This window comes from Manacus candei, unplaced genomic scaffold (genome assembly GCF_025592945.1).
Source record: "Manacus candei isolate 608988 ecotype Guabito, Panama unplaced genomic scaffold, ASM2559294v1 h1tg000062l, whole genome shotgun sequence".
Taxonomy (NCBI): Eukaryota; Metazoa; Chordata; class Aves; order Passeriformes; family Pipridae; genus Manacus; species Manacus candei.
The window spans coordinates 1,312,358-1,456,536 of record NW_026138110.1 but is presented as its reverse complement, the minus strand read 5'-3'; the positions used below and the strand labels follow the sequence as shown (position 1 = coordinate 1,456,536).

The following is a 144,179-nucleotide window of genomic DNA, read 5'->3' as shown; positions in this document are numbered from 1 at the left end:
GAGAACAAACAGAGAAAGATATTTTTTCCCCTGGACATTTCTATATTCTTATAAACTAGCCAGAAGCTTCAACTAGTTTCCCCGCTTTTCCTTAACTTAAGCAACTATAAGCATTCATAATCATACAGTTAACCACACATTTTAATTACTCAGCCATAGTGGTGTGCAGCAACAAACCCCTCAGTAAAATGTCTATCACTAACCTTCACAGTTTTCCACAGGAGAGTGCTCAGGATCAGCCAACTGCACTGCTGCCTTCACCAGCTCCTCCTGCTCTGCTCTGCTCTGGTCTCTCCCGTCTTTCCACAGCTCAGAAAATGAAAGCAGCAGCTCCATCTTCTCCTAAAAAGCAACACTAACAAGGCCAGGGTGTGTTTTATTGCCTTCCCTTGATCATGTAATCCCCAACACCTGCTTCTCCCTCTGAGGTCCCCATGGCCTTCATGCCCCTTTCCCGATCGATTGTCCCTCAGGAGCATTACTTATTATATAAATTATACACATAATTATTATATATTTATTATATAAAATCTTGTCTCCGCCACCTCCCAACATTTGCAGCACGTATTTTTAGGAAAAGCAGTCACCAGCTGTGCCTTTTCAAAGTGGCAATGGCCCAAAGGTACCCTGTTGCTCCACACCTTCATCATAGGTCAGGTGTGGGAGTTTAAGACTCATCATCTCTCTCGGCCCACCCTTCGCCAACCACGACCCAGCTGCCAGCTATTTCTGCCCCCTTTGTAAAGTCAGGATAATATTTTAATCATCCCCACAGCTAAAGCGTCCATGTAATCCCCTCCCTCGGGGCAGGAAGGGCCCCGCTCGCCCCACACTCCCTTCACGGGACCGATCCGCCATCGCGCCGCCTCATGAGGGTGCCGCCACAAGATGGCGCCGGTGGGGCGGCTACAAGATGGCGCCAGCTGGACCACCCCAAAATGGCGCCGGTGGGGTAGCCACAAGATGGCGCCAGCGGGGCCACCCCAAAATTGTGGCAGCAGGGGAGGGGTGAGGGGACAGGGAGCAGCGGTCTAGGCCTGGTGCCACTCTCGGCCTATCCAGAAATTTAGGAAAATCACCTTCCATAAAACATTCCCCAACACCATGCCTGAGAGATTGAGGTTTGTGGGTTTTTTCCCCCCGGTCTCCCAACTCTGAGAGCCGAGCAGTTCACTCTGGGAAGCCCAGGACTGCTCTCCATTTCCATCTGAATAAATGATAACTGTGCCTCTGAAAATAAATATCCCTCAACAAAGCTTCTATATAACCAGGTAAAAAAATGTTATAGTAAACAGTGATGAAAAGTCATAAGATCAGTCTTCTCCCATGAAGTCAATGCAAAGAGAAGTTAGGAAAAATGTAGACTACTGTTAAACGAAGACCACAAGTTAATCTAAGCATCAGGGATGCTGATGCTTTACTTCCTTGGGAGTCTGCTATGTAACAAAGAGGGAGAAAAGAACAGGCATTTGGGTTTTTTAAACAGCATTTTGGCTACAAGATAAACTCTTTTAGTGGGAAGAGACCACTCTATCTGTGAACCGCAGGGGAATTGTAACCATGGCAGTAACACAGTTCTGTTCTCCTGTACCAGAGCACATCAATCGCCTTTTGAAAGCACTAAAAAAACCCTCAAGGCAAGTCTTACTTGCTGAAATGGCTGGACCAGCCTGGGGGGGTAGACAACATGTTGACAGTACAGTATTAATCTTAACATCGAGGGAAAAGGACAGATGGACTTGCTTTTCCCCTGAAAAATAAGTGTGAGGTTGCCCTGGGCAGCTTAAGAGAAAGGTAAAGGCAACAGAGATGAGAGAAGGAAAGGAAGTAAGATTGACAAGGTAATTTACTATCTATTCTTTGTGTTTCACAAAACACACGTCATCACACTCTAATAAAGCTTTCAACGTTTCCCAGATGCTCTCAGATAGAATCCTGGCACAAAGTGATTTTTATGCACGGATGCATTATTTTCTCTTTATCTGCTGTATATTAAGGACAAACTGGAACGTGCTCTAACAAAGTTCCAACCTACTCTACTAGGCACAGATGAAACAAAGCAAAGTAACACTTTGAAACGTCAATAGCCCTGAAGAGAAAAAAAAAGTAACAGAGCAATACTGAAAACATTCAGTTCGTTTCTCCCCAGATTCACCAGATTTTTCTGCAGGCTGAGCTACCATTTCCTGTAGCACACCACGTTCTGGTTTGACCTTTCCATTTTCAGTCCTACCAGGACCATTAGTTTTGCTCAGCATGTGGATGGGAGATGAAAAAGGAGGAAAACTGGACTGTGTACTTTGACAGATGGCATCTTCCCTCCAGAGCCAGGGCCCGAACTAGGGCTCCCATGCTGCGGTTTGGGGCATTTGGGTGGCAGGACTTGCCAGCTCTCAGACAGCCTGAACAAGGACAAACTGTTTCAACCACTTGTGTCCTTGAAAATGCCCATGTTTTGTTTGTTACAGGCAACCAAGAAAAAGATTGCCTCGGCTTGGGAGTCACCCAAATCGGGCAGATGGAATCATGTCACTTTGCTTACAGAGTTATTCGCATCCTCTCTCAGATTCAGCTCCTCTTTCTTTCAGCCACAGACTCCAAAGTTGTGTTTTTCAACAGATTTGTCTCACAGGGTTAGACCCATTCAGTGAGCTTTTTGTTAACACTTTGTCCAGCTCTTCTGGGACATATTTCTCTCATAAGTCAATATTTCTTTAGTAAAAATACTGGTTTCTAACCATAAATCTAAAAGCTATATCAAAGGAATATAACAATGTCATTTTGTTTTGGTAAGATCACATTACTCCAGGGAGATTTGTCTGCAGAAGAGGTAGGACGTGTAATGTGTGCAAATTCAACAGTTCTGCATGCAATTTCATTTTCCAAAAGACAGCAAAAATTGGTATCCCAAACAGTTTCTAATTTGAAAGCATATTTGCTGAGTTGAAAACTGTGTTTACGCTGCAGAACAAAAGATGCAACATATTTCATGTGTCTGATTCATTTCAGGAAAAGATCACAAATATAAGAAGACTGAATGCAACATGCAGAGGGCAAACCCCCAAAGCCTGCACTGTTCACTAAAGGATGCTGTAAGATTCCCCCAAAGGCACAGGAAATTTGTAGCACAGTGACCTGGCTTTTTGCAGGTGCTGTCACTGAGCCAATGGACACTCAGGTTTTTGTGTGCAAATTTTTCTATGAGTATTTCAGCTGCAGGAATATTTGAGCACCTCAATAAACAGAGGGACACTAGACAAGCACCTCCTGATACCAGTGAAGCAAGTGAAATGGAAAAGAAACAGCAAGGTGATGCCTTTAACACCTTAGATCATTCTACAGGCATGAGTCTCAGATTCTGCTATCCCTATAACCTGTTAAAGGGCACATTTAAGAAACTAAAACCTATGGCAGATTTTATTAGGAGCCTTCCAGCATGTCCTGGGCAGAAGATATCACTTGGAATTGATGCAAGTCTCAGAGAAGACAGCCCCTTAAAAAAAAAATTCAAACCACAAGTGTAATACTTTAAAGGGGGAAAAAAATACTCTGAGTAGAGCCAAGTTTTAAAATTTTCAGTGTTCATCCCTGATCAGAGAGAAAGAGGCTCTCATTGAAAGTGGCAGTATTTCTGCAAAGATCAGAACTAGAAGCTGCAGTGACTTCAAATACTCTGCCTGCAAAGAACCTTTTCATTTTTTGCTTTATTGTTTGCAATTATGAAATTACTTGAAAAAAATTATTAAGCATTCAGTTTGAAGTTCTGTTTGGAAATAATCATGCATTATAGCCCTTCTGATGGAATAACTATTGACTAAATATTAATGTATTTAGTTAGGAATGTCAACAAAAGTTCAACACAAAATTGTTGAGAATATAAGGCTTTCCATACCCTATTGATTGTCACCAAATACATACAGAGCTGTAACTTTGCTACAACTTAAGCTTTTATGTTTGTTACAGCAAGTTTAACTTCTTGTTTAAATTTCAGACGGGCGCATTGCAATTTCTCTCTCCCAGCTTTTTCACTGATAGATCTTGGAATCTTTGTGGAGATAAAACCTTGTTTTTAAAACCAAACCACCTACTGGGATTTGTTCTTAAGTACCTGCCTTCTGCCAGCCAACAGGTCACACTTCAGAAGTGGCTGTGATCTCATTAAACACCACTGCACTGCCTCACTTCATGCAGGAGAGCACTGAAGAGATAAACAGGACAGAAATCTGTTTTAAAAATCATGGTTTCTTTTAACTGTTGATGGATATTTCAGGAAGTATCCATCAATAGTTAATATTAATTGCAAGTCCCTGCTGTACGTGCTACAACTGTCGATAAATTGTTACCTTAATCTAACTAATGAGTAAAGTGTCCATACAGGTTTTCCTCACTGCAGTTACTTTGCTTTCACCTCATGCCATGACTTGCACATAATACTTTAAAGGCAGAGTCTGGCTGTACTATCTGTTGGGAGTCACTGCAGAGCTGCAGTAATGAAGACCAGCATTGCTGCCGTGTCTGAAAACATCAATGCAGTTGAGACAGGCCCAAAATAAAACCCTCAGCTGAGTAATTTTGAACTGGAGAAATGGCCTAAATACATATTAGTGGTTGGGAAGGCAGAAGCAGCAAGGGATTTGGCTGGGGAGAAAGTAGATAAACCTGGAAATAAGCTCCAAGACAAAAGGGATGATGATCTATTTCAATCATGGAATGAAGAAACTGGAAATACCTCAAACACAGAGCAGAGCGGGGTGTTATGAAGCTCTGGTGCTGAAATTTGTGGCTCAGTACATGTCTGTCACTTGAGTTTAATACAGGTGACAAACACATAATCAGCAGTTAGTCTGTTCTCCTCCCTCAGCATAAGGGAACCTCAGCATGGGAACCTTCAGTTAGGGAAAGGTCACTAAAAATTTCCTGCAGAAAGCACTTTTAGCTCCCTTGGAGCCTAATAATACATTTTATTTTGCATTTGGAGAACCTGACAAGCTCCAGTGACATTTAGCATCTTCTTTCACAGGCAAGTGATTGCCCTGTGCAATTAAGCACCTGCAATACAGAGCCTGGTGAGAGTCCCTTCCTTGCCAAATGTGTCTTTCACTGAGAAAACAACATGGTGAAAGGTGAAAACCAGAAGACTTTCTTTGCCCAGAAGTGACCTCCAATTCTTTCTTTTCTCTTTTTGTTGTTAGTGGCCTTTACTTTCACAGCTTGTTACTTGAACTAGACAAATGTCTCAATAAAAATACTACTTTCCTAATCAGTGATACAAATTATTTAACATTGTAATCTGCAACATAGTTGCTCTAAATTCTATTGGAAACCTTCAGAGAGGAGAGAAATTCTGCTGGAAAGTTTCATAGGGGAGGGAACTAGGATCCAATTCAGACACAGACAGAAAGAGCTACAAGCCATAAATTTCTATGTATACCTGAAACTCTCCCTCAAAATTCATCAGTAAAAAGACATGTTATTTCTGCAAAAATTGGTGGTAAAATCTTGTCTTTTGTCCCAAATCAAAAACTGAGTTTCCATGACTTTTCTTAAGCTTGCAATTTTAATGAGATAGTTTGAAAAAGATGATTAACATGGAGGACTACTTCTCTCATTACAATAACCTTTCCGATTCTTTCAGAATAAATTTTGTTGAACACCTTTCCTGTGATTTGCTTCATTATCTTTTCATTTAAATCATCTTTGATGACACACCATTTAATTAGGTTTATTGTGCAGGTACTGATGGTTAAACTTGTGCATTCAGCACATGCACTTCCATTTGACTAACGTAATAAATCTTATTCATGCCAATGTCACCATCCATTACAAAAATTAACAAGGCATCATCCAGTTAAACTAAGTTTGCAAAATGTTGTTTATGAAGAATTTTTCTTTCACACCATTACAGGATCCCTTATTGACGACTTTCTTGGTGCTCTGTGATCCAAGTCATAAATTAAGATTTACTTGTCAACATAAACTGTAAAATGTTACCTTCCAGGGAGTTAGCCAGTGTTCTCCCCCAGTCATAAATACGATTCCCTTTGTTGTAGTATTATTAATGTTGCATTTTTTCCTGTTATGAGATTTTACAGCCAAGAAAAGAAGGAAAATTGCCTAGTAGTTAATACCAAACATTTTACACACACACAAAGAAAATCTCATGTAATAACTTACAAATTTACTTTGGCCTGCAGCAAGAGGCATATATTCACATCCTGTTAAATTTGCAGATAAATATGTATTCCTGTGCACAAAATTTTTATTGTCAAAATATATCGTTCAGCAGCTGAAAAAAAAAAATCAGCAGGATATCTCAGAAAAAATTCTGGCTGCAATGATTAAAGGTCCTACAAAATCCCCTCTGTGCTTCTATTACTGTTTTTTAACAGGGTTTTTTTCAAATAAAACAAGATTTGTAGGAAAAAGTAATACACTTTCCTAGATCAGCTGATGTAATTGGGAAAAAGGACAAGCTTTTAGCCGGTGAGCCCCTCTCTCAGTCTGATCCTGATGGGGCTGTCTTTACTGCAAACCAACAAAGCTATGAATGCCAGCAGCAGGAAGCATCAGTCACTGAAAGCCTGTGGTCAATTTAGCTAAGACTAAACTAATTAGAGCTGAAGCAACACTTTCCTCACCAGTCACTGACTGAGTGGAGATCTGCTCTGTTACCTGGCATTGAAAATCCTTGACGAGTTTTCTCAGCCCATGGAATACCGTGGTAGTGAACGATTTGTGCACCATTACATTAACACAAAGCTTGCTGATGGACCCTGTTCTCTCATTTGAGAGATGGCACAAGTCAGGTAACAGTGAAGAGCATGACAGCACAAACCCCCAGCTTGGTTGACATCCAAACTTAAGAGCAGTGATGGTTACACTGGAAGCATCCTTGCTGGATTGCCTAAAGTTTTCCCCAGGAAAAGGAGTTGCTGTGCCACTCTCACAGCAGAGTGAAGTCGAGATTTATGAGATGGCTCAGATGATTTCCCAGAAATAATGAATCACTAGTCATTAGTTTAAATCATTTTAGCCATAGTACCTCTGTTCCAGAAAAGTGCTTCCACTACTGCTCTATGCTTCTATAAAATAACTTTGCTTTCAGCCTTTTTTTCCTTTTAATATAAGCTGCTTCACATGACAATAAAAAATTAAATTGCCAGGACCACAGCAAAAAAGAACAGCCCTGTTCATGGCGAATCTCTTCTCTGTGAATTCAGGACTGTTTTATGAAGGACTGTCAGGCAAATGCTCTTAGGCTCCGAAACATATGGCTCACATAAGAACAAAATCAGATACAGAATAAGATCTTTTAAACTCCTGCAGAACATCTGAGGAAAAACAAGTGAGAACAGCTATGGGCTCAATGCTCCTTCAGAATAACAAAGCTACTTCATAGGCCAAGCTCACTGCAATGCTGCAAAAATGCTGAGGGGATCAGATGTTTGAAACCAAAGCCCACAGTGAACAGCCATGACTGGTTATGCACCCACCCTTCCTGCTTGATAAAGGCCAAAAAAATACTTTTATTCCAGCTAGAAACCTCAAGAAAACTTTGAGAGCTGTTCTTCCCTGGTTTTCAGGCTTTGTGACAGTAGCCAGCGTTGGGGCATCAGCAAATGAGAAGGTCCAGGTGGTTTGAAGGCAGGTTTGAAAGAGGATGTCAGTCACAGACAGTGACAATAAATCTGGAGCAGCTCCAAATGGAGACAAAACCAGCCACCACTACATCCAAAAGTCATAGGGAGACTTCAGAAAAGAAGCAATGATGGTAAGAGCAGAATGAATACATGAGCAGGGCATTAAATACATAAAATTGTCAATGGTACTCCTTCAAAAGTGCTCTGTTTTATACATTCCGTTACCCGAATAAATCTGTCGTTAAAGTATTTAAATATGTATTTAAAATAAAGAGAAAAGGTGCTTTGTAATCACACCCTATTTTTCTCTTTTGCTTTCCTGTTTTGTAGTTTGATCTACAAAATCCACACATGTACATGCAGCAAAAATTCTCATTAAAACTCTTGCATTTGTAACATGTAATGAAAAACTTAACAGGAACAGATACATGAAAAAAGAATAAGAATTGTCTGAGATATTGAATTTCATAGTTCATGACTTTTCAGCACTTCATTATGCAAATCATGTCGTCTTAACACAGCTTTCTCAATGGAATATGTCTTTCTGCTATTAAATTAATTTTCTATGTCTGCTTCTTTTACGTTCTTTTTGTACTCCCTCTTCTCAGTATAAAACATTAAAATGTAGGGTCAAAACCAGATTTCAGTGTATATAGACTTAAAAAGTCCAGTGCCCAGAGAAAGAAGCAAAAGTAACATGCAATGTAAAGTTTATGTCCCATGTAAACCAGCAACTATTATCTGTGCTCAGGAAAGTTCTCAAGGACAAAAACACAACTTGTATTTCTTTTTTTTAACCTCTGCATTTTACTGCAGGTTGAGGAAAGATAAAAATCTGTTGTGCTGTGGTAAAAATAAACATTTTGGGTCTATATTTTATAGATGGAAATAAAATGGCTAACCTTAAGGTTTTTAGTTTTTTTCCCTTTCATCTAGATTTTAACCCAGTGCTATTCTCCTTCAGGGTAATTCTCTTTTTTTCTTGGCTAGTCTCTCTCACTCCAATATACTTGGTTACATCATGGAAATTGTACCTAACCCAGCTCTTTTTATTCTGTCAGCAGCAATAGCAAAGGACCACTGGCTTACTTCTTTTTTCTTTTGAAACTGAAAATGATAATCAATATCTACAATAATTGTTTTATTTGCAGGAGAATCTGGGCTGTACAAAGAAGGTGATAATTTCATTTACCCTCACATTTTATGAAACACAGTTTTAATAAAGAAAACTATGTTTGTATATGGTTAGATCAAAAGAGAGAAATTCAACACTTTACAGGGCAGGGATCCGAAATAAAATTAAAGTTTTGGCCAGCCAGGCAGCTGACCAACAATAGCTACAATTCTTAATGTCATCTTTATTTTAACAAATATGAGAAAAGGTAGCAGTCTGTAGTGAAAATAAGAAATAACTGAAATGCAGAAAAAAAATTATATTCCATATTTATTGATACAGTGAAAGGTTAGATGCTATCAGTATCCAAAATTCACTCACAGTTGGATTTAAGTTCCTTCCATGTGTTTTCTCCAAATGTCACCTCTATGCCTTTTATAATACCTACTTGAAAATATCTTCCAAGGGTTTTTTGGTGTATTCAAAATATAGGCTTTTATATTGGAACTGTATTAATATTCTTATGGTTCTTTCCAGAAAGGTTTTTCCCCCATTCACTTGTTAAAAATAATAGGTTTGGGGAAAAAAAAGGAGCACAACAAAACACACAATATCCAGATGAACCAAATGCCCCATATCCTTAACCTGGTGTGACCTAACATAATGAACACTGACTTCCAGAAGAATAACAGGATGATGATTATGATAATCTTTATTCTTCTTCAGAAAGAAGAAAATAGATACGCACTCAAATGAACAACTTCCTCTTAGGTACACATTAAAAAGGGATTTTTTTTTTGTTACTTCTAATTGGGAGCAGGAACTGAAATAGCACCCAAAGAATACAAACCTCAATCAGCAGCATGTGCAGAGTTAATCTGTGTGCTTTGCTAGAACACAGCAGTACAGTTTTGTTAAAAATGGTATGTAAGCAGTGTTCATGCATAAGGAGAGAGCTGAAGTACAAGGCCAACCCCAATTTAAGACTTGGACTAGACTGGTGAAAAGATTTAAATGAATGCTTTGAAAAATTAGGTAAATCAAGTCAATTATGACTTTTTTTGTGCTCTCCTAAAGCTCCATTGAGTAGCAATGAATAGTAATTAAGAAAACCTACAGACAAGAGTCCCCTGTAACACTAACTGTGCCTCAATTCCTTTCAGTCACTGTTAAAAGAATCCCAGGTGGCCCTTCTGTCCTACTGTAATTTCTATTGCTTTTCACTCTTCATCTGGAGCACTTCCTTAATACTTAGTTATTCACGAGGAAATCTCACCGGATTTCAGCCACTTGCCTTCTCACTACCAATAATATATAAATTTCTAACCTCTCTTTTTCCACAGTACATTCCTCCCACTCCATCCACTGATTGTTTCATCTGGAATGGATACACTGCTTTGTTACACACTTAAGTTTACAGAGGTATCAACAATCTCACTCAATATCTTTGTCTTTCTTTACCTAGGAGGACACACAAGTCCTTAAGCAGGAAATGGCACATCAGACTTTCAATCCATTGCTCTAGTGGGTGTTTGGAGTGGAGATGCATGAGGAGAAAAAAAATGAAAACGTTATAATTCATTTCTCAGCACTCCAGACTAAGAGTACCTTTTAGGCTGGTGATGATAAAAGGTGAAAAAAAAAGTAGGATTACCTTTTTTCAGGCACAGGAGAGCGCTGAAGTAAGGCTTGTGTATGTCCCCAAAACCAAGCCATTTAATACATGGGCATTTTCAGCACTTCCTCCTGTGGAAAAACTCCCAAGAGTCTAGACTTTTATCCCGATAAAACATTGTGCATTACTACACTAATATTTGGCTGTGTTTTCTATATTCTTCCCCCTGGAAAAGTTAAGAATAAGTGAGAGCTGTCCCTGTGCTGCTTTAATGGAGTGCATGGGGGTTTCCAGGGCTTTTCCACTCTGTGATGGAACTGCACTGCAGGATCTATCCTCAGGCATTTCAAATAATGCTCCAGCCTTCAGTGCCGCTGCGGGGGACACACTGCTTGCTAGTGCTGCCTTCAAACAGCCCCCAAAATACAAAATCACCTTTGCAGTAAGGCTCAGCCATTTAAGCATAAAGTCTATAATCAAGCAGGCTACTCAACTGAGAATGCACATGGAGCCAGCTGGGAATAGAGGAGGAAAACAACCTAAGCCTTGCTCAAGACTGTAAAGACACACACAGTGCAACCTTCAGTTCCATCAGCCCTCCCAGAACCTGCCTCTTAACGTTAACCTGCAGTTGAAATGACTTCAGAAAATAGTCTCAAATCTCACAGAAACATTGTGAAAACACATGACTTTCCCCAGGATGCTACACAGACATTTCAGAATGCCTCTTGTGCTGTCTTTCACTCCTCTTCTTCTAAACCAAATTCTGACAAGCTGCAGGGGAGGCAATGGCATTCAGGTGATTTATAACAGTTGAGGCTATTTCCCTTTTCACCTCAGCTATCCCTTCTCCTTTCTCATCTCCCTCTTGAAACACTTGTTTAAATGTAATTAAGTAGAATTTAGTGGGTGTCCCTCATAATCTACAGCTGCAGATTTCAAAGGGCATCTCACTGGATTTTTCCAGAGGTTGCAGCAATGGATGGACACCTGTCTGCCTCATCTTTCAGAAATTATAATCCTGAGCAGGGATTTCGCTGCTCAAGAGGGTCTTTGTTCCAACCTATCCTTCCAACTTTTAAAGCACAGAATGAGCAGCTGAAAATAGCTCACCAACTTCTTGGTAAATACTGTCGAGGATATCATCAATAAAGAAAATGCACTGTGATATTTGAATCACATAGAAGATGATCCTGGGCTCAATAAATCTCATTCTAAGGAAAGATGAGCACTGATGCATCCTTTCTTTAAGTGTCCAAAATATTTAGAGGACAAGAAAGGACTACATGGACTGCAAAAATCTCACATGCAACATGAATTTCTTTGAACAAATATGAGCCAGTTTACTTCTTTCACTGCCATGATTTAAGGGTCAGATTTGCCCATCACGACATTTTTCATGAGGTCAGTTGCTAGTTAAGTTTTCTTTTGAGATTTTACAGAAGTCATTGTGATTTTTTTTTGTGTTCTTATTTGTGGGCCAAGTGCTATTATCTTCCCTCATCTTTCAGCCTGGGAGACAATGCTTTCTTGGTAAGCAATTAAAAAAAATCTTCACGAGTATCAGCCTGTAAAATCAATTTTACTATGATGCTGATGAAGTTTGCACTTTTCAACAGCTGTGAGGGTGATTTCAAGGGTGAGTGGTAATTTCATGTTTAAAAACCAAACCAAGACAGATAAATAGCAAAAATACTGAATTTAAAAAAAAAAAAGGATCTCAAAATCCCAAGCAAATTACTGTTTAGAGACAATCCACACACCACCATTTCAGGGGATGATACGTTTATGTACTTACCTTGGGGCCATGTGTGATTCAAATTCACTTGCATACAAGTCCAATGAAGCGACTTGAAAAGCAAAAATAAAGCAGACAAGGCAATCCAAGTCATTATGGGAATGATGTGCACTGCACACAGAGAGTGGAATATCACAAACATATTGATCTAAAAATGTCTGTGTTGGTAGAGGTGACCAGAATATGCAGAAATCTAAATTGCAGACATATCAATATAAATGAGTGAAACAGTGGCATTTGGTACTCTGGGCAGGTAATGCCCATGGAGACTCTCATGGAATTAGAAGGGTTACATTGTAACTTGGTTGTAGTACAAGATGGAAAGTTTAGACTGAAATTTTTAATCTATTTTGCTTGTAGAAGTGGGTTGAATCATCCCACATTTCAATGAACACAGAGTAAGATGTATTAGACAGCACTTACAGAGCTAGGCTAACTCACTGGTAAGAGAAAAACTGAGAACTTGATTTCAATCTTCTAACAAACATTACAGCATTTTTAGTTTTGGCCAGTATTTTAGAAGTGAAATGGAAAATTAATACCTAAATACTGTAAAAAAAAAAAAAAAATCTTTCACAGAATGGCAACGTAAACAAGGTCCAGATTTTTGTTTGGCACCATCTCTACATAATCACATACTTGTAAAATATTTCGGGTAATATAATTCAGGTAAATTTCAATTCTCAGGGGAAAAATTATAACAAAAAAATATCAATACTAATTTAACTGAAGGCATCTGTAATTTAAAACATCTCTTTGTAGATAATGTTTTTCATATAAGTAGATCAATATATCCTGCATTATTGGGGGAGGATACCAGCTGACATGACCTGAGCTTACTTTCTGTGTCACTAAAAGCAGCCAGACAAAGAAAGCTCTATTACCCACTAAAGGAACAAATCTTGTTCAATTTGTTCTAAGTGCAGTCTATTATATAAACCACATAAAAGGTCAATATGACTTTCTCACAAAACAAGGAGTACATCACTTTATGTTTGGAATGATCAGTACAGCACTTTTTGAAGCACAAATATGGGCAGGGATGCTTAATATGAAGATATTTTATGTATTTTCTTGTACATCACTTAGGCTGATGGCAGGATGGTGAGTGTTAACTAGGACAATTAAAATTAGTTGTGTGGATGTTTCTCTTATAAATTAGATATAGTCTGGAACATGATACCTCCACTATTAGAGTGATTTTTGAAGGGAACAGTGATTCAGGTTTGTAAACCTAAGTTCACTGAAGGCAGAAAAAAGGGAAGGATATGAGTGACAACTCCATATTGCCTGCAGCCATCCAGTGGCAGGAATGTACTGAAGGGAAGGAAGGGGGAAGCAGCAAAGTGAATTATAACACACAGACATCTGGAGAAAATGCCAGCGGTGCTGACTGGGACAGCGACGGCCTGGGAAAGCTGCTGTGGTGGCTCAGGTCAGAAAGGAGCAGGGAAAAATAAGAAAGGTGAGGATTACTGGAAATAAAGGGTTTACTCTAAAGCTAAGGGAGTTTGGTGATACCACCCCCGTCCCTTGAATGACCACACTGTGTTTCAGGACAGGATTTCAAGCCACCACTGAAAGTAAGGTACAGACTTTTCTTCCAAACTAACTCTGCTTGCAGTCGGTCGTATTTGAATTCCGCCCATGGAATTCATTAGGCTGTATTGATTTATTGATACAAGAGCCTGATCTCATTTGCATGTGTAAATTAGCAGGAAGAACATTTTCCATTACTTTGCTGTATGGCTGGAATGACTGTTTACTTAATTTCCTCCAGCACAACACTCTGATTTTGCAAGATGCATTTGTAACCAAGGGTGTCATCTTGGATTTAGTTACATGTTGCATATGCTTTATAAAAAAAGGAAAGCAGTGCAAACTTTAAAGTCTGGGAATTATAATTTGTTACCAGTCACAAGGCTTTCTGAATAGAATGCATCAATCCTTTGGAACACTTGAGTTTTTCCTCCATAGAAGTACTAGAAAAAAGCTTATTGGAATCTATAATTTCTCTTAAGAAGGAAGTGTTTTCTATCATTTTTGATACAATTTGCTTTAAATTGTCCTATGCACATCTTGGTTTCAGTAGTTTGTTTGCCTCTCTGGGGGAGTTGGGAGACAAAACTTGCTTGAATAGGAAATAATACATCTATTTTACTAGCCTTTTTTTTGGTAAAGAAATAGAAATTTATTTCTTGATTCATTCCATTCAGTTTGAATTGAGTCCAAATGAAAAGTTATAATTTCATACAGAGAATTCACACAGGGAATGTCAGAGGACCTGCATCAAATCAACATGTCAGATCTAAAGTTTATGGCAGCATGAACAACAATCAAGACACCAAATTCAGGTGGTCTGCACTTAAGGATTAAAAATGAAATAAGGGAGTTATTGATGCATGGTATCACGTCATGCAAAGCCACCTTGTTAGCAGAGGGCTGGAAGGTGACTAGAAAGACTTTTAAAAATAAGTTTATGCAAAATTTCTCCTAAATTACTAACAACTTATTCTGAAATCTGCTCCAGGGAAATTATTGGAAACTATAAAAAAAACGCCACCCAGAATTATCAAAGCCACAATAAGTAGGATCTATTACAGAGGAATCAACACAGCTCATAAAAAGGCAAGGCGTGTGTCAAAAATCCATGGACATTTGCAGTCAATAATAAGAGATAATAACCTGTGTGAGAGGTGAGGTTAATACAACATACATGGATTTCCAAAAAGCCTTCTGCAAGAATGTTTTTCAAGTGTTTTCATAGAGGCTGAGCAGTTGTGAGAAGGAAGGACCTCCCACGAATAAAATAGCTGATTAAAAAGGAAGATACTGAAGGTTAGTCTAAAAGCCATTTCTCTCCCAGAAGAGAGATACTCAGCAGAGTCTTAGAGGATTTATGAGAGACCCTGGTGCTCAGCATGTTTTCAAGTTATCTGGGAAAAGGAGCAGAGAGTGTGATGACAAACTTTCAGGATGCTACTGTTATTCGTGGTGGTAAAGATAGGAACTGACTGTGAAGAAGTGCAGCAAAACCTTTCAGCCAAGGAAGAGAGTGAGATAATGGCAGATGAAATTCAGGAAGGATAGTTGTAAAATGATGCACAGGGGAAAAAATAATTTTAGCTACACAGTGATAAAGCTAACCACTAATATGTAGGAGCAGGATGTTAAGGTCAGGGTAGATAGCGCTGTGAAAACGTAAATCCAACCCCCAGGAGTGCAAAAACAGAGATGGGGACATTAGCAATTACTAAGAAAGGAACAGAAAAGCAAACAAAAATATCATTACCTCAGCCTGCAAATCCACCACACTGCTGCATCCTTAAACCTGGCTGCAGTTCTGGTTCTTCCCTGGCAGAGAGAGTGATTCAGGGTAGAGAATGGCTCCCGTGAAAGGACCCACTGGCCACACCAGCTCTTCCTGAACCTCAAGCAAATTGGTTATTAACAGCTGTCCTTTCACTGCTGCTGTCAACTAGGGGAAATTAGGGAAACGTGACAACAGTTTGGATGGTTCTTTGCTGCAGTGAGGAGTCTTCTGATTTTGATAAAGAAAAAAAGCAGCGGCTTTTAAACCCGTAATGATTTAATATGTAAAACTTATATGTGGATTCCATTAGTGGTAGCAAACAAGAGAGAATGACTGAGTAAATTACTGTAGTTCACTAAAGAGATACTGGAAGAAAAAAAAAAAGTCAAACCAACCACACTTTATAATCTTTTTCACCTAGTTAAAAGGATATTGATTTATGGGAAATCACATTTAGAAATTACTAGTAATCTAACATTTTAGTTCCCTTAGCTTATATTGGTTAACCTTTGAAGTGGAAGGAGAAATTATTCTTTTGACCTGCAGGGAATAACTATAAAGAATTTCAGCAGGAAATCAGAAGACCAGAAATCAGGAACTAGTTGGATTTAGTACTGCTGGGAATGAATCAATACAGTACAGCAGCACAAAGATATTCAGTCTCAAGAAAATAAATGTTAGGGAATTAAAGTTAACCATCAGCTTGGAACAGGAATTTCTTTTAGTCATAAGAAGTGGTAAAGTGGAACAGAACAATGCAGATGACAATGTAATCCCATTTAGAGTGGTGTCACTCAAAAGCACAACTAACTTGTGCTGAAAAAGACATTAGGGAAGAAGAAATAATGCGAAGAATAAGCAAATTAGACAGGCAAGTCAGACCTAAAGGCTTTAAGCTCACAGCAGGAAAGGTACAATAATATCTAGTGCTTTAGAGAAAAGAAGGCTGCTTTTGTTTTGGTTTGTTTGTTTTGATCTGTGAGATGGGGCACTAATACATTGAGCTTTTCTCCCATGCTCTTGTGATATACTGCCATCGTGCCTTCTGGGGGTTTTCTCCTAAGTTTTCTATCTTGCATGTTTTTGAAGGCTGTGCTGTGATCAGGGCTGGGGAAAAGAAATGAGATGTTCTGGGGCTCTCACAGACCAGCAATTTTTTGCATGGACTAGCAAATTCAGGTCCCTCAATTATATTCTTCTCTCATTTTCTTTGAAATGTTAGGTATTGCTATGTTAGTTTGTTACAACAGTATCCAGTTTACAGCTGGGTAGATAGCATATAACATGAATAATGAAGCAGCAGGAGAAGACAAAACAACACAAACACACAAGAAAAGAGTGTTAAGGACAGTTTAAATTGATTTCCTGGGTTCAGTGGAGTACTTTCTCCTGAGAAGATTGTTCATTCCCAGAGTAACAACAGCCTAACTTTTTGTTAAATCTATTACCTCTTCTTCCTGTTGTCATTCCATTGCTTTTCCCCACATGCATCTTAAGAGCAGCAAGTTGTGTCATGGGAAAAAAAACACTATCAAGGATTCTCAAGAAAATGAGAATTCTTTTCCCTTTTAACATAAACAGCTACTTCTTGATGAAAGAAAAGTATAAATGCATATTATAGAGATACCCCATAGTTTAAAACCCCCCAAATTAAAGTGCTAATATAAATCAACTATTTTAATAGAAGCAAATAGCTGCAGTGGAAATTTATTATAGAAAACCCCAATAAATTGAAATCCATGTGCAATAGTGTTTTTTTTTAATAAGACAGTAGAGTAACAAAAGTAATAACTAAGCTGAGGAAAGCTAAAGATTCAAATCAGCGTGAGAAGAGAGAATAGGTACACCATGAAAAAGTGTGAGAAGGAAATGAAGCATCACTCAGATAACTGAAGTTTGATGTTCTAAGCTTCAACAATCAATGTCACCTTTAGTCCACTGATCAACCACACATATTCACACACATAGAAGCACTCTAGTAAATTATACATATATTTTTCATTAACCTACTTCTCTTCCATCTCATTAAAGTGACTACTTTCCCCTCTGGTCCCCCCTGGCTGGGTGTAATAGTGTCTCTGCCTTCTGTCGAGGTGATAATTAAATCCACTAAATAAGTGGCAAGTAGGTGAGAAAGCAACTATTTAAGCTTATTCAAAAGGGAGTGGCTCAATTAACACTTAGTTTAGGAGCTTTTAAAATTTTATCATAACTTGAACCCAACTCCAAGCTCTCAGATCCCTCCATCCAGACCGGTTGGTTTGGTTCTTCCTTTCAGATCTCAAACAGGAACCTCTACTTAGAAACAGGGAGGTCAAACAAAGAAGCTCAAAATCTGAGTAAAGGTCTGTTGGCATCAAAAGAAGAGAACTGATTTAACGGCTAAAAGAAAAGAAAAAAAAAGAAAAAGTGATGGCAGGTGAGTTCTGAGCTTGCATCTGGCTGAGTAAGATAGATCTTGAACTAATCAAAGCATATCTCTCTGTTTTCCCAGGCCTGAAATAAGAGCAATTGTCTTATCCTTGGATAAAAATGATTGACCTGGTTTGATTCAGACCTTAAAAGTAGCCGTGACACTCAAATACCTCGGATGAAAGAGTTACAAATACCTTCACAGTGCCTGTGTTCAGGTACCTGGGATTATTAACAGGGGTGGAAATACAAATTTTATTGATACAACTCAGCCTACTAGGAAGCCCTGAGAGCATTTAAGAGCATAGTCTGGTGCAAAGTAACATTGATTTACCCCCCCCCCCCCCCCCCAAAATAAACTGATGGAACAGGATTTGTAATTAAAATTGACCTTACTACTCTTTCTTACCCTTGGAATAATTCCAGAAAAATCCACTTTTGTGAAGGAGATAAGAGCACATTTCACTTTATAGTGCATAAGCAACACCAGTGAACTGAATATTCTGTATACAGGAGGAGGGAAAAAACCAGGTTTCAGTACAAAAGATAAAGTAATTAAATTTAAAAAAAAACCCAGCTATTTTCCAGGGCCATCATCAGGGATTTGCATGCATTACCACTGAACAAGTGTGGAGACACACACAGGCAGAAACTGAGGTTTATTGGTCTAGTCTGCTCTGGTCTCATCCCAGCTACAATAAATTACTCTGCTACTGATAAGAAGCAGGTATTAACCAAACAGCAACACAGTTCTCTAAACCCTTCAATTATTCTGACTTGGCAACTTCAAAAAAGATCACAAACAGCAAAGAATTATTATTCAAATCTTAATCATTAGAATTTACAGGGAACAGCCCAATATTGCTATCAAAATATTGAAAATATGGATAGTGTGCAGTTTTTAATCTCCTTAGGTTCACTTCTGCTTAAATTGTTGGATGACACACATAAAAAGGGTGACTAAAATCTTTTCAGGAATATATCTCCTCTAAGCTGGAATGGTTGTAGCTAATCCTCCCATGAGTAAGACTAAAGATCCAGGACTGTTAACACAAACCTGAAATTCCAGAGGTTCTAATCATGTTTTTTATAAAGGAGCATTTCTAGACAGGGGGAAAAAAAAAAAAAAAGAAGAGAGGGAGAGATGGAGAGAGAAAAAGCAAGGGATATTTTTCTGCTCTGTGCTTGCCATTTGGAAAGCAAGGTCTCTAGCTAAATTCCAGTAGTTTGGAAAGCTGAATGTAGCTAATTGAACTTCAGTATGAATTCCTGAGACTTTATTTACAGCTGTGATGCAGCTGAATGACCTGGACACAACTTTTGCCGTTGCTTTTCCCAAACAATTAAGGGTCACATTTCTAACAGGGTGGGCACAGATTGTTGTTTGCCATCACAAAATTGAAAGGGCAGCCAGTATGAAGAGCACTAATTCTTTCACAGATGTGGCAGTGATATTTCATCCAATATTAGAGCACCATTTTCAGAGCAGTTAATAGGGCTGGAAGCAATCCCTGCCCCAACAGAGCTTATCTGCATTAACAGAGACCAACATGCCAGTGGAATATTGCATTCCCTTAACTAGGAGTTCCTGCAGTTCTTCAGATATTACCTGGAAATTAAAAAGCAATTTTTCAGATATTGGTACACCTAAGTATAGCAAAGTAGGCTAATATATACTACAGATCTTCTGATAATGCTTCTCAGTATCACATTCACTTAAAAATAGTTATAAAAATGTTCTAAAAAAAACCCAAAACTGCTTGTAGTGATTAATACTTCCCTTCTGGTTCATTTTAATCAAAGGGTCATTAATTATAACTGAGTTAGTTTTATCACCTGAAGCCTGACACTCCATCTTTGACCTGATGTGCAGCATATTAAAAGTTGGTACAGCTATCTTAAATACTGTTCAAATTATGAATACTGGGCAGATAAATTTTATTCCATTATATAATGGATTATGTTACCTTATCCATTTTACTATTCAAGAATTTCACTGCCTTGCTCCATTTATTTGTCTTATATTCTTCTCAGTATGTTCTCTCAGGAAAGGTGGTTAAATAGAGAAAACAAATTACATTGGTTCCTTCAAAGCTGTAAATTCTTGAATTCATTTAGTTATCCATGATCTTTATATGTAGAAATTATTATAATCTACTGCCATGAGATACAATTTTCAGATCAAAGACTAATCACAGTTTTCGACATCCTGTTGTTAAAGAACTTACACAGTTTTATGATGCATGTTGTCAATCTGGCATTTTATCTGTAAGAGCCAAGTTTCTAATAAAACTAAAAAAGACACAAAAGTTCCTGTTTAAATCAATGCCATTGGGAAAAGTGAAAACAGTGTGGAATCCCTGCAGTTTTTTTTCAGTGTGTTAAAAACATGTTAGCCTTATCTGAATTGGGAAATTCAGATTCAAATTCAAATAAGAAATTCAGGAGTCCTAGAATTACAAAGACTTGGAATGAATAGATAGTGGTGATTAAACCAGAAAATGCTTCTAGTGCTTCTGTCTATGGTTTTGTATATATTTCAAGAGTGAATAAAAAAAAAATCAGAAAGAAATAATACAAAATGGATAAAGAGTGACCTATTCTTTGGTTAGTAAGGCATGGAAAGAACAGAATTGTAAGAGTAGAATCTTGGCTTCCCTTACAAAGGAGAGTTTATATAAATTTTACTGGAGACAGTTGTACAAAAACGTGCAGGGGGAAAACTAGACAGTGGCTAAATTGTGTAAAGTGCTGGAAGAGGACTTCCAAACACCAATAAATACTGAAAGCAAAGATCTGCAAGCATTTTTACTGATCAGCAAATCAGTTAAAAGCACTCCTTTCCCCCCCCTGTTTTAATGAAGCAACATTGAGTGAATTCACACTTACATAGTGGTTCCTAAAACTGTTGGTTTATTCCATGTTTAGAAAATGCAACAGTATTCAGCCAGGCTACAGAGAGTATGATGGAGCAGGTTCTGAAGTGAGTAGTTCTGTCTCTAACCCCTCTCCACCCTCCACATAAAGACAGTCATCATCAATTCCAACAAATTAGAAAACACTTTCCTAAAACTCCTAGTCCAGAAACTAATTTTTTTCTTTCACACTCTGCTAAACTCATCCAATAACAAATGGAAACAACTCATCCCACAATACTCTCACCCAACAGAAGGCTTTAAAAACAGCAAATACAATATAAAAAAATTGAAGTGAGGAAGTTGACAAGAGCTAAACAAACAATTCCAGCATTGGACCACCTCTGTATTATGCAGAGGATATAATTGAGTCTGGCTCTTCAGATAAGCTCTTTTTCAAAGCTCATTCTGATTATCCAATTGGACCTTTTTCCATTGTGGCAGAGTTGCCTACCAATTTCCAGAATGAATGGTTGAGTTGCATTTCTTTTGTTAACCACACAGAGATCCTCCTTTGCTTACTACATTGGATAAGGGGAGAAACACTTTGTCTGGAGGATAAGGAGAACAAGAGAATGAAGGGGAAGTTTTGTGGCAGGAGTGAAAGGCAAAGATGGAAGGAGGAAGCGACAGTTTGAAAATTGCCTTCTCCTTGAGGAAACTCTGCAGTTACACTCAGGTAACAACACCTCTGCCACAGACATAAATATACTTTCCCAGAGTAGAAAAAGATGAACACACACTCAAAAAAAAAAAAAAAAATCTGCTTGAAAGCAGCCAGAGATTTTCCTGATTATTCATGTGCCACAAAGGGTATTCTAATGATAGTTGACTCCTGCAGAAGAACCCACTCGTTCATCAATTTAGAGTTTCAGGAGGAAATACTCTTGATAGACACAGTGTACTAATTACCATATAATTTTATACCTGTCATTGACTTTAAATGACACATACATTTATTTAATTTACTTTTAATCAGAATTTCCCTAGGAGATGTGTTTGCATACTCAGGGGGTAATTCTCAAGTACGAGGCCTGAAATCTTGTGTGTCACTGAGCTGGGTCCCAATTCCTTGTTAACTAGAGTTCACCTCTCTCTAGAAGGTTATGATAAGACTTAAAAGCACATCAAATACATTGGCAGAGAACAGTTTATAATGCAAATAACTTTTAAAATGCTTGAAAAAGTAATTTCTCACCATCAGTTCTTCTAGTTTATAAAATTTAAGAGATTACACTGCTTAGAACTTGTTTCAGAGTTGATGCAAGTCACTGCTGAATCTCGGGTTGAAAATATGCAACCAAGTTTTTTTTTTCTGCTGAATTCCAGTTCTCTAACAGCAAATACCACTGCAGGAATCTAAAGCTGCTTCATCTTCATATTTGGATATGCTCTACTGCAATAAAAAAAGCTTCTGGCAATGTTAAACATCCCATTGCTGAAGTACTGTGTAATTCAGATGAAGGTTCTGCCATGGTACTCAGAATATACCATTCCACATCATATAACACTGGATTGGCTTAAACAGTGCTTAAACATATTTTAAAAAATTCAGATGACCATTTTTCTTGTGAAAAAGGTTTGATACTGATATTCACAGACTTTGTCATTTCATTTTTATGTCATCTTACCATTTTCCAAAGTGAACTTCTCAGCATCATTAGGTCATACCCAAGACAAGGAACTTCTATTTTAGCAAAAAAGAAAAAAGTATAATAATTTTAGAATAACTGCAACTATTACACTTTGCTAGAATTTCCTTGTGAGGAAGTTCATTGCACATTCAAATGCAATATTTTAATATGGAATTATACATTAATATTTCATTGCATATATATGCATTTTGTGATTAACTAATAAATAATATTTAATTTCTGCTGCAAGCCATTCTGAGCACTGTAGTGAATATGGATTGCAGAAAGGGCTCTCTACAAGAAAAATAATGCCATAGAAGCTGTTAAACAGCATCTCTTTCAAGGTTCCCATATCGAAAGCAGTGCCAGGTAATTAAAGTCTGTTAGTTTTTGTCTTCACTCACAAGTAACAGCACCACAAACTGGGTTCTTAGTAAATGACACCAAGAGCTGACAGATTGCTGTAGAACTCACACCATTAATGTGCAGTGAAATGGGCATTTAGGCTGAGCTTCACATGGCAATAAGAGCAGTTGCAGTTCAATTTGCCTTCAGAGGCTTAACTCAAAGCTCAGCTTAGACCTAAGGCAGGATTTTGCATCAAAGATCTGGGGTTTGGGGCTTTTTCCCCCCCCTTTTTTTTTTTTCTCCCCTCACTGCCAAATTAGTCTAATTTGAGATGACCAAGTGCCTGTGGTATGGAGCTCCCCTTGCCAGGACAAACAGAGGAGGTGGCTGTCAGGGGCTGTTTCTCCATCTCCTTTGTCACTCTCTGTGGAGCTGCAAAAATATCTCGAGGACATTTTTTTTTTTTTAATTCACTGTCTGACAGATTTGAAAGAAACGTAGAATGAGATGCCCAGTAATTTTAAGGCAGTGTTTTTATAGGTTGTAAATAGGTTTTGTCTTGGTTTACTCCAAATGCTGTCTGCCTGCCCAGGTCAGGAATGTCTGTGGCAGCTGCAGGCTCAGAGCTCTCCTGGAGACCTCACTTCAGCCTCCCAAACAGGAATTCTGCCAGCTTATTTCCAGACACACTGTCTGAACTGCTGCTCCCCAACAGTCACTTCTCATGCCCATAACAAAACTCAGGGTGTAAAAAGAAGATGGTAATGTATTTTCCTTTTAATTACACGTCAGAAAAATCTCTATTCTACAGGCTTGTAGCAATGTGACTCAACCTTCTCCTTTCTAAGAGGATCACTAACATAGGAATATTACTTTCACAAACAAGTAGTAGTAGAGTATTTTATTTTGGACAGTTCTCACTGTTATAAGTTCATTCTTTTTTCCTCTCCATTCTTCTCGTTCTTTAGTAATATACTTCATAATTTTGACAGCACCATAAAGCCGGGTAATAGTCACAAGGATAACACTCTCAAAATGTGACATTAAAAAAAAAAAAAAGAAAACACAACAAAAAACCCCACAAAACCCAAAGAGGACAACAACTACACCAGCAGGAAAAACCTTCCTTCCAGAGCCAGAGATGTAACTTTGATGGAAAGTGGAAGAAAAATGTTTTCATGAGAGAACCAATCTTACAAAAACAGCAATATCCAAGAAAACTGTGACATAGTTCATAAATCCTTGCAACTCACTTTCTTCTTATATCTCTAAGAAGGAAAATCCCATTACAATCAAAACACTTGTCTGATGTGCCCAGAGTAATAACTGGAGTTATTACTGGAGTTACCATAGTGGTTCTTGTAGCAGACACTTCAAAGTTTTAATCTAAATTCTACTTTGGAATTGCATAAATTACAGTCATAGAAATGTATCTTGCAATCGGGTCTGAAAATACACAAAGATTTTTGGAGAAGGATTTAACCCTTGTTGTTTTTAGCTCAATGTCATATCCACCTCTGTTGTGTGAAGTTTGAAGATTACCTGTGTAGTTTCTAATTTCAAAATGACAACTTTCTAATTTACAGCCTGTTGAAAACATTTTTCTATCAAGAAAGAAGAAGAGTGTTTTTAATAGAAGGTCATACATATATATATTTATATATATATGTATGGTTGAGTATCTGGACACGTGACAAAATTGAGCTGCCTGGTTTCCTTCACAGTTTTTAACATGCTCTCACTATCCCACAATATGCAGGTCTGTTGAATCAGCATATTCATTCCAACAAAAAAAGGCTACTCCAATGCCAGCCTTCCAGGCATTGAGTGATTTGGGGCTGGTTTTTGACACTTGGGAGTTTTCAGCTCCTTTGGAAGCTGGGAGAGCTCTCACCCAAAGCTTGTTGCCAAAGGGGAGACTTACCAAGTACTTGGAAAAAAATATGAGTTACTAAGTAGAAAGAAACCACATCTAGCTCAGGAAATCTAATTTGAAAATAGATGGAAAGGCAAGGATATGAGAGGAAGTGTCACACATACCTGCCCTTCACTGTGCTGTGCATCTGCCTGGGGACAACATGCACCTTTTTTTCTAACTCCCTGTGATCACATTCAGGCTCTACTTGATAATCAGTTGGTTGGAAGGAACTTCAGAGGAGGGAAAAAAAAAAAAAAAAAAAATCAGTCAAATGTTTTACCTACCTCATCCAATTTTATTTTCTAGTGAATTCATTATTTTTAGAAAATACTAAGTATGGTAACAAAGCAGATAGGGCAAAGAAACCAAATTACTCCTTTGGATAGTTGAAAGCTACTTTCTGAATAAAAACACTGGTTATGCTTTTTAAATTACCCTTGGATTATGTCAGAGATGAAGGAAGACAAAAATAGGTGTAATAGTTACAAAAAAAGAACTATACTGTCACTACTGACATCTGTAACTTTCTGGTTTAAGTAACTGGAAAAATTTGCTTGGTTTAATATGACATCCCAAACTTAATGAGAGTTTTACAAAGAATAAGTAAGATCCCAACACTCCTCAAATCTAACTCTTCTTGGAAATCTCCAGTCGAGGTCAAAGCAGGAGAAAAATGCTGTTGTGTATTAAGATAAACTCTCTCCCTGTGCTCAGTTGCACACTTACAGCTCACACCTTGCTGTCCCTTTGATTTTTCTTTCAGCATTGCCACTGACAGAAGAGGTACATCTGAATTCCTAACCTTTATCACTGTTGTAGGAATACAGTGTCTGATTAGCAGCCTGAAGTAAAAGCAAACCCAAATATTCCAGGAGGAATGGTTTTTCCTCTCAGTGCTGCTACAGCTGCTAGGCCTGGGGTCTGTTCCAGAGGGGAAAAATTCTGAGAGCCTTCTCCTGCACGGCAAGCTCAGGAGCAAAGCTGCTGGAGAGCAGCACTTGTCCTCAATTTGCCTTTCAGAAGAGGAAGGAGTGGAAGGAGATAAACTGATTTCTTACTTGTTTGCAAGTCATGTGGAAGGTCCCCAAATCTTTGGGATTAGAAGGCACCTCTGAGGATCATACAGTGCAAAACCCTACTCAGAGCCACCTAGAGCTGGTGGCTCAGGGCCATGTCCAGTTTGAATGACAGATAATGACTCCAAAGTCTCTCTGAGCAACCTGATCCACTGTTTGACCACACACACAAGAAAGCCTCCACTTCTCACTTATGTTTAAATGCCATTTTCTGTATCACACTTTGTGCCCACTGCCTCTTGTCCTGTCACTGGGCACCACTGAGAAGCCAGGCTCCATCTTTCTATGAACACAGGTATTGATATTTTGGTAATGCAAGCACTTTCTGTTACACCAGGTATCTTCTAGGGTGGGCCATATGGAATGTTCTGGCAATAAGGTCTGCCCCCAGCATTCTCTTCACAAAGCTGAATAATCCCAGCATGCCAGCTTTCCTCATTTCCCATCTGCTTCACCCCCCTCATGATTTTTAGTGGTCCCCCCACTGCTAATTGGAGAGAAACAGTAGAGCAAATTTCCAGTAAGTTAATTCTCTGTGAAAGGCTAAAGGGAAAGAGCTCTCCAGTCACAGAAAGAGCACCATGCAGACTTAATACAAGTGTCCAAGGAGGCAATGAAGGAAAAATCTAGGACACTTCCTTTCATGTACAGCAGAGGGGCATTTTAAGAATTTGGAATATGAATGAGAACAACATGGCAGAGGTCCCCACTGCACTGAAATCCAGAGACACAGAGAAAGAGCCTTTATGAATGGTTGAGTAACAGTGTGCAGAGAAAGGATGATCTTTCTTGGAGACCAGGGAATATTTTGGCATACAAACGAGCCCACTGAGCAGTGGGCTCCACTTAAAACAGTAGAGAATGTGCCTGACTGGCACTTAGAAACTACAGGGGATGGAGGAACAAGCTCTGTGGGATTAAACAGCTATTAAAGGTGAAATACATCTCAAAAAATAAAAGGAGAGGAAAGAAAAGAGTCAAACACAGAAATACTAGATATGCACAATTGTCTTTAGAAACATGATAACAGTGTGAACCAAAATGAATGCCAGGTTTTAAATGAATATATTAATGTGGCTTCCCTTGTTATGGGAGTAACAACATGCAGGGTGTTGTTATACCACAATACATGTGCTAGTGGATTGTAAAAAAAAAAGTCCAAAAACTTTTGGATCTGTTTAGTAAGTCACATCTATAAGATATTTCAAGATGTGACTACAAAAAAAAGCCACTATTTAATAGTAATGATAAAATACTTATTCAGTATCTGCTTATGAGGAAAGGAAGACACAAATAAGATCTGGAAGAGTTCAAAAGTGAGGGAGAAAATTAAACTCAATGAAAAGAACAAACAAAAAGATAAAGCAAGACATCACAGTTTAAACTAGACCTGAAACAGGTTAATTACCACTTTGTAGAAACTGGGCAAACCCCACAGCTTTCAAATGAAGTGATTTCTCCCTGATGTTAAAATTTTAGTGAGAGAAGTTAAAAGCATAGTGCTTTGTAATTTCTAGTGACTCGTACATAGTGTTCAGTGCTTGACACAAGCAACTGCCAGTCCACCCCTATGGCTCCCTGAAAGTTTAACAAAGAAACTACTAGCTTCAATTAAAAAAGGAAGATACAAGGATGAATGATTTTATTTCAGTATATTATACTTAATTAATATCAATAAACTTTTTTAGCACTTGCAAGTAATGACATAACTACACCTGTCACCAAAATTGTGATCAGTGTGTGATCAGGGATGAACATTCTTATGAGCAACAGAAAGTTCCATCACGGATCCAAACCTCTTTCAGTATCTATTAACCTCACCTTATCCTGTAGTCCTGATGCATTTCCTATAAAACCCACAGTTCTTCCAAGTTTAACAAAATATTATTTTGCTTAAATAAATATTTCTCATGCAAGAGTCACAATAATGACCCAAATGTGTCCCAGAAGTGGAGAGAGGAAATTGTAATACAGAAGTGCTGTTCATTTTTAAAGAGCACTTCTGTTCCACTGCAGAGAAGTTCCCACTGATCCCTGTGAACACATTTGTAGCAAATGAACTAGTTTTCAAAAATTAGAATTATTTGAAAGTGGAACAGCTGCAGGCATGAATACTCAGATACAGAAGACAATGGCAGATTTGCATTTATCTCAGAAACGTATTTTATCTGAAGTCTGACTGCAATGAAAAGCACTATGCTTTGCAAAAACTTCTGGAGCTATTGGCTCTAATCCACCCTCACAGTCAAACAGAACTGGCAGAGGTCTTCCCATCTGTTTACAGTCTTTTGCCCCTCATGGATGAGATTAAAAAGAATCCACAGAGCAAAAAGTGGCTTTTCCCACATATGTAATACATAGGTTATCATATTTAAATGGCAAAAGCTTCCTCTTTAATCCATGTTGCCATCTGGTGTATCAGGTAGCAACACACAATTTAGTTTTTTCTTGCAGTGCAAACTCCCATTTCTCTTTTTATGAACGCCTCTGGGCAAAATTAAAGCAAGTGCTTGCATTGCATGGCTCTTTACAGGAACAAACTGCCAGCCATCATCATGCTCTCCCTGTAAGCATTTTAGTTTTGTTTCAGAAAGTAGCAGATCTCACATGGACTCTCCTCCAGTGCCAGGACACAAGGCCAACAAAGAACTCAGGACAAATAGTGAGTTCATACCTGTGTGGAGATGAGGAAAACTGTCCAGTGGCTCTTCTTTCTGTAGGTCATCCACAGTACAACCAGCAAGACCTGAGCAATCAGTTCATTAGTAGCTCTCAGCTAGAATATTCCACTTTTGATTGAACTGCTGGAAAACAACAGCAGAATATTGGGAAAATCAGATGAAAAATTAAAACTACCCTCAGTAAAGTTTAAAAATCATGAAGGTTATAACTTCTCTAGAACAACATTTCAGTGCATGGTGATAGGCAGGACTCAGTGGAAAAGAAATTTATATCACTTCTTAGCTTAAATTAAAAAAAAAAAAGGCATCAAGGGAAAACTGAATAATTACATTTCTTTGAGGAAAATGTCACTAAGAATCACACTTAAGCCCTGGTATTTTACAGATACATTTTGTGAGACAGAATTGATTGAAGCAAAACACCCAGGGTGTGATCTGCAGCAAGTGATCACCTTAAAAACTAAAAAGGCACAGTGTGGTTCTTGACTTCCCACTGTTCTCAAGGTTAAACTGTTCAAGTAAGCTAGTTACTATGACTATCAAAAGTTATTAAGAATTAGTATGCAATTGCTTTGAAAAAGTTATGCAGATGGATAGACCTTGGTTATTTATTAATTTATTTTTTGGAAGATACACCAGCACTGTCGAAGAAGGAAGGTGGCAACACTGCTGGAGGAAATACAGCTACAGCTTCCCTGAACACCAGGCTGTGCTATCTGCAGCCAGGCTGGGGAACACCAGAAACAGAGGGAATGAAAGCTCTAAATATCCCACTGATGCTGCTTTAGTGTGCAGGACAGTCTTGTCAACAAGACAAACATTTTTAATGTAATCAGTAGTTTTCCTGTTCCCCTTCTCTCCAGTTCTGGCTCCCACTACATCTTCTGCTCTCAGGATATTAATATCTCTTCCCCTTTTTTCATTTGCTTAAAAATACAAAGAAATTGCACAGCGAGACCTCAGCCCACGGGGCTGTTGCCGGTGCGAGGGCTTGAGACAATGAACTATTTTGGATCTTGTATTCTGTGAGAACTTGGCAAAGCACAGGGCTTTCACCTCTGCCTAACCCCTTTGACAGCACCGAGCTGGGAAGTGAGCGAGCACAGTCCCACTGCTGCTCTCACAGTCGTGAGCAAAGTGATGGCCCTGCTGGAGGGTGGGGAAGTGTTAATTGGCAAATTAAGACGGCGCTGCACCGAGGCGTTGAGGATAAATTGCTGCACTGAATATGCATTTTCAGGGCTTATCGGGAAATGGAGTGGAAGATGTGTAAAAGGCAGCTCCACGCACTGCTGGGGAGGGGGGAGTTACCCAATTTATTTTCTGGTGTGTCTACAGCAGTCTCTCAGCTCTTGGAGAGCTGTTTGTACTTTCAGGGATATTGTTTAATTAAAGAAGAAACTTCATCTGTGAAAGGTTATCTAATTCCCTCCACGAAGCTGTTGGATTTAAAAGGCCAGAGATGGGTAGAACAACCAGAATTATGTACTAAATGCTGCTTAAGTTTAAGGCCATTTACATACCTGACTCTGCATAGAATACAAATTATAAAGAATTAGACTAACAGTGAAGGCTGTTGTCTAAGCCAAATATAAAGACTGACTACTGCATTTTTCAATAACAAGTATGTAGTATTGACTGTTGTCCTAGATTGCCTGAGAAATCTTTAATTTAGATTTCATTCTGGCACTTGTAATGATTCCTGTGTCCTTGTTCATGATCAGTAATCTACATTTCTAGCCACAGAAGTCAAGCTGTCATCACTGCAGTGTTTTACACTGGACTTCATGGTATTGCACTGCTGCTGGCAGCTTTGCTCCTGGAGGAAAAGTAGATTAAAAAAAACCCAGTTCCCTTCTTACTTCAGCAGGTTTTGGCCCCTGTTGCTGCAGAGGGGTCAGCAAAGGTGGTGGGACATCCCTGTCCCATATGTGCCTCTTTTCCCTCTAAGCCAAAATGCAGATCCCAGCTGTACCCTTTCCTGTCTTCTCCCTTTGCTGCACTTTTGCCAGTTCATCTTAAACATGAAAAAGGTCATTTACATGTGGATAAAAGCACTGCATTTTGACGGTGTACCTATGGAATACTATTGAACTTTAGACCCGTGAAGTTCAAGTCAGGCGTATGCACAGCACTAACCAACAGAATTCCCCAGCCTCCGCCAAAAAAACAGATCAAAGCTCTTTAGTACCAGTTATTCAAGAAAATCTAGCATGAATTATTCAATAAAGAAGTGCATTTTTCCACATGAATGAAACATTCTGTTCTGTGACTCTGTGATACTCAACTCTGATATTAAGCAACTCTCTTCATAAAAAATTTGGCATATCTTTTCCTTTTAAATTGCATTCAGATTTAGTTGGATGAATTTGTTCATAATTTTAATTTTCTGCCTTTAGATTATTTCCATTTTCAGATAACAAGTTGCATTCTGTGCAAATTTAAAATGCAGTTTGGTAGTATCCTGTGAAAAAGGCAGCCTGCTAGACTAGAGTTCCAGTATTCAGTATAATTCGGAAACAAGTCCAGTTTCCCATCAAATTCAAACATGGATCAGTGATAACCAGTTTCTCACACTTTCTTACCCTGATTGAAATCAGAGCTGAGACTCAACAAAGAAGTCTTCCAGATATGAACTGGAATCCAAGGCACAGGAGTGCTTTGGAAGCTACTGCTGGAAGCTGAAGTTGCTCTGCTGTTTCACAAAGAGCAGGTTTATCTGGAAGATTTAATGAAGTTGAAAGTCTGACATTTTCTAATATTGACAGTTGTCAATAGCTGCTGTTCTTAGCTCTGATGACAATTGCCACATGTTACATAGAGAAATTCTATAAAGGTCACTGCAATGTGAAAATCAGAGGCTGGGGAACATTTGCTGGTTTCACTTTAAGTGGTGTAAAGTTTTCATCCTTTGCATTTTCTAAAACACCAGACAAGTGTGCTTTTCTCATTCTGTCTCAACATTAGAAGTCTCTGAACACACAAGTGATGGCAAATAATTTTCAGATGTACAAAATTAATGCCAATTAAATGAGGCATATATAGGGTATGACTCAAGCAGAGAATGCTCAATAATATGCCCTGTATAGAGCTGGAGAGCTAGTATTACTCTTATTACTCTATAGCTTTTAATAATGGCATATGCCAAGTGTTCTAAAAGTGTTAAATATTTTACTTACCATTATTTGGAGAAGAACTGCCAGAAACTTAAAATGCCTAAAATTCTTTACATGAAGCAATATCAGAACAATTAGACAATATTAGGTTTTGCTGGAAGCAATTTCTCACTCATCCTTGCTCAACAACAACAAAAAAAATTAATATTTGCTTTTATTTAAACAAAAATGGATTTAAGGATGGATGTAGAACTGTACCATTCTGGATGTGGGAAAAGTAGAGGACTGGGGTTATGAAGGACACAAATCAGAGCTGCAGCTGGAATGGGGCTACAAAGTGGCTGCCAAGGGAAGGGACAGCCTAGATATGTCGTATATTTAGTCTTCATTCTAAATTACCAATTTAAAATTTATCATTATGTTAGAAGACATCGTAAAAAGGTTTTCTTACTTGAAGGTGAGCTGCCAAAACAGATGTTGTAGAATTAGAGGAAATGAAAGGAGCATGGTCCAAACTGGACATTACAGTGCTATCTCCATCAGTGAATATCAACCCTTGGTGACATTCCCCAGTTCCCTCCTGTGATTTGCTTCGTTTCAGGAACCTTATTTGAACATTTATCACACCTTTAGCTTTTCTCCCCTTTGTTTCCACAGTAACACTTACACCTAACATTCAGTGCCATTCTCCTTTTAAGCACTTGAGCTTCATCATCTCTCAGCATTCAAAAGGCTTTGCAGGACTATTTTCCATACATCCATCTCATTGATTTGTTTTTTAAGCTGTATCTATACATGAATACACACATGAAGCCCATTCAACTTGTAAGAATTTTGTGACTTCCATATTCTGTGGAAAAAAAAAATCCTAAAAACTTCAGATGGATATTAGGGGGTAAAAAAATATGACTCCACAATTCAAATACACGTGTAAATGCCAGATCTCAAGTTGATCCCCTTGTAGCCCACCTGTGCAGCCACAGGTAGCCAAAAACTGTCAGAAAGTGGAACTGGCAGTTGATGGGATTCATTGAGATGCTCTTGGCACAGCAGGAAATTCCAGCACAGCCTGTTCCACCCAGTGCCCTACTTCAGCTCCATTCCCAGTGACACAGCAGTGGTAAGGAAGGCACTTCCAGCCCTCAGATCCACATTAAGAGAGCTACCAATCAATTATTTGCTGAACAGAGGCAAACAAAAAGGCTTTCACTACACTTGCACAGTATTCATCAAAGCCTTGGCTGTTAAGGCAGCTCAAAGACTTGGGAAACAAAACACTTCCACCTTATCCCAAGTTTTTTCACAAAGTTACCTTTTGTAGCTTAATTCTGTTTTAAGGGTAGCAAATCCTGTAAATCATTTTCAATTACATTTTGAAATTATCTTGCTAAGAACACTAAACCAGAATATGGAATGTAATTAATGGCTTGTTTCATTAATGTACAGACATTGAAAACAAAAAATAATTACTCTACAAAAAGACAACTTTTCTTGAACTTCAAGTTCAAGCTCAAAAAAGCCAGATGTTCTGCAATTTTTTTTTTTTGTTTTAAAACAGTACTGTATATTTTTGGCTTTTTTTTTTTTAAAAATTGAACTTATTGTCTTTATTACACCTAACGCAAAGTCAGCACTTCCAATCATTACTGCAGCATTAAATCCTTCATTTTAGATACTATACAGGAACAATATATTTGCTGCAGCCTAGATGTCTTTTGCCTCTTGGAAAGCAACAGTCCAGAGAGGTTATCCAGGTTACCTGACTGGGAAAAGCCCAGAGCATCCTGGTCTGATCTCAGAGCTGCCCCTGCTGTGAGCACGAGGCCAAGCTCAAGATCTCTCGAGATCCCTTCCACCCTGAATTAACTCCTATTTAGTAAAAGAAACATTTCATTTCCCTTCTGATTTCCATTTGGCTGTGGACTGTGAGAAACTGGGGACATGCAAATAGTGCATCAAACGCTTTGCAGATGGGAACAAAACTCTCTGGTGGATTCTGACAAGGAAAATATTCATGCAAACTTCACAAACAACCCCCAAACCTACAAGAGAACACAAACATTTAGATATTTTCTCCATAAATTAGAAAATAATCTACTCTGAAAGCATCATATCAATTTTACTGACAACACAAATGGAAGAAAATGAGACACAGTCCATCCTTTGAACACTTTTTTGGGATGGTAAAAAGTCCCCAAACTAGAGATGTTAGGCCATGTGTGGCACAGAGAACAACATAAACAAAATAACTCCTTTTCCCTGTCTTAGTTTTGTTGAAGCTTTACCTTTTCTCACTTGTGTTCATCTATAACCATTTAAGACTGTTATTTTCTGAATCTGTTTTTTTTTTTTTTTTAAAAAAAGAAAATTACCTCCCAGTTCTTGACTGTTAGAAGAAACAGCATAGTCATTTGTCAAATGCTGATTCTTTCTGGTTCTTCTGGCATAACATCTATGGATAAATGTCAACAGAAGGAACAGAACAGACAAAACCACTTTTTGACTTCCTACATATATAACTTATTATTTAGGATACAAAACATCCAACAAATTTTTTCTTTTCCATGGGTATTTTTCTTTCCTTCCTTCCACAAAGACATGCATAAGTCCTCTCTAGTAGGAGCAAAGAATGAGGCTGATGATCTACAGAGCCAGCAAACATCTCCGGATGGGGGGGAAAGAGTGGGTTGATTTTGTTTTATATCACTGTGGATCACAGAGGATAAAAACAGCTTTTATTTTACCCCTGTGGAATCCCAGCACTCTGAACTAGAAAGCCAACCTTTTAAAGAGTGTATATTTAGGCCTCCTAATGCATTATGTTTTTCCCATCTGTTCCTCCCCTGCCTCTTGATTTGATGGCTCAGAGATCCATCCTGCCCTTCCAAACCAATTTGTATCCAGTGCTCTCTAACTTGGAGATCATTAAACACATTTGGGGAACTCCCTCCATTCAGAATAATTAAACTAAGCTGGACCATCTTCAGGAACTGAATTTCCAAGCCTGTCAGGGTATACACTGCTCGACTCACATGAGGTTGTTGGATTTATGCTGAACTTCTGAATCATTGATTAGCTGGAACAATCATGAAAAACCTTTGGCTTGCAGGAAAGGCTGATCCCAGACAAAGCACTAGGAGTCCAATACCGACCCACTGAAGGCATGGAATGCATATGTACATGCAAGTTGATGGTTTTAAAATGCATGGCATTTGGTCAGAAGAGAATTACACATCACGTCTCATAAGAATCAGCCTTACTTTCAAAGCTGCCAGTGACTGTTGTGATTACAGGCACTACTCACATTTGAGAACTGGATCACACTCACTTCAGCACCTCAATGAATTTTTACCACCTTCAATTTGCAAGAGCCACATTTCCAAGTAGCCCGAGATGTGTGTACAGAGCCATTTCAATATATGCATTTTTAATTGGCTCAGCCTTCCTCAGGCGTGCAAAATGATTACAGATGTTGATTAAGACTAAACTATTGCTTTTCCATGGCACAATAAGACACTGAAAATGAAGGGCTTCCCTATAAAATGTCAAACATGGGATAGGCTAATGATTGGCATTGAAGTTGTGGGTCAGGTAAGAGTTATTTATGTGAATTTCCAGCAAAGCTGAGAATTTCAGGGCTATACTAAAGCACAAGATGGACAGAAGGAGAAACAAGGGATAAAACCAGAAGAGGAGAACAAGAAAATACAAACCCCAAAAGGTACCTTTTCTGCCCAAAGAGACGACCCTACTTAGGTGTGTTAATTTGTTATTAATATATTTCTTACTTTTACACATTTAGTTGTGACTGAAGCCCAAAGGGCTGCTCACTACAATAAAAAAGTTTTACTGCCACCCCCATCACAAAAAGCAAATAAAGGGAGTATTTGGACTGTTTTTATAGAAGAGCCTGGGCAAGGACTCAAGTCTGTCCTCTAATTTGGGCGTTTTACTGAGTCCTTGTCTTCCTTTGAGAAGAATAGAGTCTGATGTCCTGGACTACAGATGGAGGGGAAAAGTATTTTACCTGAAACAGTGATAGAAAAACAGAAATTATTCCTTTATGATCCCTTGGGACCTTCATATCCATTATGTGGTTTGTTTGCTATTTTAATGTAAATAAACCAGCCTTTATGAACAACTAGGACTTCCTTATACTAACTGCTGTATAAGCCAGAGACCAAACTTATGCAAGTGACTTCATAATCTAGAGTTACCTAACAGTGGTTAATCTGAAATGGTGTGATTGAAAAGTGTCCCTTTTCCATAAACTCACTTCAATCCTAGCTAGGGAGGAGAAGTGAAAGAACCTTTCTGTTAAATTCCTGTGACAGTTCATGTAACAGCACATAAATTACCTTTTGTCTTTTTCTTTTCAGTCTAGTTAATTACTCCTGTAGATTTTATCTGCTCAGTACAGAAAGAAACATTACAGATTTCTCAAATAACTCAGCAGGGTAAACCATGTATTTTACCAGAGAAAAAGACTTTGACAAATGTCAGTCACATTGAAAACCACTTCAAAAAGAATTCTGAAAGTTCTAGATACAAATGCCATCATAGCTGGAAAAGCATTCTATGCTTTTCCATGCATGCCATCACTCATGGAAAAGCATTCTATAGGCAGTTCTACAACCAAATAGACCATAATCCAAGGCATTATGTGCATTTGTTGTTAAGTAGGTATATTATATAGTCAGAGAATGACAGGGAAATTCTGCTTTGTAAGTATTAATTCTTTCTGTTGTCTTAAAAAAAAAACCAAACACAAAACCAACTTTTACAACAAACTAAGCCTCAGATCAGAAGTCTCTTACAGCCTAAATTCAAGTTTTCATGGTAGAGTGGAGTGGAGCAGTAGCAGAGCACGCAGATTTTTATTGTTTATGTGTATTTTTTTTCCCTTCACTCCTTCCCCCATCAGAGCTGTTGCACTGGGGATCCACAGTGCTGCTGACAGACAAATGCTGTGGTCAATCAACTGAACACATATCGACAGGAACAATCTGCTTTCCTGCAGGAGGGGAGATGAGGAATGTGATTTCTAAGCGTGTCAGTAATAAAATAGTCTTATTAGAGTTCATATACGCCAAAGACTGTAATTAATTTTCTTGGAGACTTGCTTAAACTCACTGTTGTCTGTTTACAGGCAACTCACCAGCAGAAGACTCCACATCCCAGCAGGATGACAAGTTTGCAGCATGTTACACATACCATTACTTTTCCTGTTACTCTAATAAGAAAAGAGATTACTGACATAGTTTTCAAGCCTATTCTGAAGTAAAACAGCTAATGGCAGCAGCAGATTATTCACAGGAGTTCTAGAAAGTCATGAAATCACCAAGGCTTGTCTCATTAACAATTGCCATCCAGCTGTATGCAGGAGACCACCATACTTTTGCCTTTCAAAAGATGAATCTTTACTCACTGAATCTACAATCCACAATTTTATCCTCTTTTATACAGATGGTGTGATTTCCCCAACGCAAGTGAAAAAAGATGAAGCATGGCACCCTCAAAATGCATATCCTAACAGACAACAAATCTGGGGTAGACATGTAGATAAAATAATTTCTTTTGATCTGACACAATCCTTCAGCCTCTGGCATCACCAGAGAGCAAACATCATTTCATATTTAGCTCACAGATTGAAATTCAAGGAGGATTTCATAAATAGTTACAATTAACTCACTGCTCATTAAATAACTGTTGTATACATTTCTGTGGAAACATCCAGCATAGCACAGGATGAGAAACAGAAAGCAGTTCTGGCAAGGAAGATGTTAAAGCAAAATGCAGTGTTTAAAGGATTTTAACAGAAACTAAAGAAATCACATGTAAATTGTATTTCTGTAAAACAAACTCACCCAAGGACAAGGCTTTAACCTGATTTAGTGTAGCTCGAGGATCAATCTCTTCTAATGTATTATTCTGTCACTATAGATTGGTGGATTGATCACATCTTGAGCTGAGCTTTAGTTGCCAGGGAGCACAAAGTAATGTGTCCAATTGGTTTCAGTGGCATCCAGTCAGCGAGCACTAACTAGATCTGATCCACATCCCCTGCAGTGGAACAGCTCCTGTGTTTGGCCTGCTCTGGACTCCAGGAGTGACAGGTCGGTGTCAGCACCGTTTAGCAGTGATGGCCCAAGTGGTGCACCATGCAAAGCAGGAGTGCTTCAAGTGGCACACCTTCAGAACAGGACACTTGAGAGCTTCCCTGTCAGCTTTGCTCCAGCACAGGGGAAAGGCCTCCATCAGCTGAGAGCAAGGAGGGTGGTATTTGGACACTCAAGTCTCACAGGACCAGCTTTTTGTCACTATTACTGCCCTAAAAATATTTAGTATTATAAGCCCTGTTAATTGTTTTGCATGAGAAACTTGTAGTCAGAATCACATAAGAAAAACGCCTTATTGCCAGAATATACCACCATCAGATATTTCAGAGAAGATCTAAATGGTAGCCAACAGGCATGAAGATGTAATGACACTGAAAAGGGAGAGGAGGAGCAAAACCACAGTGAGACAGTAAAGTTATTTAGCTGCCAAGCTTCTCCTTGGCATTCATCCAAGGCATCCCAGACTTAATCTGCTGCAAGAACTGGACTCTTAAACAACAACAGTGTCTTGACACAGGCTTTGCTTTGGTAGTCAGAACCTCGCACTGATTGTTATTTTGATTTACAGGATGTGAGGGCAGGCAAGCCAGCAGCTTTCCTCAAGCTACTCAGAATCACAGTGGAGCTCCTGCAGCAGCTGAAGCAGTTTGATAAAGCCTTGTTGATAAGGGCTTTGGTGACCTAATTGAAACATCTTCAATTAATTGAAATCCCAGAGCTGAGCGTTTCACAGTGTCATATCTGGACTGAGAAAGATTTTGTCAGGAATACTCTTTACTCCCCCTCCAAGAATGGGATAAACCAATTCTTTCCAATCATTAAGGCTTCAGTACTGTGGGAAGGTCTCACACAACTCAAAAGAATAGTGAAATCATAAGAGGGGGAAAAACTAAAAGCTTTCACCCATCCAAGATAAATCTGTAGCTTATTTACAATAAATATTACTATGAAATTGCAATACTAAAAGCAGTTTTCAAGCGGTGCCCGTGTAAGGGCCACCAGTGGGACACAGAGCACCTGCCAGGTTCAGAGGTTACTGGTGAGTATTACCCACCAGAGAAGTGGCACTTGGCTGCTTGATGGAGCTGCTCTGCCTAAGAGCTCCCTCTGGAGAGCTGAGTCCCTCTGGGATAGCAACAGCTTAGCTCAGCATGATCCCATTCTGTGTTTAGCCCCAGAGCTACTTGGGTGCATGTACAGTTCGGGGACTGAATCTCGGGAGACTGCTTTGTGAGTGATGAGAAGAGGAAATTGGAACCTGTGCTTGCTTGGAAAAGACTTGGAGAAATCTCAGTTAAAAAAATTAAATCTCCAAACCAGCCAAAGCACCTGTAAAAGACTTAAATAAGCTCTTTTAAAAACCAAAAATACTAGTGTGATTTTTAAGGTGAATTTAAAATAATTTTGATCAACCCTGTCATGAATTCCTTGATTGTTTTTTCCTTTTTGGTCTTTTCAAAACCAAATTATCACAGACCTCACATCAGCCTACTATAATGAATGAGATGGATTTTTTTGCTGGTCCCTCAGTAGATTTCATCTGCCCTCAAAAGTGAGATGTAACACTTCTGGAGCCATGCACGCCACAGTGGTTAGTGGCATAATATTAGAGGAAACTAGATTTAGAAGAGCCAGCAGTGCCAGGCACACACAGGAAGATCCACAGCATTGGAGTCAATGAACTGACTGGCACAGCCAAATCTGAGTGTGCCAGCAGCCCAGCCAGCCAACTCCCCATCTACCAGCCACACAGCAGTGCTTTAACCTGCCAATGAACCACAAGGGACCTGACAAGCACATCGATGTAGCTACTGACTGCTGATCACATCATCATCATCAACTCCTCCTAGAACCAGATCTATTACCAAAAAATTGGGGAAAAAAAATATAGGCAGAGCTTGATTTTTGCTGCCTCCCTCCTCTCCTCAACTGAGGAGCCTTTAGAGGCTTTGGAACTCTGCTCTGTGACAGCTGAATTCACTTGTATTCCCTTCTAGTTTTGGTGATGCCTCCAGGAATTAGTGAAAATGTGAAGTGCCCAGTTGAGCTGTAGCACACTGGATGGCAAACTCATTGCAATTACAAGCCTTTGTCCCTACTAATTCGTGTGATAAGAAATTAAATTAAACCTTACATACCATAAGCATACACTTACGTAGCACATTCCTTTTTGTGAACTAATAAAGAAATAACATAAGGATTCATACAAAACTGCTGATGGAGAAGGCTACCCACCAACACCCCATTAGCTCTTGCATCTCGTGTTTTCAAATAAAACCTGCTGTGTAGAAGTGATTGCCCTGGAAGTTATTGGTACATTTGAATGCAAACTACCAAACCATGAAAAATGAGGCATCCATTTGCTATAAAAATAAATTAGGAGGCAATGCTTTGCTGGCAAAGCCATTTGAGTACCACAGTTCATAACTATTCATGGTACCATTAACAGATGTCTTTGCTTGTACTGTGAGCAGCCTTATGATATTGTTGTATTCAGCAGTACTTTATATTTAAAGTGAGTGCAAGCAACTTTGTTTTAGAATATAATAAAATCTTGCCTGATGTAGAAATCCTCTGGGAAATTAGACAATAATGTTACCTACATAACTAAGTTTCTTCTTATGAAATCATGATTCCCACTACGCTTTTAGAGCTATTCCAAGTATTGTTTAACATCACCATTTCCATGTTAATATCTCAATAAATCACTGAAATACAATACTTCATATGAAAAGTGAGTCATACCTTCGGGAACATAAGTTTTCCTTTCTAAATTAAAAGGGGAATAAAATTGATGCTGAATGTACTGTATGTTGTTCAAGGGTAGTAAAAGTACCCAAGTGCCCCTAACAAAGCAGGGCTAAAACTGTGTGTGCACAGACATCAGAAATTGTGGAATATTGCTGAGCTATTTAACTCAGAGCTACAAGAACCTGAGAGCTTGGAAAACAACAAAAAAGCACTGTTTCTTCAGAGATTACTCAGAACTAAAAGCAAAGGGCTAACCAGAATGAACTTGCCACGTGTAGGGCACTTGTGACACTGCTATTTGATCTTTTGAATAAGGATTATTTTGAATCTGCACTGGAGCAATCAAACACCACCAATCCAATGCTTCTTAAAAATACTGAAATTATAAAGATTTCATGCACTGTGTGTGGACCACCACACTGGTACACCAGTGAACTACTCCTGCAGCTACAGGAGTAGCTACATTTTCACCCCTTTCCTGTTTGCATCTGTGTGCAACTTCAATACTATTATAATAAAGTCTTAGGTGGGGGATTAATAGTCCCCCCATTCAGACTCTCACTGTAACTCCCATTCACTGCATGCTAATATGTAGTTACAGCATCATTTCTACCCTTTCCCTGCAGTTCCTCATCAATGTTCTATTCAGCAGTGCTGTTTTCCAGGCAGGATTCAGCTGAGGTAGGCTTTGGCCAATATGCAAAGGAAAGAGCTGTGCATAAATAGAGCAAACGTGTTTAAAAGTTGTGGAATATGAGATCCATGCAATTTACTCAGCCTTTGTTCTAGCTTTGTTTAAAATACCTTTTAGCCCTGTGTACTCTGCTGACCACCTCTGTGCTAAACTGTGCAAACCCTCCACAGCCACTTTGTTAAACTCTTTCAGTAGGACACCATTTTGGCCTTTCTGGACTGAAAAAATAGCAGACAAACAGCAATTAAAGTATGCCTGGATTATGTGTGAGAAAGAAAAAAACAATTTGAGGATTCTGCTAGTTGTATTATGTTCTTTTTATATGCTTTAGAATACACTTTTTCTAAACGTTTATTAAAAACATGAGATTACCTTGATCCAGCAGTAGAAGAGCTCCCTACTTAGTTAAATTGCTTCCACTGACTATGAAGAAATCCCATAAATATCTTCCCAAAGCAAAGACTTTTGATGAAATTCTTTATTTGCGAACTCTCGATTATCCACAAATACAGTTGTTCCTTTCTGAAATAATAACCAAAAGCCATAAATAGTAGCAATTATTATTCCCACCATAAGAAAAAAATGCTCAAATTAGCATAATAATTATGGCTAAATGTTGAATGGGAGACTAATGCTATGGACAGGGAGAAAAAGCATGTCTTTAACAGGTGCACAGTGCCTGTACATTCTCTTTCTTGCCATTTTCATAAACCATCCCCTTTGTTTCTCTGTAAGGATCTTCAAAATAGTGTAGAATTGGGAAAGCAGGTGTAAAACCAGCTCTGGAGAGGACAGGTCCAGGCCTGAGCCTTCCTGGAGCTCCCAGCCCACAGGCAGAGTGTGTGTGGATTGGGAATCCCCAGTGAGGCTTCTCAGGAAAATTTTGACATGTTAGTGCCTTCCCTGACAAGCCAAAGCACTTATTCTTCTCCACAAGGAGCTCTTATTCCTTGGCTGTCTAAATCCTCCATGGCAATTTAGCAAGGAATGTTGTCCAAATGCTTCCTAGTTACCCAAAGCAAGCTGTGTCAACAGGCAGCAGCTTGGCAGCTGCCTGAAACAACCCTGAAAGGTTTGTGAAACCTAATTTCTCTTGCCATAAACTATTTTAAGAACTCTTCCCAACACATATTCACCCATGTGAATACTAATTAAATTATTGCATATTATATTTGGTGGCTTACTAATTATGGTGTCAGGCAAATGCACATTGATACATACCAATGAGGGTGTCAGGCTTGCTGGCTTCTTTTTTGAAGCTTTGAAAGGTCTTGATGCCACTCACGCCAGCTGAGGGAGTTTTTCTGAAATTAGGGGATTTCTTTTTTATGTTAAAATAATTTCTCACTTAACTGTAGCAGCACATCTTGTGAAAATGGCAGATTTAGGTTGGACATCATAGGGCAGCTGCAGTAGAGTCAGAGAATTGGTCTTTAGCAGTCTGCCAATATCCTGCAGAAACCAAAGTTGTTTCCCCTCTTCTCTCTCCCTGCATGCCTTTAGTTCTGCCTGGAATCAGGCTGCTTTAATTTGATCATGTGTATTAGATCTTATTTAGTAAGAGAAAGCAACACTTTATGGATAATGCTAATTACAGAAGGGTCACAAAGAAACATCCATACTGCTCACTGCACCAGAAACCATAAGGCACGAAGGAACTTGCCTTTTAAAGCTCCCTAAACCTCACAAAAGGTATCTCTAAAGGTATAAATAAGTATATATATAAGTACATACTGAGGTTAGTAAGCTGCAGTAAGTTAGTAAACAATGGAAAATCTTAGAGAACTCAAAACCACACATACTGTAGGTCTGGATCACCTGTTATTTATATATTTACAAACACTTTGAGTTAAAATATATAATTTGATAGAGAAAATTAAGCAAAAACATGTTATTTCTGCCTTACACACAAGCACTATAAGTGATATCCAGCCAGAAAAAAACCCCAATATTCTAGCTCTAAGTTTATTTTTATTTCCCATGGAAATTTTCTGAAAGAGTATGGCCAAACATCTATATCACCAAATGAGCCTTCTTATAAAAGTTATTCCTTTATGAAAACAGTCCAAGTAGCAGCTATCAAGGGGGGGAAAAAAGTGAAAAATAAGAAATGCCTTCATCAGAATCCAGGTAATTTTTTTGCACTAGCTTTCATCTTTTTACACGTTTCAGAATAGCCAAAACCAGTGTCATATCAGGAAAATCAAACCAAGTGGGTAACCTCAGTTGGCAACAGCAGAAAATACACAGAAAGACAGAGAGCACCCAGGCAGAGGCTGTTCACTTCTATTTACACTTGACCACAAAACTTTTCAGGATTAGAGATGCAAGAAACACACTAAAAAAAGGAAAATAGACTTAAAAACTTACCAATGTCTTTCAGTAGCAAGTTTGGGATAACTCATTCCTTTAGACTGACCAAGGAGCCACTTCTCCAACAGTTCCCTTGGAGGACACATTGTAGAATTACACTTCCCTACCAGAAAGGAAGAGCCATCCAGAACAGTAAATAGCCTTTCCACACCTGGGATTAATATGAATCAGTGAGAAGCTACAGCTGCCTCTAATTCTGTAGGGCTTAAAAAAAAATCAAAGCAAAGTGAGATACTGCAGGAAGGTGTTTTAGAAATTGAGGATAAAAGAAGGATTTCTCTGAAATGACCTTGACATGAGTTCACAGTTTCCTCTCCCCCAGAAGGTGGTATTAATGGTGTGTGCTCTGTGTGCATCTGTCTTTGATGACCACAGGGATTTGTAAGCTCTTCTGCCCACTAACTTGCTTTATGTTAGAGCAAATTCACACTTGTGCCAGCCAGGAGGCACTCACCTGTCCCCCAGCTTCTTCCAAGGGGAAATCTAAGTGGAATGGGAGAGACATATACCATGAAAAACCAGCCCTTCTTCTGGAGCGTTCTACCCTTCCCTTAGGGAGAGAGGATAAGGTGGAAAAGAGAAAAGCAAGAGAGAAAATGGAAAAGGAAGAGAAAGGGAAGTGGAAATAGCCTTTCCATACACATATTTTAGGTCTCTATTGATATTTCTCTAGCCTCTAGATGGATGTCTCCTATAATTCTTCCCTAGCCAGAAACTTTAAAGAGATGGTACATCATGTTGATATATATCTATGCAACAGAGAATTCAGGAATAATAATTTATTTGTAACATACTAATCACGATTTAATAAAAGACAGGAGTGTAGATCCACTAAATAAACATACTCTAAGCCTCCCAAACTATTTTCAATTGCTATGTGCCATTTTTTAAACATAATTCTCAGCTTAATTTCAGCTGCTATATTGGTTGAACAGGTTAAGTTGGCAATTACTCATTTGTGCACCATAATACTCTGGAACTCATTGCTGGAGGTTTGCACTTGAGTGATGGTGTAAGAAATTGTTTCCTCTGTAATCAACATAAAAGATTAACCAAAACATGTTCATCTGCTGGGTTATGCATGCTGCAGAGGAGAAAAATCTAGCATCATGGTCATTTACATAGCAATTCAGGTGTTAACTGAGCTTTCAGAACCTTTTGCTGCAATATTTTTGAGGTTATAATAGTGCATGATCTGAGATCTTAGCATTCTACATTTAAAACCATGGAATTCCTTTAAAACTTTATACATGTGATGAAGGAAAAACTGTCATATGAATTCTAGTTATTACTATAAGCCTAGAAGTCTTTGGTTATGCTTGCACCAATTTTACTGTCTCTTAACATTTCAAATTCTTTGAAAACCTCTAAATCAGGGCTGTTGCTTGCTTTTTATTAAAAACAATGCAGATGCAAAGTTTTTGCAAATATTCTATGCCTAAACTTCCCTCTGTTGCTTTTGTATCCAGGTCTTCCTGATGCTTAAAATTTGTCAATAGTAGCTGATTAAACATTTATTACATCATTCAGATCACAACACTGCATTCCAAGCTCAGTTGGTATTTTCTTGCTAAATCTCAATTTCCAGGGGTTTATTACTCAATTATCTTATATCTCACTGAACTCTCTTATAATAACAGGGGATTATGTCTGAAACTTAATTAGTTCAATTTTTATTGATAGCATTTACTAGCAGGTCCCCAGTTTCTACCCTACAGCTAGTGGATAAAGAAAATCCAGACAGGGAAATCGAAAGAGAAAACATTTTAAAAACAAAACTAATAGCGGTGAAAATTCATCAGAATATCCTAGAAAAGGCCTGAAGTCTTTTTGGGGGGCAAAGATGCAAAATAAAGCAGCGCTTGCAAATTCAGTGTGCTGGTGGGGTATCTCCAGAGCCTCTGGTGGAAGGTTCCCAGCTGTCACTTCCTGGCAGCAAGCAGGCTCAGTTCCTCTGGGGAAAGCAGGCATCACTTCCCAGGAGATGTTATGCACTGAGACTACACATGACATTTGTGAGCCTTGTAACAAGGCTGCATTAATCTAAGGCAAAGCCACTGACAGAGAAACAAATGTGCATTTGCTTTAAATGTACTATTTTACTTCTCCATAAAACATGGCAACAAATATACGTCGGATCAAAATAAATCCAACTGATCGGGCTGACACCTGCAAAATATATGGTCTGCCACGTGAGCAGAGCTCTAAAAAGATATAGGAGGGGCTTTTTTCTTTTAGCATTGGAAAGAGTTGTGCTCATTGCCAATAACTAGGGAGCACTTCCCTCCCTGCTACAAGGGTGTTTCGGTTCCTGTGTCAGCAGTAAGGATCGAAATAGTCTCCTGGAGATGCTCAGAATAGAAGAAAGCAGAACAAAAATGCACATTTCAGACAGGAAAGATGCATTAAGAGTGCAGAACTTCATCACACTAAGGCATATGTTTCTTCTGACAAGAATACAGGAAAAGCATCATTGTTTGTTGGACTACTGAGTTTAGCAGACATGAGTATAAGGCAACCTAGGAAAAAATAATACCAATTATAGCTGAATGCCCATAGATACTGCACAACATGCCATGATTGTATTAGAGATTCAGAAGGGATTGTCTCAAAAAATAAAGTTTTAGAACAAACTACATTATATTAACTAATTTCAAGTTAGTTGCAACACAGGACATCTGAAAAAGTCTGTGTATGTGCCAATAACTTCCACTTTTGGATGCTGCTGTAAAAATGGAGAGAAAAATGCCTCCTTCCCTTTAATAAGACCTCACAGATTTCTAAATTCAGTACTGAGGGAAAAAACTGGAAGGAGGCCATAAAAATTGTGAGTTCTGCACACAGCACAACAAACAAAGAGAATTTATGGAGAATAGCCATAGAGGTACTTGGTTGGAGCGTTCTACACTCTCACAAAGTAGTTTTTTTCTCATTTGAATTTGTAAAGGAATCCTATATATTTACATAGGGAAGGAAAACCCACTGCTGTTCCCCAGATCAAACATCTCCCTGTGAACACTGATCTGCAGCCTTGGTCTTTTCTGACTGATTTTACTACAAATATTTCCCTCACTAGCTACACAAATTATTTTGTACCATGCTATGCTGGGGAGCTGTGAGTGTTCAGAGATTCCAGCCTTTTCTGTGTCTTTCTTTATTACAAAATGGAAACATATGGCTGAGTTTCAAGTGTCTAATTGGCAATATCTAAAAGTGCTGTTGAGAGGTTCAATTGTGTGTATAACATCTGATAACCTGATTGTGTTTTATTTAAGGCTCAAGAGCACTTCAGAAGTCAACAGATGGCAGCAGATATACTTTAGAGAAAAAAAAAACTACCAGTAATTCTCTTTCTTTTACGGGGTTTTCTTGCCATTTATTGAGGGAGAGTTTGAATGGAGGGGCTGGAATGCAAGGGAAAAGACTAAGAGTGGATGGGTTTGCTTTGTTTATGGGGAAAGTTTCAGTTAATCACAAATGTCTTGTTTCATGCAAGACACAGATATATCATAATCCAATCGCTATTTATAGGCACAAAACTACTCTTCATACCATATGCTGCATAAGAAATTGCCTCAGTGAATGGGAAAGGCTTTACACTCCCAGCTTCCACGTGGCTGGGTGATATACTGCAGATGAGGGCACTAGTGTTGTAGGATTATACACTGGAATACAGCCTCCAAGTAATCTCTGTGATTTAGATCTCAATTGCCCTCGGGAGGGTTTTGATGCCCACAAATAACAGTAAATCTTAATTGCTTCTTTTGATTAAAAATGCCTGGGATGAGCAATGGGTTTTGTCGGAGCAGGAGAGATGAGTTTTATGAGGCAGTTGATTACAGAACTGAAAGCAGTGTGAAGGTGGCCATTCCTCACAAGAGCTACTTGGTAAGGCGTGCCCAAAGTAATTTCCAGGACAGTGACCATTTGTCTAAAAGATCAGTCCTCAGCAGAAGGATACTCCTTCTTCTCTGCTCCTTTCCAAAGTAAATCTGTAGTGTCCCTTGCCTTAAGTGTTTAAATGCAGGGTGTTTCTGACTCTGGGGGGGTTTCTGGATAGTTCTACAGCAGAACACCAAGCTCCTGTGATGAGTCTGAATTGTATTGCCTTCAGATCTTTTGAGAGCACCTTTTCAAGATATAAAATCAAGTAATGCTTTAAAAATACATAATCCCCTTTTGCTAATCTAAAAATAGACATATTGAGAATTTTTTACGGAGTAATTTAAAGTTTAAGTGCAAAGGAAGGATCTTTTGCTTGTCTTATAATGGAGTCACATTATTGCTGATAAAAACATAAAGTGTTTATGTTCTTACAGTTATTTCAGACCTTTTATCTGTGATTTTTTTTCATAACCACTCTAAACCACAAGCCATTTTAGCTTGTAATATTAATGCTTCATGTAGTAGTGGAAAGAGAACAAACCAGAGTGTTGCATTGTTTGAGAGATGTGTTTCTTCAATCCTAGTTTATTAATCTTAACAGAAAACACCTTTATCAAAAAAATGTGTTTCGTTATAAGGAAAGAAAAAAATGAGTATGTTCTTTGAAATGCTCCTTGAATTCAAGGTGTGCTGTGAGCAAAGTGTTGCATATATCCTCAGCTCCTGCATATATTTCCAATATATCTGGTGTGCATGTATCATGTATTTTTATTATAACATGCAGAGCTATTATTGTTTTAGAATATAAGTTATGATAGTTAAGTAAAATGTATCATAGTTGAAAACTCATTTTTCCCAACAGCTTTTGGACAGATATGTTTATACTATCTTAATATATTATTGTAGTGTTCAAAAAAGAAGATGTACTGTGTGAAAATGAACTAAAGCAGCCTTTCAGCCCTTAGTAGGTGCCTACTAGGAATAAGGCCTAAGTTGACTACAAAAACCATTTGAAGACTTCTGCCTTCTTCTGTTCTGCTGCTGCCTGGTTTTATCTGTGAATAAAGTACTTGGTGAAGGTTTTGACCAATGGATGAATTTTGTCTGCAGAAAATCCATGTGGATTTTGAGGCTACTTACAAGATGAGTAAGGGGCAGATAATATGAATATAATTCCATTATCCTTACAATAAGGGTAATATTTATCAAAAAGGCAAAAAATACAGCTGACTCTTCTCAACTGTATCAACTCATATCAACTCACTAAACCTTGACTTGACATAAACTACTAAGCTCTTTCTATACTGGTGGGGATATTTTCTTCCAACTTCTTGGTGAAGGGGCAACAAAATTTACGGTGCAAAATGAACTGAGTCCCTCTTCCCAGGGGGACTTCCCAGGGGACTCTTCCCAGGATTTAAAATAGTAGAGGGAATTATGGCTGCTTCAGCAGTGCCTATTCACCATCCTCCATTGTGCACACTCAGGGGACATCAGGCTATCATGTGCTTTTAACATTTTCTGAAGCAAACCTTCAATAGAAGAGATACGTGTCTTGGTGGGTGCATAGAGAGATTATCGATAGTATTCAAAACCAAATTGCATTTCATACATATCCCTTTTTATCTTCATTCAATTCTAGTATTCTTAAAAAAAAAAAAAAGGGAGTATTTCAACCCTTTTTATGGTATGAACACTATGTTCCCATTGAGAGGGTGCATATAAATGCACATGTGGAAGAGAGAATAAAATGCCATAGCTGAAACGAGTTACCTGGGGAAACATTAAAGCATTTAGCTGTGGTTATTGTTCAAACACAGATTCTTCTGCATCCCATTATGTAAAATAATACTACCATTTTCCTTTTAAAATTACAAGAATTAGAAAGAGATTATAATTAAGGCAATGTTTTGACCTCTGAGTTTCTCACGATCCAAACCAACCAAGGAAAAGATTCCCACATTTATTAGAGCAGATCCATTCCTGCATCAGGAAAAAGCAACCTAAAACCAAACTCAGTATTTCAACCCTCTCCAAGTTCTTTCCAGTTCTGAAATACATAGAGATTGACCGTTTTGGCAAGAAAATGCTGTTAGATCAGTATGAATTTTAAATAAGTCACAAGTAAACAGCAAATGTTCTTCTTCAATATGAACCATTTACTCTCCCAAGGGAGTAAAAGCTGAGTTTCATATTTAGATTTAGGCCTGCACTGCTATGATCCATATGGTGAAGCGATGCCACATCACTTGGCAAACACTAGAATTCCCAATGTGTGAAGTTGTCCAAAGTATCCAGGTGAGGTTCTTTTGAATTTCAAGCAGGACCTGGAAGCAGGAATTGCTTGCACTCATTTAGAGAAGAAAGTGAAGCCCGATTATTACTGGTCACAAGTGCTTGTTCACTTATCCCAGAGGAAATGATCTCCTGCTGGCAATTAAGAGGGAATTGGCAGTTTCCTGACTCGGATAAACACATCCAGCCAGTAATTTTCCGTTCTCAACCTGAGGGCAAGTGAACTATTGCCAGTTGCAGCTGTTTAGCACTGTCCATCCTCTGAACAGTCTCAGCCCACAGTTTCAGAAATGCTGCTTTAAGCGTGATAATTCAGGGCATGGGAAGCTTTATGTCGTACAGTAATTTGCTGAAAGATAGCTTATATTTTCTGTAAGGCCTGATTTAATATCCCACAGAAGAGTCAGGCATTGAGATTAACATTTGGGTATGCAAGTGGCCAAAGCACTCCAGTTGCAGTAGACAAGTCAGTATGGAATCACACAACCTATTCCTGGAGACAGAAGTAAAATGATCAATAATGAGCAGACACATCAGTATGTGTATCTGGGAATCTCCACTCTACTGGAATGGGATATTTTCCATTTCTATACAGAGGTCATTTCTCTCCCAATACCTTGCCATATGTAATTCAAAAATTGCATTAAAATAACAGGACATGGCTGAGAAGCTCACCTATGATTTCTCTTTGCTTCTGCTTATATTTGAGAGGATCAATAAAACACTATTCTGAAGTCCCAGAGAGAACAGAAAAAACTTGAATGACAACAGCTGCATAAGTTACTTTAAACCGTTTTTAACTTTTTGTATATTTTTAGCATTGAGATTTGTTCCCTTTTCCCCTCTCCTTATATTTAGATAAAGCAATAGAGTATATCAGGAGTAGTTTTGATCCCAGGGTAGTGGAATGAGTGTATGAGAGGAAGAAAATTTCATAGAGTCCTAATAAATGTTAATGTACCGAGGCAGATATTAATATTTTTAAAAAGGGATAACAATTTTTTGTATAAATTAAAGTCAGAATTATCACTGTGACAGAAGAAACCAATTCTTATGTTTAAGACTCCTTCATTTTTCTCCTGAGCAGTTCTGCTAAACTTAGGGAATCTTTCACTCTTAAACTTAAGGAACCTTTCACAGCCCATTTGTTTTATAGTTCTCTTAAGCTTATGGCATTTTTTTAAGCAGTGATTTAAACAGCCTTTTAAACTTCCCTAGATAGTGCATCAAATGCATATCTTAAGATTACCAGCCAGTCCCTGCTATGAATTGGGTAGTTCTGCAAGTTTATTTGCACTTTCACCCTAAATAGTACTTCTGAAACTTTCAGAGAGAAAGTTTAACTAAAGCCTATGTGGAACCAAGGCTGAAGTTAATGGGTATCTGGGGGCTGTGCAGCTGGGGATGGGTTTGGAAATGACCTTGTGAAACTCTGCTTAGCAATGAAAATGTTCACACCAGTCTGTTACAATGCCTTGCCATTCTTAATCTAAATACTCTTGTCTAACTTTTTAAAGCCCGTTGATATTTTTCTTCTTCTTTTTGATGATGATGATGTTTTAAACCTCTCTTCCCTCAAGGAATCTTTTATGATTCCAAGTTTTTTTTATAACCTGTCAGATTTCTAATCTGTAGACTCAGGAGTCAAAAAATTGAATCTGAACATTTCCTTGTTCTAAAGCTTGCCTTAGAGGAGGGGAGTTTCAAGGTGTAAAAACTCCAAGGTTCTTGTCACAAAACCATTTGCCTCTATAGCAGAGATTTCCAAATCATGTATTTTTGAATTAATTCTGTCTCTAAATTAAACCAACTACAACTCAAGTCCATGTCCAAAGCACAGAAATCAATTAGAATTGGCTTGAGCACTGAGGTGTGTGTGAATTGCTGTTGTCTTTTGCCTTTTCAAGAAGTTAATAGTATCACATTTCTTATTATTCTGTTCTCTGATAGAATGTCAGATCTCAGATAATTTCCTCAGTAATGAACAAATATTAGTGGTGGGATCTGACTTAGCAGCTTTCTCTGAGATTATTCCATTTATCCTTTTTTTAGCTATTAAATAAATAAAGTGATTACCTACCACCTCGATTGCTATTAACAAATCCAATACAAGCTATAAAATTACCGCTTAGTTAAAGATTTTCTTGCAAGTATTTCTCTTTATTTTCAAAATTTTGCCTGTAATAGTCATGCTGTAAAAAAGCAAAGTAATTGGAAAAGTGCACTCCTCTGCTCTGAATGGAAGGTGCCAGAACTGCAGAGCAGGTGACAGTGGAGTCAAGGGGAGCCCCAGGCACTGTGCTGCCCCAGGGAAGCTCCAGTGTGTTTCCAACCCAGCTTTGGTGGTTCTTTATTCCACTGCTTTACATTTTTATTCTTTTCATAGGCTGATGACTCCATCTGACAAAATACAAGCATCCTGTTTTGACTCACTTCATGTATATTTTATTCCCATTGATTTTACTTCCTCCTTCATCTCTCTCTTTTCAACATACCTTCCTTTTAATCTCCACTTATCTGTTTTCCTTTCATGACACGTTTCTCTTTCTTTCCTGATATCCATCACTTCTGGTACTTTGTTTTAGTGCTGATTGCTTTTCCCTTTTGTCTTTAGCATTCCTAGATATTGGCCTCCCCAGGTTTATGACACTTGGGCACAAATTCAGTCATTCAGTGTCTCTTGTTTGGCACCAAACTATTAACCAAAAACACCCATTCCACATTCCAAAATATTTGCTAGGGAAGATTTTCCTTTGCAAGTCAGGTTTTCTCTTTCACCAGGCCAAGAGTTCAGTGTGGGTGAAGCACAGCTCTCACACTCTTTGACTACACAGAGATATTTAAACCAATTTAAATCAGCATTTTCATATAACTTCTGCTCCAGTGCCAGTATGTCAGCCTTCACCTGTTCATTTCTTTTCTTGCTGTACTGTGTATTATAAATGGAAAGGAAGACAGAGGGGTAGAACCTTAAAAATATTTTGATAATGTGAAAGGTTTTGTTATTCTAGAAATCTTTTTAGATCCTGTGAAAGTGTCCGCAATCAATTTAGTGGATTATTTTTCCATCAAAGAAGGATTCTTAAATGTTCATAAACTTGCATGAACTTTACAAGTACTGTTTTTAAGTTATATTTTCTGGATAAGAAATTCACTGTTGTTAAGTGTCTCCAATTCACTCTTAAAAGTGGACATTAATCTTTGGGAAATTCCAATTTCCTCAATTATTCTTGCTAAAAGCCTGATTCTGCAGCCATTAAAAGTATGACATAGATTATGGTAGACCTTGGTGACATTTTGTTAAAAGGAAGCAACATTCTCCTGAATTTTCTTTCCGTTTTCCCTGATGAAAACTGATCTGAATTCCCGGGATTAGGAAATTTGTGGCTGCTTTCCCTCTAAACATACAGGTATTTTTGTTGAATAGCAAACAATCCATGTTGTTTGGGTGGATGGGAACAATCATAAAAAGAAGGGAAATGGCATGAAAATGTTTCCAGCTGAGCTCCAGCCATAATAAATCTCTATTTTAGCCCCGATTTGCAACTGAAATGCTCATCTGTATTAAGCCTTTGTTCAGCTGCAAACATCTGTATGCCATGGCAGATATTTCCACTTGGCACTGAGATGGAGAGCAAAATTTATGAGAAGATGACAGCAGGCAAAAGAACAAATTTGTGTGTGTTTCTAATATTCCCTCCCTGGAAACACTAAAATGAAATGTTGACAAATCCAATATTAGCAATTTATTCCCGATCTGCTTTCTGGTTTTCCACGTAATGCTGTTTTTGCTCCGTTTAGGTAAACCTTGATGCTTCAAATGTGTAAGAAAAATGACTACTCTGGGACGATCCAAGGAAAGGCATCTACACTTGTGGTTTCATTCTTTCCACAAATAGGAACCATATTTTCTTCTAAGTGGATAATGCTTTTCAGTTCACATTAAGTGGAGCCCTGAGGAGTAGCAATAATATTCTATATATCATGAAATTATTATAAAAACAATCCAAACCAGATGGGAACAGCATAACTAAGAGTAAAGTTTTAACTGAAGCTTCAAGTCCCTGAATTTTTAATTCAAAATTAAAAGTTCCAAGATTTTTCTTTGGATTCTCCTTTTAAATGGCCATTGAAATCAACAGAAGATTTCTAAAAGCTTGGCATAAAACATTGTTTTGATAAAAACCACCAGCTAAGCTCATCTTAAACAGCTCAGGAGGAACAAAGAAGGACAAACAGCAAAAATTCAGAAGCACACAGGCCTGCATCTCATTTTATGAAGTTCAGTCCATCCAGCACAGAGCAGGGATGACACCTAACTGCTAGTTGGACACAATTTGAGTTTTTCATGTTCAAGATGAAATATTATTTATAATACCCAAGGGAGCAGTCAGGCTCACAGTTAACAGGTTCCTGGCAGGCTCAGAAAACACGTGTCAAAGAAATACAGATATTTAATATATGTTGAATAACCCAAGTTTCTTGGTAGGTGCTTTTTGTTCAGGACTTTTTTTTCAAGTCTGATAAACAGTTTTTATTGAACTATCACTAAGTATATTTTATAAATTGAAAAATGTCTTTCTTTGGAGCTTCATTACAGCAGTGATGGCTGGTACTAATTGATAACATAGCGGTAAGTGAAGAGAATGTATTGCTGAAAACTAAAAATTGTCTGAAATACCACAGTTTATAGGTAATTACATTATATCTGCAGTGTGAATATTATTGCAGGTGAGCATTTTATCACTACAGGAATGGTTATTCACTTGCCCTTTGTCTTCTGCTACCTCTGGCTGATGTTAATCTGCAAATTGGTGGTGAAAGTACTGAAAGAGGCTAACTTAGCATCAGGGCCTTGATCTCAGGGGTCTGCTCCAACCTAATTGATTCTGGGAACTGTGCACTCACTCCAGGCTGTGCCTTGGGTCCAGGAAGGGATGATTTCAATGGACAGACCCAATATCCAAGTGGCAGTGGATATTCCAGGTTGCACAGCAGATGAGTGGGGTTGGAGGTCGAATCCTGACACAGACAGTCCAACCCTGCACTGCACGAGTCCTGCCCAGCTCCTCTTTATTAATTGGAGATTTAGCTCTGTTAGGCCTCCAGCTGCTTTTCATACTCCTCCCAAATGCAGTTAAGTTGGGAAGTTGACCTTGTAATAGCTAATTATTTTTATGTGCTAGGCAGCATAAAGACGTGTGGCTTAATCCCTGCATTTCTCCCTGCCATGTGCATTTATTGCCAGACTCAAGGAAAGCTGGAAAACTGCTTTATTTAGTAGGAGTGTTCTATGAAAGCTTATATACATATATGTATTTCTTTTTTAGTGTGTGAAATGAGGTGGGGGGAGAAATAAAAGGCAATCAGACAGATTACTGTCCTTAGTGTGGGTATAATGCATTTTATACCCCTTATCATTTTTTCACTGACAGGCTACTGTTTCCCAAAAGGTTTGATTAGGTTTTTAATTAACTTGAGCTGGAGGTGATGTGACCTCTAATTAAGTTTAATTTTGTTTCTTCTGGCAGTATAATAATGAATGTATTCAAATGAGATTCGCAGATCAACAAACCCAAGCAAGTTAGCAACTAATAATGAAGGCTGTCAATAGATGTGAAAAGGGTTTTTTTTAAAAAAAGAAGGATTTAGTCTCAAAATTAATCTGCTTCTGTGAGCAGGAATTACTGAGGCTAGTTCCCATCATGTATGTATGGCAGTACTCTGTCCAATTCCCCAATTATGGATCAGCCAAGTGCCTCACAGCAAAGTTGTACATTCACCAATGTATTTCTTCGTGTCAATTATTTTTATGGTGGTTACTATTATTTGCTCAAAAATAGCACCCAGACATCCCAGGTAATAGGATGCTCCCATGATTCTAAATGTATAATGATTGACAATTTATTCCCCAAAAAGTTTAAAATTGAGGTGGATGTTGCTTCTGAACGAGATAGAAGAATAAAACAGTGTTTTCATGGGTGATGAAGATTGAATTTTCCACAAATGAAACCTGTGGCAGTTCCAGGAAAAGGACTTTGAAATGTTACAGGAACAGATGAATTCTGAAGTACAAGATTATCCTTCCCTTTCTAAACTCTATTTAACAAGCCCCTAAGTTGTCTCAGGCAGGAAGAATGTTTTTAAAAGCTCATATACAATTAAGAGATCAATATTCCACAGTTGATGCCAATGTTGCCCCAGTAACTTCCTTGATCGATGTAATTTTCAGAGTGATGTTGGAGGCGAACGGAATTCAAGAAAAAAATATTAAAAATGTTGGCATTTTGCAGATTTTTTCCAAACTTATTATTTTTGGTTTTTTTCCTGAAGAATTTTCACTTGTACTGCCTGGCATGGACAAATGGTTTTCCAGGGAAAAGTACTGAGAGAGTACTGGTGTATTTTTGAAGTCCTATCCATGTGAAGTTCTACAAAATGTTTGGTAGGAAAGGTTCACAGTTTTTTTCAGTTTTTTCTTTGTGAAGCCTTTTGTTTGTTTTTGAGTTTGTTGTTTTTTTTTTCCTCAAGATAATTTTGAAAGTTCTCTTCAGTTATAGTCTTAGAGGAGTCTTTTTTTTAAAATTACATAGAATGAAAATTAAATTACCCTTATAATATGAAATTTAGCTCTATTTCTTAATATTGTTGTTCTTCTGACTGTTTCTATAGCTTTTTCCTCAATGCCTTTCTTAATGGGAATTTTCCAGGTGATGGGAAAGCCCAAGAGAATTACTCAAGGGTCTCAGCAGTTGGTGATAAGAAGCTGCTTCTTCCAGGCTTTTTTTTTTTTTCCCTTTTGATTTACATGTTAATTAAAGAAGGGATGTCAGAGCAGGGTCTGTCTGAGAGATCCAGAGTAGTTCAATTAAATGTGGCTTCTTTTTCATCAAACTAAGCAGATGTTACCACAGAGAAGGAAATGAAGGGCATGTTCTCTCCTGCTAAATTTGGGGTTTGAGGCCTCACATTTACAGACAGTGTGGCCACAAAAAAAGTTGTGCTCCAGACCCTTCACCTTATTCCACTGTTATTTCAATGTTTCTCAGTAAGTCTTGAAAGATGTGTCACATTTTCCAAGCAAAACTTCGGAAATATTTATGTAGGTTCTTCAGGAAGAAGTTTTGGTGCACTGAAGCCTTGGATTTACCTTAGAAAGAAGACAGTTTGTAGGGAAAAAAAGTATTTGTATGAACAAGTAAAATCTCCTTCCTACAAGTGTAAAGGAAAGACAGGTGATGGGAACAGTATTCTCTGGGAAAAAAGGCTGGAAGTAATTTTACAGTAAAATAAGGAGGGTAGTTGTAGTAGGCTGGAATGGGAAGGAACTGGAGGGTCAGGAAAAGATCACTGTCTCTGAGGCAGTGAAAAATGGAAAGGAAATGGAGAAATTTTAAAAGGAGTGACCTTTTAGTTCCAAAGAGCAGAACTTGTGAAGGAAGGCCTGAGAAGCAAAAATTAGTGCTACTGTGTCTTTGTAAATGAAGTGTGGAGATACAATGGAATAAATTGGTATTTCTGAAGTTATTGAGTTGTATTTAGTTGTCACTGGTCCTTACTTACTCTGAGTCACAAAGGACCAGCAGAACAACATCAGGCCCTTCAATATATAGGGTATGTTTCACCAATTTAACATCTATTTAGCAAGTGAGAAAACAATCTTATTTTGAGCAGAACAAAGGAGTCATTAATTCATATTGCCAGTGGAAAAATAAGTTCTATTTATAAAGCTGGGCATGTTTGGTTGATTTAATTTGAATTATGTATTTATGAACTCTTATTTTGGAGCTACTTTTAATAAAGTTACTAAAACAAGAATGTTATTATGTCAATAGTAATAATGTTTTCTCTGCCTATCAAAACAAAATGGCAATTCCTAAAGCACAGCTTGTTGCATAAACTGTTGAATCTAATCTGATCATATTTATATAATGTTGGAATTCTATTAATCACACAAAAGCTTGAAAGTTTGTCTTTTAACAATTACCTCACCATACCAGGCAACATAATTTCACGAGGGCTACATTTTCTTGTTTCAGAAAGATGTTGTTTTACTCCTTCCTGATTTTCTAAATGCTTTCTACCATCACATTTGACTCCTGCTTATTCAGGATAAACTACTGTCTGCTGAATTATTTTTCTTTTATATTTTTTTCCAGAATGTACATTTGTTATCTTGACAGCTGCGATGTACAGACCTGTATTATGGAGACAAATTGCAAACAGAATTCTTTCTGTCTTTTAAAATAATTTCAGAGTACAGGAGCATGGAAAATATTTTGTCACTTAATAGAGTTATTTTGCTTGTGTCATGTCTCATTTTGGTTGCTAAAGTAGTACAATGCTGAATGTTGCATGTCAGTTATTTGTGAGCTGACTGGCCCTTTTAAAATGAAACAGAAGTGGTATCTATTGATACCTTTGATTAAACATTTAAGAGTGTTTTGGAGAGAAATCTTGCAAACTCATAACAGAGTTCAATGTTTTTCCAGGGAAAGTAAAAGAGAAATTTGATTTTTGGAAAGGAAACTATAAGTATGCACAGATAGATGAAAAAATAATTTTGTTTTAAAGGCTAATGTGCATAGGGTGGCAATGAAAATTAAAGATTCATCTTAACTGTAATCATTTTAGAGTGAAGAAAATTTCATTGCCTCTAAAAGAGATCATGTTACCAATTCATAAGTATTGAATTTTTTGGCCTCGAGTTTATGAAGTCCCTAAAATGCTTTAGAGCATTTGGAGACCTTTAGAAAAATAAATTAAACCAGAACACCATTATATGGAGAAACCTGTGCATCACAGCTCTTGATGCCGTTGAAAAAGCAGCTATTAAAACAAAAATACACAGAATGCTGCAAAGATATTGGCATAAAATATAAACCCTGGCATTTTAATTCTTACCAGTAGAAGCACAAAAACGACTTTCAAGATGATGTCTTTCAGATATTAAACGGTGTATTTTGCAACAGCATTTTTAGCTACTGTAGCTTTTGGATTAACAATCTGGTAGATTGCAAATGAACTCAAAAAATTATTTGTGCAACTTGAAGAAGAACATTTTTTCTACTTCTTCTTTAGAGTTAGAAAGAACCCCATCAACTCAACATGTCAAAACATCTGAATTCTGGTGATTCTCTATTAAGTAAGGGGAATGTGTGTAGTTTATGGTTTAATCAGGGAAAATAAAAAGTATAATGAAATTGTTGAAGGGCACCTAATGTTTTTAAAGAAATGGAAGAAAATTTCAAAATGTCGAGCTACCTTTTCTCCTGGTTAAAGCATTCAAAGGCTCCTCTAAGAGCTGAAAGAGGAGGGAGAGAGACCTGGTAAAGACAATTCAGAATTTATGTGCTGCAGTGCTCTCTAGAGGTCCTTTTTTTTTTTCTCCATTTCCTGTAGAAGGAGTCCAGATTTTAACTGTGCTGATTTAAACATCTCAGCTTGGGGCCTCCAATTACAGGGGAAGAGGGGAAAAAAACCAAAGGGAGATAAATTTGTGATCCAGCAATTATATATACTGTTACATTTTCAAGGACTCTGTAAGTTGTGCTTGTTTTTTCCTCATGGGAAAACACTGCAAAGTCAAAAATATTGGCATCGAAATGTAAAGCATTGTTTCAGCAGAACAACTGAGGGGAAACAGTAGGCCATGTAATTTTTCTTTAAAATTAGAAAGAAAGGTTTTCCTCTCAGTTCCATTCTTCCTTGAGGTTACAAAAAAAAATAGCTTACTTATTTCAGATGCCATTCTGATGTTATTAAACACTTAATAACACTTTTTTTCTTGAAACAGTGTTCTGTGCATGCAGTACAGTTACTATTTTTACTACAAGTAAATCATCCTCCAAACTCCCTGCCTGTGTGCTCTTTCCTTGTGCTTATAACCTGGAGTGGCTTCCTAGGGGGAAGGTGGAGCTTCTTGCTGTTTTTCAGCCCAGAGAAGAAGAGTTTGTGTGAGTTTTAGGACATGCACTTGCATTCTGAGCTAACTTTCCAAAGGTCAAATGCTAATTTGGTTCTGATGTTTAGGAATTGGTGGCACAGGCTTGAGAAGGCTTGGCAGGTGGGCATGTGGTGGGGAAATTAGGACAGGCTTGTCAAGCAGTGCACTTGAAATGAAAGATTAATAAACCTGTCTTTAGTCAATAAGAGCACCTGGACCAAGCAATCCCCTTCTATTAGTGTCAAAACCTGACTGTCAATTGTTTGTGCTTAAATAAGTTTTGCTATGGCAGTGTTCTTGTGCTAAACTAAGTTTCTTGTGCCAGAATAAGAACTTTAGGTGGTCTGCAGATTATCAGCCCATACAATGTTACTGTAACATCAGCCTTGATTTGTGGTGACTGCATTAAATTCTATTTATTCTCCTTGCCTCTTCTAATTTCTGCAATTGTTCTATTTAGCTGAGAACTTTGAAGCACGGATAGAATTAAATTTCTTACAAAAGCTATCAGGTGCCAAGTAAGCTTTAGTCACATCTCTAGATTTGCACATTTTACTACCTTTGAAAATTCCCCCAGCTGAGTGTAAAACAATCCAGCATGCTGTGGCTCAACAATGCATGTTAGAGTTTCAAAGTGCACCTCAGATCTTCTCATGTTCGTGCCATTTTAGTTTCTAAATCCCTGTGTGCTGAGACATCACAAAAATATTTTCCTGTTTACTACTGGAAGTTATTTTTACCTTTTACTCTTGTCTGTCCAAGTCTGGGGCCACGCAGCTACTTGGCACCCTATTGGGAGAGGGAAGGCAGAAACTGCTGTTCTAACAGCTGCCTCAGGTCCCTCAGACATCATCCAACCTGATGTTTTATACAGCAGTAAAGGCAGAGGCTTTGTATACATTGCCATTTTTTTCTTTCATGCAAAATCTTTAATTCAGGGGGAAAGCAAAAAGCTTCCTCAGCAAAATGGATGTCTGCTCCATTTCATTGTCCAGTTCCTATTTCATTGTCTAGTTTCTATTTTTCTAGTTTCTAGTTTAAAACCGTACTAATTCTGTTTCATCCTCTCCTTTGCATTCATGAACTGGCCATTTTTATTAAAAAAATATATATAATGCAGATGTAAACACCTCAGGCTTTTAACATCCAGTTAATCTTATTGACAGCAAAAGGCAGAATTCAGCAGCATGACAGGAAAATCCATTTTGCATCACCAGTTATTATTAGGAAATGCTTTCCTATTCCTGATACGTGACAATGAAAAATCCTCTTTTGAGGGCATTGCTTGACTTCTGATTTAATGTTAATCTTTGTCTAAAAATCCCCAGGTCCTGCCTTGTTTAACCAGGATCATTTGTTTAACATCACTACTATTAAGAGGTTGCTTTTGAATATGCAAACCCAGATACTTAACATTTGCTTTTGTTTGTTTCCACTTCTTCCCCTAATTGTTCTAAAGACTCCACGAAAAAAGAAACTGCCCCCTGGAAGAGTACAACTATCCCTTTTTCATCCCCTTATTATGCTTCATTTTCAAGAGAAAGCAAAACTGTTATAAACTTCTTTCAGCAATGGCACTGTTTTCCAGTGTTATTTCACTTTTGAAAAGCTAGTTCTTAATATTTGAAGAAGTCCCAGTGTGATTAAATAGAATAATGAACAAAGATTAGTGCACAAGTGAAACTCCCAACTCTTCATGATTCATGTTTTTACTTCATCACAATTTCCTTGACGTATAGAATCTATGTCTCATGGAAATGATTTGATGGATTTAGTTTGACCTCAAAGGGTTTAGGTGGCATCAGTCCCACCCTTTACCCACAAAAAAGCAAAATAAAACAGAAATGGATTTGCAGTATAAATTTCCATACCTTTTCTTACACCAACCTCCTACTTGGAGAACTTCATGAAGAAAATAACACAACTTCATTAGAAGAATAACTGCTGTGTAGATGTGGAAAATGTGAGTGGAGCAAAAATGTTTCTACAAAAATGTAGAATAAACCTGCACATTGCAGGCCAGTTCTTGATCAAACCACAACCAAAAAATCAGCCTTTATTTGGAGAACTGTTCCTTACACATAAATCTGTCCACACACAAACGTGTAGACACGTTTCTGGAAACACTTCAGTGAGTTCTAAGATAGTCACTCAAGACTAAACTTTACTGTAAACTTCTAATAACAAGATAGAAGAAATAGTTATAAATATTCTTGTGAAAGTTTTGTTTTCTCCTTTGGTGGAAGTAATAGGCTAGGCCATGTTAGTATCTCTAAATTACCTTCATAGTCCTGGTTTTAGATTGTGTGTTGATACTGAGCTCCACCTTTCACTTTGACACCTTGTGTAAGACTTAGGCAGGAAAAATGGAGGCTCTTTCTCTGACAGGTAAGGCTAAATTAGGACTAGATAAATCTACCCATATCAGGAGAAGCTTCTCATGTTTCAATTGCTAAAAGATCCTCTGGTAACTCGTGGGAAATATGAAGCTTTTAAATAGAATTCCCAGGAATTCCACTAAGCAGAAGTAGCTGTTTTCAGTTCTATGTTATCCCTGCTCTTCAAAGGAAGAGGAAACAATTGTAGAGAAAGGAACTAAGTGTATCAGGAGCCCATTAACTGGCAGATAGTAGACAGAGAGGAATAAGCATGGAAATTTGTTACAGGGAAAAATAATTTGTGATTTCCCCTTCCTCTGTTTATGCAACATACATGGGATGTTATTTTCTGGATGGAAAACCTCTGGATCATAAAAGCAAAGGCAATCCTGTCTCATGGAGTTTTAAAAAATTATTAGATCTCAAGGGAACAGAAACACATTGGATGATTAGTGTACGTAGGAAATTAATATTTCATCTTGAACCTTAATGGGGAAGCCTCCATCTTTTTTTGGTCAGTTAAACTTCAGCTGAGCATTATTAGGTACACACAACATTGACCTCGAAATAAATCTCCAGGACAGTAAGAAGGATGCTCACTTAAGAATGCCTAAATAACAGATAACTGACAATCATCCTTTTTGATCTCAATAGCCTGTCATAATTTTTTGGCAAGAAAAGGCTCTTTGTGTATCTTCTTAACGTGTTAATGTGCTCATTCAAGAGGAGCAGGTAAGACAAAGGTGACTTATAAGATATAGACTTGGATACTAGACAGAGAAGATGAAAGTAGAAGATAGGCCCTGCAATGTCTTTTTTCTGTTGAAGATCAAGGGGGTTCTACCAGATTAGCATGAAGAGAAGACTTTACCTCGTACATTATGAAGCAGTGGCTGTGTGAGGCAGAGCTAAACTTCAGAAAGGTTATTGTCATGCAGTTCTACAGTGTAGACAAGCTTTAACTATTTGTGTGTAGCTGCTAATTCCTAAGACTCATTTCTCTTTACATACCTGATTTTTTCTATCCGTACAGACAAACTGAATTTTGACTGATCAGGAAATGTCAGCACTGAAAGTGGTTTCTTTTTCTCCATTCCTAGATCCAGAGTTGACCCTTTTTAAAAATCAATTTATCTGATCTGTGAATACTTCCAGCTCCATAATGTCAGCTTGCTGATAAAACCTTTCCCCCTAAAATGCCTACCTTTGTGTCAGTCAGTGAGAAACATCTTCCTGGGACAGTTCTTGCTGCTAAGGTACGAGGACTTTGTGAGGCTCCATAATAGATGGGTGGAGGACTTCCAAGCAGCCATGACTAACTCATGGTCATCTGAAAATAAAATTTTAGTTGTTATTATTATTATTATTATTATTATTATTATTATTATTATTATTATTATTATTAATATTATTTAGAACAAACAAATCCAGCTCTAGGTCTGGAAGGCACTGGATAACTGTGCTCTGCCATACCATCTGCATCTACCTGACTCAGAGGGAGGCCTTGCAGTCAATATTCCTCCTTGAAAGCAGAATTTCCCTATCTGTTGGAAACACTTGCTTTAATCCTACGGCTTGACAGTTGCACAGAGAGCTCTCTAACCTATGTCATTCAGCTGCCAAGGCAGCCTTACTGTTTAGAACTGTGACTAGATGAGACACAAACCCCTTTTTCACTGTGCCAGCCAACTTCGTGCTTTTTAGTTTTATTACGTCCATGCTTCTTGTTGTCTTTTTCCAGTGCCTCCTTTCAGACCTCACTATTGCAGGTTCTAATCAAAGTCACTCCTGTGTTCCCTCTTTGACAGAATCATATGACAGGAGAGGCTTTTCCCACTTTTTGACAGCTTAATAATACAAACTGTGAATCCAGAAGAGCTTGTCTGTGTTTTCTGAAATATTCACTGGCACCCAATATGTTCAATATTTGAGATCTCATATCACAGATAAAACATTCAAACAATCTGTGGAAGAGACTGGAGATGTATAATAACCATCGTGTTTAAAATACTTTTTATGAGATACTATAAAATTGCCTTTCCTTGAAGTGAGTAATTCATTAGGCAATAAAAGTCAAAAGCAATTTTTTTTTTCAGAAGCAATTTACTATTTAGTGTATGAAAGAAAAGCAAAAGGATTACAACTGCTGTTAATTTTTAGAAGACTCTATATTTGAATATTCAATTAATTTTACTGACTATAATGTAATTTCTAAAGAAAACAAAGTATGATTTGGCATCAGTTTTGTAGTGGATGCATAAGCTACACAAGACCTGCACTTCTGAAAATCTCACTTGCTCAGGTTTGGAGCATTCCTGTTTGCTGTGTTTCTTGGAGAACACTGACAGAGTTTAGACAGTTCAGCTCACAACAACTCAGCCCAAATAGGTGACAGTGAGGCACTCGTGCATAATCTCAATTCAGTGCTGTATTGCTATTTAATGAGACATAATTAAAGACAAGATTCTGTAAGGGAGATAAAGTACTGCAATGTGCAGCTTGTCTGCACAGTGAGTTGTAGGAAACAAGCATTTACTTACTTTATTTTCAGTTTTCCAGTCATCATAACACAAATATAGATGAGCTTAAGGTTTTCCTGCAGAAGAAGTAGCCATAGTGTCAAACATTGTGCTTGTGGAAAACAAGACTAAATTGTTAATAAGGACTATTGTAATACAGTTATTATATTGAATAATTGGTAGTATTTTCATTTAAACAGTGTATATTAAGTAGCATTCACCTGTAAAAAGTAAGCTAAATATTATGCAGTGCAAAGAAGCAGAATGAGGTCTTGCCAAGTGGATGAGTTCTGTCTGTCCATGTGAGATATTTAATTCGATTTTCATCTTTTCTGGAAGCAAATCTATTGTAATCCAAATGACCCCACCTGTAGTATTGACAGCATGAGAGCTGCATCCTTCCATCAGTGAGATGCACAAAGAACTATGGAAGTGTTCTCAGAGTCTGTGGGCCACTCTGAACCAGAGACCACCACTGGAAAAGGAGTGAAGCTTTTCTGTTTGCTTGCTTTCAAATTATTTACTATTTGAGGAACGTAGAGACATTCAATGGGAGAGGGAGAGAAATGCTGCTGAGAGAAAAAGCTGCTGTAGGAAATGCACATTATAACATGTGGTTTGGCAAACCCACCGCCTGGACAGGCGGATATCTTGCGGAGCCTCCCTCGCAGCCCTGAGGGAAGCGTGGCTTTTGTTGGTAAACACATGCTCAGAAGTCTGGTGTCAAGTTGTCCATATGGACTGAGGAGTAAGTCTCACAAGACCATATGCAGCTCTTATACTCTTTAGGTAAAGCATGGTAAAGACTGCAGGTGGGATAATGTTCTCCTCCGTGTTCTCTCCCACGGGCAAGGCTCTGGAGGGAAGGGGTTCCCCCTGAACGCAAGCACGGAACTGCACATTGTGCCATCAGAGCAAGAAGGGACTGAGAAATAATGGCAACTGTGCTCTGCTTCAGCAGCCAAATCATACCCAGAATTCACCAATTCACCAATCAAATGTCCCTCAGTTTTCCATGGAAAATGAGTTCTGTGACCTAGACAGAAATAAAGAGAACACTGTGCATGCATTAGCCCAGGGTACAACAGTTCAGGCTGCAATAAATTCTGCACTTAAAGAGAAACTGAATCTGCTGCTGCTCATTAAAGATTCAGACTTGATGCTGGAGCCTGGCATTCATGGAGGCCTTCTTTTTTCCATTTCTTTTTAATATGTAGAAGTGTAAATGGAGGCAGAGCTTTGTGCAGCACTTTCTCAGATTTTATGGAAAAAGAGAGGATGAATAAGCTTATATGGGGCAGATTTATTCCACTGAGAGACACTTGTGTCTTTCTTTTCTGGGCCTACTTCTATATGGTGTCAAAGAATTTTATATAAACTCTGGTAGGTGAAAATTAACACTGTCTTCAAAAGACTACTCAGAAATGTGAGATCTATTTATATTTGCTACTCATATCTGGGTATAGTATAGTATATTAAATGTGAAATATATAGTAAACAATATAATTAAAAAATTAAATGTGAAAATAAAAAAACAAATAGTCCTTTATTTTTTTCCACTTTAGGTCCTAGGGATCTTGGATGAAATGATATCTCTAAAATGAAAATATTTGTGAGTTATTTATCAATAAGTTTTTAAGATATACCTTTTAAATATGCTATAATGTTTATCATATGTGTACTTAGCTCATACTACTATTTCCTAAATACAGTCTGTAACTAGAAATGGAACACTCCTTATGTAGGAAATACTTTTTGGAAGGTATTATTGTGTTTATTTCCAGAAGCAATGAAAATTTCATCACAAAAAGTCCATTTATGTAAACAAGCTCAAAGGACAGGACCTTGCAGGTGGATTAAAATCCTCTCTTTGTGTTTCAGAATTCAAGGGGACAAACTGATGTTTCGTAGGCTAGAAACCCATGCAAATGATTTTCTCCATTGTTGATTCTTGGCTGAGGAATCCTGAAAGGAACGCTCTGACTCATGGTGTTTAATCGGCTTTCGGGTCTATGCTGCTCACCAGCAACAAACATAAAGCTGCAAGAGAAGGGAGCTTGAAAGGGGAAAAGGAAAAAGCATTCCCAAATGTTTCTGAAGCCAGGCCAGTGAAAATCCATCTGGATTATGGATTCATGTGACAGCAGCTCAGTTTTATCCAGGCAGAGCACATGGTGCTTGGTATTCATTAATGATTTTATGACAAATTGGATGTATTTTCATCTGCAGGTAGAAGCACGTCACTGCAGGCTTCATTTCTCAAAAAAAAAAAGCACCTAGTGCAAGAGGATCTGAAATTTAAGCTTGATTTATTTTTCAGGAAGCCTGTGTACATTTCATTTTCAATGCATTCCTATTTGAAGTGCCACCTCAGGAGACAGGCAGCACCTTTGGGAGCTGCGTTTGCCAACATCTGATCTTACACCAGAGAGCTCAGGTTTTCTGTTCATCTTGCATCCCCCAAACACAATATCCTTACTGAATCCTTTAGGAAGGGGCCTGACTGCTTTTAAACTCAGCATATGGTGATCATGGTCAATCAGTAAACTGGTCATGTTGTATCAGGTTAAGGTTGGGATAGTTTTCACATGGAAAGAAATGGCACGTGAGGGCTCATGCTTGTCATGGTGCTACCGTAGGGAAAGAACTACCTTATGGTTGGTTCATTACTCATGATCTTTGGCTCACAAAGTGAGCAAAGGTATGTCCTGGGCAGTGTTGTGAGAGATTTCACAGCTTACAGCAGAAGGCTCTGGAGCCCGTGGTCTCCCAGCACTCCTGAGCATGCCTGAACAGCAGATATTTGCAGGCTAAAGTAGGACACAGAGCTTTAAATTGCATGGAGTTGCACAGAAAATCAAGAACCTCTTGCATACATCAAATAAATGAAATTATTAAAAACTGATACTGTTCCTTTCTGTGTGGGCAGGAAGGCAATAAGAGAGGGGAATCATACCAGGGGAGCTGCCTGCTCTATTGTGTACAAGAGTATTTGATATCTAAGCAAGACTTACCCCAGTGTTTTGACTTGTTTGATGTCTGAGGAGAGGCAGAAGCTGGAGTAGATGCCCAGTTCCATTAGTAGCACAATCTCTGTAGCTTACTCATCCAAAGGCAGCTGAGTCTGCCCCATCTGAGGGAGAAATTCATCTTGGTGTCATGCAAAATAGCACTTCTCTGAGCTGGTTATTTGAAGGTACTGCTCTTACCTTTGTTGCTGGTTAAGCCTAATGTAATGATAGTAGTTACTTCTAGTCAAAGATCAAATATTTATGCATTTTTTGCTTTTTATATAAACCTCACTTACATTGCCTTAACATGACCTAAACCACATCTATGACCAGTCCTTACTGGATTAATTCAGAAGATAGAATTTTCCTTTAAAATTTTCCAGCAGTGAGACACAACCAGGAAAAAATATATTAAGTGAGCTAACACACTCTTTTGTTGTTTCCTCTAGTTTTTGTGTGCTCAGGAGAGTAAATTATTCACCAGCTGGAACTTTGGAATACTCTTGGTAATAAATCTTGTATGACACAGATAGACACATCTCCAAAGTCATAAAAACACAAGACAGGATTATAAACAATTCAATGATCCACCCGATTATTAGGTTTCCAGATAACATTAATTACACAATCCTAAAGTATTGGACTTTGCTGTGGACATAAATGTATGAAAAGGGGACTCCAGTAGCTTTTGCATAACGGTTTTTGGAAGGGAAATTTGTGAAAGATAAACTGTTAGTTAGTAAAATGCACAAGGAAGAGAAAGGTTGAGCTTAATTTTACAACTCTTATTCAAGTGGCAAATCGTTATGCATTTGAATACTGTCACTGAATTCACATGTGAATAAAGATACAGAATGTTAGAATTCTGAACTCCTATCTTTCCACTTAAATACTTATGTGAAGAATTACTTGTTACTTGTTACTTGTTAAAACCAGCTTATAACATACTTATGTATTAGATATACCAAGCACTCTTGAGCAAGCCAGAATCCACGTTTGAAGAGTTATGCAGGTGTGTAATTCATTTTAGTATCTCACAAGTAAAATGACAGAGGCTGTTATTATAATGGGAATAGAACAAGAAAAGAGAGCTCATATCCTAAATGGTTCAAATTATAGATTAAGCAGTTCCTCCAACGTTGCTTGACTGTAGTTGTACTGGTCTAAAGGATGCAGGAAAGATAAAGCTTCTAGATGTTTTTTTCTTTTAATATGAATGGTTTCTACTTTAAGTTTATTCCTCTAATTTATCTAATTTATCCTTTTTTTTTTTTTTTTGGTTTAGCCTAGAATCCTGCCTGACCTGGAATATTGCACAGGGAGTATCAATGGCTATGAGTCACATTTTGGTTTGAGAATAAAAATGAAATGATATGAATTAATTTCTTAGGAGCTTTAAAAGACTCAAAGCTGTAACTTTAAGGGTCCAATGTCTGTCCTTAAAGGGTTCCACCTGCTGCCATTGCCAAGTGGTGCCTCACAAACCCCCCTTCAAGCTTCAACGTTGTTTTCATTGCTTTGGTTTTGTTTCCCAATTACAAACACGATTTGCAAAATGAACAGAAATCCGAAAGAGGTTTAAGGCTTCCAGGCAAACTCCCCAAAGGCATTTGGCAGCACCGTGCCAGGGTGAGGTCAGAGTGAGAAAAGCACTCTAATTTAAAATTCTTCACTGGTCTCATCCAAAAGATAGACAGTGGCTGCTGAAGCTGTGCTTCCAGGATGATATCCTGCAGAAAGCAATTTAGGTTATTAGCACAGAGAGGACAGAAGAGCAATTTTCCAGCCTATACAGTTAATCAATAGGAAGCTCCCACTTCCTCTGGAGGGAAGGGAGAACAGTGCTTAAATGACAATGATTCATAAAAAGGCTTGAAAACATTATAATGGTATGAAAAAGGCATTTGAGAATGGAAAAATTTGAAGAGGAGAGACAGAGGTAATTTATACCAAGGGCTCGGGTGGCCAGGGATAGCGAGGAAGCCATCAAGGCCTGCTGCACAGGCCAAAAATGAAGGCCCAGTTCACAAAGATAATGCACACTGCTGACACAGCAAAACCAAATGCCTAACACAGAGATTTGTTTGCAATCAATGGACATGTGTAAGCCCTAAACTCTTATCCCAATTCCTGTGAAATAGAAAAAGAAAGTACAGTTAAACAGATGACCATTGAACCTTATTGTCACTAGACAAGCACAGTAATGTCTGCCTGCAGGCCACTGTTTAGGAAGCAGTTCATGATGAAATATGGGTTTAGGCTTGGGACCTCTGGTTTGTTATCAAGTACAAAAGAATGGTGCAAGTCACCAAGAGTGTTTATTTTACACTGATTTGTTTATTAAGCTAAATGTAAGTGTGGAATCATTTGCTGTAGTGTTTTTGAGAAGACTTAATAGAAGTGACTTTTAATTGGTGATTCAGAGGCAGTGAGAACTCAGACACTGAATATAACAGACAAGTTGCAAGCGCTTTGTGTCAGAGAGAGCCTTTGCTGTCACACAACATCTGTATCCTTGCTCCCCTTTTTGTGCATATTTTCTCTGCACTAACCCACTTTCCTCAAAAGCAAAACCTCTGTTTGATTCGGGGAAAATTTCACTTAAGATCCCCAAATAAACCAGCAGGACAGTTTCCAGAGGAGGAGTCAGGAAGGAAAGCTGATGGAAAGCATCATGGAAGGTGGTGTGTGTGTCCCTACAACCCTCAGCACAGGTGGGTGATTTGCAGCAGCCCTCAGCTCCCACAAAATGTAGGAATTCACTCTCAAAAGGCAGGAGGGGCAAGGCCACACTTTTATCTTCCTCTACCTCCTGCTCTTGTTTATCCCAGCTGGCCTCTTTTTATGTTTTTAATTTTAATTTTGCTAAAAAAAAGTATATACTTTTTTGATGCTAACACCATCCTCAGGACAAGAATAGCAGAAATTGGATATTAGAAAACATATTTTACTAGTTCTATTTTATAGTTGTATAATGTTATGCAGACCTAGTTTTACTTTCTTATATGACACCCTGGCTGCACAACTTTAGCCCTGTGACTATGAGGAAGCTTTTTGGTTTTGCCAGCCTGAATAACTGTTTAATGGCACACACCAGTTGTAAAAAAGTTCTTAAACATGAACTGCATTTGAAAAGGAAGTGTTAGTGGGACGAAACATTTTCTTTATTACTTATTGATTTTTGTAGCTTGGTTAGATAATTCTTGGGCCTGTTAATTGCACTAAAAAGTAGGTGTCTGTACTAGAAAAACCTCTTTTATCATGGTGGACTCCGTCAAGCTCCGGAGGAGAAAGAAGAATATTATATTAATGGGAAGAGGTGAATGATTTTGTTTAGAATTAACGTACTTTTAAAGAATTTGAATTAAGCTCCTGCTGCTCCACCTGATTTTCTGCAGTGCTGTACAATCTGATAAGTAAGTGCTCAATTTCCCTGTTTCTCTGTGTGTTGAATAATCCATGGCCATGTATATAAAAATAACTTGGCATAAAAATAACTGAGTAAATTTCTTACTGACAGTTGTACAGAAACATTTAACCTAAAAGTGATGTTATAATTGCTTCTAATCATAGCAAGTGTCTACTTTTTCTGGACTCCACTGAAAATCTGATCAATGAATAAATATAAATGTAACTATAAATATGACATACTTATTTACCGATATTTCTGTGCTGAAATTCTATATTCTGGAGATTTTTTTTTATATAAGACAATTTGACCTTTATTTTACAGGCTGAGATGGTGGTGTTTGATATCTCTAGGCCCAGTTTAAGTGAATCCTGAAAAATTTTAGACACATCTTCATTTACTGCCTTGACCTGCAGATCTCGTGGTGCCTCATAAAAAAATCCACAGGACTTTAAAGTCAAATAAATACTCTTAATTTATGTTCTACCCCCTAATCAGATCACAGCAGAAGAGTGATATAATGTGGGATTCTCAGTACATAGTTGTAAATAGGATATTTTTACATTTTCATGTTTCTAACCATTAAAGAAAAAGGGTAGATGGGAAATGCTGGCCTTGAAAAAACAGATATGCTGGGATTTAGCTGTAGTGTTGTCCCAGATGCCCTGCACTGGACTATTCAGTCTTCTAGGATAAAAGTGTTGAAAACCCAGTGCAGTTACAGGGTATCTGCTGTGACTTGTAAGCAGCCTTTTATCTTTGTGCTTAATAGTCCAAACAGTACTAAAAGCAAATAGAAATTCTGGATTTAAACTATTATAAAAGTAGTAGCAGCAGGTGCTGTTGTAGTATTTGTAGTGGCAGCACTAGTATTTACCTCTCTGGGATATTAGAGACAAGGTAAGCAGCTGAAATCTAAATTAGGAACCCTTATAAAACTGCATTTATAATGTCTGGAGTTATGTATGATAGATCCATCCCTTCACGTGCTGTAAAATTCCCTGTTGGCAGCAAACCAGCTCTGCTGTTTATCTTCCCCTGTCCATGTTTCCTTGCTAGGATTGCCCCGGTATGCAACAGACCTTACAAAGGGAGGGGATGGCATGAAAGTGTCAAATTCAGGATCATTTAAGAAATAACCTCCCCAAACCCTCATTAAATCCTTCAGAAGTGATGTTTTGGATCCATGAGGTGCATGCACACCCCCCAACTCTTGACAGCAGATGAAGAGGACTTAAAGACTCTTGCACTGAATTGAATTACAGCTTGCATCAAATACTAAATGCAAGGTTTTCAAACAGAATATACTTTTTGCAAGGGTTCCTCTATAATAACAGGAATTGCCAGGTTGCTAGGTTTCCATTCACTCTTCCATGCAATTGCCAGTCAAATGATTGCTTTCTGTAAAAAGTTATAATTATTATAATCAAATACAATTTAAAACTTATGCTAGGTGGGATGATGTTACAATCAGAACCACTCTCTGAGCTACAATAAAATCTTTTGTCAGTGCTTTTCTTATGAAGTCTGGTTTTCACTGGGTTTTTAATTTATTCATGACTGTTTATCCAAACTTCAGATGCACTTGTGCATAAATATAATTAAAACATATTTGTTTTGCATCTAGGAATAAAAAGATAATTGGGAGCGTAATGAGTTGAAGGTCAGAGCAATCACACACATTTTTACTTAGTTCACAGTTCTAATCATAAATATCTTTGCACATGCAGTATTTCCTGCTGCTTTGGGGCACTGGCTCACAACATTTTCATTATTCCCTGTTTTCAGTTTATAGTCTCCCTTCATGTATTTATGAAGATTCTCCCAGTGTTTGCAATCAATAGTTGGAGCGAGTTTGTTTGTCTGTTTGTTTGTTAAGGAGCATGGAACATTTGAAGTCCTGCCTTATTCTCCTGTAAGTATATTAATGGGTTGATTGGATAGGGATCCGTGGTCTGAGGGGGACAGGCAGTTACTCCTCTTCAGTTTTAGGACAGCTCCTGCACATTTGATAATCACTTGGACTACACAAGGCTGCAAACAATCTGATCTGCTTTGACAACGTGACCTCCAGAGAGCCAACCCCATTTCTCCTGCTACTTTGTGGTTCTGTTCTATCACACCTCATATCATCAAGAAACCCCTTGTGTTAGAAGGAATGTTGGTAACAATTAATATGCAATTCTCATCTTGTAAATTCCTCTGTACCCATGCTGCCAGAAAAAGAACAGATGTTTGTGTTATCACAGCTGAAAGCTGAGCTGCTCAATGAACAACAAAAAGCAAATCATTATGTTACAATCCCTAATTTATAATACAAATCAAGCACTAGAGAAGTAAAAATTGTTTGGCATTTAATATCATGTTATGTTTTTACTGAAGTCTAGAAGAGTAAATGCTACAGAAACACCATTTTTAAGGTGTGTAAGCAGGCCAGGTATCAGAGGCCCTGCTATCTGATGTTTTGGCCATACACATCCTGAAAGAGGCATATTGTTCCTATGCAGAATCTGTAAAGGACAGAGGGAAACAGATTTACTCTTAAAAGTTAATTTAATTCTGGTAAACCACCCATTCCATCTGTCAGCAGGAATATGGTGTTCTGTGATACCACAAAAACTGCGTAAAAATTAAAATACACTCTCGAAAATTGCATTAAGCTGATGCTTGAAAGGTGAGATTCCCTCCATCTGTGTGTGATGCCCAAGTATCAGGCTCTGTGGTACCTACTCCAAGCCCATGGCACATTCTAGTGCACACAACATGACTCCAAACTATAAAAGGAAGTGATTTAACACCTAAAAAGAACCGTTGCAAAGTATGGAATTGTTTATTTAGATGTACCTCTTGTACCCTGTCACATTAACTGAGTCCATCAGTTGGGGACTTGACTACAGAGAGATTTGGACAGGATGTCCAAACCCAGGTGATTCAGCACTAAGGCTTCACTGCTTTCTGGGTGTCTGACTGTCTTTTGCAAATGGAACTAAAGTACGTTACAACTCTGATTTCTCAAAGGCAGCATGGGAATGATAAAATAAGGAGCTAAACTTGGATCTCCTGCAACCCCATCAGTTCTCTCCCAACCCAACGTTTGCTAGTGAATAAGAATCAAAAGACGAAGGAAACTAGCACTTCTGGATATAACTGCAATGAGGAGAATATAAGAATTAAATAAATCACAGATATAGTGAAAACTAGACCACATTTTTTTGAATTATTTTCTATTGTATCACCGAAAAGTTCTAGTAGTGATCGAAATAAAGAAGTAAAAGTTTACACTGTTTCTTGCTTTGTATGAACTGTTTCATTGATTGCAAGGTTCTAGAAATGAAAAATTGGTTTGTTCACTGTAACATTTTCAATGAATCATATATAAGGTGACACTGTGCTATTATACTACAAAGTCATGTAGTAGAGAAACATAATGACCTCTCTGGTAATCTTACAGTTTTCAATGGAGTATCCTCATACAGCAGTAATTTGATATTTTGCAGTTTTAAAATGTAATTGAAAGCATTTTTATTGGATACATTCTCATTACACAGCACACAGCCTTCATTTGATAAAGCTGTTTAACAGCAGATTGAAAATGAATGATCAGTTAGAAGGGAAAAAAACACTGATGAAAAAGGGAAACTAAAAAGCTTGGCAAAATTTTAATCACTGTAAATTTTGCGATAATGACATTGCTCTTCAAGGTATTCTGATTTTTTCTTTGCCAGCACTCAGAACTCTCTGTGTTCCATTAAACGCTTCACTGCAGCCTTGCAAGGGTTCTCAAATGTAACCTGGCAATTCACTCAACCCACACTGAAACAGCAGCACTGGCTCCCTTTCCCTGGCTGCTCCCACATTTCTCCTTTTCCTTATATATGTTTTCCTTCCCCACCAGCTCATTTGCTGTCAGTTCTGAGCAGCTTTAGAAGTACTTACAGACAACAGGTAGAAGTTCAGCTGTCTTTCTGTTTTGCCAGTCTTTGCATCTCTTACTTCTTGTCATTTTTCTTCATGCCTTTCAGCTTTCCTGATTCCAAAAAAGGAGCTGGCATCAGTTTTGTGCCTCCAACTCACTCGAGTGAAGTGGAAGTTACGTGTTCCTTAATTAAGGGTGATGTGCATTTTGAATTTGGGAAGTTGGCCTAATGTCATAAGAACCAGCTGGCTTTGATAACTGGTTGTGTACTGTGATCCATTTATCTGACTCAAATAGAAGAGAATGATGCCAATAATTCAAAATAGAAAACTCTTAAACTGCATATTTTTTCTAGTAGAATAACAAACTACCATAGATAAGAACCCTGCAAGAGGGATCAAAAATAAACTTATTAGGAGACTCATCATGCTTCATTTTTTTTCCTAAACTGTTTCTAGGATAAGACTTTTGTTTCCATGCTAAAGCAAGTGATAGGAATTTTGAATTCTTGTTTTGCTAATCTCTAGATGTTAAATGTCCCTCAGTTTTGTTAATTTGTTTCTGCACTTCCCCTGAGACAATTCCAATTTCCACAAGCCTGCTTTTATACTGATTGATTCAGAGACAATAGACTGAAAAGGTATAAAACCAAACAGCTTATAATAGAAAAGTAATGTTGGCTGCTGTAATTAAAGACAACCTTCTCTCACTTAGCAATAAACTACATTTAGATTTTGTCAGTAATTGGCAAATGAATGAGCAAACAATATTACACATTTTGCACTTCAAGTTTCGGGTCTCATCTGCTCTAGAAAACCTCTCTGTCTTATCTGATGCAGTGATGATGAACAGATTTAGGGTGTTGGGAAGCAGAAGGAAAAGAACCCAAACCATGTATCATATAGAAATTCCTCTGCTTATTTGAGCAAGAGAAATGTAGACAATGCCTCAGTCTTGATTTCAAGTTCAATTTTTTCTTTTTCAGTACCTGTAACTTCCTCTCACGCACTTCTCCTTTTCTTCTTGTTCCCTGAAATTGTTGTAGTCACCCACAGTCTCCCGTGGTCTGAATGTTCCTGCTCTGTACCCCTTTTTTGTTTGATCTGTGTATATTTTTTCCATTAATTCTTTCATTGCTGCAGTGTCATGGCTTGGGCTGGAACTGCAGAAGTCTTCAGAAACGCCTCATCAGGAAACTGTGTAGCCCTCCCAATTTCATTAATGGGCACAAGTGTCAAATATTAATTTTCCTATTATATTCCTTTCTGATGTTCCAAACAGTAAAAAATATAATGCAATTAATCTAGTTCTTTCAGCTTTTAAAGCAGAAAAACTGGTAATAAATAATTCATGATGACTTGCTTTGAAATTTCTTTTCCTTCTTTTTTTAATGGTTCATTTAAGGGAGCAGAGATAAAGTAAAAGCACGAGCTGTAGAAAACACAGCACTGGAGGATATAACTGCACAAATATCATATGATGGTCTCCATCCTCAGCACTTCTTTGTACGAAATATGTGGATTAATTTAGGCCAGTAATTAAGACAACAGATCAGAACTCCCTGCCTAGATAATGGCTGGGACATTATTATGGAGGGTTACTGCTGACTCATGGAAGGGTTTGCTTAAAACTGACATTTGCCAAACAGCCAAATTCTAGAATTCACTTACACATCAGGTTTCCTGGAGATCCCAGTGCAGAGCCAAACAGTGTTGAAATCTGTATCTCGTTGTGTCAGATGCAATTCTCTGTAAAGGAAATAGTGAAGGATTCAGAGAAAGCCTCACTACAATGGGACAGAAAAATAGCAGTATGGATCTTGAGGTTCTGTGTTTGGGAAATAAAAGTTATGTCGTAATTCTAAGAAGCAATATCTGATATCTTCACTAAAACCTGGCTGATCTTCTTTGATTTTTTTTAACTGAATGTTTTTGCTAATAAAGGAATACATTTGAACAGAAGAAAACATTGGAAAACAAGGAAAAGGTAAAGCGGGAGAGGGCAAAAAAAAGAGAAAAAAATGGGAAAATATAACAGAAGTAGATTTAAACTTTGAAAATTTGCAGGTTTTTGGCTTTTATCAACAGGTCAGTATGAGAAGGAATATGGCAACTGAAATAATATCTTGAGAAACAGCAATGAAAGATGATGATCACTGAGGCAGATTTAGGAGATTTCTACTGCTATTTAAGAATATTAAGAATTAATTTGTTATTGGAAACTTGTGCATGATCCTTATTTTGTTTCCACAGTGTAAAATGACTTGCTGCAATAGAGCATTTCAATCTGCAGCATGGATTTATCAGCATAACCACTGCTGAACTCCAGCTTGGCAATCCTAGCTTTCTTTCCAAATATATATTACAAAATTATTTATATGGAAATATATAAATTTTCTACATGTGCTCGCTCTGATTTTCCCATCCGAGCCATTTCAAAAAATACCCTCTCCCTTTTCAAAAAGATACCAGTAAATGCAGAAAGGGAGAGAGATGTAGAATGTTTGACAAGACTTGATCTGAATTCAAAGGCTACTGCTGAGTATTTAGGAGGAATCATTAAGGTTTATTAATTTCTGGGGTATTTGCTGTTTGGAACAAGGAATTCTCAGGACATGAGGTGACAGCCCTGCTGTGGCAGCATCACCAATGTGCTTTCAGCACCAGTTTCATGGATAGATGTTCTTGCAGCTTCTATTTTCTGTCCTCATGCATTTTTTTCCCTCCCTAATCTGTTGCAAGGGAGAGAAGTGCAGTGATAAATGGCACACAGTGGCATAAACATAACCAGGGGCTGCCAAGGATACCCTTGGAAGGCTGTGGCATAAGTTACACCTTTTCCATAAAGCCTTAGTATATGATCTGATGTCCTCTGCTCTGTGCAGGTCCAGGCTGTTCCATAAATAATGTGAATTCCCTCAGTCAGAGGCACACAAATAGTATGTTACACCTATGCAAGGAGCAAATGATTTTTTGAAAAATTGGGCTCTTAAACTGTATTATGGATAACAATTCTCACCATCGTCGTTCATCCATCCAGATAAAATGGTACCTATTTCCTCCTTAAATGTCAAATATGTAATATGTATTTTGAAATAGAAAGGATACCTTAGGGTACATGCTAATGTACTTCCTTCAATTACATTTTATGATTATGACCTTTATTCCAACAATAATTTAATGTTTTAATTAAATTTGCAACCATTTTCATTGCTGCAAGATGTCCTTCATCTCTCTGTACTGTAATTTAATGAAGTGATTTTCAATCACAATCAGCAATATCTAACAATAAATTTTAATACCATTTCTCATGAGTCTAGGAGGATCTTTCATGTTTTAAAGCAAACTTCATATCAGTGCCATGGCAAGGAATAATTCCAACCTTTACTGTAAGCACAGAATACACATTTTCAGTTTTTTCAGCCAGATCTTGGGATGTGGAATAATCAATGTTTATTCCAAAAAGAGAGTTCTTATAAAAAAGGACCTTTAATTAAGAAAGAGAAAAAAAATAAATAATGAAACTGTTCCAAAAGGGATAGCACCGTGGTAAAGAATGAAAAAATGTCCATTAGTAATCACGATGTCTCTTAATTTTGATTTATGGAATTTTTCTTTTAAAAATTAAAATTTCGATGCAGGTTAATAACAGGCAACAAAGGTGTACAGAAAAGGGGAAAAGATCACCAGGAAGAAAGGGTCAGAATATTTAATTTGGAAGAATAAAATAAACTACTGCTGTATGTTCTTTCTATAACAGCAGCAGGTAATGAATTCTGCACATTTTTGCATATTAGGGGCATAAGCACAGCAGCAGAAACAGAAAAAACATTTTAAGTATTAAATCATCAAAAAAAACGAAACAGGTTTTTTGTCCCTTTCTTGCACATTAATTTAAAGTTTCTTGGAATAGTCTTGCCCCCTTTTTTTGGTATTTTAACAAAAATGATTGCAGGGAAAATCAGGGAAATCTGAGTTGGTTTTTAACTTGGAAAATACATTGCCTTGAAAAAAAAAAAAAAGAGAGAGAAATACTGAGAACACCTAAATGTGAGGAAATGTTGGAAGGGTCTGATAACACAGAGTTTTAAATTATAGTACCAGTGCCAGTGCTGAAGCCAAACCTGCCAGGAGCTGGTTTCAGGACACGTCTGTACATCGGGGCACAAGAACAGATCTGGTCTTGGGCCTGGAGATGGTGGTCAAAATCCCCTGGAAGCAGCTAAATTAAAGAATTGCAGCAGTTTGCATTGGTAAGGTGAAAGAGAGAGGTTTTCTGAAGGCAGAAAGCTGAAGTGCTGGATGGAAATGAGAAGGTTCCCCAGAAGGGAAGGTGTAAAGCAGGAACACGATGGCACATGTGGTGACAGTAAAAAATCTGGGTTGCAATGATGATGAACAGAACTGAAGCAGAATCTCTGTACTGATAAAGGCTGAAGAGATGCCAAGAAATAAAACCTGGATTTTGACAAAATATAATGAGCCTTGTAACGCAATGAGCCCTATATAATGTCAAGTAATTTAATTTTCTTTACGGCATTCTTTGAAGCCTTATGTAGAACGAAGGTACCTTCTACCATGGATCTCTCAAATCCCTGTTTCTTGGAAGGTGGTGAGTAAATTTTATTAGTTACATCAGTGTAACTTGAGTTTATACTACAGTGATATGCTATAGGAACCTCTGGGCTGAATTTATACAAATTGACTTAGCTGGGTAATAGGAAAAAAGCTAGAAATTACTTAATTCAGTTGTATCCTCTGCAGACCAAAAGCAATCAGGAACATACCTAAACAGAATTATTAGCTCCTGAATGTTCTCTGCTCATCTCATGTGGTCATTGGGTTCAGTGCAATTATTATTTCCAGGCATAAGTTGGTAATGAATGAACAGGAATAATTGCTGTTGTGCTTTAACAGTTTCAACCGTACTCAAAATTCGGTCTCTCAGCAGCAGGGAATTGTCTTGTTTTCAGGTGGTTTTGAGATGCATCTGTACTTGTTACCAAATGATCCTCACAGCATAAGGGCTTTTTTCCCCCACTTCTACTGCTTCTTAATTTTAAAATGTATGTAGTGTACACGCAGACTCCTCTGGTAAAGAACAGGAGTGATTTATCGACTCTCTATCGCCTGAGCTGCTTGTCTTTTCTGATTCCATGAGGTGTAAGTCCCACTTTTAACAAAACAGCAGGACATTTTTCTGGACAGACTCGAACAGCAGTTTATTTTGCTTGTTTTTTGTGCAAACAACAGACAATATTTTTGTCCTAAGGGTAGGTTTTATGTTTGATTTCTGCTGCCTCTAGTTGTGAAATCCTCCAGAGGACCATTTACATAAGACAAAAATTGATTCTCAAAAAATATATCAGAAATGCCAGTGTAAGGAGAATGCATAATCTAGTGTATGAAAAGAATAAAATACATCAGCTACTTTGTATCAAATATTGGCATTAAAACTATTGTTTTTAAAGTATTCATCTGTATCTCTCAGTTTAGAATGAGTCAGTGACCTCTGCATTAAAAGCCTTGTTTAGCAAGATCATCGATATTTATTGAAAAGTTCAATTAAAAAATACAGAACAAAAGAAATGAAAAGCCTGCTATAATGATAATCCTGCTAGAATTCTGAGTGCTGTAAAACAGCTTTACTTGTTTAATGCAGTTGTTGATGTGGGATTGAGAAGGTGAGTAAAAATGTTCTAAAATATTTACTTTAAAGGGCTTATCTATCATTTTTTTCCACACCTCAGTTCTTCCATATCTGAAATGGTAAAATTAATGGAATTTGGATGTTAAAATGATCAGGTTATCTGCTTTAGAGAGTTCAGAGATGACTACAAGTTGTGAGAAACATCTGGGCAGATCTCTCCCAGCTGAGATGGAATCTTTTACTTCCTCTTGAACTCTGACCATAAATACAGATGTTACTGGCTGAGATTAAACAGGAGAAACATTTTAATACTCCAAACTCTTTCAAGTACAAAGGCTGAACTTGGTAGTCAGGAATCATGTGCCCAGCCTGCCTTCTGCTCTAAGCCAAGCTTTTACACCGGGCACTTATGGGATATCCTTCAAAATTAAGGTCAAGCTAATTAATTTAGAGCATTTTATGACAACCAAATTAATATTAAATGAGTTAATCGTGATTAATGTTGTTACGGAACAATTAAACCTGATAGGATCATTCTTTTAAGACTTGGTTCAGTTTAGAGTTACCTCATAGTATGAGCAGATGTGTTTCTGAGCTAAAAATACATTTCATCAGTTGAAGCAACGAGTTTTGTGAGAAGTGGTACTTAAACCCTCAGATATTTATAAGCAGCAAAAAGTTTCTGAAGCTCAATAGGTTTTCTGCTCTTTGTAGTAATCCCCTTTTAACAGATAAACTTGGAAATCCTAATCCCAGTCTCTTCTTGCATGGGTTTCTTACAACTGAAATGTATTTATTGATTTTGGTTGAGTTGCTTCTCACCTAACTGGGGACAGAACAAACTTCACGGTTTGCATTTAAAGTCGAAATACGTCAGAGTTTTGAGGTCTTAAAAGAATTTTTTCTTTTTAAAGAATTCACTTCAAAAAATCTGGGAGAAAATGATACATCTAGTTGTGATAACTAGATATATTTTATGACTCACATTTTTTAATTGGACTTAGTGAAATCAGCGACGTGTAAAACATTTACTAGAAATCTGTTTGCAAGGTGTTGGTGTTGGTGCCAAGATCAATGCCTATATTTTTCTGTTTCTGCCACAAGCTATTTTTCATGCAACATTCCATTTTTTTGGGTCCCATAAAGCATAATAGAATTTTATAAGAAATTTAGAATGGGAAATAAAAGAATGTTCCTACTGAGAGTGCAAATAATTTCCAACATTTTGCTTTACTACTGGGTAAGTTAGCAAAATATCATTCCTAGAGTACGTGGTAGATAAGTTATTAGTTTTTACTTCGCAGATTTTTCTTGGTCTCATGTAATGGATTTCTCTTAAATGTAGCATAACTAAGTCATTCTAAGTTGTCCTGTAGCCATTATTGCTTCAGCTTTTTTGACAATTGCATTTTTCCAGCAGCTCCAAGTAATATTTTTCAATACAATTCTGATGCCTTTTTCTAGAGAGCACCTGTGTTCTTTCAGACAGGTAAAAGGTTAGCACAGCTGCCTGAAGAGCAGATGGCAGCAGCAAAGCTTTTCATTGCTGACATGATTATAAAATTGCTGTCTCATAAACTACTGATCGATCTATAAAGCTCCACCTGAATATTTTCAGAATTTTGCATCAGAGATAATTTTTATTTCCCATATACATATGAGAGATATTCTAAAAAAAACACATGATCCTGCAATGTGCACCTTCCAAAACATCCAAAGTCAAATTCCAAATGGTCCTATTTTCAATTACTGCAAATTCTTATTTTGCAGTAACACCTACCACAAAACTGCCATTAGTTTCAACATTTCTGAGACCGATTTTCATGGTGTTTTAAATAAAACTGGAACACTGTCCTTTAATGTTGCTTCTCTCAAGTAGTAGGAGTAAAAAACAATATAATTCTACAAGTAAAAAAATTACATTCAGTCACACATCATTCTTTCTCAAGTTGCTTTTTTGTTATTTTATGTTATATTATCATAGAATATCTCAAATAATGAGGGACCCATAAGGATCAAGTTCAACTTTGTACTCCTCAAAGGACTACCTAAATTTAAACAGTATGAATCAGAGCAGTGTCCAGATGCTCCTTGAATTAATTCTGACAGTCTTGATGCCTATATTATATTATAATATTATATTATATTTTTAATGTAAGTTGCAGCAATGTGTACTAGAAGCTGAGTCTGGGATATCTGTCAAATACGGTCTTAACATCCTTCTAATTTATGATAAGCAATATTTTGCAGACGTTTTCCACAAAAATGCAAATGCAAAGTTACATATTCCAATGAAGCTGATCCTTAGCAGTTATATCTATTATTTAAATTCATATTCTTCTAAAGCACCGGGTGCCCTGACCTATTCTGATTTTTAAGGAACCTGCAGAACACTCTGTATTACTTATAAAACGTAATTAAATTCCTTTCCATTTATCCATTCATGGTGGCTTAAAAGTAAAAAGCCATAATCCACCTTATTGCTTTTGTTACATGCTCATTATTTAGATTTTTGTGTAAAATGTCATTATTCAGACTGCTGACTGAATAACTTTGAAGTCTGTTGTGTCCTATTAGCAAAGCTGCTCATTATGCAGGGTGGGATGATTAATGGAATGCCTTTGCCTACCATAAACTAGTGTTCAGATAGGAAATAGCATAGAAATAATAATAATTAATTAAAAACTTAATTACAATTTCCTTGCAGGGATTGCAACAATGGTGCTGGTAAAGAAAAAAACCCCAACCCAACCAGAAAGATACACATCTATGTATGTTCTTCAACAGAAATCATGTATATGTTTTCTTCATACAGGATAAATAAAGATTTCAATGGGGACATAATGAAAAAAAACCAAAACCCCTAATGATTTTCTTTTCCTAAAGAGTCAACCAAGATTTCCTTATCAGTCAGGTTTGTAACACAACATGAAAATAAGAATTTCCAGCTGAGTTTCACAGCATTTAGTGCATCAGTCAGTCTTTCAGCTCTGTGAGAGTGTTCAATTCTGCTCAAATATTCCTAGTTTCCACCATTACAAGTAGCTCCTTCTGAATAAAGCAGGTGACTCCAATTTTGTTTCTGTAGTTACTTATGGGAGTTTTTGATTAATAGCTGTTTTACACGCAGGACATTTAGAAGATGTGCATTCTTTCTACAAAAGTCACGTCACTAAGTGCCTTTACAAATCCCTGGCAGAATTTGTGTACTCCCAGTTGCTGAACTATTTCTTAAGTTAAAATGGAAACCAGCGTGAAGTCATCAAAGAAAAATGAAAAACCTACTGAAAAGCCACTGAGCTAAAGGGAGCCTATTTTTAGTTTAAAGGAAGTCCATATGTATCATGCTCTGCACCACACTTTAATCATTACCCTCATCAGGATGACAGGTGATGCCAGGAAAATAAATAAAGTCTACAATAAGAAATTAAACTGCTATGACAGAATTTAAAGGCCATTAAGCCTTCTAATTCTGCTCCTGTTTTTCCTCTACAAACATCCTTCCTCCTCCTCCACAATAAACTGCCTGTTCAAATTCAAGGATACACTGTAGGGAAGGATCAGTAAAGATCAACATCAGAAACCAAACCAAACCAAAATAAGATCAGCTGTCAATGTAAAATTCTCTAGCCACAAATGGAGCCTCAGGAAAAGAAGAAATCACCTGTACTATCAAGAGCATATGGAGAAATGCCTTTTGTCAGCAGTTGCTTCTGTTTTACCAAAATAATGAAGTAATAAGATGCCCACTCTGTGTCACTAGATCTAGATTCTAGATCGGGAAATACAATAATAACTTAAAACACACACTGCAGATTCCTTTCTTAGTTGTAAAGGAAAGCAGTCCTGCTACCACATTAGTACTACAGCCAGAAAATAACTGTCCACATGTGTCCCATTTCCAGGAATATTCCAGTACCAGCAAGTCCAAACAAATGTGTCTCAAATTATGCTTCCATGACTGTGTTGTTTATGACTTACCTGCTTCACAAGTATCAGTGCACTTTGAACAATCACGTGGCATTTAATTAACTAACAATAATCACTGTCTACATGCAAATTAACTACTTATTGGAGAAATAATTTCATGTGAAGTGTAGTCATGTTCTCTTTATCAATTTGACTGACAAACATTAATCTGCATTATATTAGTCCTTCCAATCTAAATTAACATCTGTTGATTTAGTTGGACTTGATACAACCACAATACATAGACTGTTGCAGAAGCTGAGTGCAAAGCCCACCTTCTTCTTTAAACTTCAGGTGGTGAAAATACTTCAGTTTCTCAGATTTTGTCTTCAGGTAACACAAATCTGAAAGTCCCAATGGGTTAGACAAGACTGAAAGTATTTTTGGCATCTTTGATCTAAGTTGTGGGGTTTTCCACCTGTACTGCAGAGCTGCCTTTAGTTGCCTAAATTGCATTTACAGCCCTTTGTGAATGTGTTTAAGCATTACTTTTATCCCCAGTTTAGGGATGGAGAAATGAAATTGCAATAAACTGAAATTACATGCCCCACATATACTCCCATTCTGCAGTTCTCATAAGCATAAAAATCAGTGGTATTTATCAGCTCACCTAAAGCTGCATGACTTTCGGTTCTATTGCTGTGGTACTTTTTATTTAAAGTGTTTTCTTGGACTTGAGAGCAGAGGTTATACCTTTCCTGGCAATAGCATTCTACAGCCAAATATATACAGCTATAATGGTATTTTCAGTAGTTAGCCTATTTTTTCCGTTTCTTAATATCACTCTGCTTTTAAACTTTTATAGCTTAACCTCTTAAATTAGTATCTTCAGCATTTCACGCCTCAGAAAAATGGCTCTTGTAACTGTATACCCAATACTGTCATCTATTAGAATGCAGCACAATTATTCAGTTTTGTTCCTTTTTTTATTGCTCTTTCTCTGTACATTTACTTATTCTACAAATATAGAGCAAAATATTATTGTAACCATCTCTCATAATGTCTTGAATCTAGGCACACAATCCAAAAATGTACCATGTTTGCTCTTTTCATGGCATGCTCATTAGAATGTGAAGTGCTGTCCACTGCTGGGAAGAACACTAACAGTTAATAACTTGTCCAGTCATTTTTAACAGCTTAGAACTATGGGAGATACAGATTTTATTTATGTGAATTTAACACCTTAGAACTATGGGAAATACAGATTTTATTTATGTGAATTTGTTGACTGCTGAGAAAAAAATGAATTATTACCTTTAATACATATGATTTCCAACTGAAGTGGAATTAAAGGAAGGAATCAAAGCTGGACCTAATGCCACTGCCCTTTGTGTTCTGTTATTTGATTTCATTTTAGACTAGATGCCTGGAGTCAGGAACCTAACATGGCTGCAGGTGAGTCAGTGGCTTTTTGCAACTGATGGGGTTAATAGCATCTCTTTTTTCTTTATTTCAATAAATGAGGTTAAAACCAATTCCATTTTGTAGCCAAACTGCAGCAAGAAGACTTTGTCAAACAGCAGCAGAGATTCCCAGGCAACTAATTAAGAGCCAGTGCCTTTCCACAAAGGTGTTCTTGGCCACAGATGTGTCATTTTGTGCACTGTTGACTGCGTTTATTTGCTATGACTTTGCAGCCTCTTATTAGAAAGACATTTTATTTTTCAAATGCCATCCACTCTAAATTAGTGGAGAGCAGGTCTCCGAAACTTGGAGTGTTTCCCAGACAAAACACAATGCACAAAGCTCTAAGTTGTTCAAGAAATGATACCAGAAGTTAGAATATGTTCTTGATGAAGCTGTGAACTTCAACTGGTAGACTTCTCACAGGAAGGCTCAATCCCCCTGCTTAGTGGGGTGAATGCCACTTCCATCTGTTGTATTGTACAGAAATAAAATAAACCTCAAAGAGAAAGCTCTTAACCTGTTTGTTTTTGCTGAAATGAAAATACCAATTCAGCAAGTCATATTTTGGAAACAAGTCTCCAGTAATCATAACATTTTGTTGGATGCCAGATGGCCTGCTCCCCTGGTCTGCACGTCAGAATAACTAAATGCTTGTCTTTCTTAATGTAGCATTTTAGGGTAGCAAATGAATATGTAAAGTCATTAAAATTAGAAGCTCTGAGATGAAATCTCAGTGCTACTGAACTCAGGGACATTTCTGCCATTGACTTCAGCAGTGTTATGTTTTTGCCACTGCTGTATCCTAGAGTTGAAAATACATCTGTTTTATTTTGACAATGGCATTTCAAGACAAGTAGATTGTTACATGTTTCCTCACATTATTGCTTTCCTCATATTTACAGGTTGGTACCCATAAAACATACAACTGATAACCTGTAAAAAAGCAGGTGCTTCAAAAGCTTTCTAAAACAAAAGTTTCATTTAAAATGTTTCTTTGAAAGCTTCTTGGAACTGAGTGATCATGAAGCACTCACCTGCCAAAATGTGGTGTTTTGGATGTGGTTACAAATGCACACAGATTTCACCCAAATTTTAAGGTCTCTAAAGAATGGTGTGATTAAAATAAATGTGCAAGTTTCATAGTCAGCAGAGTGAGACAGAGAGGCCTTTGAAAACTTCTTGGAGTGATTGCTGACTGTCTGTCCTGGGAACCTGAACTTAAAAGCCACGGCCTTCCTTCATATAGGATATCAAAACCATATCCCTGGACTTTAAGGATACTAGATGTGTTTACTATTGAAAATTCACAAAAAATCCTTGAGTTAAGAAGTTAGTTAAATAGGATCTCTCTTCAGGATTTTACCCTTGGAAAAAAAGGTTTGGAAAACTTTGCTCTTCTAAAAATTAATGTACTGACAGTAACCACTAAATGGGTAAGAATTTAAGGCAGTGAATTGCTGCTGGGTTTAACTAGAGCCAAGCCCAGCTTCCTAGGATGTTATTTCATTGCCTGAACTGGATACAGCTTTCCCCCCCTGTGTATGTGACACCAGGAATGTTGTAAAAGCATTGCTACATTGGAATGGTGTTTCCAGTTATCCCTCTGGGTGTGTGGACGGGACATGTTTGGACTGCCAGCACGGGACATGCACCAAAACACCAAGGCCTCCACCAGATTGGCAGCTCTAGCACAACATGAACCCTTCCACAGGGCATGCCTTTGGAAAACACCTGCTTCTGACACTGAACAGCATCTGAATGCTGACTCAAAAGGGCCAGAGTCTGGACTAATGAATTATACAATAAACTCCTGTCATTTTAGCCTGTTCTTTCAGCTAATAATAAAGTACTAGACAACTATTGTGCACCTTTTATTGTCGTGCTACACTGCTACCATCTGGGTTGTCATGCATTGGAGCATTGAAGATGAGCTGAAGAGTGACTGTTGTATATTTAGAAAGGATTCTGTGGCTAACTTTGCTCAAAATTGGGCATGTAATGAATGCATTACTGCAAAGCAGGGAAATAAAACCTATTATGGGCTAGAAATGAATCATCCTAATGGCAAATCATTTTCTAAGCTGCAGTATTTTCTCTGTTATTGCTTTGCTTTAAACTTTGGTGAAAAGCAATTACTTTATTCTTTCTCTTTACTTTTATTGCTGGTGATTCTTATGCTAATTTTCCCCCTTTATATTTGATTTGATTTTGAAAAGCTTTTTGGAATTTAAGATTAAATTGAATTGGTGATACTGCCCTGTCATCTTCACCTCCTACCTTTCTTATCCCCACTGCCCACTCTGGGTTCTGAAGAATTCTTAAATAGAGCAAACTCAAAACTATCACATTCTAAACTGTTTCTTGTTCTAAATAAATGAGACAAATCAGCATCCTCAAAATATCAGAATAATAGAAGTTTGGGGTTTTCTTGGTAGTTCTTTTTTTTTTTTCTTAATGTTAAGCTTATTTTTGATTTAATAAAGAAGTAAAAGTTCCCTGCATTTGAAAAGTGTTCTTATATGAATTTTTCCCCTTGAAGAATGGCACATGTGCATGTCAGTGAAATGTGTACACTTGTGAGACCTTTGTTGTCCTATGTGCCAGTGGCTTAGGTGGGTATAAAACATGCAAATTATTTTCTTGCAGTGAAATTAGTAACTGATAATTTTCAGATTAAACAAGAATCCCTTAAATTAAACAAGAAATAAAAATCTGCAAACAAACAACTTAAAATTCTACCCACAAACCTAGAGGTGATTTTTTACCCATTCTTTTTTTTTTTCTTGGACAAAACCATTTTAGAAAAAAAGGTATTTATTTATTATCAAAAGTCACTAAGAAGGCACAGGACTAGCAAGGATTTACTTTGCTCAAAACTTCTGGCATGAGATACAGTGTGAGAATTCATATGAATTAGCACTTTTAGATGAAAGTCTTATTATTTAAATGCTGGGATTTTGTGTATTTTTTTCATTAGTATTCAATGACTTGGGATTAAATTTCAAAACTAAAACCCTCATGATTTTGATCAGCACATCCTTTTAAACTCTATTGCTAGAATGCATTTGAATGAATAAAATCCTGTGAACAATAATATGCTATTGCTTACAGCTTCAAAAACAATATGCCTGAAAGCACCCATTTTAATTTTAAATCTTAAAGCTATCAAGATTGTTCTAGGTATCCCATGACTGAAACATTCCATCTCCTGAAAGTCCAAGCAGAAACAGGCCATTATGCTACCCTGAACTCTCCTCTTGGATTTGGGTTCCTTGCTTGGACCTGGCTGAAGAGCAGAAATTAAAGGCAGAGTTGTCCAAGGTCCACTCTGTTGTCAAAAGGGAAAGAAAGTCTAAGTGCAGATCTAGAAAATTATCTGTATTGTGATCTTTGTATTAGTCATGGTTGGGTGAGATTAAATCTCAGCTCGCTTTAAAACAGATTAATTCAGCAGTTGCTTTCCTGGAAGAAATCTGTGCAATATACCTACAAATGGCTGCGAGGAAGCTCTCGATTTCCTTACCTCAGGAAGATGAAATGATGCAGAACCAAAAATGGAAATTATACTTTTCCTAATGTTGGGTCCAACACAGAGGCAATATTTTCTAAAAACCATAAAACGTTACAAGGCAGTAATGAAATACTTTCCTGTAGGCTTGAGGGCAACCTTTGATGCAAGTAAAACCAAAGATGTCCTAAAAAAATCCTTGAAAAAGGCTCCTTGTTTTCCTCCCCTTCCCTGAACTCTGGCCTGGGACACCATGTACTGTTGATGGCTGTAATGTCAGTGATCACTGAGCTTTCATTCAATTTATTTTGGAAAATTTAGGACAAAAGACAAATCCAGGCCTCTTGCATAGGCCTCAGGCAATTGTGTGTGCTTTATTTCAGGGCAGGCACTGCAGGTTAGCTGAAACATTGCAGGAACAATGATTGTCTCACAGTCACAAAGGTGGCAGTGCCACATCTTTTCCTGCTTTCTGATGGAGCTTAGGTGAATTGCAAATATAAAAAAAAAATTAAAATTATTTATCTAAAAAAACCTATGGACATAGGTAAGGTTTTCATTCTTTTTATGTCTTTGGAAGTTCAGAAAATACAGCTGTAGCTAGGCAATCACCATGGTGAAAAAGAGAAATATATCCTTAAAATTTCAAGAACTACTATCAATTAGAAATCAGAGAGTCTTTTTTCATTCATATTAACAGAAATTTCTTTGAATCCTCACTGCTTGCTTAAAGATCAAATAAAAGACATTGTGACTGCCAACGAACCATGAGATGAATGATTTAAGATAGATTTTCATTCTGACCACTAATTTAATAAAAAGGTAGGTTAACACCTAACAATCCTAGGAACAGCTTATTTTCATAGAACCTCTGCAGCACTAATGATTATGTTCTAATAAAAGGCTATATTTTTCCATAATCCATCTAATGAAACATGTAGTTTTCCATAAAACAGGGTTTTTAAAATATATAAATTTATCTCTGAGTAAATGTTGGAAACTTGTTTAAATACTGAAAGAACTGAAGCACAGCAAAAGTACTCTTTAATATCCCAAATTTAGCTTTGCTTTTATGATTTGGATAAATAAGAGCAGTTCTTTTTGTTAATTTTTCTGAATGTTAAACCATGACTTTGAGGTTGTTTCTCAAGAGTTTCAATAAGAGTAGTACTGTAATACTTATTTACAGTTTCAGCCCAGGTTAAACGTGTGCACTGAACACTTGTAAAAGTAATCAGAGTCTTGATTAATGTTTGTCACTGTGCTGTTCACAGGGGTTTTTTGAGTTTTACCTACCTCTTAATATTTTTATTAGATTTAATTAATTTTATCAGCTTTATTTTAACTTGGTGTGACTAAAATTAGAAACACTACAACTGCTGCCAACTTTCTGAGATTATCCCATCATCACATATGGTTTAGGCCATCCTTGTGACATAAAACCAGAGACTTCAATTTGAGTTGTTCCAAGCAGCTGAAATCATAGAATGCTGCAACCAAAGGGTTTTTATTTTGTATGTAACATTTTAGTTGCATTCGAAGTCTAAAGGGCCATTATTAACATTTCATTCTGAAGAAGCAATTACTTCACCATAGATGGGTGAACAGATAGGAGAACAAGGTCCTTTCTAATTTGATTGCACATGATGTACTCTGTGATTACATTTTGTTCAGCAAGGCATTCAACCAGGCTTTAATCAGAACTTCTACTTGTTTTTAGAGCCTAACTAGGAGTCTTTCTTGCCTTCTAAATTTTACAGGAACTTCACCTGCACAAAATGAGAAGCACTCCTGTGACATTTCCAATGGTGTGGAATTACATTTAGACTCATAATTTGTATTTTATTGCAAGATGTGCCCTTATTAGGACACACAGGATTAAGGGTGTGAACCTCTTATTACAGGTATCTGCAGAACAGAATCCTCTCTCTTCTCTCTACTCCCCCTCTTGTCTCTCTCCCTCTCCTTATCCCATAAGTCAAGATATCCCTCACAGTTAAGAGTCAGAGGTGAACAAGCTTTGCTTTGCTGCATCCAGTGAACACTCACTGTGCTGTACTTCACTTTAGCTATTAAAATAAACAAAATCCTTTCCTAGAAAAAGCTTTCTGAAAGGACTCAGTACTTCTTTTTAGGTTATTTGAGCAGATTTTCAGAACCACTAGGAGGATACTTAAAATCTTGGGGAAATAATTGTTAACTGCTGGTCAGTAAAATAGATTATCAAAAGGGATCTAATACATACCTGTGCATTTAAATATATGACATTTAATCTTGAACATTTGAGCATGGTACATGGAATAACTAATTCCCAGCTTATGTGGCCTTATAATTGAGTCATAGTTTCAGAAAGTAGTGAAATAACTCAGATCTGTGATTCTGACTTAGTGTTATGTTTCTGAAGATGATTTATCACAGTTAAGCAGTGATGCTACAGTCCTTCAAGGACAAACCTACTGAATCCACACAGATCTGCTGAAACCTTTAAAGTCACACAGAAGCAGGCGTTGTAGCAGGTAAGGAGTTAATGTGTAAAATATTAACAGCCCTAAAGTTCCTTTCTGTCAACAACGTATAGGCTATCCTTTTGAAACCTTCCAGCTGTAAATATTAGTTCTGACAGGAAGGGTAATGGAGACCAGGCATCATGTGCTGTCTCTTCTTTGGGCTGGAAGCCTTTGAACGCCAGAGGCTGCACAAAGAGAGTGGGGAGAGATTACAGGAGACATTTTCAAAGGCATAAAGAGTTCTGAAGGACCCAGCTCCCATTCAAAATCAATGAGAGCTGGACACCTAATTAGCACGGGTACTTTGAAAATCTCCCACTCCTTCTCTTTTATGCAAGTTCCTTGCTATAGAAACAGTACTGAAATAGAAATCTAATTGGGAAAGGCTGTGACTGGGAAACAGAGGTGAGGAACTGAATTAACTGCATATTTCAAGACAGAAACTTTTTTTGGACGTGTTCATTGCACTTGCTGTTGAAATCAAAATCAAAATCTTCACCAGTATGCAAACTCTCATCTTTTTCTCCTTGAATTTCAGTATTTGGACCCCAAAGATGCCTTGTCTTTAGAAATGACTGTGTCATTTTCAGCAATATTAGTTTGCTTTATGTTATCTTGACATTATTGTTGTCTGTATAAAACAACATAAAGGCACATATCTGTTTTTAGAGGGCAATACATGTTCAGCTTGCCTGTGCCTGATAAAAGGATTCTTTGATAGGCAAGATTGTGTCTGCTTTCAAATCCCAAGGGAACAGTTACAAGAAAGTGGATGATCATTGCCTTCCTGCCACCCTCCCTGTTCTCTCAGGTTTGAACCAAGACCAAGGAATGACTGGCAAGCCAGAACATTGCATCTTCATTATCCTCCAAGATGTAAAGTCAAGGGCCAGATAAAACCATTATGCTTTAGAAGTTGGGAATAGGAGAATGGAGAACCCAAAGATGCTTTGGTGGGGCCTGTTGCATGTGTATCTGCATTATTGTATTATCTACATCCACAAACCAATTTGTTTCAGTCTTAGATATGACTGCCCTTGGACACAGTAAGAGCAGAGATCAGGATTTACACCTCCTTGGCAATAGGTATTTTTTATGCCAGAAACAATTTTGATCTTTCACCCAGAAGAAGCTTTATTCTCTTTGCTTTAAATATAATTCTGGTTTTTGTCATTCTGCCAGCTCATTCGGAGTCTCTGGCTTCGTGCCTCGTTATGACACGTTTTCAACTTGCCAATAAAAAAATCTGATATTGAGCCATTTTGGCAAATGTCTATTATCATCTAGGAAGAAAATTAGGGTCCCACTTGACATATGCCTCTGGTTTTAATCAAACTATTAAGACTCTGATATTGATAAATTGGCCAGAAATTGCTCAAACAGTGACTACTGCTACACTACCACTGTAATAATTAGTTCAATGACAAGAATTACTGTGATGCAGCATGGCAATTTTCCCTTTGTCTTTGAAAAGAGAAAATGAAGCAGGCAACACCTAAACTTTTGTAAAATAACTGTATGTTTTAAAATACATTTGGTTTACATTGGGTGAAACCAATCCTTTCTGTCATCACTTGATTATGAAACAATACTTCATTAGGATGTCTTGCATAAGGGGAGTCAGCCTGGAATTTATTCCCTACATCCAGCTAATCTCTCTTGATTTAAGATTTTAAAAATTTCTAGGTAATTGCCTTCTGTAACCCTTCTCACTATTACTTTCATTCAGGTATGCAGACAGATAAACAAGAGAGAGAAAATGGGCCTTATGACAGAATTAATCCTATAAGACCTAATTGTTCCTGTGCTGGTTGATGATTCACAAACATTTCACAAAACTTCCTCTTACCTGCTTCCTCATAGAAAAAAATTAAAACTATAAAATTATCAGGACTCCAATCCAATATTGTTTTATTGATGTTTGTCACTTAGAATGTATTTTCACAGCATGGGTCATAGTACTAATGATAATCTTGCATCTTTCAATGCATACAACTCACTGTACACCGTGAAACAGGTAAGTATGTCAAAGTTCTCTGACCTTTTAGGTATAATAAAAATGTTTTAAAGAACAATTGGAAGGAAAACAGTACTGGCTTGCTAATAAACATTTTTTTCTTTTTTAACAGCAGGATTTAATATGTGGATTTAGGAGGGAAATTCTTGTAGATCCTAGAATTTCCAGCACAAGCATGGTTTTGATTCATATAAGTCTCACACTTCAGAAAGTCCCTACTCCTGAGTGAAATTCTACCACCAGCACATTGTCATCCCAGAGCCTTCAGGACAGCTTCAATGTCTTGTTTGTCTTACAAAGGAGAGCAGAGTTTGGATCAGTGAATTCAGTTAGGAATTACTTGTCATGGTGATATGCAGCTGGATTTCACTTATCATGCTTTTATTACAGCCTTCTGCAGCCAGATTGCTTTTATTATGGTTTTGTACATGGTTACATTTTGCTTTGTAAACTGGGGAGGTAGTTGAGGATATTTCCCACAATCCATTAATATAATGATACTCCTGCTTCTCCCACTTCACATTAGTGGGGGAAAAGAATTCCAGCATGTGCACTCTCAGCAACACAGTAGATTTTTAATGGGTCTAATTTAAGAATATTTCATGCCAGGAAGAAAAAGAAGAAGAAAAAATGAACTGCTTTGTAAAAACTCTGTTCCTTAAAAAATTCTCTACAAGGACTGAAACATTAGAACAGCAAACACATGAAAAGTACATCCAAAAGAACAGAAGATCAGATCTGGATCCATTTTGACTTGCACCAAGGGTTTATTTAGCCAAGGCACTTTAGCAGCTGCCATTAGAGATAAACACAGATCAGACTAACCCAGGGAAAGTTCTCTGTTTCACACAGTGCTTGCCATGAGATGTTTGGTGTTAGAGAAGAGGTAGCATCTGTCACAACTTTATACTGAGGTGGTTTGAGGATTTGCACCATGCTATTATATGACCCAATTTTTCAGAACGTGCCAGCTGGCAAATCCGAATCTCCTTGAATTTACTAATATTGGAGACCAATTCTTAACTGTAAAACTGCTCAGATCATCAAGAACTAAGCTTTGTCAGTAGAGGCAAATAAAGAGAATTAGAATGCTTTCTTTCCTCTTTCACATTTGCATTTGGATTTTGCTATTCCAAGGAAAGAAAACACTGTTCTCAAATATGTCATGCACAGAGACAACAATTTATAACATGAATGCTAATAAATAGCTTTTCTTGTAATTCTTCCAGTTTCACCTGTCTCCCTACTCTTAACTAAAAACATTTACAGGAGCTAAACCAGTAGTCTTTTCAGTGTCCATTTCAATGAAGTCACTAATAGCTTAGAGAAATGCCCTGAGTGCTCTCTTGTGTGCTGGTAAGAAGACAGCTATGTATTTATCAAGAAAAGAATGTTTTTTCAGTAGTAAACTCTATTTCAGTAAATATTTTAATTTTTTTTTCCGGAGTAAAACTCATTCTGTCATTAAATACATTATTCATTTAAGAGCATGAGAATAAGGTATTTCCAAATATCCTGCGAAATACCTACACCTACCTGCATCCCAGTTTTTTGGATTTCGGTGCTACAACTCAGGAACAGTTCAAAGTGTGATTACTTTGGAATGTTCAGATGACAACTGTGCAGGCTACATCAAACTGACATGATTTTTCTTTGCAGTTTGCTTGCAGAAGGAATCTCTGTTATAGGTCAGGTTTTTCCTTCCTATCTTCTCAATGGTAGAGGTTACAGCTGGACATTTTTTATGTAACTTATATTTAACTCAGAAATATTAATTTAAATTAAAAATAAGAATGAACATTACCAAATTCATTACATTACATACCTTTATCTAAAGCCAAAGTGGATTCAATTGCTCAGAATATTCTGAATCTGTACAAGCCCACATCCTGTCTGTCTCCAGAAGCACTGTCAAGCAAATATTAAACTCCATCTTTATAAGTGGTTTAGTGAGGGAAAAAAACCCAAACCAATGCACATTCTTCAGCTTTAAAGCAATGATCATAAAAATTCTCCATGATTTTAAGAATGTAGGGAAGAGACATTATGCATTTTCAATGCATTGATTTACCTTTGTGATGTGAGGCACTGGTCTGGGTCCAACACAGCAGGTAAGAGTGGTGCTTAAGGAAATAGAAGAGAAATACATTGAGAAGAAAGATTCTCTGCAAAGGGCAATCCTTGTAGAGAAGACAATGCTTCATTTGTGAAATAATAAACAAATTAATGGATATAATGCATGTGGAAATGCATAGAGAAGTTTAAAGAAACAAGGGAATTGCAGAGCAAACACACTGCCCCTCTCGTGAGGGCCATATCAGAGATCACCTGCTCATAGTGTGCTGTGCACTTCCTCCAAAAAAAGAAAGATAAATTCAGGCACCCTGCACTTTTCAGATCCTGATACCAAACCTACTGAAATTCATCGGTCCCTGACCTTAATGTGCTTTGAATCAGATCCTTAAGAGGAAAAAAAATGTATGCTTGAGAATATTCACTGCCATTCAAGCACTTCCAACACTTACCTTGACAGACAGTGTAACCCAAGCAATTATCCTGCAACGTTGTATGTAAATAATTATCAATTTATACTGTCCCTGCTCTGACCTCCTGTAATTAGGCTGATGAGGGGTCAGCAAGCAGACCTTACCAGACACTTGCCAACCCTATCTGCAGACTGGTGAATAAGAGTTTTGTTTAGCATTCCTTGAGTTCCCAGAGAACTACAGAGCACAACCACAGCGCCATTTAGAGTGAAACTCGTAGTTCCCAAATTCCAGTGTGAAACAATATTACTAATTTTAAGATTTGAACAGAAAGTATCTTTCTGAATATTTCTCCTTCAAGTGTTTTTGTCATTCTTAATCACAGATGTACCCATAAGGCAATAATATGTTTAAATACTTTTAGATGTTACTTGCTGTAGCTCTTTTTTCTGTTAGATTTTGGTACTGCAGAGAAGCACAGGAATGTGCCTGGAGAACCTTGATCTCTCCAAATTCTACAGGTTTGAAACACCTTCTGATACATTGGTTTCAGGTAAGATTGTCTCCTCTGCCTGTTTACTTGCCAGAATATTGTACTCAGCTTTACCTTCTATATTTCACACTGTAATATCAGAGAATAATCTTTTATTTGTGCTTGTGTTGTAAAAGTATATAGAGATCATATTATTTGATATTATTTTCTCCACATATTTCATTGAAATCTCAGCTGCCAGCTTCCCAGCACTGAGTACAGTACCTTTGAAGCTCAGTGTATCTGCCAACAACCTCTTATTTCAAAGCTTAAATTTCCAGTCATAACTCTAATCTGCAATTTTTCCTATGGTGCTATTCCACCTGCAGACTATGAAAGTTGAGTTCTGATAGAGGATTAAAGCATTAATAGTATTTATTTATATCTGCATCGATATAATTTTTGGGCAAAGAAAGCTCAAAGACTGAACTTTGAAGGGCTGTAGAGTTATTTAGCATTCCTATCCCTAATCTGTGTCATGCAGGAAGGTTTCCTCTTTCATCTTTCTAACAGAAAAATTGCTTAAAAATATTATTTGCCATTTTGGGATTTTAGGACGAGTAACAAGCGCAGATCTGAGAAACTGTCAAGGTAAATCACACACACAAAGAAGTGGCAACTTCCCACAGGTAAGAATTTTAAATCACAATTCTCCTGTGAATCCTAGAAATCATGATTCTCCTAGAAAATATTACTGGTTGGTTTCCCTTGTATTCATTTTTCCTTACAATAAATTCCCAGCAAATAACTCACTGATAGGTCAGATTTAATACACGAAGTCTGCCAGCACTCCTCACATGACATACCTCATACCATTCACTGGTATGAGAAAATAGTTTTAAAATTATCTCTACTTCTCATACTTCAAAGATTTGCAGGGAAAAAATGGTTATTCATCCAATATATTTAACAGAGTAACACAGAAATTTATGAGAAGCATTCACTTGGTAACTTTAAGAATGAAAGGAAAACTTGCAGTTTAACCCTATGATCTTCTCTGGCTTTCCTGTTTTCAGTGAACCTCAGAGAACTATTAAAACAACACAGGGTATTGCTGGTAGGCCATAGGAACTCCTTATTTCTGCTTTGAATCTGTATAGAAAATGAACTACAGAGGTCAATAAAAATCACTTTATTAGTTTGGTAAGTCTCAATATTCTCTTGATTTTGTTGTCTTAATAACATTTAATATTACTACACTGTATCTTTTTTTTTTCTCCTTAGTCTGTTTGCAAGTTTGGCTGATTAAAAGCTGGTATTAAAGTAACTAGTAAATCCTCAGGAATTGCTATCAGGGCTCAAAAAGGAAGTATAGACAGGATTTTATCTCCATCACAAGCTGTATCTGTCTTCCTATCCAAGATGCTATCCAGAGTAAAAGTGTGTGATCAGAAAGCAAAAGTACAGCAACTCCATACTAAAGGAAAATTATAATGTAAAATGAGCAGAATGCAACAGATGGAGACAACTGCTGTTACAGACCTATTATATTGCCTCCTCAATTCTGTATGAATATTTATTTCTCACCTGCTGGCTGGAAAGGTAAGTATTTCCTTCAAGGCCTAAAAGGAAGGAGAAAAAAGGGAAAATTAAATTTTAAATGGATTTTTTCCCAATGCTCACAAACCAAAATGAAGCATAGACTTAAATTTATTTTTTTCCTCCGTCCCTTCTATTTCTACTATTTTAATGAGAAACCAAAATGGAAGTACATTACTTTCCTCATTAGATTATCACATACCCATCATTTCAAGGGAAATAGTTTTTTCAGTCATTGAATGAGCAACGGGATGAATGAACCAACCAAACTTTTTTCAAAGCAATGGTAACCAAAGTATTGTTGACTTACACCTTGTTTTCAGCATAAAACTCAGCCTGAAGAAACTTAGTTTATAAGGATAAACCACTAATGAAACACAAATCCAGTATTTGAATCTTCTCAACTGCTCATCCTGCCCTTTTGGATATAAAACATAAAAACATAAAACCAATTCCAGCATAACATGAAAGAACAGAATTCTTCAAATGTTTTTGTATCTATAAAATGCACAGACTTTTGTAAAGCAATATAATGACATCTAGAGAAAAATAAAAACAGTTGCTCATGGTAATTATATGAGAGTGACAGAAAACCTAACAAGATTGGTTATTTCCTTTTAAATTCACCACTAGGTCTCCTGTAGCATAGAAGAAATTACAGAGGGAAGCAGCAAATATTCTGAATGATTAGTCTGTTATTACAGTTGAAAGTGCAATAATCTTTGCTAGATCATTTTCCAGACACCAACAAAGCTGCATCAGGAATATTTCAAAATCCAATATTGGTACACTGTCAGAGATTTTAATTTCATAACAAGCATTTTTTACATTTGCATCATTAGCATCATTTGCAGTTGCTAATGCTGCTTGTTCACAAATTAATGCAAAACTGACTATTTGCTTCCAGCCAACTACCCAGATAACATGATGAACATGAATCAGCATCGGGTGTAAAAGACATTTAAAAATATTTTTATAATTTCTATCCATCTGCAAAACTGGATTAACAACTCTGGGATATATTCCATTGTATCAGGTTCAGAAATCATGGAAACACTGATATCCCTGTAAAATTATTCTCTCTAAGTGGTGGAATTATAAGGATTTGAAAATGTCTCCAAACTATTAGTAGCTTCTTTTGTAATTTTGAGAATATCTTGATATGCAACTGAGTTGTGATTTTTGGAAACATATCAGAATAAGCAAGATAAAATTGGAAAGAAGCTTGTAGGCTGAATATTGCCTAGGCTTTTTTTCCACTATTTGAAAAATAATGAATATAAATTGATGGTGTATGTCCTTAAGTTCATGACACAGCACATTAACTGGAGAACAGATCCCAGTAAGGAATCAAACAAAAGTTATCCACTGAAATTCAGATCTAGAAATTTAGCAGAGTAGAAATCAGAAATAGAGATTGCAAAAAGTGGTAAATATTGTTTTGCGACTAACTGATTTCATGTTCTGATTTCAAGAAATGAAACGATCCCATTCCAAATCCAGCTGCTTTCTCTGGAATAACTATTGATTTCTGAGAAATCTGGAACTGTTAACGAGCACTGGATGTGGCAAGAGATTTATCTGCATGAGGAACATTGCAAATAAGTTCAGGTGAGTGTGTGCATGCTCATATAAGGAAATATTTTAATGTTCTTTTCTTAAAGCCGAGTGGTAGTATTTCAGCATTATGGTTAACATACTGTATGATTTTTAAGATATAATTGTCTTTTTAGCTACAGAGGAAAGGGTGGATTTGCTAATGTTTGTCAGACAACTGGCCCATTTTTAAATGATTGTTCTCTTGGCAAAGTCTGATATCAGGGGAACAGAACTGTAACATGCAGAGCATTGGACACTGCAGGAAATAGTGCAAACCAAGGCTCGATTACTCACCAACAGTTCCCGTAAACTTTTTATAGTTTAGGCACCACATAGCACGAATTCTTGTCTGTCAAGCCCTTATTGAAGAGAGTGGGAAGCAAGAATAGGTCACTCACTTATCCAAGTGATGGATTCCCCTGTGTTGGCTACAATACTTGCTACCAAGTCCACAGATTTGCTTCCATCTGTCTTGAAGAGCTATAAATGTCCCTGCTAAGTCCTATGATCCACTGTCAAGGTCTATATAGGGCATAAAGAAAGAAGGATGATGATTTCCTTGATGGAATCCCATCATCTACCTCCAAGCAACCTGTGAGATGTTAGCAGTGAAGGAATTTCTTCTTGCTCCCTGACCCTTAATAGGCAATTAGCTTTTACTTCTTAAAATTATAGCATGTTCCTTATTTTAGTTTATCTAACTTGAAGTGTTAATTATTGGTCACGAAATTACCCTTTTGAAAACTGCCCATAAGAATTTCATACTCTAAACTTCTGCATCTTCGATTTAAACAGATGGACTCCGAGCTTTTGAGTATCCTACTTTTTTTTTAAGTGTTATAGCTTTAATTATTAAAATATCAGTCTTATATTTAAGGATAAAATGTGTGTCTATATGTCTACACCAGTATTAATGGCATAGGATCAGAGCAGGTTAGCATTCAGCTAGGAGACACTTTGTCTCGGATCCCACAGTGGTCAAGTGTGATGCACACAAATTACAAATATGCTGCTGCTCTGAATGGTCTGTGATAGTGCTCCCAGCTCACAGAGCATTATCTGAGCACTATCAGAGTGCTCTGCAGCTCTTTCAAGTCCTGTCTACACACAGGTACTTCCTTTTCAACTGCAGCTGCCACACTGAGCAGAGCACGGGCCCTCACGGTGTGACCTGAGCTGACAGGGCTATTTGCTTGCCTGTATTTTCATAGGGACAGGGATGGCAGGAACCTCCCCTCTGAAGTCAGCAAATCCACACTCATTTACAGCAGACCAGGAGCTGGCTCTTAACATACTTAGCTGCTTCTTACATGGTTTATTTGTGGAAGGCTCAATAACTCTACTATCTGCTGAAGAGGAAAATGCACATCTAAGCATAAGAGAGCAACTTGAACATTGTTATTACAGCCGAGGTGCCACGTTCAGTGAGATCAATGCTCATATTAAGATGTTTGTTAATGAAACCCCCTGGCATATGGCTAATTTATGCTTCTCAAGCAGCTCCTGCAGGCTGGCTACTGTGACTGTCATAAAATATATAGGTGTGCAATTCATCTGGCTAGATTAAAATCGTGAACTCGTAGCAAGCACATCAAAGACAGCTTTATACCTGCTCTGTGGGTCTGCACAGCAAAGATAGAAAATGCAATTTCACTAACTCTCTTATTTAATTAAAGAAAGGAAAAAGAAAAACAAGTGGAGCTGTTATAAGAGTATCAATCCCACCTGATTTACAGGACTTTGATGATCAAATTCAGTACTAAGTATATCAGAACTAGGTAAGCCATTGAGAGAACCAAATTGGCTGACTGGCATCCCAGTGGGCAGATTAATCCCTGTGAACTCTTCCATTGAGTGTATACTGCCCAATCCTCTAAAATGGTACTTTTTGTAGTATAAGAGACCTGAGTGATTTTTGTAATTAAAAGTATTTTAATAATCTATTCCTCAGCTAGAAGGACCTACAGTCAAAATGTCAACTTTAATCTTGTTTTGGTATCAGGCTTCTTCTTAAAAAAGATTCTCCCTACACTGAAGCAGCCCTAAATTTGTTTCTGTTAAGAGGTGGGGAGACTGATTGCAGAAATGACTAAGCTATTTTTTGCTACAGGTATTTCAGTTTTTCTCTGAAATCTAATTTCAGCAAACAGGTACATGCCAGTAAGGAACACAGAGGAACCACGACCTAGAGAACACTAGAGAAGATGAATATTTAAAATATGGGCAGATGAGGTGGCCTCTGTAGACTCAGTCAGAGCTGGGGCATGGATATGAGCAAATGACATTAACAGGCTGTTGGCTATTTTCAGGTGGCACTCTGCCACCACCTTTGCTCTTTCCCTCACTGGAGACAAAAGGTTCACTGCAGAGGATAAAAATAAATGAAAATTTGCATGTTCTGATACAAAAATCTCCAAATCCTGAGCAGTGCCTGTATATTTTGCATTATAATGACTTGGAGCCTTGGAGCTCAGAAACCATGGGAGCCTTAAGCAGAGGCAATTCACTCCTTCAGTGACACTGATAAAATCTGTTGATGCCAGGAAGAGTTCTAAAAAACCCTGCTGAATCCCTGAAGGGCATTAACCCTTGTTAATGGCAGAAATTTGAGATCTGTGATCATGGTACAGCACAATATATTGTTTCCAGTCAATCCATCTGAATGCTGGTGTTTCTCAAAGTACAGTTCCCTTCTGGGATAAACTGCCCAGAATTATAGATTTTGGGAACAACCTGCCTGCTCAGTGACATTGGTATTCCTGTCAGCTTCTGTGCCAACAGCAGCAGGAAAGCTGAAGAGAATGCCAATGAAGCAGGAGAGCTGCTTCATTACATGTTTTGGTGGATTTGAATCAGAATTCTACATGTTCTCAATTAGTAGGAAAATTTGAAATTGCAACTTTAGGCAGATCTAGATCAAAACAAAAATCAGTAAAACTCGAAATTTTCTGTGAAACAGCAATCCTGTTCCTTCTATTGGCTTTATTATTCACATCAAAAAGATCTGTGGAAACAGCAAGAACAAATTTTCATTTCATCCTGCCATAGTGCTGGGCAGAGTTGCAAGTTTCCAAGTCATGTTCTCGTCCTCGTGCTATACAAAATAGGATTTTATCAGTATGAACAAGTCACAATGAGAAGCAAAAGAAAATAAACCAGTAGGCTATACCTACTCCTGAAAGGTGAGCTCTCTGCATAAATGCTTCTGTTGAAAAACATACCCCTAAAAGTGAAAAGAATCTAAAATGTGGGATATACAAATGTGTTATTTATGCCACAGTGCTTTTATTCATTGCATCAATAATTTTGCTTGCAGAGACACAGGTAGATGATTACCTTTAAAAGGAGTCCTGGTGCTCTATTTGTAGCAGGTTGAATTTCATCATAAAAATATCAATTTTCTCATGTTGCCTCAAGCTTAAATAGCCAATACCATCTTAAAGAAGATATTTACAGATGGATAAACTCTAGCTTTTGCAAGCTGCACAGGTCTGACTCTCTGGAAATTTGTTAAGAGGGTGGTACTGATTCAAGTGCTTCAAGTCAGTGTGATCAAGAAAACACTTTAAAATCACAGTTTACTACTAAATCCACTTACTTTTTGCTAACTATTTAGTCTTTTATAGAATTATCATACCACATAAGAATAAATCTTTATATGAGTGTCCTTGTTTTGATGAGGGTCTACTCTTGAATTACCATCCCCTGAGTTATTTAAAAGATGTGTAGATGTGGCACTTGGGGACATGGTTTAGTGGTGGGATTGGCAGTGCTGGGATAATGGTTGGACTTGATAATCTTAAAGCTCTTTTCCAACCTAAAGGATTCTATGGTTCTCTGATCTGCTACGTGGCTGAAATATTAACTTACTCCACGCTGGAAATACCCTCTTAAAAATGTTTCTATTTAAACAGATTGCCCTTTTCTTTCTTCTGAAACTCTTTATCCAAGTGTTCACTACGTCCTTGCATCACTGTGAATATATAACTTATATAGAATTTGTATTTATACACAGTATTTCAGAGGATTTGGCAGGAAATAAAAATACATAAACCCAATAATTCCAAACAGAAAAGTTATTCATTAACTACTTGAAGAAAAAAACAGAAAATACATTGTTGGAATAAATTTATCACATGTGAATTTTAGGTAAGTTTTACACCTTCTTTTTGGGTCTTTTGTCTTTATATGAAGGAAAAGAAATTCAATATACAATTTCAGTTTTATTGCCTTTGTACTATTCCCATCAAATAAATCCAGCTATGTGAAGGTCTTTCTCTGCTTTTTAAAAAGATCACTCTTGAAATGAAACTTTCTTCTCATTTCAGTGCTACATAGCCTGTTTTAATAAAGAATTTTGCTCCCGATTGAGAGCATTTTGATGAAATAATACAATTGCTTTTGTTTGCCATTTAATTTACCAGTGGATCGATAGAGTTGGACATAACTACTTTTGGTATTAAAAGTCACAAATTCTAGGGGAAATGGAGGTTAAATCGTAAACAAAATATTTCATTGGCATTGATCTGAAAAGCAGACTGACAGGATTGCTAAAAAATCATCCGCTTGCAATTATAAATCTCCCCAAACCGACAAGAGATGGATTTGATTATTTTGCTTTGAAAGGGGTCATTCCTTTAAAGCTGCAAGACTTTATCAATTTATAAAAGATTAAATGAACCATGTTTTCCTTTGCTTCCTGTCACAACTCCTTTTTCATGATTACCCAGGCTAGATCAGGTTATGAGAATGACTGATTATTTTCCTCTCTATTTTAGGCAACCTCACATTAAGAGAATTTATGACCCATGCTGGATCATTTGTGATACAAAGATTACAGGTAACCTGAACTTACTTAATGTACTGTGATACAGTGCCAACAAGTAGAGCTACTCCTAACGCCACAGCATGAAAAAATTCCCCAATTTCATCCACCAATATCCATCCAGACAATATCCAAAGTTACAGTTGCAGTTTATTTCTTTAAATGAATGAGAATTTTTATGTACCCTGTAGCTAACAAAAATACTGCCTTTTTAACCTAATTTCCCCCCTCTTCTCTCTTGCTCCAAGAGAAATAGGAGTAGACCAGTTCTTTAGATAACATTGATTGCTCTATTTCAGTCACTAACTGGGTACACTTTAAATTGGCAGAGCAAAGGGAACAATTTCCTAAGCAAGCATCACACCTTATAAACCTCTGCATGGTAAAAGGGAATCCTTGTCTGAAAAGCACCTTTCAGATGGTCATTATTTGGGTTCCCACCTTATCAAAATGTTACAACTGTGGTTATATTTTGGATGCTGATACCCTTACCAACAGACAACTGTGGTTATATTTTGGATGCTGATACCCTTACCAGCAGAACAGCTCACACCCAGCCCCAGCAGATCAATCCCTCTGCTGTGCTGATGTCTAAGCTCTCCAGGAACGACAGAATTCTCTGCCTCGTGCCAAGTACCCAGAAGGCACAAATTCCTCTCTAGAACCAATTTTCTTTCAGCAGCTTTGACAGCCAGGATAGGGGCAAAAACCTGTGGCAAGCCAGGAGAGAGCAAGACTGGTGGGATAATGGCTAAACCCCAGTTCCTTGTGCAGCTGTGGCACAGCCTTCACACTGCTGCTCATTGCAGTGATGAATTCCTGCAGTGGTTTCCTTGCAGCTTACAAGGCTGGGGAGAGGTGTGGTGGACTGATGGGTGATGGTATGTCTGTAAGTATGAGTACAAACCAAGCCTGAATACCTTACATGTATATATATATATAACAGTTAATGAAATCATATACAAATACTGCTTTTTAAATTACTTTGATCTGTTCCTGCACATATAAAGGTAGCAGGTGTCCTACTCTTGTAGCTGAAATACACCAAAAAAAACCCCAAGCAGATGAAACTTAAATATGGTAACATTTTTGTAACAATTATAACATTGTCAAGGTACTTTGTTTCTTAAGCTTGTAAATAGTATGAGGAAACTGTTTTCTGCATATGCTGAAAACATGAGCAAGGGCCTATAAATTTTACACATCCCATTTATGTTATAATGGAATTTAATCTTGCTATAGCAGTTTGGAGCAACCTTAGTGACATTTTTTTCTGTGACCCCCTCTACAAGAAGAAAGAACAAAAATCATAAGAAATGTCTGCAAAAATGTTTGCTTGTCTCCAGCTGTTTAGTACTGACATTCTAGCATTGAAACTTACATTCAGGCAAAACCCCTCCTCTTAAAAATTCCACTTCAGCTGTTCAAACTGTCCTTAACTTACATTGAAATAAAAGAGGTTATGCTACAAAAAGTAGTTTCAGTTACACTTATGCTTTATTTTTATGCACTAGACTGTTTACAGGAATTCAGTCTAATAAGAGTCAGCTCAGTTAAAAATTACTTTACCAGCACTTAATTCAGCTTTTTATCCCCACTTTTTTGATTTTGATCCCTTACAGTCACTCTAAGCATATTTATGTCCATATTTCAAAGTTTCCTGTATTCTCAAAGCTACTGAAGCAGCTGATGTTTTATAGCATTATGTTAGCAACTCATCAATTTTTTATAATTATATTTCCAGTAGTCTACTCCCATCACTCCACATATGATTATCTGCCTGAGGCCACCACTCAGAACCATCCTCTTTTAGTGCACAGGTCAGCAAGACTTTGCTCCTTCTTGGCTGATTTTTTTTCCCAATTGTGTTTCAATTTTTTTGCTTAGTCACCCACAAACCAGAACTTAGTAAAAATAAGTAAAAATGTACATTATTGGATTAATTACTAAATAGTATTTCAGCTTTGTGTTTAGCAGCAAGGCTCAGTGCAGGCAAAAGTTAGAAACTTGTGGGGGCTCAGAAAAATGACAGGGATACTTTTTTATTGCAAATTAGTCCATACAGGTCTCGTTAAAAGGGTCAAGCTTCAGAGGAAAAGCACAAGTCATGAAAACAGATCACTGGAGGAATGTATGTAAGTACTCCAAGCAATGAGAGAGAATGATGCTCTTGGCTTGCTAGTGGGAAATGTCAAAGAAAAAGAATCAGCATCACAGTGGAAGTTATTTCTCTTGGATAAAAGAGCAGCAAAGCAGCTAAGTGCTTGTTCAGAGAGGAGCAGGGACATAGAACTGCTTTTTTCACCTTTAAATACCTAAGATAGCAATTTTATTTCTTCTGCACAGGTTTCTATAGACCAGCAAAAAAATATTGTTACTCTTCACGCTCCATACAGAAGCAACTTTTGACTTCTGATCTCCACTCTGTATCTTAGTAATTTTTGTTCTTAAAAAAAGTGTGGGAACATGCATCCACTTTCCTACATACATTTTACTGGTTGAATAACACTGTCTGCTAAAATCCAAGAAAAATAAGCCAAAAAAATCTCTGCATTGCTATGGCACATAATAAAAAATAACAAAACCTGTTTTCCTGTCATCTTAGGTATTTTTACATTGCTCATTAGAAATTAATGGTATTAATGCCATAAATTCCAGAGCCCAAGGTTAATCTGGTTGCATAAATGTATGATGATTGCTATTTTAGAACTTCTACTGATTTCTGGCATAGGAATGGCAGATATTATCCAATTTTTTATGATTATATTTGTGGTCAATAGAAAAAATATTTGCTAACATGGTTCTTGAACTTTTTAAAAGCGATTATTGTTTTTGCTCAGATGTAAAGGCATTTACAGCCAAAGGAACCAGTGAACATACATAAAGGGTACATGGCAGAACTCTTTCCTCTGAAAATCCATCCCTCTTTCTGCCAGCAGCATTGAGAGAATGCTGCCACCATTTTCTGCTTCTATATCATTGGGAGACCCCCCAGTCTCAGTGAGGTTGTGATGACCCCAGGAACGGAAACTGTTTGCTTTCACGCATTCATTTTGATGCTGGATTGATTTGTTTTCATGTAAAACTACAGTAGTAATATGCTTGAGTTGTATAAATCTGGAAGCCATGTATATTTTCATTTATACATAATCACATTTTAATGACAACCATGATAGGTATGTATGTGAGATTGGTAAGTGTGGCATTTTGCAGTGTCATCTTTCTGAAGATGTATTTTCTTGTTAAATTATTTCATTTATATCAAGCCCTCTGAGCTTACTGTGACCTCACTTTCAGGCAGTCAGCAAAAGCAATAAACAAAGAAGCTTTGCACAGCACATTTCCCTTTTCACTTAGCTGCTTACAAAGCCATCATTCAAAGATTGTTTTGGAAACATTTGTCTGACTCGCTAAAATTGAAAGGAGGATTACTCAGGAACAGGAGGGAGGAGGAACAGCACAACATGCAGGGAAGAGATGGAGTGGCTTCTGAGACACATCAGTGCCTAGCCTATAGTGTTGTCTGCAGAGCAACAAACTGGCATTATTGAAAGAATTAAACCCAAAATTTAAGACTGATGGTATGATTGGGGGTTTGATTAATATAAGTAGGTTTGCTGACAGAATTACAAACTAATCCTCTCATAGAAACTACAGCTCTGAAAACATTTTACAAAGTAAGTGACATCTTTATCAGTACTTTATAAATGGGGTAACTGCCATGAGATAATCAAATCCTTATGTTATTCAGCAGGCCAATGATAGACTTCAAAATAAAAGTTAAACTCTGTACATCCTGTATCAGTGATGAATTCATGGACTTTCTCCTTTAAAGAAATTAATGTGACAGGATTTAGAGAAGTTTAATTAACCTATCTATGGTTGGTTTGTTGTTTTGTTTGGTTGGTTTTTGGTTTGGTTTGTTTTTTTTTCCTGGGGTACATATTCAAGTACGGATTTAGAAGGGAATCAGGAGTTTTCTCTCTGAAAACAGACCAAGATTTAGGAACAAAAGACAGCTGAAAGGGGAGTGTGTGTCTGGGAAAGAATTAGAGCTCCCTGTTCTCTATGGCCATCAGCTGAACAGGCAGGTTGCCAGAACAGGAGCACTGGGTTTGTGTTTGGGGGAATGGGATCCAGGTATTCTCTCTTTGAAGTAGAGGCTGTTGAGAATTTGTGCTTTGCAAAGCTGTTGCAAGAACAGCTCCATCTTTTTCCCCCATGACTGAATTACACTTGCAAGCCAGATTTGAGTTTATATGCACACAGAAGCAGAACCCACTCTTATACACAGAATACCACTTAAAATACTTATGTTAATTACCTTTTAAAACTCGCAAACTCTTGACCTGTATCTAATGTGACAGCAAATCCTCTTCAGTTCTTGATAATCCTTTAAACCAATTGTTCTTGTAGAAAAGAGTTTGACAATGATATCGAAGAAATGACCTTTTCTTCACCCATTTTCCAAACCCATTTGTCATTGAGAGCTCTGCAAATCAGGCTGTATCAATCCCATTACACTACAATATATCATACCATGTACTAAGGTATGAATGATATAAGCTAAGATTAGATGTCATAACCACACATATTACTAAGATACTTGAGAAGCCAGAAGACCACATTCTTATCTGATATGAAGTGACTTGTTTGGGGAGGTCTGGGGGATTTTCTCTCTGGGGAGACACTACAAGATAGGATATGCTTTATCTGCCAACATTGCACCATTACATTTGATGATGTGTCATTTGCTGTATCATCACGTGTACACGTGTAACATGAGCAGATTCAACATGGATTCCTCTGTGGATGTTTGACTAGCCACGGAAAATCACCTCCTGTAAGAGCAGCTGGTGGAAGCTGATCTAAGGAAAACTGAAATGGTGAGGTTTGGAAAAGAAAATGTTTCAAAAGTTGTCTCAAAGCTTTCAGTTTCTATTTGTTAATCTAGTGCATGTGCCTGGGTCTTGTTGGATCCCTCCTAAACTTGGGCATTCACAATCAATTAATCTTCAAAATGAGCATTTGTCCTTCCATTGTATCAGTTCAACCCTGCCTAAGGACAGTTTCCTGTAGCAGTCTCTGTATTTGTCATTGTATCTTTGTGCCCAAATGAAGAAGACACAGCATAACTTCTCTAGTAACAGTAAGCCTATGCCTGTGCTATATATATAGATAAGTTAAAGGCATATATATGCCTGTGCTATATATAGAGATAAGTTACAGCTTGACAATATAATCTAACAACTTCATGTGAGGGGAAAAATGGCTTTTGGTATTCCCATTTAACAGGCAGGTCTAAAAAGGAATGAACTGGACATAATTTCACCTCTTCTAAGGGATGGAAATGTATGTCATTTATACTGTCATATAAACGACAATAAAAAAATTAAGAATATAAGACTATAAAAATATAGCAAAAATTAATTAAATATTATAATTACAAAATGTAAATAAATACATAGGAACTATCTAAGTTTTTCTCCATTTAAACTTTAAAACCAAGTTTATCTTCCACTGGAAAAATGTCCATTAAAATAGGCTGTAATATTATAAATACGTGTATACAAAACCCAAGTCATACTCTTTGATGTCTCCCATGAGATTTCTACCTAAATAAAATCAAAGTTTAGGTGTGATGGTTTTATTTCTTTGCATAATAAAATCTCTCATGCTAATGCCTTATAAACCCTACAGAACTTCAGCCCAACAAATCAGGTAAGTTAACACACACCCAAACTTCTGGATTTTCATTCGAAATTATTCTCTGCATTTTTTGTAGTATGTTTAAAAGACAAATGGCTTCAGGTTAGTCAAAAGAGCCCAGGACATTTACAAATACTGCAAAGAAAAAATATGCCATTTCTGAAATGAAAATAAATTAGTCTTAGGTACTTAAACCCCCACACTCACACAGTCAGACCAGGTTTCTTTACTGGCTTGGTCTCAGTTTTCCCATAGCAGAGTCTTGACATCCTGGTATTCAAAATAATTTAATCATGGGGCAATAAAAAAATAACAGCTAGAGATGGGTGCCTCAGGGGAGAGAACCCCAACAAAAGAAACCCTGGCTCTTATACCATCACAGTTTTGAAGATTTTACTAGCAGACTTTAAGGTTTAGAGAAGAATTCTCAAGGAAAAAAGAAAAAAAAAAAAGAGGCCTACATTACATTTAACAAGGAGAAAAGGAAAAAAACCATCTTTTGCAAAAGATGCAGTTCAATAAAAGTCAAATGTCAAATATATAAAGACTGACTGGTACCTGAAAAACAAGTGCTGTGAAGAGAAACCTGCTGTGCAAAGGAGGAAATAGAAAGCACAACTATGACACCTTGACCATGTTTCAGAATAAGCACTCATGAATATATTCACCCACCTTGTGTTATAGCTCATCCAACAGTATATCTGTGTGTATGAGTAATAGACACTGACATGGATGTATTTTTTCTGTGTGCTAAAACAGTCACACAGAAAAGAAACACCTCAAATCAATCTTCTAAAATTTCACCTTCTGAAATGTTTGAAGTTGGTCACATTCACCTATTAGTTCCAGTGTTTAAATAAGGACTTATAGTAAGGATGTTCTTGTATGATATTGTAAATAATGAAAGTTTATAAATAGCTTCTGTTTCATTATTCTGTGTCTTCTAGTGACATCCCAAGGATAAGTCAAATTATGAAACTAATTGCAGACTGTAAAAAAAGAAATAATTATCTTTGTAATAGAAAACATTTCTGTAGCTTGTGTAGGTTGTTCGAGCCAATTTTTGCTTCATTAATCGAAGTAGTTATTCAGCATACATTAATTCAGTCCCCAGAATTTAGCAGTGGCAAGCAATCAATAAAAATAAATGAATATTGATATGGCAGGACTTTCACGATATGGTATTTATAGCGCCCCTGAAGCAAGTCAGAGCCTACATTAAAAGATCAATAAACTAATGCAACAGCTAACGCCCTGCATCCAGAGAGTCATGGTGGCAGGGGAGGAGAGGAAGGAAGCTAAATATTTATTCCTGTGTTTCTGATGAGATGGCAGAACTTCTGTAAGATTGAAACGAGGACATTGATTACCTTTCCAGGGGAGTCCAAGGCTACTTTACCCTGCTCAGTCAACATCCCTACATCAGCAAAGGGCCTCCTCTTCCCTCAGGTTTCTGTGCTCCTGTGAGTTGTTCTCTGAAAGAGAAGGAAAAAACATCCCATTTTTGTTCTGCAACGACACAGCTCTTTGAATTTGATATGCTGCTGAACTCACTGCTTTGCTTTCGAAATGGGAGAAAAATTATAATAAAATCAGGTTATTTTCTCTGAAGTAAAAAAAAAAACCTAGTCAATGAAAATACCAGGGTAAATGAGGTCATACAGGAACTTCAGTAGCAGCTGTCAAAAATCTTGTGGTCAAACCTTTAATCAAATGTTAGATTTTATTTAATAAATATAATGTGTGGATACGTATGCACATATAAAATCCTTGTATTAATGTAAAATCGTATTTGACAGTCAGGATTTAAAAGTCAAAGTAGTGAGGGATTTTAGACTGTATTTATTAAAGAACATATGAAAAATAGTTAATGCCTTTAAAACATATGACTTGATAATGCAACCTAAGAATGTGTGATTTGACAAAACACACTTAATTAAAAAAAACTACTTCACTTCCAAATAACTTTCTTCACATTTTTCATTAGCTTAAATTTAGTTTGAAAACTGTCAAATCTGATATTTTACTACTGTAATTTACGTATTTTACTGCTGTATGTGAAAAGAGAATGAAAACAACACAGGAAAAAAGTTAACTATTTTTCATAAGATAGATATCCTTCTCAAGCTTTTTTTCAAAATGAGTGTTTCAATAATTTCACCCTCAACAAAACAAACATTCTCCCCAGAGTTTAAACCAGGCTCTTTAAAATCAAAGTATTTTCAAACTTTTTTACCCAAAGTGTTTCAGCCTTGCCTACCCTACAGACCATCTGCCTTCACTCAAATTTTTATTTTCTATCCTGTTGTTTTGTCTTGAAAACTTGATTCCAAGGCTGACCTGTTCAGTAATGGTGACTTATTAAGGTAACAGTCTTTAGCATCATGAACTGCCTTCCAGTCCACACTGTGAAGCTGGGTGAGAGATTTTAAAAGTGTGTCACTACTATTAAAGCACAAAAAGGTCTATCTATGAGCTGCAGCACAGCTAAACAACTGCTGTGAGAACCTCTCCAATGGACAAGAGTCCTCACTCACCCCAGATTTTCAGGCTGATATTTGTAGAGAGTAATAGAATTTTTTAGGTAGCTATGATTTGAGATCACTTTTCATTGCTGGATTTGTTGGGTGTTTTTAAAGAATGAGAGTTGAGACCACTGATCTCATCCTCTTGATTTTGAAGCATTGTAATCTGTCTTTAAAAAGGGTAGTTCTGTTTAAATGAAGGTTTAAATTCATGTCTGGAAATAATGTAATCAAAGGAATAGGAATACAGTCTTTGCTCAAACTTCCAATATTTTGACAAGATATAGGAGCTGATTCTGTTTCTAAATGGTGGTACTGAAATTAAGATTGATGAGTAAGTATTAGAAGAAAATAACTTCAAGTTACCTGCAATAGTATTTAATTGCATCATTTAAATTCTTAAGCATTTCAATTTTATATTCATTCAGGGTTTTGCATAATTAATTTGCAGATTTCCAGAATGCATTAGGATGAAACTTTTAAATGGATGGATGGTTATTAATGGATGATATAAATATATTATTCATTATTTTTGGTTGTCATTGTAAATTGCACTGAGTACTTCTGAATGAATATTAAATTCAACATCATCCCCTGAATTCAAAAGCAAAATGCATCCTCAGTAATAATTTGTTGAAATACAGAATACTTCAGGTGTCATTTCATAATAAGTGCCCTGTAACAAAATGTTAACAACTGTTAATGTCACACTTTCCTTTTCTCAGGAAAATGGCAGGATCACCCAGGCAAAACTGAATTTCAAGTAGTCAACCTTTTCAAAGATGTCAACACTAGGCAGATCTGCTCTAGTTCAGAAATAAATTCTCAGAACTCTGATTACCTAAGCAATACTAACATTTGCAGGGCAACTGAATGCTATGTTAGAGAATAATTTCATTTATACCAAAAAAGTACTAGAGAACATATATAAGAAGATGGCCACAGAGAAATTCCATTAACTAAAGAAGAAAGGGGAAAAAGGTAGGAAAAAAAGGTAGTCTTTCAGGAGCTGTTTCCAGCAGGTAACACAGACATTCATAAACAATTCTCATCTGTTTTTAATGCTTCAGTTCTTACCCTATGTTATTCAGTACTATTGTCCACAAAATAAATGAAGAAATATCCTTATTCAAAGATTGGAACAATTAAAAAAAGCAATTAAAACCTAAGTTCTCTTTAAATGTGAGAAGAACTGGAAAATGTTGAAAACCATCATATTGATGGTATTTAGTGATGAAGTGATGGGTAGCAGCAAACAACAAGACACTCAGTAAGTAGACTCCTATCTAGGGAATGTTTCCAAAAGGGTTGATGACACCATGTGCAAGGGAGATCTACAGTAGGAATACAGTGGCAGAAGTGCCTAGAAAAATCTCAGAGATTTCTGCAAAGCTGCTTTTCAGTGTAGTCCATTGCTTACAGCTGTTTGTAGTGGGTCTGGCTCGGATGAAGTTAATTTTCTTCGCAGCAGCCTCTGTGGTGCTGTGTTTTGGATTTGGGACTCAAACAGTGCTAACACACCAGTGCTTTGGCTGTTGCTGCAGTGCTTACACAGCAGCAGGTTCTCTCACCTCCTCCCTGCTCAGTGAGTAGGCTGGGATGGCACAAGAAGCTGGGATGGCACACAGTGGATGCAGATGGCCTGAACTGACCTACGAGACATTCCTTACCTTATGACAGGCTCAAAAAGGAGAGCTTAGGGCACAGAGGAGGAGATGGAGATGTTCACAGTTATGGCACCCCAAGTAATTCTTATGAGCACTGAGGCCCTGCTTTCAATGCAGGAGCTAAGCATCCACCAGCTGATGGGAAGTATTGAACAAATCCCTTATTTTGCTCTGCTTATGCATGAAGCTTTGCCTCACTTACTAAATTGTCTCTACCTCGACCCACGAGTTCTCACTTTTGCTCATCCAATTCTCTCCCTATCTGGCTGAGGGGTGGGTGAGAGTGACTGGTGGGGGCTTGGCTGCTGGCCAGGGTCAACCCACTACATTATTTCAACTGGAGATTTAAAAAAACTCTTTCATGTAATGAATGCCTAGGAACAGAAGATGCATCTCTATGGCTGTTGGCAGGAACAAATCAGAGCTGCTGTCCCAAGGATCACATTGCATAATGATAAGCATTTTGTTTGCTACCTTAATGAAGCAGATCTCTGTTTGCTATTATTGAATGAACACTTCCATTATTAGTACTACTCCCTCAGTAAATTCTAAGCTGGGGTTGAAAAGCCATGGTACACACGTGTAATGAAGAAAGAGATCCTTCATAATTATTAACAGTCCAGGATGGACTAAATGGTCATCTCAGAAACACCAGGAGATTTCTCTGGTTGCCCTTGTTCTGCATAGAATGGCAGAGCTTGGTGCAGACTATGCTATTATCCTAAAAAATAATCTCTGATTTCATTTTAAGGTGCTTTACATTTGTTTTTTTCACATTCAGCTAAGCATGCTGTATTTGCAACAGATGTCATAATAAAAATTAGAAGAAAGGAAGAAACAGAGAAGTATTAAGTCTAACGTGATTCCCAGAGAGCAAAAGCCCTTCAAAAAACCCTTCTCCTTTTCCTAGATTTTTGTCTTCACTTAAATAATCCAACATAACCTGAATCCATATAATCTAGTTCAGGTGGAACAAAACCTTGTAGTAATGCTCAGTAAGCATTACTGCAGCCTGAACATCCAGGCCCTGCAGTTACACAGTATGTCTATGTCTGTTTAAAGGCAAATATACAGAAAGTGGAGAAAATACATCATACTTTAAAATATCTGATGTTTTCAGGCTTACAATTAAATGACAGGAGGACAATTATCCAAGTGGAAATTATCCCTTCCAGGACAGTGATGCAGAAAAGTAAGACAAGCACAGAAACGGAGTGGCTGTGCAAGAAATATACTGACATGACTTACTTTTCAAAAGTGCTAATGAGAAAGTAAGAGGCTGATGCTGAACCAGGCTTCATAATCAAAACTAATTTTCAAACCTTTTCTATCGCACAGTCTGTAATGAATGGAGAATTATCCTTGTACTGCTAGTTTTATGCCCTCATTTTTCTCTTTTAGACTGTGGCCAAATATTTCCATGAGCTGTCACTTCCTAGCTGATTAATCAATCAGGCAGTTTTGCATCTACATAATCAAACTAAGTAGTCCTTCAGAGACTTTCTGTGTGAATGATGGCCTTGGTATTCTAGGGGCAGTGAAAGCCTTTTGCTCATGAGTGGCTTGTACTGCTTTAGCACAACTAAAACCAACATGGTATTCATTACATTCCTTGTTTTACTTCTTTACCTCCTTTTGGCACCACCTCTTACACTTTCCATGTCTATACTCCAGTCTTTTAACTGCATTTATGAGAAGAATTGAAGAAACAACGGGTCTCCCAAGCTTTACAGCTTCTCCTCTATAGGAATAACCAGGATAACCACTGGGCAGTAAAAAAATTCAGAAGCAGAACTGAAATGTCATTTATCTTACTCGAGTTCTTGTCAGGTTGCACACACTGAACATGTGATAGAGCAGAGTATTTTTCACTGAAGAAACCAATTCAAATGTATTCAGTAAAAAAATGTTATATGATTGACTATTAAGCAAATCCCAAAGTGAACTAGGTGATTAATTTTTTGCCTTTTTTAACCCTTACAACTGTGAGCCCATTATGCTGACCAGTTTAATCTAAATTTCTTTTTTCTTTCACTTTTAGTCGGTCTGCTTTTTGAAGGCAAATATAAAATACAAATATCGATTTTCTTGTACTTTTAGGCTTTGTTGATGAGCTGTGTACTGGCCTAACAGTGCCAAACTCATTCTTGAAGCACTTGCTGCTGGCTTCCAGCATCTTGGCTACTCATGCAGTGATAATTTCTAATTCCAGCTCCTGAGGATTGATGACATTGCATTGATACAAAGCTAGAACACCCCAAATCCTATTCCATCTTTCCCAAACACGATTTTCTGATCCTTTAACTCAAGTTATGAGGTACATACTGAGTTGCCAAGCATGGAATTCTGGCCTACATGAGTGAGGAGGAGGTGGTCTTAGTCATCATTGCTCTCCTGGTCTCTGGTGGGATGAACACTGCCTACATCAGACCAATGAACTGCATTAATCAGACTGATAAAATAACTTAAAACATATTTTGAGCTCACATCTATGAATTACTATTATAGTTGAATACAATTAAATTTTACCCATCACATATTCTTTAGCTACCTAAAAGTTACCTCCTCCTGGCCTCAGTCTGCAATATATGGCTGAAAAAAAGTTCCTACAGGTGGATTGGCCCTTAATTTTGAAGATATTCATTGAAGATAGTTATTGCTGCTCCTGTAAACGTGCAGTCCATTAGAGCAGGCAATGAAGAAAACCATCTGTCTGTGGTAGTAATCTCCAGTGAAAGCAATCTCACATAAAAGATCATACTATCCCACTGGAAGTTTTAATGAAAAAAATAAAGCAGCTGGAACATAATCCCTAAATATTTCTTGATTCTCCAAAATAAAGAAAATCACAGAAGTGGAATGTACTCTAGAGAAGCAGATCACTCCTCTCAGTAAGACATTCTGGTAAAGGACAATTGTGCAGTTTCCATAGGAGCTGGCAGAAGTTTAACTTCCACTTGGATGTTTATGAACTATGAGCCAGAAGTCACATCTTAAAAATCTATTGTTCAATGTGTAGCTGCTGATACCAAGTCAGGTGCTGACGAGGAACTGATTTAAATAACTAAGCCTGACTCTAAATATATATCCAACAGAACCTATATTTTAAAAGTACATAAATTTTAAAAAAAATCTATTTTTATGTGAACAGTATAAAATATCACCTATATAAGGTATATATTATGGGGAAAAAAAATCATTTTTATAGTTGATACAGACAAACTATTCAATGCTGTCAGTAAAGTGATGAATTTACTGATATCCTGAAACTGTGAAACCTCTCAAGTACAATGATAATTATTGGCTGACAGAGCTCTCTTAAAAGCCAAAGTATGTTAAGAAGGTACTACAATAAATGTAGAGACTTACCTATCACTTACCTCATGAAAAAAAAGGAAAACCAAAATATTGACTGAGATTATCTGTTTCAGTGTACTCACTCTATTTTTTCTTAAAATCACAACTAAGGTTTTGTACATTGGATTTTGCTCTGCACTGTTTTAAGGCAGTTGATTACCTACAGAACTGGACCTTTTAGATTAAAATAAGAATGAAAGCTGAATGATACAGCTTTAGTCATGGTTGTGCTGTCCCTATTTTATTTCTAAGTTTTCCTTCTGTCGTGGCCATGTAGTTTCCCCCACCCACCATTTTTTTTTATTTTCCCTTGAAGTGCCATTGCATCCATCATCCCTGCCTGATCTTCTAGGAACCTTTCAAGTATGGAACTGGAGCCAGAGAGCTGCTAAGGAGCTGAAGCCAATCTAGCTACAGTGAGGAGACAACTGTCTGGCTGCAGATGGACAGAACTGGCTGAGTTCCACCATCTCCACACACAGAATGCTGAAGGGTGAACAGGGAGCTGATTTTAGCAGCAATATTTCTCTGGAAAACAAAGTGGGACTGAAAACTGGATACTGGGAAAGGCAAAATTACGCACATGAAGTTTGGAAAAAGCTGATAGCAGTTTTAGCTGTAAATCACTGCAACAAGTAGAACTCTAGAAAGGAAGAGTTACCACAAGAGCCCAAAATCAAAGGAGTTCCACATCTGCAGTGCCAAGGATCTCAGCAGCTCTGGAGATAAAAGAACTCTGTAATGCTAATTCTGCCCACTGAAATTCCCTGTTCTCAGCTTAGTTGCAAAGCGATGAGACAAGAACAGTTTGGGCCAAGAACTGCAGTGCACAGACAAAACCAAGTGAATGCAGAGTAAATTCCAACAGTGCTGTAATTTACATTTTGTTGTGTCTCAGTGTGTTTTGAATAATCTATATAAAATCAAAACATGCACTCCAAATGAAAATAAAACCCAAACAAGCTGGAAACGGTACTGAGCAGACAAGGGACAGGTCAGTGGGTCACTACTAAGGAGAAACATGAGACAAAAAAACAGAAAAACCTCCCCTGAGCAGAAATGACCAATGGGAATTCCAAATTGAGCCTGTAATGGTTTATGTGTCGAGCAAATGTGTTCAGCACACTTACATTGCAGTACTACTGTTAATCTGCATAGGTAGCAGTGTAACAATAAAACAGTTGCAAGAAAACTTACCTCACTAGTACTTCCCCAAAAGCCTTTCCTGACTGTGACTAAGAACATGGAATTCATGGACAGAATTTTGAAAGACTATTACAAAGTAATAAGGTAAGCAGAGGTAGACCGACTTCACAATGCATTAATTTTGATCAAGTTTTTCTTTTCTTCTGTTTTATTGTGTTCTCGTGAATAAAAAGCAGAATATTAAAGCCAGTTCTCAGTATAGGGCTGTTCTAATGGTTATTAAGAACTTGAGACAGTCTTTGGGATTCAAACATAGCAGCCTCTATACCTAATATTCAAATGATGAATTCTATAAACTCCCCTCTTTTTTTTGTTTAAAAAAATAAATAAAAAATGAGTTATTGTTGTAGCTACAATCAACTTATGATATCTGAAATACACATTTGTTTAACTTGTGTTCATATTCAATAAGATGCTCATGGTATTCTGTATTAAAAATGCCATGACATTTTTCTCCTTTAGCTAGATAAAAATCATACTCTTGGTCAGGTAACTTCTCTGGGAACTGTTCAAATCTAGCAAGAACCTTTGAAAACATGCTGAAATTATTTAGAATGTTAGGTTAGCAACATGGAAGCCAAAAAAAAGAAATAAAAAGAGCTTTTCCCCACCCCCCCCACATAGACCACAGTAAACTTCTTTAAGAGTGAAGAATCACCACAGAGTTTTTAAAATAGGCTTGCTGCTTTAAAGTAGCAGCCTTGCCATCTGCTCTATAGTAATTAGGAATGCAAAGAGAACACATTTCACAGTTACATCAGCACATAGTAAGATTAAGCTGTTTAAATGACTAGGTAAAAGCTTCCCATGCTCGTACAATGAGATTTCCAGCTGTGCTTCCCCTGTTCATGACATAAATAAGGAAAAATGATACCCTAGATAACATGAAAGTTTTAGAATTACTAAATACTTCCTTGTATTTGCTGTTATATACAATTATCTGTCAGCTTAAGTCTGCAGTTTGTTCCTTTGAATCTGGACCAAAAACTCAGTGTGAGAGTGAAGAGAGGGTATAAAGAAGAACAGCTTAAACTTATTTAGAATTAGAGTAACATCTTAAGGCAAAAGATCTAATCAATATATCATAACTACATTAGCTACTGGAAAGGAGTATGAACTACAGTTACTGAGATAATACTTTTATTAATATCTGGGAAATCTAACAGGTGCTGACGATTGCTTAAGTCAGAATATGACATCAAGCTAGTAATAATCACAAATAGAACTATTCCTTCAAAAAGTAAAACTGAATGAATGTGCCTGAATCCACAAAAATCACAAATGCAGAATTTAATAGGTGAAATACAGAGAGATTTAAGAAGTAATCAAAAGAACAGTATTTAAATACATGAAAAATGGTGAGATTGAAATAAAAAGGATGCATTTGCCACACTGTGAGAGGAAAATGGGACAAGAATTCCTTTTCTTTTATTAAAGAGGAGATATTGTGAGATTCTGCAACAAAGCAACACTGCCATTAGGCTTCCATAGACTGTTCTTGGTTCAGACTGAAAATGAGAACAACTATGGTTTAAGTAAGAAGATTTGTAAGCCATGTAAAAGAAAGTTTACAGAGTCCTCCAGACTTTGACTACACAGCAGTCATTAAACATGCAGGAGTTGGGTAATAGACGATGTATTTAAAAATGTATTGCTTAAATTACTTAGAAAAGCAAACACTGCATAAACTAGTAATCAGTGTTGGAGAGGCTGTGTCAGATTTGAAGTGAGTTGTCAGTTTTCACTGTTCCCCGTTTCTTCAGATTTTTAAAATAGCATTTCATATTTCATAAACATTACTTGCTTTATAGAAAAATCCTCAGAACAAACAGCCACACGCATAACATAAATCAATAATTTCTTTCATAAATTTCATACCAATGCTGCCGCAATAGTCCTCCGTTCTGTTTCAACAATCACCTGTAATAAGTAAAAAAAAAGAAATGCAATCACGATTTCTCTATTGGACTTTGCAGAGCCTAAGTTTGGTTGTCGGTCTGTGTAAATATCCCCCAAACTTACTCGGAGAGAGAACCTAGGCATGGAGGCCTAATGAACAACTGGTCAACACTGAACCATTGCTAGTTACTCACCTGCTCTGTGTTTAGCTTGCTGGAGTTGTGATTTAGCTTAAACATCTTTCAGAGGGGAGTGGTGTTTGGGGGAGCAGGCCCAGTGGGGCCGCTCAGCCCTCCTAACTCAGCCCTTCACCAGTAACCTGGCTTTAAACCACTTCTTGTGCTGATACCCACCTTCTAACAAGAACTGAGGAACACCAGAAGACAGTCTCCTTAAATAATGTGCAAGCAGTGCACACTTGGTGTCTCTCTTAAACGGGACTTCCTGAGGGTGTTTTATTCACTCAGGTGTGGGGCACTGAGGGAGGCACTTCATGGGAGGGAAGGGGACGGTCTGGGGTCCCTCAGGGCTGCCCACAAGGCTCTGAGGGGGCTTTTAGAACCAAATGAAAAAGAAACCCCAAATAAAAAAAAACCTACCAAACAGTGCACAAAAAAAAAAAAAAAAAAAGAACGTGAGCAACGAAAATGAACTTGCCAAACACAGCTGAGCGAGCAATCACCTGGAGGCTTTACCAGTATCTCCTCACCTGGGTGCTGTTCCTGAGGCAGGTCTGAGGGCAAAAATGTTGCCCACTGCCTCCCCGCAGTATTCTGCCCTTTTAAAGCCTTCTTTCTCACCCTTTTAGAGCCTTCTGCTCCCCTCACCTCTTTTTGCCCTTTCAGAGCCTTCTTTCCTGCCCTTTTGGAACTTTCTTCGCCCCTCACAGCTCCCTACCCTTTTAGAGGCTTTTCTTGCGCCCCGCTTCCTCACGCTTTCACACCCTTTCTGCGCCTTCTTTGCCACTCACGCTTTCCCTCCCTTTTTAGAGGCTCTTTTTGCCCACTGCTCCCTCACAGTTTCCTTCCTTCTTGGAGTCACCTTTGCCCCTCACCGCTTCCTCCCCTTTTAAAGGCTTCTTTGCCCCCGCCCCTCACAGTTTCACGCCCTTTTTGGAGGCTTCATTACCCCGCTCCCTCAGAGCTGCCCTCGGCTGTGAGGGGATGGCGGGGCTCCCGCTCCTCGGGGCTGTTTGGCGCTCTCCCGGCAGGTTAGTGGGTCTATGCCGGCTGCTAACGCTGTGGTTGGGAAGGGTTTCCTCTCATCTCTGCCTCAGGGAAGAAGAACTTCGTTTTTCAGGGGGGAAGCCCTCTGAGGGGCTGGTTGCGGCCCGTCTGTGCCACATCCCCTGCAGGCTGCTTCGCTTTCGGCCGTGGCACAGACTGGGGTGCAAGGTCACTCCTTTCCCTCTGCTTGTGGTTTTATTTTATATCATCTGAATTTATATCTGAATTTAAATCTATCTATCTGAATTTAAATCTATCTACCTGAATTTAAATCTGAATTGTCAGCCCCCGGGGATGGTGAAAAGATGCCGCTGAGCACTTACGGGCAAGTGGGGGTTAACCCTATTCATTGCCCTCATGTGTGAGGAGTTATTATTTCCCTTATCTTATATATCCCCCCCACTCTACTTAATAAACCGACCAGCAGGGTGCTAATAAAAGAAACAGCTATTACTAAAGCATGTTTTTCTTTTAGAAGAAAACAAGTTCATGATTTTGGTTTTATCAGAACCCAACACCCCCTTAAGGGAGTGGGGTGGGTCTAAAGTAGCTATTAAAATTACTGCTTGAAATGAAATTTGACTTAAAAAGCAGCAGCCCCATTGCTTTACAAAGGCATTTCAGTAAAATAGTGCTGTTTCAGGTCATTATTTGAGCTTTGTGTGCTGCTTTATTAAAGATAGCTACTTAAAATATTACAGATATGAAATGAAAAACTGTCTAACCTTTTATTATTTGATATTTGAACAACAAATACAGGCCCCTACAAGGTAAAAGATTTGCTTGCCCCATTGCCAAATGCTTATTATTTCTGTAGCACACTAGTACAATGTTATTTTTATAACTTTATCTTTTTTTTAACTCTACTCCGTGCTACCTGGAAACTTGAGGAACAGTCATGGTTTTCCTCCTGTCTTCAAGGCCATCCAGCAACTAGTTCCTTGGTGATGTATGATGTTCAGTGTTACTAGGCACCAATTTAGAAAATTCTGGCTTTTAATGCCTGGTTTTAAGATTCACTTGTGCAGAAATTTGTGAAGGAGCAAGGTAAATACATGTAGTAATTGTGGGGTTTTTTTGTCCAGTTGTCATCTGTGTTCTCAGAAAGACCATCTTTGCTAACCATTAACATAGAAAGATGAAGAACTTGAAGATGTGGCTTAATGCATTTTAATGGGTCTTCCACCATTAACAAATGAATGAACTAATAAATAGATTAATAAACTGTTGAAAGAGTTGTTTTGGGATGAAACTGCCTAAATCTTTGGCCTGAGTTCCTGCCATTCACACAGCTCTTACTTCCTGAAGTGCTACAAAATGAAAGCTCTTTGAAATTTCTGTAAGAATATGATAAAATTGAATTTTTTTGGACAGCACTATTCCTTCTGATGATTAGAATTAGGCAGAGGAAAGCATGGTGTGCTTGTTGTGTTTGGGGTTTTTGCCTGTTTGTTTTGAAGTGGGCCCAGAAGTGTGAACTGATGCTCATTCACACAACTAATAATTAATAAAATAATATTAATAGTATTAATGACTTCTAACACCATATGTGCGTCTGTGAATGGTTCTTATGACACCAACTAGAAAAACCTCAATGTTAATACATTACATTGGTTTTATAGGATTATGTTTCCTTGTGAACATAGGGAAGCTGCCAATATTTGCCAATATTTGTGTTTTGTTATGATTAGATCAAGGTTTTAGCACAAAACTCAGTAAATGTTGCCAAGATATTTGGCTTGTATGACAGACTAGTATCATTCAGCTTTTCCATATGCCTTTGTCTGTTGCAGCTTTTTTAACAAATGGGTTTAATTAGTGATAATAAAAGTGAGGCAAATTAGAATGCTCAGTTATTGGCTAGAAATATTCATTTTGTTTAAGTAGAAGTGTGAATTTGTGTGAAAAGTAGTCACATGTACCTTTTCATTTCAGAGTGCTGTCAAACAGCTCAGCTGGCTTTTGAGGAGAATGCTGCTGTGTGCATATTCAAGCCACCTTTTCCAACCTTTGCTGGCCTGCAGTTTTCAGAAAAGCACCCAAAACAGTGAGTTTGTCTCACAAAATTCAGAACAGCTGAGGCTTGACCCCTGTGCTCTGGTAAGAGTGTGTCCTGTGTTTGCTTCCTTGCTTTATTCATGTTGTGATTTTATGTGTATAACAGCAATAAATTCAAAGTGCTACTACTGTAAAACCTCTCCAGTGGATACCAACTTCACCATTTTCAGGTAAATTCTTGGAAGGAGAGAATTGTTGTGTTTTTGGGTTTTTTTGGTAATAAAAAGTAATAAAAAAACTTGCTCTTGTTGGATAGTGTTACTGCCATTACTGTTAAAATGTTACTGATGTGTCAAGGAGTGTTTCTATGACCAATAGGTAAATGTAAATTGTATACAGGTGTAAATCTAGAGATATGGGTAGACAATCGAGATACTTGAAATTCTATGTGCTTACAGTTTGTAAACACTTAAATAGTTCCTATAACCATGTTTTTGCTTGCCTATGAGCTACTTGGAACTTGCTGGAAATGGCAGAGTATAAGCATGGATAAGGGCAGGAATCACAGCAAGGCCACCATATTAAAGGCATATTAAATGCAGCTCATTCAGCAGTTACTTGATTGTTCATTTTCTGCATAAATGTGCCAGATTTTGGTGCCCAAACTGGGCATTTAACTACAGGGCATGGGCATGAAACTTTATGGGGAATGGTAGATTTCCCTGTACTGGTTGTGTGATTGAATGCAGCCAACATATTGTGCTTGGTAAGATTCACCTCATGATTGTGCATCTCAGAAAGAAAATATGCCTTTGTAAGACTTGTAAGTCTTTTTAAATCCTAATCTTATTAATGAATAGTGGATATTTTATTTACCCATTTATGTCTCTCCTTAAATCATTTTAAAGTTGTTCAGGTGCATTTAAGCAAATCCAGGCCTCTCTAGTTGATCTAGTAGAGAAATGGAGACCAGTAAGTCAGTAATGGAAATTAAGTAATTTTCTAAGTTTATTATGTTTCAGCAGAACTACATTACATCATCCTGATTTGTGATGACTGGTTTTTAAGTCTGAAGTAGACCAGGAAGAGGATATAATCTTTCATGCTTACAATTCTGTTCTGTATTGATATTCTTTGAAGCTAAATATTCATTAAAGCTCCAAATTGAAAAGAGTGCAGATTTTTGTCTGTTTAGCAATTTTTCAGACAGAAGAGAAAACAGAAGAAGTTGAACATTAAGGTAGTGTTTATTTCATTCTTTTCAACTGGTAGATAAGCTTTTTCACATTGATATTTGAAAGAAACTTGCTTTGGTGGATATGATCTATATTGAGCAAATACAAAAGAAAATAATCTCTTTGCTAAGAAAATAAATTACGTGACAGAAACTGAATCAGCTCATTGTATTTTTCTTCTCCTAGCTGATGGATGCCTGACAGGACCTATATTCTCTCCTGCCCACGACTGAAAAGCAAAAAAAAAAATACAATTTCTTTTCTTTCACAGCAAATATTTATTAAGATTATTCTTGTTATTTTATTACCTTATCTGAGCTGTGCTGTTTTTATTACCTTTTCCCTACTGCAACCATCTTTCTGCAGTCCAGCTTAGCTGCTTTGGCTGAGCGAGGCAGGGAGGAAAAGGAAGCAGGGACTCCTAATACTTCACTCATGCAACTCCAGGGGGGAATGTCTTGGCTATCCAACATAGGTCACTGTGTTGGACAGAGAAAACGGGTACAGATCCTGTAGCTGTGTGCACACAGAAGTGTTCATGCCTGAGTAACTCTTATCCCCACAAATTCAAAGTAAAAGCTGGTCTGTGCAGATGCCAGAGATGGGTAAAGCTGTATGAACAGAGACCATGTCTGGGGAAAAACGAGAGAAGAAAGAAAGGAACCGTGAGATAAAAGCTAGATTTAATTTCCTGACATGGTTTCTCCTGAATATACATCACTTCAATTTTCTTCCTCTTGAGAACGTAAAGGTACAATGCCTCTGTGTTTGTTTCCACTAGGTATTAAAAACACTGGCTTTGATTGATGGAAATTCCCTTTTTTATTACTAATTTTTTCCAGTAACCCTACCTACAAGGATTAAGCAGCAGTAATACTGAGTGGTGTCCTTGCCTTGAGGCTGCTTCCACTCCTCCACACAGAAGTTATGTCCTGCCTTTCCTCTTAGTACGTTTTTGTTCTAGTGTTTCATGAGTGGAAGAACACAGGGAGAAAGGTTTTTAAGGTCAGATGATAGAAAAATCACATTCATGGTTCACTAATATCATGCACACAATCTTGGGATCTGTAAACTTAACTATGCTGAGTTTTCATTTCTCAAAAAATTTTATGACTCAAACCTTTGTTCCTTAAGAGGCTTATACTTCATTTCTTGTTGAAGAATGAAAATAATGTTCACAGTTTTCTCAAAGTGTGCTCTTCTCACAGATGGCAAGTATTCAAGGTCTAAATTCATATAAATGTGATAGTCTGTATCATCTTTTATATTTACCCAGGAATATGAAAGAGTCGCATAAAATAAAAACAATAAACAAATATTAATTGGTTCATCTCTTCTTGCCTATACTGTGGGGCTAGGTTAGTCAGTCACACTGTAATTATCTCATGCATAAAAATCTTGCTTTCAGATAATTACACAGTTTTTCAACCCTAGTGCATAAGACTATCACGATTAAATTATAGGACTAGATTAAATGTGAAATGCAAACTTTTAAAGGAATTGGCTGGCTCTATACAGGGGCATTCTTTTATTAATCTGAAAGCATAATAAACCTTTAACTTCCACAGTACAAGTGCATCTGCATAATTGCTTACTGCTGTTGGGTATTTTTCTTCCACAAAGCTAATAATTCTAGACTGCCTAAATAATAAAGCTTTTTTTGTGGTTTAAAAGAAGGTTGGGATAAAACTTGGCATGGTCTTAGTCCTATTTTGAACTCAGGGTCTAAAATGTATAGTTTCTTTTAGGAATAATAGGCAAATTAGGAATATACTTCAAGGACTGTATTGCTCATGAATTCTTTGCTTCAATCTGACTGGCACTAATTTTCCCTTTAAAAATGACACTTTTTTTGTTTTCAGTTTTGTACTATTTGTCCTCTTTTAATATGGCCACTCATTATTGAACCTAGAATATATCTGTACATTGGGCTCAGATGTGCTAGAGTTTAATAAGACAAATATGTATGATTTCTCCTCTAATTAATTTGTCTGTTATTTTTAATGGGAATATTTAGGAACTAATTACAAGTGTAATTTGTAGAAGGTTTTTTCTTTTGGAATTTCCCATTAAGAATGAATAATACATTGAATAATGGAGGTACAACAAACAGTTCTAGCTTGGACCTAGTAATTTTTGCTTCACTTCTGTTTGCCTGCTGTAGTTCCATGTTATTTAGTAGAGACAGTTATTATAGTGCTCAGTGTATTATATGCTTTGAATGACAAGAGCTATAATATATAATTTAGTAGTTGATTTAGAAGTAGGTTTTCTTATTGCATATTTGCCATAGGGGACAGCAAATCTACCATAGGAATAAGGAAAACAGTGGTTGATGCAAGAACAGATTATATGGTTCTTCCCATTTACAGCAGCCAAAGAATGTAATTTTGTTAAAGTGACTCAGATTTTGAATTAAGGAGAAGGAAGTCTTCTGTTTGATAACTAAGTGCACTGCAATGAGGACTGTAACACGGGAAAGGGAAGGGCAACCAGCAGTAGATGAAGTTGTGTGTCATGGAGCCACTAGGTTAGGTATAGCTTCAGTGAATTTATTACTTTTGGTAGAACAATGTGAAATAAACAGGCACTTGCTTAATAAAAATCCTGTGTACACGTTGCAGAAAAGAGCCATTATTAATCTGTGTAATGAAACAAGTCAAATTCTGTTGAACAACTTTTTATTCCTGCTCAAATTGAACATTCATCTCCAACTGTTTCTAGTTATTCCTCACATCTGAGGTGGTAAAGTGCCAGTAAAAATTGAGTGATCTGCAAGGAGAAAGACTGATTACAGTATGGTACCTTCTCCGTTTCCCTGGGTTTGCAGGGCTGTTTGTGCCATTATTTTCCCTCCAAGTGTTCATCCCAGTCACAGATGTCTCAAGCTACTGAGCTTGTTTTTTGATGAGTCAGCCAAACCTTTCATGGTAAAGTTGTAGTAAGGAGGTACATTTACTGAGGGCTCTGTAACTTTGTTGAAGTACCACAGAAGACTTAATTTTTACCCAATAAATGGATGTACTTGTATTTACTGTCTGATCTGAAGAACATCACTTTTAATTAAACATAAAATTACCTCTTTGCCACATCTCTCCTTTCATTAAATGTAGGACTGAGGATTTAAGTGAGCTCAAGTAATGTGCAAGACCAATTTTTGTCCCATGAATTAAGGACAGCTTCACTTTCAAAACACGTAGTTTGATTAACAATAGATTTAGGCCCAGTCATGGTGAAAAAGCTTCGAATTGGAAGCACCGGATATTGTTAAAATTAATTATTGGATATTGTTAAAATTAATTATTGGATATTGTTAAAATTAATTATTGGATATTGTTAAAATTAATTATTGGATATTGTTAAAATTAATTATTGGATATTGGAGTATTCTAATATTTCCAATTCCAATACTTCCAAAATATTGGAAATTTTTAAAATTAATGAGCACCTTTCTTTTGACTTTATAGTGTTTTGGGTCAGGTTATCCATTTCTGTATACATTCTAAAATGTCAAGTGTCAGAAATTAACTCAGTGCCGTGTTTGTCATGTTTGTTGTCATGTTTGTCCCTTGAATCTCCCTGTATGTTTGAAAACAAACTCCTGTTTTGTTTTGTCTGTTCAAAAATGACTTCACACTCTTTTAATTAAGAGCAACAGAAATGTGATTTTCCTTAATGGTCTTCTGGAACAATTGTTAGAACTGCAGCTGGTGGTACCATAAATTGAATGTGATAAAAGAAAAAAGGAGGGAAATGGGCACCTTGTCTATTTTTTATATGCATGTCTGATGTTACTTAGTTTGTCTTGTGGTTTGTACACATACAATCAAATATAATACACATTTCAGTTGTATATTATGAACTAGAGGTGATAACTGTCTGTTGTAGGAAACAATGGGCCTTAATACAACATCAGTGCTTACATATAGATGTGACTTTTTCCAAGATCATCCTTTTCTCTTGATTTTTTTTCAAACCAGGTAAGATATGCTATACTTATGTATGTGTCTAAAACCACTAATAAGGTGGAAGTTCTGAGCTTTTTTTCTGTGTATTTAAGTGATGGAAACAATTTCTTGTCAGTCATAATGACACAGAATTCTTAAGTTCTTAGTTTATTTTGGTTTGGATTTCCTAGTTTGCAATCTATCTAGCTCAATGTCCACTGTCAATACCTGCATTTATAACATTAATCATAAGAGAAAACCAGACCTATAAGTAAAGAGGGGACCATGGCACATGCTATCATATAACAAAATGCATTCAAAGGAGGCTATCAAAAATGCAATTAAAATGGGCTGCAAAAATAGGCAAGGCATTGAAGCACTTTGTAAAATTAGAAAGTAGGGTATGTTTAGGGATGTAAACCCATCAAATTGAACTGCAGTCTGGTATTATCCACTACCAAAGAGTAGACTCGGAAGAGTCATTTCAGAGTTTCAGTAAATAGAGTAATACAAACAACATAATTTAAGTTGGAAAGATAAGGGAGGGAAATAGGCAGCAGTGATCACTGTCTCGTCTGATTTAGGATTATAGCACATACTAAAACTAGAGGGGTGCAAAGACAAAATAATTTCAAAAATGCCAAGTTTGGTAAAACCAGAGAATAGTGTGCAATGCCGTAGCTTGGAAGGGAAATGCTTGAGAGATCCGAGGTTTGGCACTATTTAAAACAAGAATTTAAATGCAAATTAAGAGACCTTGTAATCAACGTATGGGTAAAAATAATCCTAGTGACTGATGGTGTGATGAGAAAGATGGTGACCACAACTTCTGTTACAGCAACTGTTAAAGCCTGTTATTGTTTCCAAGCGTGCAGACCTTCAGAAAAAGGAACACATGTGAGTACAATTAGGCTGAAGATGGAGGCTGCATGTTCTGAGGCTCTCATGAAAATCACATCTGAGAGTAAATATTTTTCTGATTTGCAAACTGTCTCAATTGTAGCTAGCTGATCCCATTCCTGAACAAAACAGCCTTTTCCCAATATAAATATCATATTGCTTTTTAGGTGTTCTTTATGTTGCTGTGTCTCTGAAAGAAGCTGACGGTTCCCAGATGTCACAGATCAGGTAAATGAGCTCCTGTGTGATCTTCCAGGCCCTTTTGATACAGAGCTCTTGGAGGAAGAAGGTGACATGTTTAAACAATACTGCTGCATTCTGGTGGTCTTTGGCTTTCAGGATCTACTTCAGCAACTTGAAGTAGTTTAATGCTGCCCACCTAGACCTGAGCCTAAATCAAAGATGTGTGCCTAAATATTGGCAGTAGTAATGATGAGATAGTTCTTGATACTGTAAAATACTGGGACTGGGTGTAGTACCCTTTGAGTGCAATCTGGGCTACAATAATTTAAAATAAACTATTCTTTTTATCACAAAATAAATTTGTACAAACATTTTAATGCTTGCTGGTATTTTCATAAGTTACTGCTTCTGATGATGAATTTTCAGTCAAGATGAACATCTGAATCTTAGAAGACATGATGAAATCCAATCAGGATCTTGATGGGTTTTCCAAGTAAGTATTTTATAGGTAAAAATATAAAGTCTGTAGTAAAAGTAGCGTGTCCTGCAGCAATCTCCACTACAATTAGATGTCATTAATAATGCAGTGCTGAAAAAGTTTGCATAAGAAATCCAGAGCATTAATATTTTATTGTTGCTAATGTGCTTTGATTTCAGTTCACATTTTTTGGCTTGAGCAAGGGAAAAGTGATTTTGAACACTGTTTTTCCATATGAGTAGAGAAATATTAATCATTTTCTCAGGAAACTCTCATGGGAAGTTGCACATTTTGCAAAGCTTATTTTCAAGCTTCTTTCTCATTCACATTTTTTCTGATTAACATTATATGAGCCTTTTCCTTTAAAATTCAGTGTGTGAAATCTTGCCCTGCCTAAGCCCGAGGCACAAGTTCCCTGGTTATTTTTGGAATGAAATTCTGACCCTATTAATAAGCAAAGCTTTGACAAATGCCAAGGAAGTGAATGAGATCAGAACACAAAAGCTCCTTCCACATAAGTATTTTCTAACAGCTAATCATTGGAGTCCTTTTCACTACCTGGAGGCCACGCAGAGAAAGAAAATGTTCACATTTTAACTTTATCAAGAGTTGTCACATGGACTTTGGTGATGACTCACAGTGATTGTTACGATCTGACACAGTAAAGGCAATTATAATCTGTCAAATCAAAATCAAAAGGGAGGGGAGGATTTTTTTTTCTTGCATTTCAGAACTGAGGTAAGGCAAAAATATTTGTGTGCTCTGCTGCTGGATGTACGTAAGCAGGAACCTGCCTATGAAGAGCTCCATCAGAAACCAGAGTCTTTGTGGAACTGCAGAAACAACTCCCAAAAAACTTTCCTTACAAACAGACAGAAAGCTTGTTTGAAGTCATTAGGTATGAGTTAGTGGCAGAAATTGTCTGATAATTTTGTTCTGTGTGATTAATTTAGTCCTCACAGGTATTTAAGGGGTTTCATTTCTCGCTCTGAATTTTGCATCGATTTAGATGACTTTGAAGTAGTATTAGCTCTATAATTACTTATTCTGATCACCAATAAAGGAATTACCTACTTATTGTCATTTTAATGAACTTAGGATTTCATTGCTATTCAACTGGAAAAACGGTAAGGCATTGTTTATGGAATTCTACTGTACCCATAAAAAAGAATACTTCTTTGAAAGATAAAAATCCTATTGTTCTATGTACCCATTGAAACAAGAATACCTTCTCACTGCAGTGGTAACTACAACATATAGTTATTAAGTCTCAACAGAATCCTCTATTATCTCCTTTTTTAATTTTTAAGCTGACACTGTAGAAATAAGTAACATTCAATGATTATTTTGTGACAGTGTAGAGCTATTCTTGGAAGTATATGATTTAGCTAATATAGTAATTATATGTCGGGTTTTTTCCTTAAACAGTATGATCTAGTTGACCTTTTTATGATTTATTTGTGTTTCCTTTATTTAAAAATATTAATATATTTACATTACTAAAAAGGCTTTTTTAGTACAAATATGCCATGTTCATTGTCTTCAAATGGCATTGCAGAGGGTAATTACTCTAAAGATTTATTTACTCAAAAATATTCTAAATTACCTAATTCATTAATTCCCACCTTATTAATGGCCTTGCTGGTATTTAGGACCAGCATGACTAATCAGATGTCAACAAAATGCAATTACTACCAACTGAAAAGTAATTTTCATCCTTATGTTTTTAATGAGCCTGATACAAAGCAAATTCTCCTGTAATTGCAGTGTTTCTCAGCTATTCACCATAAAGTCATGGGTTGGGCTTTCCATCACTATGAATTCCTTGGAAAAAATAAAGCATTTGGGGTACAGAATTTGTTTCTTATTTTTAGAGACTCAATTTTATAAGTAAATTAACTCCCTACAGGATACTTCTTGGTTTTATTAATAATTGCTGATTAGTTTTCTGAGATACACAACTGAAATATTAGTTTGGATTCATCTATTCCTGGTTACCTTTTTGTGGAGTCCTCTATTACCACGTTAATGACCGTTTTATGTTTTTATTCCTGAACTTGTTTTGAAACTGTAAAAATATTTTTATGTGTTAAGGGAATTCCAAAGTTGGGCATCTTAGTGAGATGAACTTGAAAAGGAAAATCTGTTTCTCTTTGGGAAGCTATCTTTAGTTGTTTTATACTTTTGGGGATTGAAGGAAATGTTGAAAATTTAACTGAGTGAGATGTTTTTGAGCATAGTCTATTACAATTAAGATTACTGAACCAACAGAATCAGATTGTAACTTAGTGCTTGAAATATGTTGCATTTTGACAGTAATTCTCTAATTACTTTTTTAAATGGTTGCTGGGGAGAATATTCTATGCTAATTGCACTTGCAACTTGTGACTTCTCTTGTGTGTGGATGAAAGCCATGAGTTGTTATCCACTGTGTGAAGAGGTTGGTTCTGGTTTTTGGGTTTCCAAGATGCATTTTGTTCATCTCTTCAGTGTGAACACCTGTATCCACTCCTGTGGGATAGACTAGGGTTAAGATAATTACAGCATCTTCACTAAAGCTTTGGCAGGGAAATTTTCTGGGAGACATGCAGGGGTTTTTTTACTTGTTTTTTCTTTTTCTTAGATAATCAGCAGCTGGTTTTCTCAGAGTGTGTTAAACCAGAGGTGTCAAGAAGTGTGTCTGGGACAGCTGTAGGAGAGTTTCTGCTGGCAGACCATGTTACCTGTGGTACTGACACCAGAGGTGCACGACAGACCATATGAGCCCTGGAAGTGCCTTCCAACCTCAGCCATTCAGTGCCATGTCCAACAGAGCTGGGTATGGTCCGTGACACTTGGTGAGCTCCTCTCTGATATGGAGAAAATTTTCAGCAGTTTTTTTTTGTCCATCTGTGAACAAACCCCTTTACCATAAATCTGTAGTCATAGACAAAGAAAAGGAAGAAGCTCACATATAAACCCCTACTTATGCAAATGGTACATCTGGTGCTTTTTGAGGTAGTGCCAGTGACTCTTTCAAAGCAGACTTAGACAAGTACAGAAAATTGATGGAAGATCAATCAAAACCACATCCTGTTATATTTTAATTTCCATGGCACTGTAGGAGAACTCCCCTCCTATATAAAAATATTGGAATATTATATGAAGGCACGTAATTCCTAAGTAACTACACCTTTGAACTTGTAGCAGGATGTCTTAATGGTTAAAACTTGCTCTTATGGAACATTCAGAACAACATAACTAAGTTATGTTGTTTGTTTTTTTCTGTTTGTTTTTTTTTCCCCCCTCACTGTATCTATACCAAATCCTTGTAAAAAATGCAATATTGTGGCTTTCAGTTCACACCTTAGAACCTGTACAGATTATTTGCTAAGAACAAGACAGGAAAAAGTATGAAAATTGAATAGATGAACTCCGACATAGATGATAAAAAGACACGTGTCTATCAGCTTGGGTGCTGGTTTGTATGCATCATTGTTGTGTGCCAGGAATTCAGGTCAACAGAGGTGGGAGGAGATGAATAATTTGTTTGTGGAGGCCCCAACATCCAGCTCTTGATAAAATATGGTAAGGTAAGGAAGATGCTTCTGATTTTTTTTGATGTATTTTTTTTAAATCCTCCTGATTTACAGTAACCTGCTGTTCTTCATACTCGGGTATATCACCTTCTGAGTAACTTAAATACACAGCCCAAGATGTGCTGAGTCTTTAGCAGCAATAACTGCTACTGTTTGTTTTTTGAATGTAATTCATAATCTTTCCCAAACTTACTGCTCGATCTATAATTTTCTAGGTAGTATGACTGCTATTTTTGTGTAAATGCCATTGTGAATCTGAGCAAAGCTGCTGCTGTTTCCCTGTTGCCACTGTCTTTAGTTGCTGCAGCTGTGCCAGGGGTGACTTCTGATGTGGCTGTCACTGAAATGGCTTGTGTTATCCTGCCCCTTTTTCTGGTTTGGATGACCAGATTATCTTAAATCTTTTACTCAGTTTTTTCAAGCTAAACTGGGTTGCTTCAGCTAAAGAACTGTCATATGAAGTAACATTCTGCACCTCACTTCTTTTTACCAGTAAAAAGCTGCTGGAGAGGAATTGTAGCTGTTTGAAAAATGCATATCTGCCCTCACCTGCAGCCCAAGAACCAAATCTAAATAGTCAGAAATACTGTATTAATGTATTATGCTATCAGATGGGCTCGGTTTTACAGATCTTCCCTACGTTTGCACAGAGTTCTGTCCAAATTAATTTTTGCCTTTGTACTGCTTACATCAAAATCTGTTCCACTAAGTGCTATAATAATTTTTGAGGTGATTAACAGAAATTAAAAGAAGACTAATTGCAGTATGGCTACATAAAAAAAAAAGTTGATATTAAAACAAGTGCAGTGACTGAATCTTCAGACTTTAAAGCCATCTAGTGTGCAAAATTAGAACCTCTTAGTATCCTGAGAGGAACTCAGTCAGTCAGCTGACTACAGCCACCTGAACAAGATCCAACTGGACAATTTTCACTTTGCTAGTAGCCTGTAATCCTGCCAGTTTGTCACAAGAATTGTAGAAGCAGATGCAACAAATTTTGTTTTGTTGGTTTTTTTGGGAGAAGGGGGAAGGATGTGTTAGGTCTTTCAAAAAATTCTCAGTTTTCACAGAGACTGGTAAGTCAGGCTTACCAATGAATCCTGGAGATGTTGACTATCCTAGCTTTGTGGAAAAGTATCCAAGGGATACTTTTCTTTAAAGAACAGAAAATGCTGGCAGTAGTTGCCTGAATCACAAAGTTTGTATTGTAGAACTAACTCTCGTCTTGGAGTCTCAGTCCAAATGGATAATCATAAACATCTCATTCTTCTGGAAATAATTAAGTTAATGAAGGCAATGAATTTGATTCAAGTTGTCATGTTGAGCCCCTCAGACATACCTTTAACCTCTTATGTTTCTCCTAGGGCATAGTTCAAAACTGTGTTACACACTCATGAATTTAGGATCACTTACATAAATTGAAGAGCTAATTCTATATTTTTTCCAAGCATTAACTATGCAGTTAATAATCAGATAATGAAAAAGCACAGTACTAATCAAAAATTACACACCTTTTCTCAATGTTGTGTTCCTGTGATTTAAAATTGCCTCTGATTTTACTAGGTAATCTGAATTATTTTTTTTTAATGATACCTCTTGGTTGGAAGAGTTATTTTGCTGCTTTTGATGTTTTTCCTGTTTAGTTTTAAGCTGATAATGAGTGATATTCACTGCTTAATGCCTTGGTTTGTTCATAGCTGCCTATAGAGGCATAATATTTTTCAGAGCCAGATGGTTGTGCATCTTGCTTCTGTAGTAGACAGAAGATTGGCTCCTTGTGGAAATACTTCTGCAGTTTCTTTGATATGTTTCCATACCACTACTTCTAATAATATTGAATGTTTGGGTTTTTCTCAGGAAGAAGAAAGGGATTGTTTGCTTTTATTCATAACCCACTTTTTTTACTTGGTTTCCTGTAGAAATTTGAATTGAGATCACACCAGCAGTCAGTTTCTGTCACTTTGTGTGCCTGAATCGAGTTAAAATTACTGGCTAATTGAAACCTAATTTGAAACAGAAAATTCTGCAAGTTGTAACATGAGAGAGGCTAAGGCAGAACTCCTCTCATCTGAGGGAAGGCACACAGTGGTGGGATACTCAGAGAACCTTGATCCCAGGAAAACAGAGCCAGACTGTACATGCCCTGAGCATTCTCATCTAGGTGGAATTACTTAGGGTTGGGATCAGACTAAATGCCTTTCAGAGGTTCCTTCACAGCTGATTTATCGTGTGAGACTGCGATGAATAAAACTCTATGTTGAATTTCTCCTACCTATTGACAGGGAAGTCGCTGGTGCTGAATGAAAGGAAATAGGTTGGATATTTCTGCATTCACTCTGGTAAGATATCTCTGCATATGGCCTTTGAGCAAATCCTACAGTGCACCTGGCATCAGGGCTCAGAATCAGATAACAAACACACATGGAGTATGTTGTTTCAATGTAAACTCCCACTGGAGTGGGGTCCAAAATGTTGCCATGTTTTTGATGCGCTAATTTTGTGCATGCTACCCTGTGCTTGCATCAGGGTAGCATCTGTCCAACCCTTCCTTATTTTATTCTGGACCATGAATCATTTGTCCTCCCACAGCTGTCATAGAAGTGCCATAAAGTTGGCATAAAGTCCATGTCATCTGTTCTGGCAGTTTTCAGGGAAATTTAATCCTCTTTTCACATTTGATTTTGATTGTGTTTATACTGCTGTGTGATCCAATACTACATGGATTATGCAACCACATCCTGATTGTACTTCCTTGAATGGGTTTACTGAGAACTCTTCCTCTTTGTGATGTCAAGTCCAAAGAATGTTACAAGACAAGTCTATGAAAATGAACCAGCGTTCAATAGCACACCATTATTAATGTTTGAATATTGCCCATAAAAATGGAGTATGTATTTGGGCAAATGTTCCCGCTTTTCCCTTACAGATAAACTTCCATCTTTTCATTTACACAAACTAGTAAGCGCTGTCTGCTTTCTCTGAAAGAAGAAATTGGTATTTTCAGAGGTGGCATTTAGATGAAAGCAAAAGGGATTGATTATGAATGCTGAGTTCAGTAGATGATTGCCTGGGAGGAAAGGAAGGCAACTTCTTAATATGTTCCAGAGTTAGGGGAAGTATTACTGATCTGAACAGACTCAGTTTAATTGTAGGGGAATAAATGATGGTATCTCATTATTTTAAATGACAGTTTCCTGGAACTTTAAAACTTGAGACAAATCTAATAAATGAATAGGATGGGTATATCTTGATGTTTTTATCTAGTGGATTGAGCTTTGTTCATTTTTGCATTGACAGTTCTACTTCCATGAGTCATTAAGAAATGAAAACTGTCCTTAGGACTTAAGACATTAAAATATTGCACAAGAAATTTTCTGAAGTATTAAGCGGGGTGATAAGTCTATATCTGTTACTTAAGCAAATATTTTTGCTAGGGGCAGTATTGGCATGTTGTTTTCCTAGCATAGATCAACAAATGTATTGATTTGGGATTTGAATCTATTTGGGAGTAGGAAAGAAGAGTAAGTTTTTGGTATGTTTTGTGTTCCTCAGTCTGATAATCTAATTTAATGATGATCAATTATTTAATCTAAAGGCTGAACATGCATCAAAACACTTAAGAATTCACAGTAAATTCTCAGGAGCTGTTTCATTAATTCTTTGGTATATTACTTGAGTGATGCCAAGATTGTGATAGGAATAATTTTGGGATAATGAAGTTTTTGCTAGAGTCAAATCAGAAGAGACTGCAGGTTCTCATTGAGGACTCTGCTTTGCTACTGGGGTCACAGAGAATGAAAAGATGAACATGTTACCAGATGTCTGCTCTTGGCTTGGTAATGAGCTTACTTTAAAAATGGCAGGGAAAAAAAGCCAGTGTTCTGGTTCCTAATACTAACATTTGTGCTTTCCTCTGATAAATTTATTACTGAGAGACATTCTTGAAAGATAAAAGCAGCACATGTTGCTTTGGTAATAGATCTATGGACCTCTCCTCCTTGCAATTTGTTTTGTTACCCTCTGTTGCAGGTTTGATTATCCCATGTAGTTTTGGAATTATTGGTATTCAGATGTTAACTCCACGAAGTACCATTCAAACTGAAGCACATTAGTGTCAAACTGTTAAATACCAGTCAGAGGAGCTGTCTGACAAGTCTGACAGTACTTACCTCATCAGTGGTTGCTCTTACCTCCTTGATTAAAAAAAAAAAATCTAATGCAAGCCTGGCAAGTCAAGTGAATAGCATAACCAAATGAGTATATGTCACTTGTTGGTAATGCCACAGATCAGTTATCAGTGGAATTAAGCAGATTAGAGACTTTTCTCTGAGGTTAGTGTTAACATGTATGTGTTGCAGTGAGGAGCCATGAAGGTCCTTGGAATTTGCACATATGTGAACTGCAAAGTAGTACATGACATCAGGTTCAAAAATGAAATGGGAACATTTGAGGTTTACAGCCCTTTAGCAGGCACTAAATTTGTGTGTTGTCCATTTGAAAAGTATGGCCTTCTTGCCTTTCTTTTCCCTCAGTAGAGAGCACAGTCACCTTTCTTTCAGATACTCAATTAAAAAAAAAAAGAAAAAATAAAAAATATCGAGCAGTTAGTTTCCCTTCTTTATGCTTCTGATAGATTTTTTTTTAAGTGCACATAGTTGCTTAATGCTTTGCTTACTTCTCTTCATTTTTAGACTCTATTTTCTTACCCACAGTAGCTGTGAGCCATTAATCACTAATGGTCACAGAATAGATGTAAAACAGTCACATTCTGCATCACTGGGATGCCTAAATTACCAAGGGGTACAGGAATTCAGTTATTTCTGGCTCTTCAGTTTTTCCTGTTGCAGGACTGAGGCCTGTCATCTTTGAGTGCATGTCACAAATCCCTTTCTTTGGTGCCTCATTTTCAGTGTCTGGGAGAGGAGGGATTTGTATGCTGACAATGCCATGAACTAAGCTGCTTCAGCTGAGCATCAAGTCATAATATGCCAAAATCCTGCTTGCATGAGCAGGAACATTAGTAAAATGACAAGAGCTGCTTTGGAATGAGACTCAGTAGCGTGCAACAAATCATCTCTTTGCAGATCACCAAATGCCATCCTCTAATCCCATTTTGGGAATCATTCACTTAGCATTACTCTCTTCTGTTGTACAGAAACCTGTTTCCTCTCCAAGGGTACAATTTCTCATGACCTCTTTTGAAGCTGCTGCGCAGTCACAGGTGGCCAAGCTTTGGGGAGAATGGTGAAGGAAGGGGAAGAAACAAAATCAGTTGTGTTTGCGGGCTGTTTCAGTGACAAAGTGCAGTGCAGGTACTGGATCCTCTGGAAATATTTCCCCAGTGTTAGCCAGCTCCCAGGTGTCACACTGTCCTAATGAACTCCATCAACTTCTCACTTCTTTGGGATGTCACATGAGACAAACCTGGGATCACACTCCTTATGAGGCTTAGGTGTGTATCTTTGGTCAGTCATGAGTAGTTTACATCATGTCAATAAAAATACTTTACTGCTTTTCAGCTTCACAAGTCTTGCATCAGCAGAGAGTGAGCAACAGAGTGGAGTCAAGGTTTGCTTCTTCATTAGAAAAGTAAACAGATTTAACAGTGATGCTTGGGAAAATGATAGGCAAGAGAGACTTCAGCATTTCCTGCTTTAATAGTCATAAACAGAAAAATTTGGTTCTTAATACAAGAAATTATCCTTTGATCAAATTCATTGGCTCTGTCCACTTGTATTTTTCTGTTCCTCAGTCTTCCTCAAACATGGTTTTGCAAGTGATGTCCAGTCTCTCTCTCTATATATACAGGATTAACTCTGGGGAAAAGGTCTCTTTTTGCTGTGTCCATATAAGGTAGAAAAGCTGAGATCTTGTTAGTGGCATTTAGTTGCTGTCACATGGACAATGCTGATAAATACCAGCAAGGTCAGAACAGTCTTTATGACACTTTTTTAGCCTCTCTGTTGACAGCATTGTCAAGAAGCAAAGATGTAGAATTTTCTATTTTTTTTTAGTGGTGTCCACCGATGTGATAAAACCACATTCATACATTTACACTCCTCAATTTTGTTCTTCAGGTCTGTCAACCAGGAATCTTTCACCAATGCACAAAGTGCTAAAAGGTTTTCTAGAAGCAAAGTATCAAGCAAATGAATCAATAATCTACCATATTAGATGATTATCCTGCAATGAGCTCTGAGTGACCAGACACCTTGCCTGTCATGAAAAGTATATTCACTTTATAAAAAATCCACTTGGGTGTTGCCTTCAGTACTAGGAACTTGTTCATGGGAAAAGAAGAATGGCAGAATATAACTGTACTCAATATAAAACCACGGTTTGGATCATAATCATCTAAAAAATAGGAAAAAAAGACTTGGAAAACTTTGTTAGATATAATTTCAGTTCACTAATATAAAGTGTGTAATTCAGCTGTCATGGCACTAAAACTGCAGCTGTTGGCTCTCTAGAATCTTATGTTAACAATATGAACTTTTGTCTTTTTTGACAATATTTGCATTCTTGAATCCAGAAGATTTTCAGTAGCTGAAGGAGTTGAATGCAACAACTGCTCATATTTCATATTGTTTCACTTGACTCTAAAATTGCAGAGTAGGAAATGTTTGGGCAAATGGAACCTATGTTTGTTTAGCTTCTGCAAGCAAAGACACAAACACTTTTTTTCAGGCTGTAGACTTCTGGGTTTTCCACTGTGTGTGCAATTTTAAAATATTTCTATTCAGTGACAAATAATTATCTCTAGAATTTGTTTCCTGCATGTATCCATTTGCATTTGTAGAAAAATTCAAGCATTTTTGCTCAGTACTTTCGTTCACATGTTTGTTCTTTGTACTGTGTGGAAGCTTACGACTATAATGAATATAGTGCAATGCTTGAGGGGACTGGGAAAAAATACAAAAAGGGAGTAAATAACCTTAATTTGAAGGTACTTCAAGTCTGTCAGTGAAGCAATAGAATGAGAGCATAAATCCCTGCTCATCCTGGACAAATGTCCAGTGATTTGTTGACTCCTCTGCAGCAATTTGACTGGAGAACTTTGAGTTCTCCCTGTGCTGATGCCTAATATTAATAAATAGAATCTTCTCCTTTATTTTTCACTGACAAAGCCAAAAATCAGCACTGTACCACTTGTGTAAAGGTCCAGATTTATTAGCATCTATTCATGGAACTCCTAATCACTCTTCTAGTCAGAGTTTCAAAACAGCTTCTTATATGTGTTACTTTGTGGACCATTCATTGTCATACTCAAAATTAGATTTTATAAATATTCTTAGTTGCTTCTATTATTACTGAATTGTGTTGAAACCAGTTAATTTTATACTGAGCCAAATTATAGCCCTTAAAACGGATTTCCTCTCAACATGCATTTGTTCCACACTATCTGGAAGAAGTGGTAAGTTCTTGAAGCCAGTCTGGAATGGAAAAGCCTGGGTTTAAACAGCACTATTGGTCAGGGACTGGTGGAAAGAAGTTTGCAAAGCCTGTGTAAGAATTCCAGACAGATTCCAACGTTTTTGAAACTGAAATCCTGTTTGGAGTGATGGTCTCTGGGGTTGGTGTTGTGTGGAGGTGTGTGAGTCCCATGGTTTGCTAATCCCAGTTTAAATTACAGGTACAGTTTCTGATCTTCGTGACTACAGTCAGTGTGGGTTTGGTTATTCATGTCACTTTAATTACAGGGCTGTTGTATAGTTTTATATTTTAGGGAGTGATACACGTGTACAACTGAAGTCACACTGATACACTTATTAAGTGTTTACTGTACTAACTGTAACATTACACTGTTGTCATACGAAGACACTCTGTACTTCTTTCTTTGCAGTTTACAATTTTGGACTTAAGTTGATGGTTCTATTGTTTTCCTCCAAAATTAGTTTGCTCTGTGTTCTCTAACTTCTCCCAGTTTAAGTTGGTTTTGTTTGCTTGGGGTTTATTTTAATTAAAATTTACTAATTTTTATTTCATGCTTTTATTTCTTGTTTAAATGAAAGAGGAAGCCTAGCTACAGGAAAACTGCATATATGAAAAATGATGCAATATTTGAGTATCAAAGTTTCTGGTAGAAACCAAAGGTTTATTTTGATTGTTGGTTTTGTCACCTAAGGAAAAAATATGAGGATAATTTTATTGCTTTTTCATTTAATTGCTGAACATGGAATATCCTGGACTATCATTTAAAATATTTTTACAGTTTTTTTGTTTTTTTAAAAGACAGTAACATGTATTACATGTTTGAATATTTCAGGCACCATAATTAATCATAAATTGACTTACATGTATAATTTTTTTTACCTAATTAACAGTGTGTTTTTAATATCTACCTTTGTAGCTGTAAGAGATGTCTCTCCTGACAGGGCAAAAATTGGGGGAAAATTTTGTTTGCCATTTCTTAGTGTTGCCTCTCAGCCTGTCAGTTGATCTGCACTAAAAGAGGTCTTCTGTAATCTAATCCACGTTTTCTTAGAACATAAAAAAAATCCATTGTGAAAGACAATTGCTTACAAAACCCTGGAGGTGGGACGAGCAGAAGTTATTTTTTGTTGTCCAGCTATTCAGGGAGTTAAATTGTCTTACATGCTGGGCCTTCTGAGCCTTGAAATCCCCACAACTGTAGATTTTTGTGTTTTTCGGAGACTCTGAAAGAATTACGTGCAGAGATAGATCTAAGTTTCTTTGGAGATTAAAAGCTAAAAATGTAGTGCCCTTTCACCTCCACACAAGGAATTATATTTTCCTGCAGCTGAATTTATGAGGTCTCGCTCTTTAATAAGGACTTTTAAGTGCAAAAAAAAAAAGGGGGGGTAAATAATATAGCAGAGATGACTTTTGAACTGTGGTCTGCCAGTGCACCTTCTGATAAGCTAAAAGATTTGAAGATAAATTCCCACCTCCTTTATCGAAGAGAGAACTGAGTCTTCTCAGTGGTTTCCTCCTACCATTTTTATATTGTGGACACACTTTGATTCTGAAATTTTAGCTAAATTTTTATTGTTTTGAGAAAAAATGGACATGAAATTTTTATGTTTCCTTTTCAGAAGGAAATGCTTCAGGTGATATAACATGTCGTCCATGTGTTTAAGAAAATGCTAATTTGTGTTAAAGTGTACTTTATATCTTCATTTTACTTCATTATTCAGGATTTGCATTGTGGGGAAATCTTAGTTTAATCATAGTTATAGCTGAAGTGTGAGAAATGCTGAATGCAGTGTGGCAATGGTTCACATAGAAAGTTTTTGCAATTTTCATCTGTAAAACTGGACAGGTAAAAGCTGACACCATGCACGTTTCAGATGGTTCTAGAAGTAGTGTCCTGATAGCTTTGTATTGAAAAAGATA

At 37.3% G+C, this 144,179-nt stretch overlaps 1 protein-coding gene and 1 long non-coding RNA gene across 15 annotated transcripts in view; both read right to left on the bottom strand.

Moving 5' to 3' along the window:
- LOC127478752 (bifunctional heparan sulfate N-deacetylase/N-sulfotransferase 3) overlaps nt 1-905 on the bottom strand; it is a 256,760-nt gene extending 255,855 nt beyond the window's left edge. For 11 of the 13 annotated variants that reach the window (XR_007907325.1, XR_007907324.1, XR_007907312.1 and 8 more), the window contains exon 1: nt 204-902. The gene's annotated coding sequence lies outside the window, so the exon portion shown is untranslated. Of the gene's footprint in view, nt 1-203 lie in introns of all 13 variants that reach the window. The other 2 variants (XR_007907315.1, XR_007907328.1) reach the window with 2 other exon arrangements.
- A 72,443-nt stretch (nt 906-73,348) lies between these two features.
- Nucleotides 73,349-122,072, bottom strand: LOC127478755 (uncharacterized). Of its 2 annotated transcripts, none has more exons than XR_007907330.1 (7): nt 121,987-122,072; nt 121,257-121,298; nt 111,994-112,098; nt 98,479-98,513; nt 96,005-96,056; nt 95,759-95,841; nt 73,349-73,470 (listed from the first exon to the last, which is right to left on the bottom strand). It is a non-coding gene; the product is annotated as an uncharacterized LOC127478755 (long non-coding RNA). The 2 variants fall into 2 exon arrangements; XR_007907329.1 differs by lacking the exon at nt 73,349-73,470 and adding an exon at nt 76,244-76,624.
- Between the last annotated feature and the right edge of the window lie 22,107 nt (nt 122,073-144,179).